Genomic DNA, 141699 nt, shown 5'->3' with positions numbered 1-141699 from the left:
ATAACGATGTTAGGAAAATAAACAAAAGTGTAAAATACTATTGTCAAGAATCAAGATTAATGTTGTCAGATGTCACGTAACAAGTGATCTTAAGAGTATCAATCTCTTCCAGAGACGGTTATATAGAAATTATAAAAACATGCTGATTTATGATTATATTATTATTATTTAGAATAGTACTACGCAGGGTGTTTTGTTATCAGAAAGGAAAGGTTTAGGAAATTGTAGATGGGCGTTCGACTCGCGGCTAAGCTTAAAACTAATTAATTTTACTTATTACGTAGACACATTTATTGTGAAGACATCACAGTGATTCATATTTTAGACCTAAATTCGACGGTGAACATGGAAGGCCGATGAATTATTGTCAGGAAACTTTGTCTCTTTATATTTAAAGAGACATAAGTAGCTGCATTATCACTGCCTCACACGCGATTATTGATAAGAACATGTCTATATTTACCGAGTGTTAGAAGCAAAACCACCGGTATGCACATAACTACGGTATACTAGAGTGTTTTAACTTTCCAGTATTGCTATTGGAAGTTACTTATGTTAACTAATAGCGAAGTGCACCTTTAACCTAGACGTCTTTAGTCTAGACTCTAGACGGTTATTCTGGATGGGATTTTAACGGTTTAACTTACGCTTATATTTATGGCACTTATTTTTACTCTGGTATATTGCGGAATTAGTCACAGGTAAAGTTGTATTTTTTATCTCTTTTACCTCGGTTTGCGGTGCCACGCACTTTGAGGCATTTTTATTTATGCTGATATTCCTATTATGGATTTTCAAATCTTTATAAGTGAGGTTCCAAGTTTTATTTGATTCAGTAGTAGCTAGCGGCACAGCCACCTATTACATACTACATAATTTTTCCGATCGCGAAAACACATTCTTCGGAAAGTTAGGAATTTTCATTTAATTACAGATTTTAACATATTCACAGGGATATTGTCATAATTTTGACATGTCTGAGTGTGAAGTTGCAGCGCTGGCACCTATTACCTCGTTTAATGGATTTTGTTGATGGAATCTTTCAATCGGTATTTTGGAACAAATGCAAATATTTTGCCACCACAGAGACTCCCCCTTTAGGATAATATGCGGACGAGGTTTGCTTGGCAGGCCTTCCTACAGTCAGTAGTGTCACTGGATTATCATTAATATGAAGTATAGTTCGATGATATATTTATAATATTTCAATGAGAGTATAAGATACGCACTCTAAGGAAAAAAACAGAATCGTTTATACTGTTAATGTTTCGCAAAACAACAACTCTACTTCGACACTAAACTACCCTTGACCAAATCAAACTAAGTATGACTCTCGTATTATGAGTTACTCACAGCTAATCAATCTAGTTTTTGAATATTAAAAATCCGTTCGTTTTGTTAAAATTCCCCGGTAGTACGGGAGAGCACCAAAACAAATCAGTGCAACAACAGCTTTATCCTATTGTGGATGTCTTTTGTGATAACAAATAGGGGTAGTGCGGGGAACATTTATCTTTTCGCAAGTAAGAAAAATACGTGGCACCCAACAACACTACTTTCACAGACGTATTAACAAGTTACGTGAATACATCCTTAAGACGGTATTACGAAAGATTAAATTTATTACTCCAGATCTATGTCTAATGCTACTGTCCTACAATTTCCTATTCCGTATAGCAAAAATAAGTATAACACGCCATTACAATATTTAAACAAGCAAAATTTATTTGTGATTCTTTAATATTTATCAGTTGAAGAATGTTTGTTATTATTTATTTATACATAATTTATGCTAATTAAAAAGCCATATGTATTAAAACAGTTTATTAAACAAAAATGGCGTAACTTAAATGTAACAGCTAAATCTTAAATGCTTTCAAATGTCAAAATTAACTAAACTGTACGGCTAAAATTTACAGACAATTTAATTGACAATCCTCATATCTGTCAAAATGTATCAAACTTAAATATTATTTAAACAGATAGAAGAATTTTTCGTACTTAAACTTATGCATGAATCTTAATTTATGGTTATGAAGAGACTAGAGACAAGTTTATTTCAGATGTACCTCAAGTGAAGTTGAGTCTATAGAAATCCAATGAATTAAAAATGGTGTTCATATTTAAATAATATGTCTATGTCTACATTCACAAATGAGACTCGACTCTTGTATGTCCAAATTTAGTACATTTCAGACGTGTGGGAGTAATACTTAGCGGTAAGTCTCGCTTCTCAATCTCTTTGATGTTATCGGTCCTTGGATATTAATTCCGATTACATAAACTGATTCTCTAAATGAAGTTGGCAAAAACTTAGCTTATTTACATACTAATTTGGCTTAAAATCTTTGCAAACTAAAAGGAGTAAAAAAATATATTAAGAATTAAGTACTCTAAAGTAATAAAATAATAAATCCCAACAAAAAATTGTAATTGCCATTCTACATTAACATTTTGGCGCGAATACCGAATGTAGCGACAAACTTTTGACAGATGTTACAAACATCAAACAAAGTGACACTCCCTCATGCTACAATATTTGAATTTTGTTATAGAACACAAACTGTAGCCATAACATAGAATATAACAGTAGTGCCATTATTATTTCTCAATTATATATATTATAATATATTTCTTATATGTACAGTTTACATCATATAACCATATATTTTATATTAAAGCGATTACGGTACAAATCCAATACAAATGACTATTTTAAGGTCCATAATATCTTGGACATAATAAATCAACTTTTTTGTACATAATTTTAAATTATGTACAAAAAAGTAAAAAACTAGTTCTAAGCAACACAAATAATAGACAATAAAAAATAATAAAATATAGAATAAGTCAACCATCATCCTAATCATAAATAGCCAGTCTTCCAATTGATACGCCACCCTCGACCAATCCAACTTCAATGAGGTTTAGCGGCCTCCATAAAGGATTAAACAATATATTCAGTATCATTTTTATTACACTTGTAAATGGTTAACATGAGATTACATAAAATTACTTTTTGACCAAAATTTGTCTGTCACTATGCCCATGGGCTTAGGGCAGTGAACTGTCATTTAAATTTATAGAATAAAGAATATTAAATCAATCCGTGCTATGCAGTGTATATGAGTAAAACTTTCAACAATTTTAATCCTTATGTCTTTTGTCTACTGTATTATAAATATTTAGTTAAAAAAAATCATTACAGAATTTGTACTTGGAATTAACCGTAAATACATGATCATTTGTTTCGTAAACTGCTGAACCATAATAGTTAATAACAAAATAAAATGAACTACATACATCATTGTTATATAATTGAACAGATTATTATTCTGTGATTGAGATTTAGGACTGAGACTCATAAGAATCATACATAATGATGATTCTCCTGGTATTCCCTTCTGAAACAGATTAAGAAGTTTTGGCATTTTCAGTATAACCTTATCGCGAATATGACAACACGTATTTGACGTTTTTTTATTTTGTCAGTTTTTGACAGTTTAATGTCACGTGCAATCGCATGTAGCAAAAGCTTCTTAAAGACAATTATATTGTAATGGAAACTATACAGTTACTATATTATTGTTTAATTAAACTATTTATTTAACACAAGAGGAGAGTAATTTAATTAACAAACATCAGAGAGTCAAATTAAAATCAATATGATTATAGCACTTACCACTCTTTAGAGATTCCCGATCTCCGTCTCAAACAGGCGTTTACCACCCTTCAGTTGCTTTTCAGATTCATCATTAAACTTCTTCATATATTCTTCTAATCTTATCAACCATTGTGCCCAGTGCTCTCTTAATTTATCTGTGTGTAAATGGTAAAAATCTGCTTTAGAACCATCAGTGTAGGCTATGACCAACAAAGCATCTCGTACATTCAAATGTTTGTAGTTAAGGTCATTACACACAGCTCCAAAGTAAGCCGCTAGTTGGACAGGATTGTCATATGTTAGGGCTATGGATTTTCGAGGTTTGTCTGATTTCTTCCATTCAATAAGTGTTGGTTTATCTCTGGAAAAAAATTAAAAGAAAAATGCTATGTATAATATAATTTTAGTAGTCTGCATATGCCCAATCATGTATGAAATATAAATTTCATTTCCCATATTGAGAACGACCGATGTGATCCATATGGGGGTATACACTGATATTTAAAAATATACCTAAAAAAGATACACAAAAGAAATTACTGGTAAAATTTGTGTTTCTTTTTTCAACAATGCAATTTTTTATTGGACAATAACCAATGACTTCTTATTAAATTGTCTTTTCAGTTTATACATCTTAAATACAAGTTACATATTGAATTTAATATAAATATTTCTGGTTTTAAGTTGTGGCTGCAAGTTAAAACCAGAATACAGAACCAGATTACAAAACTTTCAGCAATTCAGTCTAAATCAAAAGGGTTAAATTATTTTTTTTAAATATGATATATTTACTCACTCATAATCAGCAATGGCATCAAACACCCCTCTATATTTCAGTACGGGATGTACAACATTTGACTCAATTGCCTTAGGTGAAGATATATGTTTCAATACCTCTGCTACAGACACCCAAACCCCTTCTACATCTTTTTCAATTCGTAATTGTGTTTGCGGCTGAGTAAAATAGTTCTTTAGTGTACTGTGGAACTTTGTACCAACTGCCATTTGTGCTGGAACATAGAAATCATAATTATAGACATGCACCTATTTTGATATTTTATAGTATAATATACATATTTCTGTATTTGCTTTTGTTAACAGGTTTTATGTACAGATATTTTTTTATATAATTCTATTTAGTATAATATTCTAATATGTTATATAGGATTCGGCGTGAAGAAACTAATTTTAGCTGTAATACAACAATTCCATCCTGTTTTTAGGTCTGATACTGAGACTAATTATTGATATAATAACCTTTTCCAAAGAAAGTCAAGGTTCCCACTTCGAATACAATAAATTCCATATATACAATAACCACTACAGAATTCTGTGTGTATTTTGTGTTCACACAACAATGTTTTAGTAAACAACATAAAATTGGAATTTAAATTGGCATCAGTCTGAAACTTGAATACATAATACTATATTGTGCTTGTTTACCAGGTCACCTTGCAATAAGCCACTTATATTTATGAGTTCAATGTACATTCACTATTCAAAGTTCACTTACTTCATTTAAAAAAACATATAATACTTTGAAATGTAACATTTTAAGACACAACCCTGGCAATGGTTATGGCAATAACCACACATATAGTCATATTCTCTAGGGCTAAGACTGACATCTTTATGTGAAATCTAATGTTTTTGACATACATTCCCACCACACTAAACAACAAGCAGGAAGAACAGTTACTAGATGGATAGTATAAACTGACATGTTAGCTGTACAAAAATCAATAAAATAGAAGCATTCTAAAACAAAACTTCCTATGTCATGAAAATGATGTGATATAATTGACTGTAAAACTTAATTTACTTTTTTAAAGGTGTAAAAACAGTAAAATTAATGTCATTATGGCAGGATAATGGCTGATTATTCAATCTGGATCACAATCACAATGAGTCATAGAGATTGACTAAGAAAGCAATGACAGTACTATAACATTATTAATATTAACCTAGGTGTTAATATTATACCAATATAATATGTTTATTAAACAACAGACAAAGTCCATGAACTTTGTGAATCTTATACAAATAAAATGTATGTGGATTATCTTTTTCTTCATGTAGCAATGACCTTGCCTTTTATTGCTTCTAAACAATTATAGAATATTATCACATACAATAATTTATTTCATTTGATGATTTATATGAAGTTCCAACATTTTTATTTTTTCTTTAGATTGTATTTAAATGTTTGACTTATACAAATATATAATAAAGTAGTAAGTCTTGCTTCAGGTTCCTTAAGATTTGACTTTGAAACAATAAGGATTGATCATATTAAACTCACCTTCATGATACCTATTAAACTCTTCAAGACCCATTTCTTCAATCCTTTCCTTCTTCCATTTTTCTAAGGCTTTTCTTGACTCCTCTGTCATTGTTTTGTTAAGAATTAAAGTAACAGATGGGAATTGTTTAGTATAATCATTTTGATGTTGCCTAATTTGAATAATTTTATCCTCACTGGCAAATCCTGGTTCAGCAGGAAAACTTTTAGTTGCATTTGCAACACATGAAGTTTTAATGTTTCTCACAGCAATGTTGTACACCACACCAGTAGCATTCAATAAATTTCTTGTATTCTGGTACATCTTGTTTTTATTTATAATTGGAAACACAGATGAATTGTAGACTGGTGCAATGAATGAACTCACACTGCTAAAAAGACTTCTTGCTGCTGAATGGCAAAACTTTTGCATACTATCACTCTGAACTTTTGTTCTGTTTTGATGTGCGCTATTTTTAGCTGCAAGAGATAATTTTAAATAGTAGATGCGTATATCGCACGGCGCTAATGTCATATGATTATTTATATTGGCAAAAACACCAGGCACGAGTATGTACGCAATAATGCGTAGTTACGAGATAAAAGCGAGTGTCTTTATTAATTGTGAGAATTATCAATTACATACATCAACAAATATGTTAAGACATTAAATAAATTGTATAATTCAGAATGTCACGCGTAAATGGAAGTCTCAACGTCGTATTAAAAATTTACATTAAATATTTTAAATGTTTCTTGTACGATTGAATTTGACTTGAGATTTTGTACTTAACGAAAACCAATAGAACTTTTTAGCCTTGAAATTTGTTGAAAGTGAAAGCTACTAACCTTCTTTTTTCAATCTACTTTTTTTCTGCTTATTCGTTTCCAACAAGGGACCAAATAGTTCTTTATTTTCCTTGTTATATAGTTTTAATTTATCAGCAGGATTTAAAAGGGAAGCAGGGCTAACAATTTTTTGTCTTATAAATTCCTTTTGAATAGAAGTATTGTAGCCAATTCTAGAAATTCGCCTTAGCATGATGTTATCCAACAAAGATAGTGGATCATTAATCAAAATACTAAATTTTGTGTAAAATAGTACACATTACACAAATCTGATTATTTTTTTTATGTACGGAATGGAAATTGGAATACTAATTTTAAAATTGTTTAATTTTTTTTTCAATTTATCCCTAATGGGAAAGGCAAAGGTAAAATTGCTTAAATTTTTGCAAGCAAAATACAGATAGCTATCATAAGAAGTCATACATTTTACAGATACAATATAGATGCGGTTCCCAGACCTAAGAGCAGGAACTAGAATAGATACGGATTAAAAATATGTACAGCAAACGAAGCAATATGTTGATCCGATGAACATGGTGGTATGTGGTAGCCACTAGTATAATTTAAAATATCTAGTCGCTAAAGGACAGTGATGAAAACTACCGCCTATTAGGAACAACAAAATTTTACAAATAGATATAGAATATAAATCTGAGGCCTTGTCCAAAAAGGTTATAGTGCCATTAGTTGTTTGTTTTGTCATTTTTAAATTGGAGTAATATGGATTAGCAGAAAAAACCCAATTTATTAAGAAGTTCTTTTATCTTATACTTTCTTTAGTACTAAATTTATTTTCTTCGTTAAGACTTTAAAAGAACTATTTCTTATATCTTTTCTTATTGTTTCCAATATCTGATCTATATAATTTAATAACTCTTTGTATTTGTGTGAGAAGTACGTATTAATTTTTAAGACGTAACGGAACGCTGGCTCTTAGACTAAATTTTGTTAGTCAGAGAGAAGATAGTTAGAGTTACATGTCCACTTCTATTTTTGGCTCAATTAGTTGAATAATTGTACTAAAATACAATTATAAATAGTTTAATATTTTTTTTAAAGGTTTTGTTAACGCTGTGATGAAAAGTGACTAAATGAGTAATTAAATGTTTACAGTGAAACACATAACGGAATGAGTTTTATTTATATTAACAGATGGTGATTACAGCGCCGGCTAACGCAATTCCACAAAATTAATACTTGGTGCTAAAATATAATGCTTTTTTCCCCCCTTACCTCTGGAGTGGAGTGTATACAACCACTCAAATTTGACAATTAATAATAATAAAAAAAACTTTGGATTGACACTTGACATATGAATTGTGCAATTTGACTGTTGTCATTTAGTATTTTCTTGTTCTATGTGAAATATTTGTAAAAAGTGTTATTAAACACACTTGCAATTAATAATTTTCTGATTCTGAGAAGTTTTTGTTAATAATCTTAAATCCTGGACTTATAAGAACTCTTCGTTACATAAATTTGTCTTTTAAAACAATGGATTCATGCTTGGGCGTAGAACAGGATTTAGACAAAGCAACAACAAAATTTACAGGGATTCATGATCATACGAACAAAATCCTGCAGGATTTGATAACTCAAGTCGAAAATATAAAGCAGGAAATAGCTAAACGTAAGTATTGTCCTTTACTTCCATATGATGAGCTTTAGGTAATTGTATCGTCATGAAAATGAACTAGCAGTTTCGATTACTTTACGATCTGACTAGGTATATCTTTGACAAATCATGATGAGCCTCATTTTAGTATTAGTTTTAGATCTTTTTTTGATTATATCTACTTCTGTTTGTTTTCAGAGCCTGATAATGAACAATTATCTGAAGATCAGGCATTATTGGTTAGTGAGTTAGCAGCTACTTTGAAGCAAACAGTATTCCAGATGTCTACAGGTACTTAAATCTAGATCTATTATGAAAAGCATACTTCTGCTATGCAAGACACATTCATAAATTCTGGGTCAAGTAAACAATATAAAAAAAAATGAATGATAGTTTAATATTTATTTGGTATTATTCAAGAAACAGTAAGCCTTCAGGGTTTTTAGGGTACTCTTTATTTCTTTATTAAACCTTTTATTTAAACACAAGATAGGTAAAAAAAATATTTCTGTTTAAGAGCATCGTGAACTTCATGCAACAGTATCCAGAGTTGGAAAGTCTATTGACAGGCACTTTATTGCGGATTATGCAGCTGTTGCACCAAAAGCTGAATCATTTTGTAGTGAAATTAATAGACCTATTATGGAACAGGCTATTGCACAACATTTGTATAGACAGGTAAGTTTGTTACACAATTTATACCAAAATAATTATCATTAACTGCCGGCATGGAGCATGTCTATAATAAGACTAAATATATAATATTATAGATACTAGACATACTAGATAGACATTTAAATGTAGGACACAAATGAAACCACAAAGAGATATAGTGTTTCATTTTATTAACAATCTATAATACAAGACTATAAGGATGCCCTGTGCAATTTGTCAGAATTTTTTTTCTAGATAGATGTTTTTTTTATATAAAAAAATAGGATACTTCAGTAGCTGTCATTAAAGAGCTTTTAAAAATACATAAAGAGTTCAGCAGCCCATGGACTCATATTGCAATACCAATAAAATAAGTATTTCAGTCATTTAATAATAAAGTTCAAACCATGTTGCTTAACAGTGCGCCACTCAAAAACATGACAGAATATATTTTAGTATTTAGGTCATTGAGATGTAGATTTTTTCTGCTGCGGCTGATCTAATCTGAAGAAAGCGTCAGCTTTAATGAGTAATATGCTGCCCTGGAGGTTTAAACTTAGAAGAAACCGAAGTTATTCTTTTCTAGGCATATTGTCAGTCATTTAACTCTGACAGCATATGGGCCTTTTGGTTTGCTTGGTTCAGCAGGCTTAAACTGATTGAATGCCATCAATCGGTAAAGCGCGGCATCCTTGATGCATTGCAGTAGGCATAGCACCAGTGTGTATCTTGAATGTGTCGATTACAAATAACACAGTTATACATTATTAACATAGTCAATATTTTTTTTAAATTTTTTTTTTGTACTCCAATTTTTACTTACAAATCTGCCCAGTATATTTAAATTATGTAAATAAAGTTGTGTTAAAGTTTTGTTGCAAATAATAAATACAATCTAAAATAAAAATATCAAATTCATATTCATATCTGTTCATGAAGTTTCATTGAAATGTGTAATACGAGTATGTATTTATTAAGGGTCTTGAAGACGTGGGCGACGTGTTCGTTGGCGAAGCGCACATACCGCCCGTAGAGCGTACATGTACGTTCGCGCAACTACAGCGCTGTGCGGCTGCCCTTTCGGACGGAGACCCGGCGCCTGCATTGCAGTGGGCAGAGAAAAGGGCGCAGGAACTGGCACATTCACCGCTGCCCTTTACCCTGCACAGGATGAAGGCCCTTAAGGTGATTACGGTACCTGAGTCGACTGGCTTAGTGGTAGCTTACTGGATCTTAAAACACAAAATTCAAATTCAAAAAAAATTCAAAGTTTATTATTTATTTATCTTTATATAAAATAGAATTCAGATTGAGGCCTCCCTAATAAGTCAGACACCAGACAGATAAGATTTGGGTTATGCTGTATTGATATAAAGTAGGTAGAATTGTCTTTTATTAACATAAAAAATATATAAAGTATAGTGTATTCTTGCCGACAGTGTTTTTCACTTTGAAATGATTTTCAGCTTGCCCGCGAGCAGGGCGTAGTATCGGCGATAGAGTACGTACGCAAAGAGTTCCCGGCGTACGCGTCCCGCCACGAACGCCAATTGCAGGCCGCGGTCTGTGCGCTCGCTTGGTGCACGCCCGGTGCGCCAACTCCGCCCGCTAACTACGCGCACCTGTTGGATCCTAAGGCGCTTGGTAAGTTTAAATTTATGCACGTTTTAGTTGTGTGGGAAGGAACGAAACTGCCTTAGAAAAGAAAATATACTTAATAATTTAAAACAAATATTCTGTGAGTGAAACTATTTAGCATTTTTTCTTTTGACGTTCATAAGTGATATATATGAATAAAAATAATTTGGTCAGTTATATGTTATCATTTAAATTGGAGCCCATCTTCAAAACAAATTCAAAATATGTATAATGTATTATTTAGGTTTTAAGAAATATTGACGTACAATTAATTCCAGTTCTCAAATGAAAATATAACGAACTTACTAACAAACTTTTAGTATTTTTAACCTATGTTTTAATTTAAAATGTTTAAAAGGAGCTGTATCCATTATCCATGGGATACGCTCTTCATTACATCTTAAAGCACCTGTAGCATTTACATTATTTATTAATTCCACAAAATAATATTAATTATATTATGTAATAGGAGGCCAACGGCCTCACCTTATACTGAGTGATACCGCCGCCCATGGACACTCACATTTCCAGAAGACTGTTACATCCCTAGATTGTTTGCCTTGGTAACTCAACTGCATCATCAATGCAGACTTAAAGAAGATTACGTTCTAGTGATTTCAGTCAGTCTGCTCACATCATTCGTAGAGAGCGGTTGTATAAATTTTTGTATTGTAACTGCTATTCTTATTAAATCCTTTTTTTTAATGCGTTTAAATTTCACGGCCTAACAGCTTGCAAGTGCGTTGCCGGCCTTTTAAGCATTGGTATGCTCACTAATGGTGGTTCTTTGACCTACTCCATACAACTATTTATTATTTATTATTAGACAATTGTCTAACGATGATCATAATTAAACAAAATCGATATAGGTTCAGAGGCAGCCGAGTTGTTCATTCGCGAATCGTGCGCAGTGTTGCGATTGGCCGCGTTGTCTCCTTTGGCGGGGGCTGTAGTTGCCGGCGCAAGAGTTCTACCGGCCTTACATGATATTCGAGCTAAGATGAGCCACCCCAATGTCATCGCAGCCTGGGCTGACGATGAACTGCCTCTGGAGGTGAGTGAAGTACTCATCTCTGAGTTCACAAGAGTTGCTAGCTATATTGTTAGTTATGGATAGATAGATTTAGGAATATAAGTTTAATTTTTTAATGTTTTTTATCTAGAATAGTTGGTGTGGGATTTTGGAATTCTATCGTATTAGTAATTACTGTTAATATAGAAAAATGTAGTGATAAATAAATAAATAAATAATCATTTTATGGAGAATTCGTGAAACCAGCTTGTCAGACTTACGTCATCAATACTAAATGTTATTATTTGGTAAGACAATAATAATAATCCAATTGCGCTACAAACCTAAATGGATTTTGGCGTGAGATTTCATGTGTTTTATTTGTATGAACGAAGCCTGACAAGTGCGCATGTGCAATAGTTGGCTCATTCGGTTGTTTACGAATTGACTCGAACAACTGCCCAAAGTGGGATGGTCGGGTTGGATTAGGGAATAGATTATAAAAGAAATATATTATATATATATTAAAAGGCTGGCAACGCACTCGCGAGCCCTCTGTCATTGAGTGTCCATGGGCGGCGGTATCACTTAACATCAGGTGAGCCTCCTGCCCGTTTGCCTCCTGTTCTATAAAAGAGGTTGTAACACATGCGCACGGGCAATTACTTTATTCTAGTTTGAAGTTAGTTTACATAAAATTAGCGAAGTGAATCAAGTCATTATTGGAGCGTTTAATTTCCTCCTCTAAGAACTAGATCAACTAGCCTTTACGATATATATGTACCTGTACCTGTACCTGGATGGCCGGTATTTTTATTTTTTTATAAATTGTGTTTTTTGGAAATTATATTTAAGTACGAATTACATACTAATAAAATGATGAAATATGAACAGTATAAAATATATATGCTGAATTGCTTTAGTGTTGTTGTGTCGTTAAAGCAATTTAAACAAAAAATAGTATTATTATTCGCCGATAGATGTCAGGAAGATACATTTTTCAGTTTAAATTGGGACTACTCAAACACCACCTTTTTGTTATTTTCTATCATTTATTCCTAGCTAGATCGATTTATCGCCCCCGAAACCCCCCGTATACTAAATTTTGATGAAAATCGTTGGAGCCGATCCCGAGATTCCAATTATATATATATATATATATATATATATATATATACAAGAATTGCTCGTTTAAAGATAGTGGAATTACAGGTGGAGTTGGGTGAAGATGGCGGTGGCTATCATTCAGTGTTCGCGTGTCCGATCTTACGACAGCAGGCTTCTGAGCTGAACCCGCCCATGAGACTCCTCTGCGGTCACGTCATATCACGAGATGCTTTGAATAAACTCGCTATGGGCGTCAAGTAAGTATAAACAAACACACATACAAAAATATATTTTAAAGAAAATGTAGGTATATGTATAATTTGGTTTTATAAAAAAACATTACTAAGGTTTTTTCAAGAATTTCAAAAGGCCGATAACGCACGAGTTCTAATAGATTGACTCAATAAGGCAATTTCGCTAACATTTTGATTTTAATTAATTAAAGTGTAATATTGTAACCATATAAAATTATAGAGCACGCTAATATTACGGCATCATTTTCATAAACTTTATTTAACCTTTAACAACTTAAAGCTTAAATGTTTGAGTAAATTTATAAATGAGACAGGTACATAATCTCTCATCATCTCATAAGTCTCCGCCCCAAAACCCCAAAGCATTTATTTTTGTTTCAGATTGAAATGCCCATATTGTCCCATGGAACAGTCGCCAGCAGAAGCCAGACAAATTTATTTCTCTTGAATTGTTTCATGATTATTGTAATATTAAGTCTGTAAATAAAATTTTCTTAAAACTAAATCAGTTTATCTGTTTTGAATAAACCACTGATGTGTGTCAAAAATTAAATATATAAACACTACAGTTATTGTTATTTTGAATGCTTGTCATTTGGATCGTCAACTTGACAGATAACTATATTTTAATCTGTCATGACAACAGTCTATGACGTCTATTAAAATGTTGCCATGTAATGCCGCAGGGTAAAGGAATATAGCAACATTTATTCCTACATTTTATTGAGACAACACGTTCGTATTTGTTAAGTAGTGTTTTCCTTAAAAAAACAGATTAAGACTGATTTAGTTTTTTAGTATTAGATTAATATTGATGAAAAATTAATTGTCAGTGAGCAAATATACGATTATTAAAAGACTTCAACTTTATATTACGTTTTTAGCCTCAGCGTGATCCTCTGTTTTAGAGGAAATAATGAAACTAATGATTACATTAAATATATTTTTAAAAATTTGTTTGTATTTCCCTCAGATGGAAATTGATGTTTTTAATTCTTAATAAAAAATATGCAACATAATCACTTAGGATTACGTCGCCCGAAGGTTAGTATATTAATGTTTTTTTTAATAACTGTTTCCTGCGCGTGAAAGTGCTTTGTTATTAATTATTATTCTAAAACATAAAAATTTCAAAAATATGAAATAATCGACAAATATAAAAAAATCGATTGTTTTATTTATCGATTTTCATCCTAAAAAAACAATCGATTTTCTATGCAGAATGTCACACTAATAATCAATAGAAAAGTAGAAAATGTTCGGATTGTTTACGAATTTCAATACATTACACAGAATTTAAAAAAAATCAAGGCTGCAAAAATCACTTAGAGGTGTTCCAATCAAGGTCCCCGAACGAATTTAACACTCGCTGGAACGGTGAAGGAAAACATTGCGACGACACCGACTAGCCACAGACCCAAATTCGAGTGTCAGGCACAGAAGGCTTCACTTCTTGCCTATTAGATTGACAAACGATCATGAAACATTTACAGAAATCTGAGACCTAAAAAGGTTTCAGCACAACTAATTATGTATATTTATTTTAAATTATATAAACAGAGTTTTGATATTAACAACAAAAAAAGAAAATTCGGCATTAATATTTAATAAAATTCTAGGAGACAAAAAATATTAATAACATAAATACCCTTTTAATCTAAATCACTTATTAGGAAATATAAGCAGAAATATTTAAAGTTATAGATTTGGTCTATTAGCTTTATATTCCTCTTTAAATGTAGTTATGTAAATGTTTACTAATGTGTAACGAGATGATTTAAAATATTTTAAGTGATTTAAAGAATCTAATAAATTCGTTAACACTTACTTTTTAATACTATTTTGTATTGTACTAATTTGGCGGGTTTCATAAATTAAAATCAAAGACAAAATGGCGTCGTTCGATTGTCAAACGACATGTCTCGTATCTGTGATGAATTTTATTATACGCCATTTACATTCATTCTCATTAAAATCTTACACGAATTTATTTGTGAAACAAATTTGATTAATAAGTATGAAAAATTTCGTTGCTTTGTTTTTGCACAATTTCTGTGTTTGTTCCTATAATTGGTTTTGTATAATTTATATTTAGGTATAGTTATAGTTTAGACAAGTATGAATACTTATAAACGTATCGTTTTTAAATCTAAGCAAGCATTCGGAACTTAACTGCGTTTACTGAAAAATTATGTTCAAACGGGCAAATATAATATTTATTAAAAATGTAGTTGACTAGAATAAATTACAATTTATATATTAAATGACTTCATGAAAACTTGGTCACCAGTTATACCACTACATATGTCGCAGAGAACTAGTTTGATTAGCTGTTCAATTTACAGCCTAGCCTTTTAATTAAACGGCGCCGTTTAACTATCGGCCTGAAAGATATTCAGTCAGTTGATTAAACAGCTAGGTAAATGACAGCTAATCAAGCTAGTTATCTGGCGCCGTTTAGTTAGCCGGCTCTTTAAGGCTAGTATAGTACGTTTAAGAAGGACTATCTCAAGAGAAACAGGTGTTTCAATTCATAGAGTCATAGACCGAATTGTTAGAGCTAAAAAGGAGATTTTATGCATTGAGCAATTATAAATTAACATAGAACTATTGCATTATAGACTGGTTATAGAATATTGTTCTTTTGTAATAAAGCATATTTAGAACTATGTATTGGACTTTTAATTATTACCTTGTGTCGCGTAGGCATCAGTTCACATGGCACTTCGCTTGCTCTAGGCAGCGTATCTAGCCAAGTTCAACAGGAAAGTTAAATTAGTACCCTATTTGTACCACGAATCATTTATATTTTATGGCAATAGTAATAACTTTATGCCCGTTTTAAGTAAAAACCCCGAATCATTTGAAAACGTTTTTGATTAATTGGAATAAAACTTCCTTATCAGATACAGACGCTAATTTTTTTGAGAGACTCACCTGATATTGACCATTCCACAACAGCGAGATCGCTGCATTTTATTCGGACTTGACACAAAAATGTATTGTTCCTCTAACGTCTAAACCCAATAACGTATCTTAATCCATTTTTGACTATCTGAGATATACATCTTAATCCAAATATTTATTTCCAGTAAATTTTCCTATCTTAACAGTTACAACTAATGCGATAGAATTCCATTATATTACCCACACCAACTAACCTACATACAAACATTAAAAAATTAAACTTAAATTCCTAAATCTAATAACTAACAATATAGCAAGCAACTCTTGTGAACTCAGCCAGCGTACAAACAAATAGGTCCACCTCAATGGAAATTTTGTTAATGATCTGTATTGCTCGCGTGAGTGGCGCTTTGCTAACCAAGTTGGAATGTGCGCGCGATACATCCAAAAGTTTAGACGTAAGCCTCAGGTTTCTACTTGGTACCCGTAGACCCAGTCTCTCCATTATATCCGGATTATGCACCCGACCCGTAAGTATTTTAAATATATAAACTGTCACAGCTAACTCTCTTCTGAGGCGTAGCTGGTCTATTTATTGGTTATATATTGATAATAGTGTGCCAATAACCAATCGTCGGATTGTAATAGCCATCTGTCGATACAAGCTAACGATGGTAGGTCGGATCGGTGTATGATAGACCTTTGTATGAAAATGACAGTTCAACTGTGCCAATATCCTATCTTAAGATTTTAACTAATATTATTTTTTAAAATAATTAAAAAGCTATTTGATATGATTTAAACATAGATTTGTATATTTTAATAATATTTGTACGGTATTACTTACTTATTCGGTTGTAAAGAGCGAAGAGATTGCATTCTATCCGTCGCCAAAAACGGATTGTCTTTGTAATTAGTACATTATTAATAAGCTTAATTAAACCAGACATAGTTTAAGTAAATTCCTTTTATAGAAGGGGAGATCAGACACTCACTTGCTGTTTAACTTGGTTAAAGATTTACCCAAACAAATACTTCATTCTTGCACAACCAGGGATCGCTAAATACTTAATTTCTTTAGTTTTGGTGGTTAATAAATAAAACATAAAGTCATCGGTACATAATTTATTTAAATGGATATGTACAGAGAAAGATTTTTGACAAATAAAAATTTTGGCATAAATTTTCAACAATAGCAATAAATATAATTGGTGTCATTTGCAAGCTGGCGAAAATATTAACAACATTATACTTAAATATAGTTCGGACATACCAACTTAACCTATGTGACGTCACTATCGCTATATTATACGTAGTATAAGGAATCGTTTCACAATTTGTACGAACTAACGTCATATAAATTTTGTATGAAAATTATGAGTGGAACCACCAATCTGTATCAATCATGGTTTCCCCCAAAGATTGGAGCGTTGTAATTGGTATAGTCAACGCATTAATTGAGGCTTCAGGTCATAAATGATATTTATCTATCTGTCTCGCTCGCACTTACGCTTATTGCTTCTAGATGTGCATATCGATACGGGACAGGTATGATCGATATACTAAACTATGTCAATAAGGAATAAATTTTCGCTTTCGGAAAATACAAGTCTTTGAATTTGTAAGTCACATTACAAAAAAAAAAAACAAAATGTATGTATTTTTTTCTTATCTGCTAATGTGTTGAATGCATCATATTTCTTGTAAAAATTGTCATAAACAATATTGAATAAATGTTTGCAAAGCGTTCATACTTCGTATACGAGACAAAATATCAGAGATCGTGCTAAAGATGAGATAAGTGGTTTTCTTTGTAAAGCTGTAAATCAAAGGCGACGCAATTTGCCTCAATTATCTCGAGAAAATAAACCATATGTTGAAAATATTGAAACAGGTATTCGTGTCAAATTATTTGTCAGGTAAATGCGATAGCGACGTCAACAAATTCATAAAACCATAACACCAATCAAAATCAACATTCGTGTTTTCGTTTTACGAACCGATCACTAGGAAATAATAACAATTTTACTAACCTAAAATAAAATAAATAAATTAAATTATGATTTCGATAAATGAGCCGTAACAATTTTAATATCATATCGATATAACTTCAGTTTGGAAGCATAAACAATTTACAGCAGTCCGTTTAAAACGAAGACGATTGTTTATGGTTACACAAATTGTAGAATAGTTTGATATTCTGTGCCTTTACTTTTGACAGTTCCTTTTATTTAAATGCGATGCTCATTCCTCTCATCACATTTATTTTACTCCAAAATACATCACAGAAATACATTCCTTTATTGACATACATTTATTATGCATTCTTGTCTACGGTTGACAGCTGCTGACAGGTGCCAAAGTCACTGTCAAAAGTAAAAACACAAGCCGAATAACTTCAAAACCTCAAGTGTATCACACTTAACATTAGCCTACGAGCGAAAAATCTACATTATAATTAATTATTGCTGTAAGTTCTACATGTTTATAACACCAAAAAGGCTAATAGGCGAGGCAGTAAAAAGTCCGCGATTAAAACCCGTAACAGACTATAACTATCCACGCGGGCTCTTTACCATATTTATAAGAGAAATTATGAGTTAGATGGAAGACGCTTCTAAATACAGCATTCACTTTAGCATACTTAGCCTAATATATCATTCTGGTATTTGGATTCGCTTGCATAGGACTCTCATTTGGCACAAGTGATATGAAATATAGCGAGGAGCGAAACGTAACTTCGGATTATTTCCTAATAAAATATTGCTTTACGAATCAGTCGTCCATCAGTCTACGTTAATCTAATGTATATATAGATCTGACGATTACGTCTACGAAGTTCTACACACGCTACGACGGTTATTGAAAAGATTAAAAAATTTTTCATACTTATTTAATTTTGATAATTTCGAAACGCGAAAAGAGCAGGCACTTGACACAAATTGCGTAAATAGCCATTTTAATTTTATAGAAAAAATAAATCGACATTTTTTTAAGCTACAACTCTATTTCGCCTCATTTAAAAAAACTTATTTTTTATGTTTTATGATACCACCGCACCCTTAACGCCAGAGCTCGCGAATGCGGTGCCGGCCTTTTAAGAATTGGAATGGTCATGAAAGACTAAGTCGAATTGGTTTAGAAATACTTCAGTGGGCAGTTAGCCATATAGTGGTGTAATAGTATATACTCGACAGTGAGAGTTTACTATTATACCTTTCGAGTTTACTACTCAAAATCGTTCGTACTTTCGTTTAGTTCTACATATGTTATTGTTACTATTAGAAACTTTTTAAACGAGGCTAGATAACTCGTATCCAACAAGGTTATTAAAAAAAATGAAATTTAATAATATATTTTCATAAAAAGGCCTGTACATAATGCAATCGAAAATAGAGTTGTAAGCTTTGTCGACGTATGTTATGAAATAACACGAAGATACCAATAGACAGACTCGAAGAACACAGCGTTGAACACAAAACTTTGCTTACAGCTAATTATATACAAGTTCTATATTAAAATAAAGTTGATCTTTCGTTGGTTATGTTACGAACGTGGTATTAACGCTCGCAACAGACCCAATTTAGAATATAGTTAATTTTAAACTTTCGGTCGTAAAAGTTAAGCCGTCGAAAAGTTTGACGTAAATATCTTTGATGCCAGACGTTAAACACGTCATTAAATTTCTATGGCACTCAGTTGTGATGATTGATGAAGATATTAAGAAAATAAATGTATTGTAAATAATAATTTATTGAAATTGCGCCAGAATATAATTTCTAGTTTTTTGACGAACACGCTCGCGTACGTGACGTCACACGTCGCGGTCGCTTCGAATTTATCGGCCATAGGTTAAATACCTTGACCATTTTTTTTTAAAAATCGACGGAAAAACTAATACTTTTTCGTTTTAGAGACGCATAGCAAAAAGCCGTTCAGTATAAAGATGGCTCTCATATGTGACAGATCACTATAAGCTATTTTGTGTCTTACGCGTAGTTGTTCTTAGAACTAATATGTAATAATCACTTTGTGGGCTTGGCCCAGGTTAAATATGAACCAGTTAACGCAAATCATGAAGGAACTCCGAAACATATATCCAATACTCTGTTCCGAACATCTGCCTCAAACCAAACAACTGTAGTTTGGATATACGAACCGGACAACAAAACCTACTTATTGAGCAGAGAAACGATTCAATGTATTACTTAAAACTAAATGCTTTTCAGCGTGTTTCTCAAATAGATTACAGAACATAGACGACAAAATAAATTTGTTTTCGTGTAAATAATATTAAAAACATTGGCTTGCCAAAACTAATCTATAAAATTCCGGTAACTGTAAATTAATCTACTTTCCAAAAAAATAACAACAACACAATCCAAATATGAACTAATCACGATTCAACTAAATTTAAATTAATCTTCGGGGTGGCCAACGCTTTGATTTAAAAAAAATCTAGTCTATACATTGCCTAAGTTATACATAACAAATGAAATAAAAAATTCTAACTGGAAGTGGGATTTTATATGTTAATACAAAACTAAAAATGAAAAACCCCGGTACACATTTTTGACACGTTTACACAGATATTAGATACATGTTTTGAACAAGTGACACCTGTCAAATTGACAGCTCTCGAACCTCAATCAGGAATTCAATCAATTTCAACTCAAGTAAATCTTCTCTAACGGAATGTATCACATGGTCAAATTTGTTTAAATAAAAAAAAATTTACTCGCATTCGCGTAAAGAAGAAAACAATATGTAGTAGTTTTCCGTTAAAGAAGGCGCAAACACAATATAAAATTCCAAACGATGGCCACCCCAAACGATATAAACTAAACGCCTCACCCTAAGTCCCGCTAGCTAAGTGCGGCGTGCGTGTGGCTGGTCACACCGGCTAAGTTGAGTAGGGCCTCCGCCGTGCGCCTCTCCTCGCCGCTGCCACTGTAAGAGTGCTCGTCTCTTGCACAACGCGATATAACTAAGTGCGCTTCGGGTGGCAGCTGAAATTGTATTATAAATTATTAAGGGGTTATTTTTTGTAGCACAAGAAAATAGTGAAATTAATTAATTAATGCACTAACCGTTAGATATTAAATGTATTTAAACAATTAATCTTATTAGAAATTTTTTCATAAGTTATTTTTTGTTGCACAAGAAAATAACGAAATTAATTAATTAATGCACTAACCGATAGATATTAAATGTATTTAAACGACTAATCTTATTAGAATTTTTTTCTTAAGTTATATTTTGTTGCACAAGAAAATAACGAAATTAATTAATTAATGCACTAACCGTTAGATATTAAATGTATTTAAACAATTAATCTTATTAGAAATTTTTTCATAAGTTATTTTTTGTTGCACAAGAAAATAACGAAATTAATTAATTAATGCACTAACCGATAGATATTAAATGTATTTAAACGACTAATCTTATTAGAAATTTTTTCTTAAGTTATATTTTGTTGCACAAGAAAATAACGAAATTAATTAATTAATGCACTAACCGTTAGATATTAAATGTATTTAAACAATTAATCTTATTAGAAATTTTTTCATAAGTTATTTTTTGTTGCACAAGAAAATATCGAAATTAATTAGTTAATGCACTAACCGTAAGATATTAAATGTATTTAAACAATTAATCTTATTAATATAAAAAAAAAATGTATTTATGATAAATAAAATTGATACAAAAACTTGGCGATTGAAAAGAGTGGCGGAAAGTTTCTTGACAGTTCTTCTTGTGCGCTCTACGCCCTTGACTTGCGAACTGGTAGTAAATGTAAATTTACAAATAATTTAATTTTTTTGACGTTCATAAGTGTGTTTAACTATATTATGAATTTAAAAAAAAATACATTTATTTTGGAACATAGGATCATAATGGTATCACTTATTCCACGTCATAAAAATAGTTTGAGTTTGAATATGAAAATACATTTCGAAATACAAGGATTTAAAAAATCTTATCTAAATAACAAATGTGTTAACGTCATTCTACTTGTAAATATTAAAAAAAGTTTTATTAAGTTTGTTATGGAAGAGCTGAGAAACCCGATACAGGTATTTCTTAAAGGGAGTTTTAAATCCCCCAATTGTAATATTTTTTTTTTACTTCGAATCCACTAATTAGCAGTGATTATGACAAGTTTCGAGAATAATCTGTATTATAAAAAGCGTTATAGAGTTAAAAATCCAGCAAATAATAACAAACCAAATTGTTCAACAAAAAACCAAATTGTGAAGCAAAAAAAAAAACTCGAAACGATGACGTAACATGCTTGTAAATGTCTTCACCTGTCAAATTCTAATTGAAGCCTGTTTAGATCAAAATGTCATTTGTGTGTTTAAAATTTAAGAATTATCAATAACACGCAAGAACTTGACGATTGGTTACATGTTTACAAGCATAATACGTCACAGGTTTTAAAGACCCTGAGAAAAAAAAAATTAACATGATATTTAAAAAAAAAAATTAACCTGGTCTAAAACAGCCGGACCATACTTCATGGCAAGTACCGTTGCAGCCGCCAGATATTCATCAGCGCCAGGCTCACTGGTGTCGGCCAGACGACGCGCCAGGTATGGGAACAGTTGTGGGTCTGGGGCGTTTTTGCCTGGCTCCGGGGTTTCCACCTCAGGCGGTGGGATTGGTTGACGACCGAACGCCTGGAAATTATTATGTTTAGTTATTATTTGAACAAAGTACACATGTCAGAAGTAAAACTTCTTTGTAAAATAACTTCACTCTGACGCAACAACTTCATAAAAGCATATGGACAACGGAGACCGGAGGCTTTTGATCGGACACCAAGCATCGGGCCCGTCAAACTTCAAATATAGTCATAAGTGTAATATAGATAATTGTCGCGCATCTTATATCGGGCCGATTTAATTATCATATTTAGTTAAGTAACCATTAATTGTAGAATTTAATTAAATAATTTCAATATATTTTGTTTTTTTTTGGGATTCGCCGCTGGCCCTTACTTAATTTGCTAATGATAATATAAGTAAAAAAAAGAAAATCTACGTTATGCGACATAATTTACACGAATAATTTATTACAAATAGCGTGTATTTTTTCTCGATTTCGCTTTCTCACTCTTCTTCAACAAAAACGCTGCACATCTTCGTGACGTTTCGTAAAAACTTCACCCTCATGCGTCTAAAGAATTTTCATTTAAAAAATAACGTACAAATCTTAATAGTTCAATGAAATAATTATTAATTTGTGACTAATTTTATTGCCTAAAACTACCATAACTAAAAAAACTACTAAGCCGAAGTTATACCAATCCCTAATTTGCAATATATGTATAAGATTAAAAAATTAAAAAAGATTTGATACATATTTTTTTAGTTATACTATCTATTCTTAGCAGCGTATAGGCACAGAAGTCCTACCATGACCTCTTATAAATCTCAGACAACTGACCAACTTTGAGTGCAATAGATTTTCTCAAACAATAACAAAAACAGCAATAAATGCCATCTGGCTTTAGCTATGGTGAGAACTGACCTGCAGCAAGGTGGAGCGATGTTGAGGGTCTACTGTCCATAGGGAACCTTTGCCCACTCCGGGAGCTGCTGCCACCTGAGGTTATTGAATTTACATTTTTAAATAGCTTATATACAAGTAATCATGACAATAATAAACCAGTGGGCCTACAACATTTTTAGTTCTAGGCCTCAGATATTCAGCTTTCTGTGCCTGACATATGCAGTCGACTTTTCAAGTGTAAGGCAAGTCGGTTTCCACACTTATCCTAGCTTCACTATGTTTCAATTCCCAAGCAAAACTAAACATATAGAACACAATATCTATAATAACATTGTAATCTAATAATAATATCTTGTATATACATTGTTAAATGTTTCCTCTTTATAATATTAGTGCATTTTTTGAGCCAATATGATATGTACAAACATATGTATGTAACATATAGGCACAAAAAATACTGGACTGATTTATAAAACTCTTTCAACATTTGAATGTTACATTAATACTGATTAATTAGGCTATATTTATTTCAAGAGGATATATATTCTACACCTCAGTGAAAGTTTTTGAAAAATACCCGTTCCTCTATTATCAATTTGTTTTCATCAACACAACACAGATTTGTGTAACTTGCTGACTGTTTGTTTATGCCAAAATATTTAAGAAATCGCTAGTATATTACAATTTCTTATTTCTAATCAACTTCAGATAAGCTAAGGAGGTTATCAATTAGATTTTTAGATTAATAAAATAATCTTGATAATATAAGTAGTTAATAAATACTTTGAGCAGTGTTGGCCTAGTGGCTTCAGCGTGCGACTATCATATCTGTGGTCGTAGGTTCGATCCCCGGCATTTAACATTTGCTCGAACGGTGAAGGAAAACATCTTAAGGAAACCGACATGTCTCAGACCCAAAAAGTCGACGACGTGTGTCACTGGAGGCTGATCACCTACTTGCCTATTATATTTGTTTTTTTTAAGTATTATTTTTTTTTTAAATGATCATGAAACAAATTCAGAAATCTGAGGCCAAGACCTAAAGAGGTTGTAGCGTCACTGATTTTTTTTAAAAATAAATACTTTAAACATGTGTGAACTCACCTTATGAAAACACTTATTCAAGGACAAATTGTGCCGCACACTGTTCTTCCAGCCTTGGGGCGCATGTTTGAAGTATGGAAAGTGGCGAATTATCCACGCGTAGATCTCCTTCACGGGCAATGCTCGGGCTGGTGCGGCTTCGATGGCCATGAAGATGAGGCACGAGAAGGAGTAGGGGGGCTTCGTGTGAGTGGGGGAGGGGGGAGACTTGCAGGGCGTGCGGGGTGGGGAGGCCACGCGGACTGAGGGGGGAGGAGTTTTCGATTCTGTCTGTGAGACACATAATATAATGATTGCAGCTGTATGGTTGTATTGACTCTAGACTTCTACTGCATTTAAGAATATGTTGAAACTATTCATGTCCTAAGTCTTGTATATGTCTTCTAGCTACTAGTATGTTTGTCGTTACCCTGATTTAATTATCTTATATATAAAATTCTTGTGTCACGGGGTTAGTAACCGAACTCCTCCGAAACGGCTCGACCGATTCTCATGAAATTTTGTGTGCGTATTGAGTAGGTCTGAGAATCGAACAACATCTTTTTTTCATCCCCCTAAATGTCAAGGGTGGTCCACCCCAAAAATTTTTTATTTATCTTTTAGACAAAATTTTTCGTTTTTTTTACGATACACCACACAAAAATACATGCAACTCTAAATTTTCACCCCTCTACAATCATCCCTTATGTTTTTTTTTTGTTAATTATAAACTTTAATTTTTTGGCACAAAAACATGGCAAAACAACGTTTGTCGGGTCAGCTAGTAGTTTATTATAAATTTTGTGCTGTCATGTTTTGTTTTGTATCTTATATTTATTCGTGTTTTTTATTGTATAGAGATGTAGATGTTTTGTTTCCTAAATAAATATATAGTTACAATTACCTATAAAAAATTCAATAGTCTCAAAAGTATTACGTCTTAGAGCCTGTTTTATAATTTTATATATACAAAAAATGGGTTAAGGCCCTATCCCAGCACGAATAACAATTAGTTATGTAAAACATTAAATTATTGTAATTTTGTCATTTTTTTCTGCAATGGATTACTTGGCTTGCGATAAAATATATCGTGTAATCAAAATCATGTTAACTATAAATTTTTATCATAAAATGAATTCAAAGTGTCAAAAATTGGCTGTTTGTTTTTTTTCTTCTATCGAGCGAATGGTTGTCCATTGCTATAAAAATCCGAGTTAGTTGTGCTTGAAGTCTCTATAGTGATATAGAGACTTAACATACCTTGATAATAACTTCGTTCCTTAGAATTTTTGAGTCCTCCATATCGCTCTTCGTAGTAAGATTGATGCCTGAAAGATACGAATTATCTTGTTAGATAAATAATATTACAAGGTCCTTTTATATAGAACGTCGATATGTGAACATTATTTACACGAGTATAGCGAAGGAAGCCATTTTTAAATACATATGCATATACAAAATATATAACAAACGTTTTTATAATTATTCATAGAAGATTAGAAAACTGAAGTATTCCTTTTTTATATTCGAAGCAATGAATCCTACGGGACGCCCAAAAAGGACAGTCATCGCAGCCCATGTGCATCCATTTTACTGGGTGCAATACCGGCATTTTACTTTAATTTTAAACAGTTGGAGGTTTATTCGCCCAGGGCAGAACCGACATCGGGAGACGATTCCACGGTTCGCTAGTTCGCAAAACAAAATGTCTTGTGTGTTGTGTTGATGAACTAATTTAATACGGCTTCTATAATGATGAAAAAACTGGAGGGATCAACCGAAAAAACTCATCAGAACACTCCCATTGTATACGCATAGAGACGTCTCTGAATAGAGAAAGAGAATAAATTCGTAAGTTATTCATTGGAGATTGACAATTCGCCAAGCCCTACTCTGGATTTGGTCAAAGTAAACTTTTTTCATTTCTAGGGCTTCAATCTATGTCATAATGAGCAAGCCTCGTCTCTGAACTGAGATTTACAAGTCCTTGTCGAAATATTCAAATAATTTAAATTCAATTCAAGTATATTACAGTCTGTCGAAACCAAAGTAATTATAAACGAGAGAAAAAGAGTTTAACAAAGTTTGTTGGGCTTCTGTTTTTACGGAAACATTTCTCCGAAATAACGTGCCGATATTATAACTTAATTTACACAAACAAAAACACAGTCTTATCGCACGTGATGATTGAGACACTGTTGCCGAGGAAAAAAATATCAGAATTGAATCGATACAAGTAATTCTTTCACATTTCATACCGATAAGGTATTTTGCAAAGCCTATTAGGCGACCTTGGCAGGCTGATTTATAAATATCGATTAGTCTGGCTTAAAAAAAAACTTAATTTTAAATGAGTTAATGAGAGACATATTTTTTTAGATGGTAAATTGATTTCCTTCGTACGCCAGAGTCTTGTTTCCAAAACGGCGTAAGTGATATAATAGTTCATCACATCGCTACCATAAACTTACATAATTATATCAAACGTAGGTTACGTTAGTTATTTGGCTACGGGTGGCCTAACAAGCGATTTCATCCAGTCAACCCCAGTATGAGAAAAAAGAGAAAAACCTACTACTACTACGTTCAGATCACGATGATATTGGATAATTTTAAAGCAGTTGATTTAGCAAACAATCCCGTTTACTATGATTTAGAAATAACTAAAACAAGTTAAAAGCCAGAGATAATCCAATTACCTCTGAGTAAATTCCTGTCCTGCAACCAGCTCAGACTCGTCAGATCGTCATCATTGTCTGCAGGTGGGAGGGTCCCGGCGTTACCACCGCACGCAAGTCTGTAATTTTATTTGTTAAACTTAAATTTTACATTAATTTTAATTTATAATCTTACCATATATGCAAAAATAATAAATAAAATAAAATATGATTATTACGGAACATAAGATACAGGTATCATTTTTATTTTTCCATGTAATTAAATTTGAATCTGCGGAATCCCTACTCATCGGCAAAGAAGACAGAGATTGTAGACCGAGAGAAAAAGCCGGCGTAAAAAACTCTCGGTACTCTTTTAAAACAGCAAATCATTAATTAACACTTATTTTAAAACAAACATTTATCAACTAGATAATCGTTTTGCCCCACCTTAGCCCACCTAAAACTGTTATATTACATACACAATTTTTAATTCACTTAAGTAACTTATATAGGTTTGAAGTTACTAGGATTTTTTTAACGAAACGCAAAAAGTAAATTTTCAAAAAAATTCAAATTTTAATAAATTTTCTAATAGCCTTAACAATCAAAAAGGCCACCTGAGGGGCATCAGCCCCGCGATGGAAAACCCTGGTCTACATCACCTTCCATTTGAAAGCAATACACTACAGTGATCTATAACTTCTAGGAAGGTTATTAAATAGTAGCATATGGTTAAAACGAAATACAATTTGAAGCAACCCATTACATATTGTTACAGTGTAATACTTGTGTAAGCCAAGGACAATTTTATAATATTTGTAAATTAATTATTCCATATAATTAAACCGAGTTACCGGGTCACCTAAAAATCAAGATATCAAACAGTTGGCAATGATTGATCGAAATGATAATGATATAGGCGACCTAATATTATCAATTCTAGTTCGAATCTAAAACAATTTTTTAACAAACATTAAGTATCTCAGGGCTAAGAGACTGAAACTATGATGTCGTCTTCATCATGTCAGGAAACTGTCACAACATATCATTGAATCGTCAACACTTAATGACATTCAATGAATGTATGGTCACGTCATAAATTGCTCCTCTCAGACACAAGGAGGAGAATCAGATACTTATGAAAATATGTTTTATAATATACAGTATACACGTGCAAAAATTACATGAGAACTCAAATATCGCACACAACATAAGAAATAAAGAAAATAATTAATATCAGCAAATAAAACAGCAAGGTTTTTAAAAAGACCATAGCGATTACACCACCGAGTATTTTTTTTCACTGTATTGTAGGATAGGATAGTTTGATGTAAAGGGATTTTCTTACTACCTCCCCTATATAAAGGTTCGTAGTAGTTCGTACTTTGGGATTGCCGATATATCGGCATCGGCAATATTTTAATTACGATACAAACGAGTCACGGATATAAAATATTATCTTAAGCTGTGGATTGTCAATAAACTGTTTAATAATAGCTAAGTTGCAACAATATAAATAAATATTTGCGAAACAACATGACCTCTTCAGATCTTCCTGTCCCAAGTAGGATTTTAGAACCTAGTGATAGAAGGTCCTAGAAATGCAAATGTATGTTTTAAACCAGTGTGACTACTATATTAAGGACGCTGACATTTTCATTAAGACAGAAAACCTCCAAAAACACGATTTAGAGATTGGCGTCTAGTTGCAACATATGAATTGCATAATGAATCAACTTTCATTTACCTTTCACAATTTAAACATACATGAATTTATTACAATTATTTGTAAATATAGCTCGGGTTTAATACGACACAAGCAGTGTTATGCAGCATGCGACAGAAGCCTGAGGTCGAAGGTTCAATCCCTCGCACCAATGGGCTTAGTCCTTCTCTACTGTAGGAGTTTTAAATGTGTTATCTGTGCAAAAGAAACCACCATGAGAGAACAAACCATAGACCTAAAAATAGACGGCCTCAGGAACAGAAGGCTGAGCACAGAATGAAAAATGACCAAACAGATACACAAATATGTGGCCCGGCCCAAAAATCGTGACAATTGTTTTCTCACACTCTTTCTTGTTTAATTTAAATAACTATTTATAGTTATTATCGTTCACATAAAAACTAACCTCCTTTCACAGTTGTACAACCTCAATTAGCTATTGAATGTTTTGGTTATCATATAGCAGTGCATATTTGTCTATGGTACATAACACTCAGATCTGTTTTAGTGATTAGTTTTGTTTATGAAATCAATCAACCTATGCTTTACCACCAGCTCTATCTGTCGTAATTAAACATTAATTTTCTCTATACCCTGTATCGAGAAATAAGAATATTATACCCAGAACATCGAATCGACGTATATCATACATGTATAGCGTATAGTATATCTTTAGAAATTGCTAAGGCTACGTCTATATAAATAAATATATATATAGATACAGTTGTCTCTTGAGAGGATTATAAGTAGCTCAAAGCTATTTCAACCATTTGGACTAAATTTATTTTTGAATTGTTCGTGTTCCTTTAATTAAACAAAACAACCTTTTAATCCATCATAATTAGTTTTTTTTTAATATTAAATAGTATGTATTATATGTAAATAGCTGATATGTTGTTTGGACTTTAAAGACAAAATATGGAAGGGACCAAATGAATATTCTTTTTTTGATTTGAAATTAATTAATTTTATCATTATACCAAATTGCTATTAGCGCCACCTAGTTCTTTGGTTACATTATATGCCGATAGATTTTGGCAACCGTCTTTGTCACATATTCCCTGAAAGGTCATCGCCCTTTAGTCTGGTTTATAGCTATTATGTAGACCATTTCTTATGTTTATACCTTTTTTTTATAGAACAGGGGGCAAACGGGCAGGAGGCTCACCTGATGTTAAGTGATACCGCCGCCCATGGACACTCTCAATGCCAGAGGGCTCGCGAGTGCGTTGCCAGCCTTTTAAGAGTTGGTACGCTCTTTTCTTGAAGGACCCTAAGTCAAATTGGTTCGGAAATACTTCAGTCGGCACCTGGTTCCATAAAGTGGTGGTGCGTGGCAAAAATTGCCTAGAAAAACCTCATTACCAAGATATAGAGATATGTTCTTGGATATTAAATACGAGCGAAAGTGGCATCAATATATCGTTTACGCAATGGTTCATTAGCACAAGTCTGCGGTTGATATGTCGCGATGTGTATCCGTTCATAGCTAACGTTGTAATCAACACGTTTAAATGAATCTAGTGTCACAAGCCTGGCAGGCTTCTTGCATTGCCAAAAATTAAGTCTCATCCAACTGCTGCAAATGCTATCTATGGCAAATGTACATATGTATCTCATTTCAGTTAATTTTACTATTTCTAATTTATAATATGATATATATTAATTATTATTATAAGGTATAATCATTTATATTGTATATGTTGTGTAAGATAAAATGAATCGCTACAATCTTTTTAGGTCTGGGACTCAGACTATGTCTATGATCTATCGTCTGTGACGCAGACACCGTCGACTTTTTGTAGTGAAAGAGAGTTTCTTCACGATGTTTTCCTTAACCGTTCGAGCGATATTTAAATGTCCATAGAAAAAACTTCATTGGTGCACCGGCGAGAATCGAAGCTACCAGACCAAGAATTCTCTTTTAAGTTCTGTACGTTGGATACATATTACAGAAATCGAATAGAAATTATTTGTTTATAGCGTGACCAATCATCATCTCTAAAGAATATAGGAAAAATACTTACGCAGGCTGCGGAGTTTCCATATCCGACTCGTCAGATGCGCCATCCAGGTCATCGAAATTGTCAATCACGCGACCGGATACTTCAAGCCTACGAAGGGACCGGCCGCTGGAGGCCACGTGCCTAGCGATTTGCCGGATGAGGCGACGCGGAAGTGGAAGTGACGCGCGCGCACCTCGCGCTGGGGACCCGCCACGCTCACCACGCATCGGCGCCATCTTTGGACAAAAAATATAAATACGTAAGACGCATACTATGACGATAACCTCTACTCGTTATATCAATCAGACAACAATATTTTTGCGTATATTTCACGGAATATAAATAAACAGTTCATCGTGTTGAATTAAAAAAAAAGTTAATAGTACTTACAATCAATCTAGAAAAAATCTACAATAACAGTTCAAAAACATATATTGTCTTTATGTGGAATAATATTTAGTAATTGCGTTTGAAATCAATTTATTAATTGATGAGGTAAATGCGCATTTTCCCATAATTATTTAGTCTCCGAGTTGGGTATAATACTGCGTACCAGCCACGACTTATTTACAACCACAAATATGCAAAGTTCATAGTGATTTTATCAGAATAAGAATCTTAATTGTTCTAGCAATACAAATACAGTACAATAAAACACAATTTAACAATTCCTTTCGTACGAAAAAAATCTGTTACGTAGATGGCCGAAAAAGTGTACCCTTTGAAACACCGAAAATATATTTTCAAAACAAAGCAACATTAGTAAGAATATACAAAGGAAACTAAGACGTCTCACTGCCACTGGAAAATTTAGGAGTTACTCAAGCACTCGCACTCCTCAATCAGACATTTGAATATTGTTTTCTTAAGCGATTTCATAATAATACCGAATAAACGTAATCCTAGGAATGTGGGCACTAATATATTATTAATCTTGTCATACCTTGTAAACAAATGGAGACATAATATGACACAAGATGAAGCCTTAACGAATAATAGAAATCCGTGGAGGGAATTCGCCTCCAAATGCAATTCTGCTGTGACAATGACATTCAAGACATGAGTGACCAGAGAGAAACTAATAATCTTCGAACTGACACTGAATAAATCACGAGGAAGAATTTTTTAAGTTTTACGAGCCACGGGTTAGCCAAAGCGCGGGTCGCTAGTAATATAATTTTCAAATGTCAAATTAACATATTAAAACAAATGCATAATGAAACATTTAATTTCTAGGTTATATCAATAATTTACTACAGAGATTGCATAACATTTCGATACTCGAGAACAAAGGCCGTCAAACAATAAGCGAATCTTCCATTTAATAGCAAACATTGTTGATTGTATTCATAAACAGTCTTTTAAAATATCCTACAACCTCTAGGTCTTGGAAAATTATCTAGGTGATCTAAGCCATGTCCGCCCTGAAATTACGAGCAAGTATTAGGACTCGTTAACAATAAAACTGCGATTAGAATCTGAGGATTCAGACGCCACCGCCCAGATACCGCCAAATCTGTTCTTAACAGTCGTAAAAACTATTAAAGTATTTTTGATCACCCAAATAAATCACAATTCTGAGAAAGAAATCACATTTAATTTATCATAATTTTTAAGACATTATCGTATTCGCTTAACAGTGAGGATATACTTTTGACTTTATACTTTCTATTTTAGTTTTACTCATTTTTGCGTACTAGTATAAATAATTACAGAAATAAAGACTTTTATTATAACTATTATTATGTTACGTGCTATGTATTCTTGCACATCTTAGATTTAGGGGAAAAACCTGTGGTGCAGATTCTAAGTCTTAGGGCTAATTGCAAATACGCGCAGAAGAAAAATAAGAAATTTGATTTTGACATAAACACCCAAAAAAAAATTAGGATTTCAGACACTTGTCACAATATTCGATGAATGAAGTTTCTGGCCAAGCTTAGGTGTGAACGGCCTTAATTTATTTTTATAGAAAACAAAAGACGTTGACCTAACCACTAACCGCGTGTATTTTTTTCGTGTAGCTAAAATTACATTAGCCATATTCAGGTCAACTTTTAATCGAATTTAAAACGGTTAAACCCTGAAGAATTTCAAATGCTTCGAAAAACGGGTTTTATTTTTGGATTTATCCATAAATTATTTTTCCTTTTTTTGTCTTAAAAAAGAAGGTTATCTGTTTGACACTTAGAGATATTGGTGGAAATTGGAATGGATCCTACTAGAGTTGGTTCATTCAGCCAAACACATGGACGAGATTCCCTAAGTGTATGTCTTGTCTTTAAAGTGTTACTAAAGTCTGAGTTCTTGACACGACAGGAGAACTTGGACAAGCTTGTGATGACAGACAGAGTGGAAGGCATGAAACCTAGAGGCCGATCCCCTACTTCCTGGACCGACAAAGGTATGGCTTCACATACTCTTATGTTCGGGAGATGACATGTTTTTTTTTAAATAACAAGTTATGTTTTAAGTATGCAATGCGTGTGTGCTGTGGTTAACTTTAACATACTCCTCCGAAACGGTTCGACCGATTCTTATTTATTATGTATATTCAGTAGGTCTAAGAATCGGCTACTATCTATCTTTCGAATCCCTAAGCGATAAGGACCAGCCTAATAATTCAGATTTTTTTTGTTGTTATTTTTTTTTGTATAATACGGCATATAAAAATACATATAACCCTTAATTTTCACCCCTCTACAATTAACTCCAATTTTTTATTTGTTAATTAAAAGCTAATGACATGAACTCTGAGGTTTATATAGATAAACATTCGCGAAACAACCTAAAAAGTTTTCATTCCGAAAAACCGAACAGTCTCTGGGGTAGCATAGCAAAAAGGTCCACGTTGGTATGTACTAAAAAGGCAGACTAGGCATTAGCGAGAAATTAAGTTCGCGGGGACAGCTAGCAATATACAGATTTTAACAATAGAATCTACGGTAATTTTAAACTCGCGATCTGGAAACACTGATTACGACACACTGACCCACTGATTGACATAGTCGAGTTGGCACTTGGCACCGGGTGATAAGAATTTCTAAGATATAAAAAGATACCATTCATTATGCAATGATAACAATTTAGTTTTAAGTTTCAAGTTTAACATTCTAGGATAACGTTTAATTATAAATCTTTTTACGTGTTTTTTTTTTTAATAATGCCGTTATTGATGATTTTTTTAAAAACGCTGGCCACACTGAACGTTCCTGTATAAGTACCCACTCCTTCAGGGTAAAATAAAAACTGATTAAAATTAATACCAAAGCAACATATTTTTGTAGTGTTATTATTTAATGTGGTTCGTTAGGTACCCTCCTACAGTAACGCGGGTCAGTTGTCGCGGTCAGTATTTGTAATATCCAAAAAAAATATTATGAATTAAATTAATTTACTTATTTGAATCAACTGAATATTCGTTTATATTTAACATTGCAATTGTGCACATTTTCTATAGTTGATTTCCATAAAACTTTACGTGCATTGTATTATCCGAACATATTACATAATGTGTGTATGTTTGAAACAAACAAATAATTATTTTTGCTTTATCTATGTTAAAAAACATAAATAAAAGTCTATGTATAAATGAATAAGTACAAATCTTGCTATTTCTGTTGCTAGGTCTTCATTGATACATCGATTCGTGGTTCACGTTTAAAGGTCATCCAGTGACGTCATTACTCATTCCTACAAAGCTCTACATGGACGAGATATTTTAGGTTTCTATTCGTATATGACGTTATAACCAGGTAGGAGAGTCTGGAATTCAATTTTAGTATACACATTCTTCTCTTTATAAATTAGCAGCAGCCAAGTCTTCTATACATTTCAAACACCAAGGAATTGAACCCTGAATCCCGGTTAAATAACCTGTGCGTTCTTCTCTACTGCTTTTCTTCATTTCTAAAGGTCAGTTAGTTGTCTGGTGTCACTGTAAGTGGTATCTTTTCATATTTTTCGGTTTGTAGCTTCCGTTAACGCAGCTGTTATAGGGAGACTCGTGATAATCGTCACACCAGCGGGTTGCCGACGACAACCTGCTTGTCCAGGTTATTAGGTTTTGTACGGGCTATATTACCAAAAAAAACTATGTTATTGAGAGAACAAAGAAAGTTCGTTGATCCAAGATTGATTGGACCGCATCTTCAGTAAATCAATTGTACGTTACAAGGTGTTAAATACCGATTAGTTTTTCAGTAGAAACTTTATAAAAAGTCGTGATCACTTAAAAATTGTATGATTATTAAATACGCATATATTTAAATAACGCTACAATTTTTTCGAGACTTTATCGGGTTTTCGTTATGTTTACACATGAATTTGTTATAAATAAAATTGAGAGAGGTTAGTAACAGCCATAATCATCGCATTTCTTGTATAACCACTATCTATCGACGTAAGTTTATAGTCTACAGACTCAAATACATAATTTGAAGTTTCATTTGTGTTTTTACAAACACATCGTTTAGTACGAAATCTTGATTGTGTTTATAGCTTTAATTTCGAATTATTTGTATTAAATAGTCTAACAATTTAATATCGGGTATGTTATCAGCTATTAACATCTATATTTATTTACACGTGTCCCTACAGTATTGCTATGCATATAACCTTGACACTGACAAAATCCGCGACAGGTACCGAATCACCCTAAAACGCCACAAATAAAGTGCTTCTTTGGAACATTATATAACAGGACTAAACGGTAAACGGATGTCCGAACAATGAATTTACATACGGATATCCGGCCTGGATAATTTGTCTAATAATGCATCTAGTTTTATAGAATAGGGGACCAACGGGCAGAAGGTTCAACTGATATTCACTGATACCATCGCTCATTGACACATACTGCCAAAAAGAAGAGAAGACTGCGTTACCGCCATCTATATCCATCGAAGTCAGTAAGGCGGCGACATTACTCAACAAGTGAGGTTTCAGCCCCCTTATTCTATAAAAAAGATATATTTGAACACAATGAGAGAAACAATCAAAACTCCTAAATTAGTTTTTTGTTAATTTGGAGAAGTAATTGAAACTCGCAAACAGGAAAAGGCAACCGCACATTTGTGGCATCGTCAAACATTCCAAAAACCGTGATAAACGAAATGATTCGATAAACATTTGTATACTGTAAAAGACGCGTGACGTGGTGACGTCAACACTTACGCTAAAGTACTTTAGAACATATAAAAATGAGAAAAATACTCTCGTAGAAAAATACGAGAACGTCTCTGACAATATCAAATTAGATGTCTTTACAATTAAATCACTACGAAAAATACGATTTTCATGTCCTACCAACGCCTCAAACAACACCCAAAAATTTGAGTTATTTCTTAGTAATCTAACTAATACAGATAATTGTACTCAAGGGCCTAGGAAATTTATTCAGTAGCCTCTCTCTAGCATCGGCCTTACTAAATTGTACTTTGTTTATGCGTAGATACGCTTCTGTTGCGTCATCATAGCCTTCATTATATGTACAATAATTATAGTTTTCTATAATTCTAAACAAACAAAAATGTCTGTTATTTGTATGGCATCCTAGTTTTATCAGATATGGTCAAAAGCATTGATGAATATTACAGTATATACTTATAAAAAGATGTGTGGTGAAAACTAAATATTGATATTGCAATAGTATGCTGAAAATAGTTTAGTTAGTTAAAAGTATCCAATAGTACATGATGGCAATAATTTAGATATTTATTTTCCAATTAGACAAATATAACCATATAACTACATATGTATATAAATTCACAAACAGTTTAAGGTGCTTTCTAATGCATGTACAACATATTCTAGGTTTTTTAGGAAATATATAATTTTTCACTACACTTAGCAAATGAGTGGATAGTAAGAATAAACACTGAATAAAATGCTACTTGGTGCTAAATATTAATCATATATGATACAACTCTAATCAATAACAATAATAGTGATGATGATGTAATAGGTTAGTTGTCAACAAGGTGATTTCCCTTGCAATTTTGCCTTAATGGAAACTAAGCAATACCCAAATAAAAACTATAATTGATAACATTACATTATTACACAAAATATAAAGTATACATTATTACACAAAATGTAAAGCATAAAATACAGGAAAGTTCTTAGTAATTGTAAGATTTATATTGTATATCGATTGAAGATGAAATATTTAAATAGTTTATAATTGATTTTTCAAGAAAAAATGTAGGTCAACTGCGGTGTAAGATAACAAGCAGAAAATTTACAAAATCTCTTGATTTCGCAGCTAGTTTTATCAAATACTATGATCAAGGTTGCATGCAAGAAAAGCTTTACTTACAATAAATATGTCCACTTGCTATGTAAATTACAGTTGAATGTTATGGCTAATCAAAATACCTAGCAACGTGTAACGCGAATAGCGACGCGTGGACGTGATGTAACGATTACCATGTGTTTTTGCGTTCATTGGGTCAGTGCAGGCGCCAGGGCGATGGCGTCAACGATAGGTTGCTAGGAAACTTAGGGTTTTGCGACCGCGTGCCTCGTCTCTACTTGTCGCGTGGTGCATATGGTATGTGCACGTGCCAAGCAACGTTAAGGGTAATTACATAACTGCAGGGACTAAAATTTATTAACATCAACAAATCGCAAATCTCAGTTAAACGATTTACGAATGCTTCGTTCCATTTTTAGCAAGAGCGAAGCCGACATCGCTGCGTTACTCGTGTCTTGTCACATTTTTAGAACCGCATGTAAACGATACTGCACCCCACGCTGACACAAGCAACGTGATCCTATATTACTGTACTTTACGAAAAATACAAATGTCTACATTTTTAAGCTTAATGCGTCTTATCTATTGCATGTATTGACAAATTGCACAACTTCAAATACCACTTTTATACAAAACAAACTATGTAATAGGATTTTTTACTTCGTAGCTACTTAACGTTGACTTACCTTTGTATATGTTGTTTGTTTATCGCACTAATTAAAATTGTATAACAATAAACAGCATTACGCTGCCTTCGCTGTTAAAAATCAACACTCAATAAAAGACAAACACTTTGAACAAATCAACACCCAATCATTGATCCATAGGCTATAGAGTAACCTACATAAATAAACATATGATTTTTTTGGCAATATTGTTTATGTTTCGTTGAAATGTCAACTTGACATATTTGTTTTTTTTCTATAACAAAATATATTTGTGTAGAACGTAGATCGTAGATTCTATAGATCTTTTATTAAATGAAAATTAAAAAATTTATTAATTCTGTATGAAAATGTTAACTTGTTTAAGTTGCCATAATCTGTCAAAGAAATATGACAGATTTCATGTATATTTTCCACTGGCAATCATTTACAATAGCCAAAAAGAAGAAAACACGTTAAAATTGACGTGGACTAAAGTATCTGGCTCGCATAGAAATAATAATGTACTACATTTTCTTTTAAGAAGCTTATTGATCAAGAAAAATAAAGTTAAATTAAGTTAACTAATGGTATTTACTGAATGAAGATGGCCATAACTTTCGTAAGTTAATAGAAACTTATTAAACATGAGCGCTCATTGACAGCTTTTAAGAAAATTCGCAGATTTGTTTCCAGTAAATTTACATTCTTTATCGTTTTTTTACAGAAAATGTATGGTGTGGTGTTTCCGATACTGTTATCTTTATTATTAAGTCAACAAACCGATGCTGCTGCAGTGATATCCATTGATTATGGTTCAGAATGGATAAAAACTGGAATCGTTTCGCCGGGAGTTCCTATGGAAATAGTGCTAAATAAAGAATCCAAACGAAAAACACCAGCTGTAGTTGCATTTAGGGATTCCGTTAGGACATTCGGCGAAGATGCTGTGACAGTTGGCGTTAAATTTCCTAAAAATTCGTATAAATATCTTCTAGATCTTTTGGGCAAGCCATATGATCACCCATTGGTACAAGCTTACAGGTAAGAAAGTGCCGTTACTTTGACGTATTCAAAACTATTCGAAATTTACAATCTGAATTTAGGTTAATTGTTTATGATTTTTCTAATTGTTACATTCTATCTTTCTCATTTTTAGAGAAAGATTCCCATATTACGAGATTGTAAAATCAGAAAGAGGAACACCAGAATTTATTCATGATGAAAATACAAGGTTTACTCCTGAAGAGTTGGTAGCTCAACTACTTGCTAACTCCAAAGAATTTGCTGAAATAAGCCATGGTGAGTAGTCAAAAATATCATTTTGTATCCATAACTTTTTAAAATTTTTAGTTGTATGGTGCAATATGTTATTTAAAATGCTTACTAAAACTGTATTACTATAGGTCAACCAATCAGTGAGTGTGTCCTTACCATACCTGGCTATTTTAACCAAGCTGAGCGTAGGGCTATGAAGGAAGCTGCTTCTTTGGCAGGCTTGAATGTACTTCAACTAATCAATGATTACACAGCAATTGCTATTAATTATGGTATTTTCCGGAGGAAGGTATGAATTACTTTAGATTCTTGAAGTCAAATTGTTACTACCTTTTTAGTTTAAGATAAATTTTCATTTTCTTGAAAAAATTTACTCCTTCAAATATTTGTTTGTTACTAGAAAATCAATAAAATGAAACTATTTTACTGTACAAACTGAATTCTATGTAGGACATTACTAAAGGAGTTTATGACCATAGTGCAACTTATTGTGCCATGTGTTACTATGATTAGAAATTATCTAAACTTATGAAATGAAAATAGGTTGTATCATATAATCATGTATATACCAAATGAGAAATTATTTTTTACATTAAGAAATTTTTTTATAGGAAATTAATGAAACGGCATGGCACACACTTTTCTTTGACATGGGAGCAGCATCTACAAAGGCGGCACTAGTTGAATACAAAACAGTGAAGACAAAAGAAAAGGGATATGTTGAGACAGTACCACAACTGCAAGTGATTGGTGTTGGATTTGATAGGTATGTAATTAATACAAATCCTCAAACCCAATCTTTAACTCAAAAATCTATTGGTAATTAATGTGATCTATGACATTTAAATCAGAACATTTTTTTAAATATTTAGTAGGTTTCAGATGTTATGGCCTGTCTTGAAAGAACTTACTGGCATTCTATTAAGGTTTCAATAAGTTGCGTTATTTTTCAGGACCTTGGGTGGCTTAGAAATGACTTTACGCTTAAGAGAGCATTTGATCAAGGCATGGGAAGCAAACGGAGGCGGTGATGTAAGGGCTTCACCCCGGGCTATGGAGAAATTGTTCAGAGAGGCAGAAAGAGTCAAGATCGTATTATCAGCCAATACTGAACATTATGCTCAGATTGAAAGCTTACTTGATGATAAGGACTTCAAGTTACAAGTAAGTTTGCCTATTTTAACTCAACCTATAAAAACCGAGGTGTGATAAAGTTCACATAAAAAATTTTTACATGTGTATTTTTTTGTGATTGTAATTGTCTTAAAGTTTGATTTTTGGTACTATAGGATCTTCACACATTTATGTAATTTATAAATAAGTTAACACCTCATACATTTAGTTATGTTACAAGGCCAATCGGAAACATATAAATATTTTTTTTTATATTCTATTGATATTATTATATACATCCTAATTTTTGAGTTATATTTAAGAAATATAGGAATTTTTAACAATATTTATTGCTTTTCAAAATTTTAAAATTGGTTAAATTAAGTTATTTGATATTACAGATTTTTTACTTATTGTTAAATTTTAAAGAAAAATTAATATTCTATATTAATGTTATAAATATATATATATATGTATAATGTGATAAATGTATTCATTCCCATTTCACATTATAAAGGTGACCCGTGCTGATCTAGAAGGCTTATGCTCTGATCTTTGGGCACGAGTGTCGAATGTGATCCACCGTGCTATTTCATCAGCCGGTGGAGCAGGGGCTGGAGCCAAAGTAATAGTGGCCGGTGGTGGTTCAAGAGTACCCGCAGTACTTGAGGCTTTGAAAACCGCAGCCGGTGTTGACCCCCATAAATCCATCAATGCTGATGAAGCAGCCACCCTTGGGGCTGTCTATAGGTGAGAATAATTTAATAGAAAGTATTAAATTCCCAGTATTTTATACAAAATCACTATATATATTAAATTCTCGTGTCACGATGTTAGTTGCCGTACTCTTCCGAAACGGCTCGGCGATTCTTATAAAATTTATTATAAATATTCAGTAGGTCTGAGAATCGATTACTATCTATCTTTCAAAACCCTAAGTGATAAGGAGTTTACGAAAACCCAATTTTTTTTTTCTAGACAAAAAGATTTGTTTTTATTTTTTTATGATCTGTGTTCCACTCATACAATTCAAATTCAAAAATCATTTAATCATGTACGTAACATAATGTACATTGACATTTACTGCCAGCTCTCACATCAAGGGCGTAGAACGGAAGAGAAGAACTGGCAATAAACTCTCCGCCACTCTTTTTAATCGCCAAGTTTTTTCTTTTACACAATGTTTGTAAGGAGCTGCAACCATTTCACCATTTTCCATATTACATTTTGAGTAATAAAGAATATCGTTTATAAAAGAGTGAACCTCATCATTAAGTTTATCACAACATTTATCATACATTTTTTAAAATTATAATCAATAAATCTTTGGAAGTTCTTTCTGTATAAAACCTAAATTATTTCTGCAAGGGCTGCTTCTCTCGCGACGGGATACAAAGTGGCAGCCCTCAACGTGAGAGACGCGGTTCTATTGCCCATACAAGTCGTATTCAGCAGACAGGTCGATGGAAATGAGAAGTTGGTGAGTTATTGCTCTATTGGTTATATAGTACGGACGCGGAGCACGAAGAATTTCGTACAATGACCTTTGGGCCTACTGCCAGTGGTTAAAAACATTTTTTTTATAAGTACGAATATTAAAAACGGTAGCTTTGATTTTTATTTAGACTAAACGGCTTGATGGATTTATAAAAAGGAAAAGTTATGATTGCGACTAAGATTTGGTAAAAAAAACAGAAATACTCTTAAAAAAAAACATTTAATTTTAGTCAGAGGCATCTAATTCTGATGAGCTATCAGATGTTTCGCCAGATACGTTACTACTTATATACTATACTATAACATATATACTACTTATAACAAAACAAACCAAAGTACATGTGCACCACCACATGTCTTTATGGTTATGACTAAAAGGTTTACAATCTCTGAATACGGCGGTCACTGCATCTGTGTAAGCGCAACGGCAATATGTTTATGCGCGAGCGACAAAGACATAAGATGAGGGGTCATTCTACGAAATTCTTCGTGCTCCGCGTCCGTACTATAGTCATTTTAATTAGTAACAGTCTTTAAATTCAAATAAAGTTACTCAAAATTTGTGTTTCTAATTTTACTTTTCACCATTTGATAAAATACTCACAAGTTATTTATTTATTTCAGGAAGTGGTAAGATTTTTATACTTGGTGCTATTTTTTTGTTGTTGTGTTTGTAGAACTATGTGTTTTGTAATAATACTTTCTTACAAAGTGGGTGATTGATTGTAAGGTACATTCTTTCACACAACTAATTGATTGTTTTTTTTTAAACTTCAATAATTTTTCTGGGCTTTTCTTTTTATATTATTTCTGGTTTTATTCAATGCATTTACTTATAATTTTTTGCTTATAATAATTGTTACTGGGAGTTTATTATTACATAGAACTTTGTATCTGAAATATTTGTATAACTGTTACAGATAAGAAGAACTCTCTTCGGCCCGATGAATCCTTACCCCCAAAAGAAAGTAATTACTTTCAACAAACACACAGACGATTTTAGTTTTAACGTCAACTATGCTGAATTAGATCACATCCCGTCCAATGAATTGGAAAATATTGGTACATTAAACCTAACACAAGTTGTTCTCACTGGGGTCAATGAAGCCCTTAACAAAAATGCGGGAGACAACGTTGAAAACAAAGGCATCAAAGCACATTTCAATATGGATGATTCTGGAATTCTTAACCTAGTTAACGTAGAATTCGTCGCAGAAAAAACTGTCACTGACGACGATGATACCGATAGTACGTTATCTAAAATCGGAAGTACTATTAGCAAACTATTCGGCTCGGACTCAGAATTGCCAGAAAAAGCTGAAGAAAAATCTGAAGAACAACCCCAAGAAGCCGAGAAGAATGAAACAGCGAAATCTAATGAGACCACAACTGAAAAACAAAACGCAACGGAACCTGAAAGCAAACCGAAACCCAAAATTGTTATTCTTAAAGAACCCGTCAATGCTAACGAGCAGATACTAAACTTACAACCATTATCTCCAGAACAATTCAAAACCTCAAAAACCAAGATAAACAAACTCAACGAAATCGACAGAAAGCGAATCGAAAGAGAAACGGCACTTAACAACTTGGAGGCCTTCGTTGTTGATGTACAAATGAAAGTAGACATGGAGGAGTACGCAGAATGTGTGACTGCAGAAGAGATTGAGGTAATCAAGAAACTCTGTAGTGAAGTCTCTGATTGGCTGTATGATGATGGGTATGAGGCGGAGACTGCTATGTTCGAAGAGAAATTAAACGCAGTCAAAGAAAAGACAAACCAGATGTTCTATAAACATTGGGAACATAGAGAAAGGCCCGATGCAATTGCCGCAATCAAAAGTGTTCTAAACAATTCTCGGGAATTCCTTAAATCAGCAAAGAATTACACTAAAGAAGCTAGCCCTGAAAGAGATGTGTTTACTGATGTAGAAATATCTCTTTTGGAAAAGAAAATTGATGAAACTAAAAGTTGGCTGGACAAATCCGTTGCAGAACAGAATGCACTCAAAAAGAACGAAGATGTGAAACTGACAGTTGAAAGTATAAGGGAAAAAATAACAAATTTGGACCGTGAAGTCAAGTATCTGCTCAACAAATTGAAGATTTGGCGCCCCAAGAAACCGAAGAAGGTGGAGAATAAAACGGAAACCGCAACTGAATCGGAAAAAACGGAAGACCAAGAAGAGAAACCGGTGGAGGAACCTGAAAAGCCGGAAGAGCCGGAAAAAGAAGAAGTGGAAGAAGCTACGGAAATACCGCAGTTAGATAAGGAACATTCCGAGTTATAATGAAGCTAACTTAATTTATTTAGTTAATTTAATTTTTTAATTTATTAGGGCGTTCGTTTTTATACCGCGTAAAGCACAATTATGTTTTAGATTTGTTGGTGTTGATTGTTGAATATGTTTTGGTTCATCTAATGTTCCTTAATTTGATTCTGAAAAACGAATGCGCCATATTATCTCAATGCCGCATTTTTCAAATTAATTTTTATAAAAATTTCATTAAAACAATTTCCTTTGTTGAATTTATTTACGTCAATTTTTTTACAGCGACGTCGTAAGCTAAGGAAAAATGGCCCCAATGATTTCGCTATGTAATTGTAATTTATGTGAAAATGTGATATGTACTGTCTATTTATGAGTGTGGACCCTTAATGTTCTCCCAATACGTGCTTACAATAGCGATTTTGTTTGGTGTTTTTGGTTAGACAGGTCGCTATAAGTCTATGGAGTTGAGTACCATTTTGAATCGATGTCGTTATCCATGAAACTGTCAGTATAATGTAAGTGAGATTTATTCTGTACCCAGTCGCAAATGATAATAAATTATTGGAAATTTATTATAGTTTTATTTTTCTTTATAATATATTAGGCATGTGATTATTTTATTTATTTATCAATCAAAAAATGAAATTAAAGATAAAAATAGCTAGTAGATACATCTATATGTATAATTCTACTGTACGTGTATGCCACTGAACTATTCGTGTGTATGTATATTATGTATGCGTTTGAGTCGCGCCCTAGGTGGTTTAGATTCACAAAGCAGCCCGACAGATGGCGCTGCAGTCAGTAACTAGGTTATATATCTTTACTGCAATTAAAAAGCTGTATATACTATATAAGTAAATCTTCTGTGCATGTGTTCGTAATTAAACTAAATGGCCGGACAGATTTTGATGATTTTTTTGTGTGTTGTTGTGGAGCCGAGAATGCTTAACATTACTAGATGTTTTGTGGTACGTAAGCCGTGTGTACAGGACAACGTCTGTCGGATCCGTCAGTACATTATAAAAAAATGAATGAACAATAGTCGCATAGTATTTACAATTTTAATGTCTTATGATTAGATCGGTCAAACATTTCCATTATAATATATATCATATTATTATTTAGGTATTCAAAAGCATTGTCCATTATATGTAATATTGTTCCAATATTTTATTATGTACCTACGTAAAATACTAAGAGCTTAATATGCTCATGCATATGTGTCTCAGGAGATTAAGAAATTTAATAGAATAAAAATAAAAAGCTTTCCGTTTACGTAATTGAAACTAAAAAAACGGAAGCACTCTGTATAAAATATACCTACCTACTATCTATGGATTTTCTATGGACAATATTTGTTTTTGGAAAATCAACTCAATATGAAACATAGAGAAGAATAAAACCTTATTTCTATATTTTTTTTATATCAGCTAACCAATTAGTACACAAACTCAAAGTAGCTACCTTTATATAAAGATAGCTCCCGAAGCCGAAATAATTAAACAATATGAGATGATTAAACACTGCGCTTCTGATTACATTTTAAAGTAAAATGTTTCGTTTATTTAAAGATAACGTCACTCGCAGCAGACAGGTTCGTCTAAGGGTGCGTCCATAAAATTAAAGACACGCTCATAAAGAAACAACAAAAATATCGCGCGACACCTACAATCTTTAGCTAAAGGGCATTACGATTGTTAGCTAATAATCATTGCCATTATGCCATACAATACAACGCGCTAAAAAATATTTTATCATAAATACTTCTTCATGCATAGCCACTGAGGCCTTCTGTGTCTTCTAGGGTCCTTTTAGGTCGAAAGCCGAGTTCACCTACATCCACAAATACTATCTACGCTTAATCTGACCGCGATTTAGTTTGTGATACCTGTGGACCTGGGAGTTCAGCCAGATGACTTATCAGTAGTGTTTATAAATAGTCGAAAACTAAAATTGTATGAAAATAACAGTTCGTGTTGACAACTTTATCGGTACGACTAAGTCCCCGGGGGGCTTATTCGACATGTACATGGCGGCATTAACTGTCATTTTCATACAAATTTTTGACTTTCTAGGTACTGTTAAAGCATCTTGACTGAGACCCCTGAACAACCTTTTAATTACGGCTGTTTTTGGCTTCTAGGTTTTATTTTCGGCAAAAACCAACTCGTTCAAAAACTCACATCGGCAGACACTATCTGCTAAAAATTAAACTGAAGCTAACTTTACTACTGAAGTAGGAAGTTTATTAACCGTGTAGTATATAATAATTTTATACCAAAAAAGTTGTATGGCAGATTAATGTCAAGTTAGAACCCTGACAGTCAACTTAATACGCCTCTATAAACAAGACCTAATATTTATTCACATTTTGTAGACGACCTTTATAAAATAATGTAAACACACTTAAAATATTTGTTGACTAACTCATCTTTCTCCTAAGTTTACCTAAGAATAGGTTTATCATTTCACAACAAACATTTAAAATAAGCTTAAATATTTTGATAGTTAAATTTGGGCTTGTTGCCATCGGGCTCTGTACATTTAAAACATTTAATAGGTGTACGTCCTTAAATATTTGAACTAAGTCTGGCTTAAACATTTTCGTTGTATTTTGTTTCATTAATAATTTTCTACTCCCAACAAATATTGTGCCAAATAGATCGCCAGGATTGGTCAGACAACAATTTTTACTCGTTTATTCTAGAATATACATCATCATATACCAACGTGTCTGGATCATTTGGTCTATTGTTCATTTACTAACTAATTAACGATTAGGAATGTTTTTCTTAATTTTTATAACTTTTTAATCTTTGAGGTAAACGAGGAGGCTCTCATGTTAAGTGATACCCGCCACCAATGCACACTCGCACTGCCTGAAGGCTCGAAAGCGCGTTGCCGGCCTTTTAAGAATTCGTACGCTTTCTTCTAAAGTGAATTTGTTCGGAAATACTTCAGAGGGCAGCTGATTCCACATAATGTTGGTGCGCGGTAGAAATTGCCTTAACAAACGCTCGGTTATGTAACGAAGGACGTCAAGGTGAAACGTATGGTATTTTGTATTCTGTATTGGGGACCGATGATGAAACTCAGCTGCAGATATTAGTCCAAATAACTCCTCTGAACAGTTTTCATGGTAAATGGGGTAGAAGATGCAGAGACATCTCTACACTGTAATTTTACCCGTCTAATAAGTATGTACTACAATTAACAAACATCTTGTTTTATTTAGACATGCGCAAAAGTCACGAGTTGTCATGCGTGTAATTAAAAATTACGATAATGTCTATGATGATTATTATTGTTTATGATTAAAAAATATTGCCATAATTAATAGTAATAAAATATGTCAATGAATTTCATGAATTTAGTACGAAGTTTAGTGGGAAATGAAATAGTTTATTTCATAGAGGATTTGTCTGCCAGAGATCCTAGAGATAGTCTTTAAATAATTAATTAATGGTAATTGATTGAGCCAATGTCTGGAATCGCAGTATGTCCTTCCGTTCCGAACGTTCCCATGATTGTACAGTTGCCTACAAAAGTGATTTATTAAAATAAATCATATTTATATTACGGAAACTACTTTTTGCGCAAATAACTGGTAGCCCGAAAAGATGTGCTTCGGGGACTAGGTTAATTACCGGCTTACTATGTATGTGGTATCGCTTTTCGTATATGTATGTGTTTATGTAAGTAATATTTCGGTCATCACATATAAATTTGTTTTATATAAATGAATACTGAATTACAAAATTGAATTGTAAGCGATACCAAATCGTCATATTAGGATATAATTAGGTACCTATGTCTGGTGAGGTACACACTCCACACTTATTGCTAAAGTGACAATATAGTGTGAGCTGCCGTCACTAGCCTTGGCGAGATAAAAAAAGACGGGGTAATTTTTTTTTTATTACTTAAAAGAGTATTACTGTTTTTATTGATATTTAATATAAAATAATGATCTTCTTTTTGATAAATGTGTCAGTATTAATTTGCTTGACTGTCAATTGTTTTGTATCAATGTTTTTTCAATATTTATGGTCAATATTTTAGGTGACTTTGTTATACATATAGCGTACACAACACATATCTTATCATTGCTAAATAAGCTGTAAATTTATGCGATATTCTGATGGATAGAAAACCTATGTAAGGTTGTGTTTTTAATTCCTTTTTTTTATATAATACAGCAGTGAAAATAAACTAATGACATGGACAACAATCTCATGTCCTACGTTTGCAAATAGTTTAAAAATATCCAGTATTAATATATACATATGTACATATTAATAAAAGCATAATTTATTACCTTAATTTTCAACTTGACTGTACTTGTCAATCGTCGATCACAGTTGTAAAAACGCATGGAGGAAACGTATCAATAAATAATAGCCTAGATTAATGGACACTATGAATTTATTAAAGGAGATAAGTCGTTTAATGAATGGTTTTTTATGCTTTTCCACGTGATTCGCTATAAGACTTATGATATTGTTTCTTATGAGGCATGGGAATAACTTTTTTATCCACATTTCACATCATTTTGAATCAATTATAAAAGAGTGATACAATAAGTACATTTATTGGTGTAGAGTACAAAATTTCAGTTTAAATACGAGAATAAAATCACTACAATATAATAAAATAAATAGAAAATAAAAAAGCCTTTTTATTTCATACAAAAGAAGTAAACATAATCCTATTAAATATAATTTACAATTAATTATTTTGCAAAAAGCCCCTTCAGGTGAAGCCTCCTTCATGTATCTCCAGGTATCTCGGTCTTGAGTGAGTAGTTCGTACTTAGTAACGTATTCCGCCCATGTTCTTAGCTGTCTTTCTCTGTTTCGTTTCCCTATAGTCCCTATTAATAATCCGTGGAAAAAGTGCGTGGAATAAAAGCGAGTAGTGTATAATACCTTTCTATTTCTCCCTCTTTCTTTTCGTTCTCTCATCCCTTCTCATTCTAATACCACTCCACCCCGCCAATGCGTAGTACTCATGAGTAGCCACGTTTATTTTGCAATTTGTGTAGATTCTACATTAGGAAACTTCGTTCCTACCTGGTGTACCACGAAACCACATCATTTTTCTTAAGGTTTTACTATCACATTTTTTTCAGTTCGGTCGCGCAGCAAAATCCCTATCCCCTCCAAGCCTGACGTAAGGAACTTCGTTCCAAAAATTTTTTTGCTACTAAGTATTACATAATGCTGAGCCAGGGCCAATAACAGCCACAGCACACACGCATTACCCACTTAAAACGTTTTATTCTTTAAAAGAAAAAATCTCTCATTCTATGTTTTTCTTTATTATTGTTATTTTTTTGTGTCTCTGTGTATGTTTGATAAGTAATAAATGTTATGTCTAAGTCTAATAAATCGCTGCAATATTTCAATTAAATCAATTAATTTCACGTAGATAAACAAATTCGCCGATAATATTATTTAGTTTTTTAACTGTACATGCAACAAAGAAATGCATTTACTAGCGCACAAGGTTTGCGAGGTCTTCTGCGAAAGCGCTGAACTAATAATTCTTAAGAATTTTAAATCAGTCGTCGACTTTTTGGGTCTAAGACATGTCGGTTTCCTCACGATGTTTTTCTTCACCGTACGAGCAAATGCTAAATGAGCACATAGAAAAAAAAGCCTATTGGTGCACAGCTGGGGATCGAACCTACGACCTCAGGTATGAGATTCGCACGCTGTAGCGAATAGGCCATCACTGCTCAATGACAATCTGCATCGCGCTTTACTATAGGTCTAATAATGCTAATATACAAGTAACTAATATGCTCAAATTATAAGATAATACCGTAATTAGTATAATATTAATCTTAATTTACTTTTTGCCGTTCAATTCGAAAGGTATTCGCTGATTTGTTTGATATTAAAAATCTCTTTTCACAGCGTTCTGCATCATTGTTCGAATTTTAAAAAATGTTTCTGCTAAAGGCTTTTCGTTTTTCCCCGAACGCGCAAAGAATTTGTTCAGCTCAACATTGCATAATTACACCGAGTATTTTAAAGGATGCAGCAAGATATTTTCTTGTTATTTCGCCGTTGGTTCGCGACAATGAAGAAATTTTTCGTTCGCTTTGTTTAAGTAGAGCTCATTTCCCGGCACTCTGCTTATAATTTAATATCGTTTGTTCTTTGTGATTGCATTATGAAAGTAGAGGGTAATTAATGCCAATTTACAAGTGCAGGGTAACAATATTAATTAACAGGGTAATTCTTAGACTATCTCAGGTGGGTTTTATAAAATCCGAATGCAGGCGATAAACCAGTCTCTCTTTTGTGCCATGCTCCGCGGTAGCCATTCTAAATGCCCACTTTTAATATAAATAAATGAAATTGTTCATTGAAGAAGCTAACAACTAGTAAAAGTACTAGTTGTTAAGAAAACACAGTATTTTTTTTAAACATTTAATGGCAAACCAAAAATCAAATTTCAAATAATTCAAACCTTTTTGAATAGCCCCCTATAAGGGGATAAATCATTCGAAATCCTATAAAAAACAATAAGATGATAAACTTGAGTTGTTAAAGTATAGAACTTATTTTTACGCGTCCGACATTATACTACTAAGTACTCCCTAGTTTTTACTTCTGTATTGCGTGACATTTATAGTAATGAAAAAATATTCGAGTCCTAGAAGTTCATTACTCTACACCTGAGGCTACGAAGACCCTTTACCGACAACTTGTTCAAAAGAGCTTTTGTTTTGTTCAAGAATCCCGTAGGAAGAACTCGGCGCCCGCGCCTGCATTGGCGCCTTCCTTTCCTAAATTGAGATAGCAATACGGCTGCTCTGAGTGCAAGGGAGACAAATTACATTCGGTCGAGCCGGACGGTCGGACCGACCGAATCCAGTTTGCTTGTTATACGCTAGTTATTCGGGTGTGTTATTTGGTGTCCGTGTGACTGTGAACTAATGTTAAACAAAAGATTAATTAACGTGTGTCTTTAAAAACAGTTTGACGAGGTGACAAATGGATATGTGCTAGTTGGCTTCCGTGTACGTCCCGAAACGGTAAGTAAGAATGCAGTTTATTCCCTCTCCCGGCCCTCTTGGAAGAATGCAACGACTCAAGCGCACCTTGTTTAAAAACTTGAATCAATACAATTACAGGCGTAATCGATTGTTGGGGAACAAGTTACTTATTGGGCCAGATACCTCAACTTCCTTGAATTCCAAACAAAAAGCTATCACGTTTCTGTGTGAATTTGATAACCATTCATTCATAAGCTTTTATTAATGAATTTCACGTTATATATTATTTATTATTATATATTTGGATAAAGTCAGCTAAATAACAATTTTGACGCCTACATGAACCCGAATATAATAGTGTAAACCAATTCTAAATCGTACTTGCTTAAGTCTGTTCACATCGATTATTTTTGAATGAAATTAATGAGTTCAGTAGTTTTTAAGGAAAGTTTGAGCCAATATATTACGAATTTAGCTCATTATTTTTATCGGGTGACCTTAATACAACAAAATTAAGATAATTGAAGATGTTTTTATTATACACATTGTTGTAGGTGTGCCTGTCACCTATAATTGTAATTCTTTAAATATTTTTTCTTGATTTTTCCATCCTGTTATCTTACGTCATATTAAGACTCCCTTGGAATAATAAAATAACCCATAAGCCAATCAATTATTAACAGCTTATATATTAATAATTTTGTATTTACCATGTTTTTTAAAGAAGCGATTGGTACTTTATACGCATTTGGCAGGAATGGTACGTTTATATAACACGACACGGTCTTCCTATTTACGGTAAAAACTTTATGGTCAACTGATCAAATTTCTGTTATTAAAATAATGTCTCTTTCGTTGTTTCTAGGCTGTGATAATAATAAACAAATTAAATTTAGTTAAAATGGTTTCACAAGAAATATTATTCGAAGAATGTTTTTTTTATACATTTTAAGATTTGGATTTTAATTCGGCCGTCGCGACTTTTAATCCCCAAACCATTTAAGGAATGACTTAAACAATACACCTTTTTTTATTTTCAAGTATTATTTAGATGAGACATACTCACACACACATAGTAAACAAAAATAATGGCACTTGAAAATCGTTGGACATGTTTATGATTCATTCGCAGAATAATGAACCGGACATTCTTGCGAACCATTTTTGGAACGTCTCCATACGATAAACCACGTGTGATAGTTGTGAATCTGTGGTATTTGTTTACTGTGAAAAAGTTTTACGCTAGACACGATAATATTCTGTAATAGTAATCTGTGTTTACATTTTCATATATTGTCTGTCTGTCTTGTATGTATTTCATATATTTATTTATAAAAAAATCCAATTTTTATTTTTAGAGAACTTGTATTTCTTTTCATATATTTTCGTGCGATGTGTCTTTTCCTTAGTAGTTTTGTTTCCTTATTAAATAAATAAATATGAGCGACGAATACTACAGGTACATACAATGTACTCGTGCGGCAATGCGGCAATAGTATCGGCCTTAAATTGAATAGGATTAATATGTTTATTAAATTACGTTACTTAAATATAACCCAGCTGCAAGATCTGAGAGTTGAAGCGATACTGGATACTGGATACAAACAACGAACAATTCACAATCCTTTTCAGTATTGTGGCCAACCGTTTTTATTTTTTATTGTCCTCACGAGACGCTGAATGAAATTTCCAAGTCTTATGTATTCTAGATGGGCATAGAAAGCTTGATAGAAAGGAACCGTCTGGCAATATAAAAGCTAAAATGAACTAAACTTTTGTAAAAAACGCGACACTACGCTGTTGAATGAGAATTTTCTTTTGAGACGCGAAGTAATCTTTCAAAAATATATTTAGGCCGGTAAACAATATAATATTCTAGGGTTTTTTATTTAATATTTGAGCTATGTTGGCCTTAAGCATGCTCATTCTTGAGGCCGTAGGTTCGATCTCCAAATCGATGCACCAATGGACTGCGCGCAATTAACGTTCGCAGAACGATAATGAAAAAAATCCTGAGGAAACCGGCATACCTTAGAACCAAAAAGTTAACAGTGTGTGTCAGGCACAGGCTTATCACCTACTTGCCTATTAGATTAACAAATTACATATATAAATCTGAGGCCCCAGCAATTAGACAAAAAATAGGATATGTATTTAAACCTACATATATGCGTGTCCGTCACTCACTCGATAAATAAACAGTGAGGCAAGGCAATCAATATAATTATTATTTATATATATTCATTTGTTTTCTCTATGTTTTACACAAAACAATGAGTAAAACGGGAATCAAAGAAAACATTTCTTTAATTCTACGGATGTTCTCTGCTATGAAAGACGAGTTAAAGGAATAATATAAATTGGCTTGTTAGTGCAGCACGAGCTAATAAATAATTTTATCTTGTTATCCAATAGTGTTTTTATAAATGAATACGAATTATTAGTCAATATTTTATAACTAGCATATTCAATAAGATTTTATAATAAGAACAAGGAGGTTGTAAATAATATATCTATTTGAAGGTTTTTTCAACAGTTTAATGCCAGTTCTTCTCTTCCGTTCTACGCCCTTGATTTGAGAACTGGCAGTAAATGTAAAATTAGAAGCATTTAATGTCATATTTCTTTTTTTGACATTTATAAGTGTACGTATATGAATAAATGATTTTTGACTTGGACTTTTTTTACAGTAACTAAAAAATTGCGGTATTTTTCTGCCCATATTGGGCAATTAAAATGTCATTGAAAATGCGAATTATAAAGCTTCGATCAAAAATTCATTGTTAATGTGTCCCGAATAACACACAGAGGCAAGTCAGTATAACACAATACATAAATATTTTTTTACTTATTATCCAATTGTGTTTTTATTGATAGAAGAATAGGTACGAATTTTTAATCGATGCTATATAATAAAAATATTCAATGAGATTTTGATGAGAAAATCACGCAATTTTTAAGTTACAAAAGTTAAAAGTTAGTTTAATATAAAGATAACTCGTTAAATCAAAAGTCAAACTCATTTAATTATATCAGTAACACTTACGATAAAATTGTAATTATAAAATTGGACAGCAAATGATATATGTATGTATATTAAATATATCTAAAATATATATATAAACTCGTAAATTAAGTTAAAAAAACCTTTTAATGAATATTACTTACCTTGTTCTACAATATGTATCCCGAATATACAAATATATAAATGTCAGTATAGCACAGTACATCGAATCGCCCGCTAATAGATTAGATAATGTCTGAAGGGTCAATTTCTTTAATCAAAGACGTCATCGTAAAATGTGATGATGATGAATGTTGAAATTAATGGAGAAACTTTACGACGGACACCCGTCAATAATAAAATACTGTTCAAAATTACGACTGCTAAGACCTTGTAACGACGAAATTTTTAAAGCTTTGGGCATTTGGATCATTGTACCAACTTGTCAAATTTGCAGACCACGATCGCTAAAGAACAAGAATTATTTAAACAATGTAATTAACTGATTAATTAATTATTCGTTAAAGGCGATTTTTAGTTCCCTCATTACGATGTCGGTAATACCATGCTTTGTCATAAATCTATTTTAACGGAATTTAAAATTTAAAATACGCGTACTTAACCACTTCAAAAACAGAGGTTAACTGACCTGTTTGTGATACAAAAGGATTGAATTTTTATTTGATTTTTCTTAATTTCGAAGTATAACAAATTTCACAGAAACTAAAATTCCAGTCCAGTCAAGAAAAGAGCGTACCATTTCTTAAAAGGCCGGCAACACACATGCGAGACTTCTGGCAAGGCCTCCTGACCGATTGCCTCATATAACAAAAAAAGTTATATCCTAGTCCAACAGTTCACTATCCTAGATTCATCTTCGCGCGCTCTTCATTTCAAGGTCCAGTTAGAGACGCCGCACAACTTCAATTTACCTTGTCTTTGGCAAGCCTCGTAGTGACTCAACCTGTAAGTTTAGTAGGGTTCAGCGTCGAGGCTATAGTGTCCACTCTGTCAATCGCAATACGTTTTACTAATTTCTAGACAATTGTTTTTAAACATTACATGTCCAAACTCACCGTTGATAAATGATAAAATAAATAGATAATAAATAGTTATAACATCCCTTATAATCGTACTGAGTCGTACCTCAAATAACGATGTTTTGTCTTTACCACTCTTTACACGTTTATGAATAAGATCTGTGTTCGTATTTGCACTAAAGTGGTGTATGTCAGAAATCACGTAGGCAACGCTTTATCATTACTAAACATTGTTTATGATATAATCTTAAAATAATTATGATTATATCAACTAGTTTGCGTATTGTTTACGTTTGATTAGTGATTCGTGACGGTGTCACTGTTACATAGCTATTTATAGGGTTTAAAGTATTATCTGTAAGAAACCTTGGATCATTCTATACTAACGATAATATTTCAGGCAAATTGTAAAAAAAACAACCTCAAACGGTTATTTAATGCAATGTCTGCTGCGCACCACCACATTGTGGGACAAGTTTCTCACTGAACTGTTGTCGTATTTGTTTGACTTAGGGTCGTTCAAGAAAAGGACGCACCAATTATTTTTTGGCTGGCAACGCACTCAATGACAATACATCTGTTATAAAAAGGTTCGTGCGTACAAAGGTCACATGTCAGAAGTGAAATTTCTTTGTAAATTAATTATTACTAAGGTAAAAGACCCAATAGATGTACCAGTAGGTATATGATCCCTCCATCTACTTGTATATCTATATTAACACTATTTACACGCTGTATACGAGCTAATGGTAATATAAATAAATAAAAAATCGGCACTCACTGAACAAGACGTTATGCGACAGAATTGCCATCTAAAGTTCTAATATGTAAATACCAAATAAATACTCAATGTGTATTTTTCCTCCATCTCCCTTTCTCTCTCTCTCCATTTTCTTAGATAAAAATGCTGCACATCTTCGTGACGATCTGTAAATTTTTTATCATCATACTCTCAGGAAGTTTCAATTCAAAAAGGTTCTATAGATCAAAAAAGAACATTTAAATATTACAAAAAGTATATTTAAAAGAAATGAAATATCAATCTCAAACTGCCAATATCAGAATAGATCAATAATAAAAATGTTCAATTTAGCGGCAGAGATACTACAACGAAATTAAAAACTTTCTACAGAGTACCAGTACTACCTGCAATAGATCTGATCCCTCTGCATTTTTGAGGTCTCTCAAGCTCCGTTGTGCTGATTACAAAAAATGTAGTCGTGGGGTACAAAGACGCAATGATCTCTATTGAGGATAACCGGCGTAGATCGACTGTTGGCATACGTTGGAAGGCTTTCTTTACTACAAAACTACGACAAATAAACACACCTTACTTAATACAAATAGCAAAAAATGTACTATAAAATACACCAAAAAAGAAACTATTTAAATGAAAAATTGTTTAATCGGTACTGTATCCAAATTTATGAAACACTTCAAAACTGCAATGACATTGTAGCGACAATCTATTAATTTACTTTCCTATTATTATTAATTACCATAACTTGGCGACTAAAAAGAGTGGCGGATAGTTTATTGCCAGTTCTTCTCTTCCGTTCTACGCCCTTGATATGGCAACTAGCAGTAAATGTAATATTAGAAGCATTTCATATATATATATATATATATACACAATGTATACAATCAATAAATGATTGTAAATTTGTTATTTGGAAAAGCGGAAACAAAGAGAAACGAACTATGACCGAACAATAAATAAAAACACTCCCAATACCATCTGTATTGTCCCACTCTTGTAGTCATTTTATTATCCCATGATATTCCAGAAACTTATGAGAGTTCTTAAACTGAAAACGCACTCAATGTAAAATTTTAAAAGCCCACATTAAACTTTTTAAAGCATATGACATTATTCGTGGATAAAAGTTGTAAAAACGCATTGAATCCGAGTTCTCCAAGTCATTAAGGAGGCCTTTGTCCAAGGGTCGTAATGGACTGTTACTTTACGTTTGCCTTTTGAAGCATTGTAATGGATAACTCAAACAAGTTCAGGGCACTCATTTCGAGCATTGTTTAAGCTGAATATAGCTATATATATGGCTAGCTTTTTTTGTTCATGTGCTGCGAAATTGTTGTAAATGATTTCTTGACATCGTTTAGAAAGCTATTAGTTATATATATATGTCGCAGTAAAGTAGTTAAATAAGAGAGTTCATTGAATCTCTAGACAGTTAATTAGAAATCGATATTAAATCAAGTCTTAAGCAGATTTACTGCAGTTTATCCCCCCCTCTTTCTTCTTGTATCACGTTAATTGGCATACAAAAGCGTTTTTATCAAAACATACATTTTAATTTTCGCTTATTTTTACAAAATACCTTTTTTTTGTGGAGACCTTCCACGCCGTGGCTGGTGGAGGGGTTATCTGTACAAAGACTAAAAGCCCACGAAGGCATCATCAATCGCCCCAGACAGGGCACAGCAACAGCGTAGCCTTGTCCGCATCCCAATACCACAATATGTTAGCTAATTACTAATTATCATAAACACGCTTCATTTGCACACATTCGCAACAAGTTAACTCTACAATACCTCACACAGGCAATGTTCTGGAATTCCATCAAGATAACCTAACACTACAATCTTCATAGCCATAATTAATCTGACACGGCAGACGGATCTCGGAGATTATCAAATGAGCCGTTTGTCTATGAGAAAGATTAATTAATGTAATTACCGACTGTGAGACGTTTTAAGGTCTTGCGGGAACATGAGACAGGTATTTAAGGCTTATTGGGGCAATGTACATGGTGTAAATAAACTGTGAGTTAGTTTGGCTGGAATGTTGATAGTTTCTTATTGCACTGTTGTGTGTGTGAATGATTTTATTTTTATTTATTCGTAATATTTCACCCCCCTTTATATTAATTTTCATATATCGCGATTTCAGTCCCCCATATAAGGCAACGTTCAAATATAGTACTTATTGGCTCTCCTAATTTGGTATTACACATATTAATTATTTTCGTTTTTATATTGTCTATGCTTGAAAACGAAATGAATTTTAGAGGATTTCTACAAAAAAAATACGTTTATGTACTATTATTTTTGAGAGCTTTGCATACATTTGTAATTTGTACGCATTTATTTCGTTCATAACGTCTTAATATTCGATTTCTTTAACGAGAAATGTAAACGTGAATCATTTGTACATAACGCGTTAATTACGATATCGACAGCCCGGACTCTCAAAAAAAACCAATAATTATGTAACTATTTATTAATTAAACTTATAATTAAATTACATAGAATAGATCCGTAGTCGATGCAAGACACGAATATAATGCAAATATATTTTATTAAATTTAAAATGGAAAAATGCGGTAAATGATGAGGCAGCAAAACGATTCCCTGAAGCCCGCACGTTAACCATACACGTGCTGCAACGTTAGCGATCTTCTTTAGGGTACCGTATGTAATTCCTCCATCCCCAGAACAGCAACTATTTGAGCACTTTGAGGGAAAATGTTGCTGGTACTTCATGATTTTCAGAATCAGGAACAGAATGTTTAGGGTTGCTTCTTGGTTCTCCCCCTGGTGTAGTAGAGTTCTTTCGCAGGTATCGTCGAAGAGTATAAGCAAGGAAAATTATAACTATACCTGTGCATAGAGGGGCAACATTGTAAGGTATAGTGAAGAATGAAAGTGGGCGAGTCGTATGGGGTTCTGTAGCATAATTCTACTTTCCAGGTGATCTTCAGCGGCTGTCCCTTGATTTCATTTCATCTTGGTTATCTTAAATATATCTGTTCGTAGTGAATATTCATGAGGAATGGTTGCTAAGTAACTGCCTGATAAGGATAAATATTCCTGCCGTTCACATCAAAGTTCGACTTTTGTGGGATTCGGGAAGACAATAGTATAGTGTCTATCATCCAGTTGTTCCATAGCTTGCCTTGTAATAGAGACTTCAGTGGGGCTGCATGATTTATCTAAAGATTGATTAATGATAATACTCCGGATACAATCTGCGTGTTCTCGTAGCAGATACTGATTTGTGCTTTCCTCACAGAGAAGGTATTCGCCAATCTTCGGCATTCGGTTTGCAAGTACATGAAAAATCTCCCATCGGTTGCTATGAAAGGATATAGGTATAAAGGTCTAGTGGAATATATTAGGAACAATGGATAGCTAAAATAAGTCGTAACTATCTTTAGAATATATACCTATAATATAACTACCTGGTTTTATAAGATAATAATATTCTCTAAAATCAATATCTAAAATTTCATTATTTCTAGATTATAAATTTCTCTTAATTAACTAATGATGTATCCTAAGTTAACTATGCCTATCATACTATAATGCGTGCTCGCTGCACGTATAAATCCTATAAAATATTCTCTTTTATAAATCCTATCTAGTTGAATTTCTTAAAATAATCCAACTGTTCATTTATTCATCCTAAATATTATATAATAAAGGAATGACCAATTTAAAGGGTAAAAGTTCATTGTCAAGAGTCTCAAGTTTTATCTCTACTGTCTTCGTCATTGTCATTATCAGTATTAGTCGGTACCTGTAACAATTTGGATGACTTTGGTACTCGTTTCAAGCGAGATTTAGCGACAGGTCCTTTTTTCTTTGAAGTGTAAATGTGTATGGGAAGGTCTGCAAGAACTGTGTCGTGAGTGTATCGTGGTGCTAACTTCTGTCTACTAGCTAAGGGGTTCTTAATAAAAACTTGCTGGTCGGGTACATATTCAGTTTCTGGCTCACGATTTTTATTTCTATTAGTCATTAAATTCGTACGATCAATAGTTGTAGCTTCATTAATCATTTCATATACCGTTTTCATTTGGTCTCTATGATTTATAATATACTGTTGCAAAAGGTGTTCGGCTAAATTAAAATCTAAAGGGTCTCTAGGATCAAAATGACCTCTAATAATATCGTGTGGTCTACATTTGGTGAAACTATGTACTGAACTGTTATAAGCTAAGATTGCATAAGGAATTTGATTTATTGTAGGTTCATCCTTATTTTTCAGATGAAGAATACGAAGGTGTTCTAGTAAAGAAGAATGGAACCTTTCAATAATTCCGTTATCGTTAGGTGAATGAGCTAGTATTCTATGATGATTAATTTTATGTAGTCTAACAAATTCTGCGAAAAGTTGATTAGTGAACTCAGTCCCGTTATCTGTCACAATAGTCAAAGGTAGTCCATGATGAGTGCTGAAATTTAATAGACCTTGGATAATACTAATAGCTGTACCATCTCGTAAATGATATGCTTGGCCGTATTTTGAGAACGAATCTACAAAGGTAAGGTATTTTTCAGCTTGCACTGTGAATAAATCCATATGAACTATCTCATACGGTTTTGTTGCAGGTGGTACTATATTAAACTGTGGTCTAATTGGGTTTCTGTCATATTTAGTCTGTCCACAAATTGTACATTCATTTATGTATTTAGTAATTTCTTCCCTCATTTTAGGCCAATAATAACGACGTGACAAGGCTAAATAACATTCATTAATACCTCTATGGTTAGTTTTACCTTCATGATAGTGTTTAATTATTTCTTGCTGTCGTAAGTACTCCTTAACATCTTCTAGCTCGGTTTTTACTAAAACTAGATGCATAGAATTACATTTAAAGTTATTTTGTAAAATCGGAATTATCGAATACATACCTAATGGTGGAGTTATTTTAATAGCAGTTTTTATCTTAGGATTGACGTATTCTTTTACAGCATTAATGACGTCTTGTTCTAATGAAGATTCTGAAACTTGTATATGTGTACGTGTGTGGGTATCAAAAGGCTTAGTTACATGAGGTCTTCTTTTAATATCACCTACTATAGTTAAGCAAACCTGTTTATGGAATTTATTCAGAGGTTCGTCTGTAATGGGTATTTCAAGAATAGGATTTTCAGCGGATGTATGTGCTGTTGCAGTAGTTGAACCTGGTGGTTCAGGTCTTATTGACACATCTATACCACATTCTTTAAGAAGTGATTCTATTTCCTCGTTATTAATTTGTACACGGGATAAAGCGTCTGCGTTAGTATTAAACTTTCCTTTTTTATAAATCACTGTATAGTCATATTCACTCAGTTTCAGTCGCCATCGTGTCAGTCTCGAGTTCGGTTCCTTTAAATTCATAATCCACTGAAGTGGTTTATGGTCTGTTATAATTTTGAACTTCCTACCAAACAAATAAGGTCTAAAATACTTAGTTGCCCATACAATTGCCAAAAGTTCTTTCTCGATCGTACTGTAATTTGATTCACTGTCGCTTAATGTTCTAGAAGCATAGCAGATCGGTTTATCAGAGCCTATTGTGCCTTGTGAAAGTACTGCTCCTAAAGCTACATTAGAGGCGTCTGTTGTCAGAATGAATTCTTTATTGAAATCGGGATATTGTAAAATAGGATCGTTAGTTAATAAAGTTTTGCATTTCTCAAAACATTTTATATATTCGGAATCTAAAGTTATTTTCTTAGTCTTTTTAAGACATTTAGTCATCGGTTTCGTCAAACGTGCAAAATCTGGTATGAACTTTCTATAATAACCTAATAATCCTAAAAATTGTTTAATTTCTTTTGTTGTTTTAGGTAAAGGATAATTTTCTATGGCTTTAACTTTATCAGGATTCGGTTTAATACCTTCATTACTGATTATATGACCAAGGTAAGCTGTTTCAAGTTTCAAGAATTCAGATTTGTCCATCTGGATTTTGAAATTGGACTCTCTCAATCTACTAAATACTTTTTCTAAATTAATTATGTGCTCTTGCAAAGATGTACTGAATACTATAATGTCATCGAGGTATACTAGACATATCTCATTTTGTAAACCTTTAAGGATATTATCCATTACACGCTGAAATGTGGAAGGGGAATTCTTAAGTCCCATCGGCATACGTAGAAATTCAAAATGACCGTGTTCTACGTTAAATGCGGTTTTCGGTATATCTTCAGAATTCATCTCGACTTGATAAAAACCAGATGCAAGGTCAAGGGTGGTGAAATACTGACATCTACCTAATTTGTCTAAAACGTCGGTGATGTTCGGAATTGGGTATTTATCGTCAATAGTCTTTTCGTTTAACTTTCTAAAGTCCACTACAAGTCTCCATTTTTGTCTACCAGAAGCGTCAGCTTTCTTTGGTACTACCCAAATGGGTGAGCTCCAAGCAGAGTCAGAGGGTCGTATTATACCTTGTTCGAGCATTTTACTAATTTGTTCTCTAACTTCCTGACGGTGTACAAAAGGATATCGGTAACTTTTGGTATAAATTGGGTTTTCATCATGAGTTCTAATGCTATGTTTGATTCTATTAGTGAAAGTTAGTGGCTCGCCTTCAATGTAAAATATGTCAGCGTAGCGCTTACAAAGAGTAACTAAATTAACCCGTTCTTCACTATTCAAATGGTCAGTTCTAAGTCTGTCTAAAACCTGTTTTACTCTATCCGAGTCCGGTTCAGTATAGGAACTTTCAAAGTTAAATAAGTCAAGTCGTAAAGGTCTGTCAATTGGAATTACAATGTCTTCGTCTGTCATATTCTTAACCTCTACTGTACCAATCTGATCAGTCACATTAGTAATACATTCGTGTACAATGCAATTACCTAATAATTGTTCTGGTATGAATACGTCACCATCGCTATGATGTATCGGTATACTAATTAAACGAGATGTTTTGGCCGGTATTATTTGATCTGTATATCTTTTACATTGATAACGCAATAAAGGAATTTTCGCATTTTCTGTTATTAATATATCATCTCTAAAATCAATTCTACAGTTTTCTAACAAATCCAATCCAATTAAACCATCGAAATAATTATGAAATTTATATATAAATAATTTTATATTCTTAACATCATTAAATTCAGGAAAACTAGGTACTGATATCGAATGTTCATGAATGCTTGTTACTCTAGAGTTGGTTACTTCAAAAGGATCATACATTTTCGGAATATTACTGAAATATTTATCCACTGCTTCAGGGCTTACAAATGATTGGTTTGCGCCTGTATCTATGAGAAGTTTTAAAGGTGGATTATTAATTTTAATATAAGGCAATTCTTTCTTTGATTGTAAATTTAATTCTATTCTGGTGCGGATTTCTGATTGCTCTTGTGAAAATCCTGACTTTTCCTACCATTTGGATATTTCGATTGAATATCTTTACTAGCTTTACTGGTACTAGGCCTATTACTTTCATAGCGAATATCCTCTATTGGTGGTAATTCTTGTTGTTCATAGTATTGATTGTCATCATAGTCATAATTACCATATTGTCCGTAATAATCACTTAAGTCATAGTCGGTGTTATAATAATTGTAGTCAACATAGTCATTGCCATACTCATAATCATCATAATCATAAAATTCATTAAAATTAAGTTCTTTAGATTTAAAGTAATTTGATGGAGGCGGATTACCAAATTTCTGCCAATCATGTCCAGGAATTTTCGGTGGCAAGGGTTTCGTCACGAAATGACTTACCCCACTCATAGGTTTAGGACCAGAATTATTATGTACAGGATTCCTATTAGGTATTCTGAAACCACTATTATAGTTAGGCAACGGTGCTCGGAAAATTTGCTGAGTACGCGTTGGATACATAGGCATGTGCTGACGACTATTAAAATTAGGATTAAAATTAGGTTTTTGCCAGCTAGGCCCAGGTAAAAATTTAGAAGGATTAAAGTTGTTAATAATCGGAGGAAATTTAGGCTGTGTGTGTGTGAGTTGCTGGTGTGTGTTCTGTGGTGATGATGATGACAATGGTTTTTTAGGATCTGTTGCTAAATTATTACGCTGTTGTAAATACATAACGTTAAGCTCATCTTGGACAAATTCCAACGCCTTTTCAATCGTTTCAGGTCTCAACAGGATCTTTTAAGCCTCTTACAAACGCTTGTAATGTTAATTTGCGATATAGAACTCTTTTAGCTTCTACAGTTGTGTCTAATGTCTCGTGCAACGATACATAAGACATTATAGTACTGAAAAGATTTTGGCATTTGTCATAGAATTCCTGTGGAGTCTCATTACATTGTGTCGCTAATGCTAAGTCATTATAAAGAGCGGTCTCGTCCCTTTGGTCAGAAAAATTATTAATTAATGTATTCCTAATTCCTAACCAATTTTCAGGTATGCCATTGGAATTAATAGTACGAGCAGCTGAACCTGTAATCTTATTTAGTATGCCATTGATCACACATAAATTAGATAATTCATATCCTATCTCGTCCTTTACACATTGAATAACAATTTGATCGCATATTCTTATAAACCTAGGAAGTATATGTGGGTTCCCATCGAATTCAGGAACTGGGCGGAGAGCCTTATAAACTGTATCAGGATCCATTTTATACTTTAAACTACTAAAATTTAAATTCAAATTACTGCTTAAACTATGAGGGCAATGCGAGCTCTCAGAAAAAAAAATTAAACCTACTGAAGGGCAATTCGAGCCTTCGCTTAATTGACAATTCGAGTCTTCACTTAATTGACGATTCAAGTCTTCACTTAATTGACGATTCAAGTCTACTAAACTAACCCTACGAGTTTTATACCTGGAGGAAACAGGACTATTTTTCATAGGGCGGAAAATCGTAACGAGGAGAGAGCAACACGAATGGAAAAATAATTCAATGTACTCACATAACTCGTCGACTTCCCTGGTTTCTTTTGAGTTGCACTGAAGTTTGAGTACGCCCCGGCTGCTTCCTTATGATTTTTGATGCTTCGGTGAACGCTTGATAGCGATAGCTAGAACGACCGCGCGCGGTGTCGAAACTAGACCCGGAAATCTTCTTTATAGCGATCGTCGTAACCCCGAAAGTATCCTACCGACTGCGCCAATTACGATATCGACAGCCCGGACTCTCAAAAAAAACCAATAATTATGTAACTATTTATTAATTAAACTTATAATTAAATTACATAGAATAGATCCGTAGTCGATGCAAGACACGAATATAATGCAAATATATTTTATTAAATTTAAAATGGAAAAATGCGGTAAATGATGAGGCAGCAAAACGATTCCCTGAAGCCCGCACGTTAACCATACACGTGCTGCAACGTTAGCGATCTTCTTTAGGGTACCGTATGTAATTCGTTATATAAATCTGTTGCACTTTTCTAAATGTAAATATATTTCCTTGTGACTTTGTATGTGTTATAAAAAACCACACACAAATATACATTCATTACGATATTTTTAACATAATAATAATTATAAAAAAAAATATTAATAGAAACGTAAAACAAATTCAAAAAGTTTGGTCCCTGTACTCTGTAGCAGTGTACTTTTAATGTAATTTCTTCGCTGTATTACGATACTCATTCTTTGAGCCAGGGTATCACCAGAGCACCAGCAATGAAATGGGTCATTTTCATTCAGTTTGTTTTCTTAAATAATCGTCTGAAAAGTAGTGTCCTCTCTTCTGTGCCTCTGGGAACGCACATGGAAACTTTCTGGCAAGCAGGGTCCACCAAGAGCTTGCAAAAAAACCTTAGCAGTTCAAACGTCTACGGTTATTTGCAAAAGTAAGATTTAATTTAGCGTTTAACATTTTGTCTAGCACAAGCCTTCTTCTGCCCGTTTGCCTCAAATTAGTCACGAAGAAATTAAAAAAGAAAACTAATAAACTTTATACAATTTGCTACAATTTTATGTACATCTATTTTTGGCTTCAAGTTCCCAAGCGCTAATTAAATATTTAAGTTGGGGTCTGGTAGATATTACCGGTGACCCCAGGCTGGTCCTTTCCTCGCTCGACGAATAATTATCGCAATACAGCAAGGTAATGCTGCCAGCGTTTAACACTGCCACATCGACCAAACTTTACATTGTGTAAAATATTGTTTCTGTTATAGAAAAAGAAGTATTATAAATGTGTGACTAACAATATTCACATAAGAATTTAATTAAAACCATTAGTTTTTATTAGACAACGCATAAGTATTGGCTACGCCGTTTAAACTTAATCGAAGGTTGTAAAACTATTTCAAGATAGTTATTTTAATTTCCCACAAAGGTTCTGAGATGTTTAAAATAATGTTAAACAATTATTTTTAAATGTATTTCTGTGGTATATGTGTATGTGAGCAGTGTTAGTCTAGTGACTTCATCGTGCATCCCTGAGGAGGAGATTTCTGTCTATGGGCGCGTTAAAAAAGTAAAGGACGGTAAAGGAAAACATCGTGTGGCAACCTAGAAAGTCGGCGTGTTAGACAAGAACCTACTTGACTAGTAGAAAAACAAATAAGCACCGAATAGATAGCCAAATTTGTGACCCATACTTGAAAGGTTGCGGCGACACAGAAACATTGATCATCTATGTGGTCTGTGGTATTTTTTAACCATATTTAATGTGCTAGGTTTAAACGAGGAATTTCCTACATCATGTGAGTCAACCACTAAGAAAATGGTTACATATTAAAAGTTACGTATTTAACCTCAACAAAATAACTTGGAAACATCTTTGATCTTCTCGGCCTTTCATAATTTGCTTCGTTTAGTATTTGCTCCATTAGGCGAGAAACTAATCACAATGTACCCGCAAAAACCACTAATAAAGTTTAATAAAAACTTTGCCAGTAACCTATTATGTATGTCAATCAATAACATTTTTTTTGCTTTTCCGAATAAATGACATAATAAAGACTACGAGAAACCATAAAGTTACAGTAATGAATGATAAATCGCGCGATAAAATTTTACTGCTGACTACTACAGAAATTGCGCGGCTTGCGTGTCAAAGTCAAAACTGACAATTGACATTCCTATTTGACTTGTAAATTGGAAAGAAAAATCTTAGTCATATGTTTATTTGTTCTCGTTTTAGTTGAACCTAGCATAGTGTTATAGCTATTGCCTTAAAAAAAAAACAATCTTAGTCTGATGTACAAAATATTTGTGATGTATCACACACAATGGATAAGGCTGACGTTACACTGCCTCACGTCGCCTTATAACACAATACAGGGTGGGGCCCGCTCAAAAAGCTTGCACGTGTGAATAGTACTTACGCCACGAGCTGCTCTTCAGCGAATTTTCAACTCTACGGCTTGAAAAATCTAGGTGGTCTTCTAAAGGCCTGGGGTTTATAAATGTCATATGCAAGCAAGTGCTTTCAAATGAAGTGCTGTATCTCGGAGTAATGAAGTATGCTTAATTATATGGTTTAACGGTAAAATGAGATAGCTCGATAAAACATTAGTGGACTTAGTGAATAGCGAAGGAAGATATTTTGCGCAGTTGATGTTCTAGAATATTTATACAGGGCATTTTGTGCCTAATTTAGCGTGCCAGCTGAGAGGGATTACTAAAGGGTCTTTGAGGAAATATTGAGAAAGTTTGTGAGGGTAAATGTCTCGGGAAAATCTTTGGATTTTTACACTAAATAACAATGGGTTGGCTTATTACTTAGCTTCCTTGTAAAATAGGAATTTATGTGATGAGTTTTATATAGAGGATCTGTGGAACACATTTTAATTTTAGGATAATATTATATTCTTGCTAAAAATCTCTTCGGCGTAACGCTTTTGAAATGACCAATTAAAATACAATCTAAACCAAATAAAACATATATGTAGAGTCGTGGAGAGTATTGTACGGAAATAAATGTTACAATGTAATGACATCAAGTAAACCGAACTGCAGTAATTTCAACGTTCTAGTTTGTCTACGAATCTTGAGTTTGTGTATGATACGATTGTCACAGCGCTAATACATGTACACAGGATTTGTGTACATAATCTGTATCACTATCACTTTTGTGGAATATAGCGCAGGACAGATTTACATTGGAAGTTTAATTAATGTTCTTAATATGTATTTTTATTTTATAAATTCTGATGAAGATTATACAAATTTGAACTCGTCGGATCATCGCACTTCAATATAATTACACTTTATCCATTTATAGAAGAAAAAATAGCATCGTACATGAAACATTGTCTATATTTATTATTATATTATTAAGTGATCTTAGGTAATGATGTTGGGTAATGAGCAAAAACTGTATAATCAAATTGTATTAAAAAATATAGAATCACCAACCTTAATATTACCGCCGCCATGGACACTGACATAACCAGGTTCACAAATGCGTTGCCGGCTTTTTAAGAATTGGTACCCTCTTTTGAACAACCCTAATTCGAATTAGTTCGGGAATACTTTATAGGTTGAAAAATAGCTGAGTTGTGGAAAAACATAAGCAATGAATAATATTAAATTTCAAATATTGTTTGAACCCGACCGCCATTATTTTATCCTTTAACAAAAGACGCGAGCATGCGCTCAAAACTGCATTAAGGTCTTCGTAGAATCAGATTAGCGATTGTTTGTAGGAAAGTGCTCAAGGCGTTGTTGAAAGCTTTTACATATGCGAATTACTAAAGAAAATAGTGTTAAATTTTCGCTACGCTATATGTACTCCATATAGAAAAGTTGTTTGACACAAAAGTCGCTTTTTTATTGTAGTAAGCGCTGTTTAAGAGCGGGAACTAACCAAAATCACTTAGTTCTTCTCACTACTCACTCACTCCTTACTTACTCACTCACTCACTCACTAACTCAATCTCTAACTCATTCACCCACTCACTCATTAGGATAAAAAATCCTCTGTATTTAAGTTTATGTAAAGGTTTAGTTCAAATATATTTCAGACATTGGTTCTTTATGTAAATGTGTTAGGCCGAAAGTCGTTATATATTGTATATTTTACGAGTTATTTAAATAGAACGCATTTGGCGATTCATTTGTGTTACGCGAAACACAGTATCGTGCGTCTCATCTCACACGAACTTCATACGATTGTTTCACAAGTCACTAGAGAAATGATCTTATTAAAAATAAAAAGTAAATCATCTTATGCTTGACGATTAGAACGTATTTAGATCAATTAGTTTTTTAATTTTCCCCCAGCTATATAGTAATTATTTTTGTTTTTTCTTTGCAAAGAAAACTTAATGTATCCGAGAAAATGCTAAGTAATTAAAAAATATTACACAGTTGCAACATGAGAAAATATTTTTCTTATTTGTACGAGCAAACATTACTTAAATGGGTGTAATTATTACAGTTATTATATGTTTCACTTATGCCTGGGTTTGTATTACATACAACGTTCTACTTAAGCTTAATTAAACGCAGAAATTAAAATAATTATGCATTTATTTGCATTGTCTGACCTCCTTTATATGTATTATCTATTGTCAACACTGCTGTCATGTTTCTATATATGCGCCAATCCATTACCTCGGTTATAAAATAAGAAGTCAACCTTCTGTTCCTGACATACACCATCGACTTTAGAGCCCGGCTTCCTCACAATATTTTTTTTCACCGTAGCGAGTGTTAATTGCGCATATACTTCATTATCTTTTAAAAGAGTACCAAGAGTTTTTTACGCCGGCTTTTCTCTATGTCTTCTTTGCCGATGAGAAAGGATGCTTACTGGTTCAAATTTAATGATGTGGATTAAGTGATACCTGTCTATCTTATATTCCATAATAAACGTATTTTTTTATCATACCTATGATTCGAACACACGACCTCATGGTTAAGATCTTAGGCTCGAGCCACTGCTCATATACATATATAACAACAATACAAACATACAACAACAACTCACATTTTCTGTTATAAAAAAAAGTCGCCATTGTTAGGGGCGCGATCAAAAATTACTCTTATTCGAATTCATTCCCTTATTAGGGACTTAACGACAGTTAAAACTTTTTCGTGAAAAGCTGGGATTAAATCGACTCGCGCGACCATATTTACCCAAAAGTTTGGGTTTATTACAGTGAAAAGATTAAATTAAATTGCAAAGAGGGTATAAAGACGCGACTGATAACTTTATTTACATTTTCGTGTTATTCACATACTGTTTTGATTACTAACAATGCGAAATTAAGTTTTTCGAAATTTTATTTCAATAACGGTTTTGTTAATAAATGTTCTACAAAATGTACAAAAAATACTCGTATATGGACAAATTTAGAAGATTCTGGTGATCTAGCTAGTATCTTTTTGATCTAAATTGGACCATGAATGACAATCTATCTTTTTTTTATAATGGATGGTTATAGTCATAGCCCATAAGATAGTTAATGTACTATAGAATGATCAGCCACACAGTATAGGATGGTTGCACACTTAATAAATATTGAAAATAATGTTAATAATGTGACGTGAAACAATAAAGTAAAGTTAATGTTTGCAACACAATTAACACTAACGTTTGGCTTTGGCATGCAGTTATTACAAATCTTTTTCATCGCAGACCTGTTTACTAAATATTTTAACAAAAAAAACCGAGAATAGGAACCAGAGGTGGTCGCGAATATCCAGTTTGTTGTATCATGCCGAGCGTTGAATACGAATTATTCAAAATCTAGTATGAATCTAATCTAAGATACAATTTCTTCCGATTTCGATTTGCACTAATTATTTATTTATTTATTTTGATTTCTTTACACTTCGTTACGTTATAATTATAAATATAAAAAACAAAAAATAAGCAGGTTACATAAGTTATTAGGCAACGGGCTGCCCTATCGCCAACAAGCGATTTCTTTCAGTCAACCCTAATATGGAACAATAAAATTAATTAAATTTAGAAAAAAATGATCGAATTCTTGTTAAGATTTCCAGTTTACCTATACATAGACATCTACATAGACCCTGAATTGGCCATATGTAACGGTTTCAGGTAAAACCAGCTACATATTCTCACATAGGAAATATCCTATACAAGCCCGCGAATCAATAAAATCGATTACCGAGTGGTTATTTTGAAATTCTATAGTGTCGATGAGGCCACACACGGCGTTTCCGGTTTAACTCGAGTTTCATTGATGCTACACTGACATCACTACACGAATCAATCAGTTTTTTTTTGCCTCTAAAGAGTTCATTAATTAATTGAAAAATCGAATATAAATTGAATAAATCCAACACACAGACAGTAATTACAATATACTTAACTTACATAGTAATACTAAAAGAAATCAATAAAAATAGCCCGTTCTTTTTTCAAATAAAATTTATCTTATACGGTGTTCTGACGTGATGTAGATTATCATTTTACATCAGATAAATTCAGTTCAGTGTTCCTTTTTTAAATAAATGAAAAATATTTTTGTTATTGATAACATTCACTTTACTCAAAACATAGACAACGTTTACGTCATTCTCACTCCCTTTAAGTAGTTTTTTACACGACTCAATAGCTTTTTAACTATAAACTTAGAAAGCTTAGCACTTAATAACATCGGTAATATGATTCCTTTCAAAACAGAGTGTGTACTCATAAAGCAGGTGAATAAATGTAATATTAAAAAAAATAATTTTGAGAGATATTTAATTCTTAATAAAATAGCATTTCGTTTAGTATTACGTAACACATATTTAGTATAACGATTCGTAGCAATTAGGACTGGAAGTTAGGTTATGCCAACCCTGCAAAAGGAGCTATATTGGCCAGTATAATATTAACCTTATATGTAAGTAAATTATTATGATAAACAGAATATAGGTTTACATTATCAAACGGAAGTTGATTAAAAATCAGCTCAAATTATAATTCATAATAAAACCTGATTTAATGTTAATCTGGCAAAATCACGTATTTACGAATATTCGTAAAACAAATTCGCGTATTAATACCATTACTTAAATATTCATAGCAATATATAAAAATATTTACACGCTGAACTAACTAGTAAGGATTTCCAAAATCGCTTCAGTACATCTAAAAATGTAAACAATCTTCATTTGAGCAATAAATATTATTATAAAAATATATTTTTTGTAGTTACTTACACAAACCAGTCATTCACACTATCACTCATTCACCAGCCAAACGAAAATAGCTAAAGGTCAAGCTCACGTGAAAATAATTTTCTTTCTTTTACTACTAAATTGTTATTTGATATACCGCTACTCAGAATAGTTTCTTTAGCCAATGTATTGTTTTCTTGGGCTAATTAAAGACCGGGTTACAACGGGAAACACAAGCACGTTTCTAAGTATAATTATATTCAAGTAAGCAGAACTTTTAGAATAATCCCGCGTTTATACGCCAATACGTATTCACAGAGTTCTTATGGTACATAGTAATAATAATTAAAAAATAATAAATAGAAGATGGCGCTTTCCACGTTCAACAAATAAGTATCGTAATACAGCGAGGAAATGAAGCCAGCATAAAGTTACACTGCCACAGGGAATTTTTTTAAAAATTGTTTTAATTTTCTTTTTATTATTGCTATGTAGGTTATGAAAGTCGTAAATATTGTATATTTGATTGTTGTATGATATAGAAATTTAAATAAAAAAAGAAAATTAAATCTAATTTAAAAAGCCCGAAACGAAACCGAGCAAATTGTCAAATGATCAAAAAATAATTCGAAGGCAATTACAATTATTGCAAAAAACACCCAAAAATACAATTGCGCCTTAGACTAATTAATGTATTAATTTATGAGGGCCGTTTAGTAAAACTGCGTTATAACTAAGATCACTACATTATACCTTAAGTAGAATGCCTGGCGAAGCATGAGGGCCCAACTTAAGGGCGTGTGAAGGGCTGATGTGTTTTTGTGGGTGTGGTCTTCAAATTCAAAATATTTTATACATATTCGTAACATAATGTACATTTATGAACGTCAAAAAATAAGAAATTTAATGTATTTAAATGCTTCTAATTTTACATTTACTGCCAGTTCTCAAATCAAGGGCATAGAACAGAAGAGAAGAACTGGCAATAAACTCTCCGCCACTCTTTTTAAACTCCAAGTTTTTTCTTTTACACAATGTTGTAAGGAGCTGCAACCATTACACCACGTTCCATATGACATCCTGAGTAATAAAGAATTATAAAATAAATTAAAAACACACATTTGTCCTCTATCAGCAGGAGGCATGATGAAATAAGAGCACGCACTTACATACTCGTGGGAACAACACGCAAATACGTCGTAGAAACAACTAATATCACCGCATACACGAATTCAATTACGACCAGTCACCACAAGTAGCACCCGTTCACGAGTATGACGCATGGCCAGCCATCGCCCCCCTCGCCATATTTTAGCGAGAAAGACAACCCGACCCTATGGTATATGTACATACAGTTTGCTTAGCTAATTGAAGAACGAGTTACTGAAAACCCGGTCATGTATAAGCTTTTCGTTCTTCGTTCAACAAAACCTAGGCTAAAGGTATTTAGGTTGGGGATTGTGCGACTTTGCTATATTTATTGAATTTGCGGAAAGCCGGCTTCCTATGGGTAATGAGAATACTCTTATTGACAGCAATATTAAAGTGAATATTTTCATACAGTTTTGCGGCATTTCTTGGCAATATTTTGGCAGTAGTTTTCGCTGACTTAGAACTTATTGTCTGAGGTAAATTTTAAGAGATATTTTAGTATGAAATTTTTATTAAATTATTATTTTAAAGGTCAAACTGTACAAATTATGAACTTGCTATAATGCTATCATGGCTTCATGGCTTCCCATATTTTTTTTAATACTCTGCAAATAAATAAAGCCATATCGATATCGTATGGATGTAATTGTAAACAATTTTTGAAATAAATAGTTTCAAATTTATTCGTTACAGATGTAAAAAGTCCCATCTTTGTATAAATATAAATAAAAACTGCTTATTAATAATAACAATGTTATGTAAGATTTGGGTTTAAGAATTTAAATAAATTTAAATTTAAAGTTTTTAAAATTTCTGCGATCGGGTCCTGGGTTCCCAGATCTGGTATAACAAACTTTATAGCTAACTCCATAACAGATTTAATGTGTCTTCAAAGCCTTACGCGTTATATGGGTGAGTACACACGAGTCTGTGAGTGCAATTGATAGATAGAAGTACAGAAAGTTATTTTATTTGTATTATATTGATACAAATTAAATAACTTTCTATACTTCTATATTCTTGTAAACTGTATCATATTATGTTTATACAAATATAATATATATCCGGCTTTTGAGATGAATTAGCTATGTATTATTGGGTCAGCTAGTCTCTTCCATTTTACATGTAAACGGTATATAATAATATCTACATAACTCTTGTATTTTATAAGTAAATTATTGATGCACAGTAAAAATATTTTTTGTTTTAGCATAGGAAAGGTTGAGATGTTATGTTTTGTTAGGGAATATCTAAACTTTGAATCGTTAAGAAAAACAAAGTTTTAAGAATGTGGTTAAATAAGGGCCTCTAAAGGAGAAAAAGACGTTAGACGAAAAGAGTTTTTTGGGTAGCTTGTATGAAGGTTGGCGTTGTGTATGATTTGGTGTAGTCGGTGTTTGCTCCCAAAAAAGTCTGCATATTGTCCAATGCACTACTACCCGTAGAAATATTTGTTTCATTGTACAATTTTAATTAGAATGAAATTAATCAATTATCAAAATAATTTATTCATTTAGAGAACACAATGTACACTAATTAACATCAAAAAGAAATACATATTAAATGCTTCTAATTTTACATTGACTGCCAGTCCAAATAAACGGTGTAGAACGAAAGAGAACTCCGCCACTCTTTTTAATCGCCGAGTTTTTTGTTTTACACAATGTTGAGCTGCAAGCTTTGCACCATTTCCATGGAATCTTTAGTAATTAATAGTTGTTATAATTGATAGTCTACGATAAATAAGCGTAAATGAGTCTTCCCAACGCCTCTTTGAAGGGTTTTACATAGATATGTCATCTATATTGCAATCTATAACAAGATTCCCACCATTCAATTGAAGCAATTGATTTGATTGAGTCTGCATTGGGACTTGTAAACAGTTGGTATAAATGAACTCAGCGAATATTAACTACCGGTAAACTATGGTTAGCAGAAATATTTAGCAAATATTCAAAGCTCGGCAGCCTTATTAAATTCCTTAATAAACAATTTGTGTTAGTTCTATAGCTTGGGGATTTGTTATACTAGCTCGATCTTTGTGTTTTTACACAAGTAACGGCAACAGCTGATGTTTGTTAGAAAAAAGGAAACGACAAGAAACCAGAAAATTTATTATATAAACAGACCGCTTTATGCCACACCCAATCAAAGGCTTTTGCTATATCTAAACCACGCTAGCACCTCCACTTTGGAGTCAATTGCCTCTGCCCATATTATGTGTAAAGAAGCGAGAGACCGCGGCGAAAGACGTACTGAAAGTCGCTGATAAGCTGGAGCAGTCCTTCGTTCTTTCAAGAAAAGACCATACCAATTCATAAAAAACCGGCAACGTACTCACGAGCCCTCTGACATTGGGAGTAACCATGGGCGACGGTAACGCTTAATATTAGGTCTCTTGCCTTCAGATCTATAAAATGTAGTACTTTGTTGACACCTCGAGGGCCTCTTTGATCCGGTCGTGATGGTACTACCCAAGGTGGTTTTAGTGGGTATGTCTTACCCGGTTCTCTGAGTAGCACAGGTGGGTTGTGGTTGTGAAAATCCCACATACCTCTTTCGCTAGTAGTAAACGCATTTCCTTGCATCCGAAAGAGTGGCGAAGTCCCTTGCCAGTTCTTCTTGCCCGCTCTACGCCCTTCACTTGCGAACTGGTAGTAAATGTATACGTAAATTTAGAATTGATTAAACATCTTTTAATTCTGTTCTGTTGATGTTTGTAAGTGTACTTGGTTACATATATGAAGAAAGTTATTTTGAGTTTGTGTTAAAGAAATAATTGAAGTCCTTAATTTTTGGATTACCCTCATTAAAAATGCATTTGTATTCATAACCGGACCTCCGCGAATATGTAATAAAATATATGAACCGCGGCAGTATTGTATGCGCCCGCATATATTAATATGCAGTCTTCGATCGTAAAATGTTTACGGGACGGTTAAAACAGACTGCTTTAAGTGCAAGAACACAATGCGGTCGTAATTAAGGAAAAAAGCGCATTCCCGCACACTAAACAAAGGTATTTACGAATGATAATTACTATATTTTTTATAGATAACATTACTATTGGAATTTAAATAACTTCATATAGTGCAAGTCCATCTGTACTATGTGCACTGCAAATAGATATATTTCAGGCATCTTAATGAGTAAAAAACTATTCATCTTGGCATCCTATATTCTTTATTTTTTAGGGTCCCTTTTTTAAAGAACAGGAAGCAAACGGGTGTGAGACACCTGATATTAAGTCCGCCGCCCATGTCAGAGGATTTCTGAGTGCGTTTCCAGAATTGGAACCCTCAGTCGAATTGGTTCGAAATTAGTTCAATGTTCATTCATGAGTTAGCTGGTTCCATATACAGGTGGTGCACGGCATAACTGTTCTATAGAACTGGAGTTAAACGGGCAGGAGATACTCACATTCCTAGAAGATCCGGGATTAGAAAAATATACCCTCATCTGTTATTTAGATAAAACAATTTTTTATAAGCTGATTTCAATATTATGAACTTATAAAAACAACCTCTGCCATCATAAGCCTGCTGCAATTAATAGTAATTAAAAGTTAGTTACATGTAGTTAAAACCGTCAATATTGAATTGAAGGGGGGGGGGGGGGGGAAGTCGAATATAGGTAATAATAAATGATGTTGACAGGTATTTCAAGTTGGTTAAATTGTTGAATTTCATTTCCGGTTTCGGTCGGAAATAATCCAAATAATATTTTTTTAAAATTGAAATAGTGACGATTCCGATCGTCTTTGATATAACATTTGAACCGTATATGACGTAGTGATAACGACTGTTTCGCTAATTAATCACGTCTGTGTCCCAATTCTCGACCAATTAGGTGAATATCGGCCCATTGTCCAATAACGGGACGTACGTGCATGTAACTATTAACCATAGTAACTATGTTTGGAATAAATAGGACTAATCTTGGTTAACACGTTCTTCCGTTAATAACAATAACTTTAACAGTGCTGCGGAATTTAAGTGTTTAATTAATACAAAGTATTTTTGAAGATGAAGCGTCACGAAGATGTGCAGCGTTTTTGTCGAAGGAAAGGGAGATAGCCATTGAGCCCGATTGAGTGAGAGTGAGAAAGGGAGATCGAGAAAAAATACACGTTATTGGTGGATATATTCGTTTGGTGGTTACATATTAGAACTTTGATGGCAATTCTGTCGCATAACGTCTTGTGCAGTAAACGCAGATTTTTTATTTATTTATATTATCTATATAGTATTATATATATAGTAAACAGTATGAATATAGATATACATGGGGCTTTTACGTTAGTAGATTATAATTATTTACAAAGATGTATCACTTCTGAAATGTGTACTATGTACGCACGCACTTTTTTTTAAATTAATTTCTTAAGAAAAATACGTTTCCCTATGTATTGGCTTGTCCAATTTTTTTTTGAATTTAGAATATTTAGAATAATGTAATTTAACAAATTACGCATTACCTAATTTTGTAGTTGTATAGTAATGTAAGCATGCGTTAAATTTTTAAACTTGTACCTTATCGATCTAATGGGGGGTGAATTTCAGTGTTTTTATAGAGTAACCTATCTATTTCTGTTGTATATATACCTGGACCTGCTAACACGCCTTTTGAGTTTACCAAGTGAAACGGACGTTATGTGACATCTCAACCGTCAAAGCCTACGGAAGCCCATGCTTGTAAAAAGCAGGAAATGATGAACCTGTCATCCAATTAACGGTCGTATTAATAATATTCAAACACTAGTCATTTGCGCTACAGGACGCTACAAAAGGATGTAACATGGTGTCAATCAAATGTTAGGTTAGATTTAAACCTACCTATCATTTGATTTATGAAGCAGATCACCTAAAGATTTGAAAAATAATATTAATTTCTAATTTTCCAGCTTGAGGTGAGCCGTAAGTCGAAAAATTAAATCAGCTCTCGATTTTGTTTTTTGTTGTAGTCAAATACATCTTCATCGTATTTAATATATTTATTTATCCAAACTAATAGGGCAAGTTACGTATTTCTATTGACTTTATGTAGAGGTCTTTTTTACAGCGTTTGTTAGACATGGAGGCTGATAACCTAGCCTTTTACGAAATAAATGTGTTTCAAAAAAAAATTTCTGATTTTCTGATGAACTTTTGAATTTATATTGGTACTTTTAGAAAAATCTTAATAGCTATTTCATTTTCAAAAAAACAGTTGCGGAGATTTTATTCCTAGTCCTTCTCTTCCGTTCTACACCTTGATTTGAGAACTGGCAGTAAATGTAAAATGAGAAGCATTCAATGTATATTTCTTTTTTGACGTTCATAAGTGTACATTGTGTTACCTATATGAATAAATGATTCAAATTCCAACAATTATTTTTTAGGTTCATAATTATTTTTACCGATCAATCTCCTTCGTGCCTTCTCCATCTACACGACACTGGCGAAGTACCTTGTGCCCAGTTGGCACAAATTAAAGCCATTAAAAAATAAAATAAAAAAAATCAAATAAATGATTTTTGACTTTGACTTCTATGAGGGGTCTGAAATGGGGATGCCATTTCAGACCCCTCATAGAAGGCGAAAACCTAAACTTGGTATCAAATAACGCTAACATCCTGTATAGTAAATTCAAGGATACATTAATAAGTTCGAGGATTAGCGAGAATACGTCAATATACACGGTGTGAATAATAATGAAATTAAATTGTGAATGACGTGTTCCGATTACAGTTCTGAATGAACGAGTGGTTTTGCGTTTGGTTGTGTATTAATTTATGCATCTACGTATGATATTTGATTATAGTCACTCTTAGATTCATGAGAAGGCTAAATGTAAATATACTGAAAATAAAACCTTATATACATTTGACAGACGGAACGGTTGTGACTTGTGTCCCCTTTCAGGTCTAGGCACAAACAACAGACATCTTTTAACGTAATGGGGCACCCGCGAAGTAGACTCATCTGATGTTAAGCAATACCGCCATTGACATTGCCAGTAGGTGTGCGTTGCCAGCCTTTGGAAACTGGTGCGCTCCTTTCTTAAAAGATACTGAGTGGAACTAGTTCAGAAATACTTTAGTGGGCACCTGGTTCCACATAGTGCTGGTGCGCGCCAAATACTGCCTTGAAAAACGCTCATTTGTGGAACGGCGGACGTTGAGGTGATACGGGTGAAATTTCGTATTCTGCCTCGACGTCAGATGATGAAACTCAGCTGCAGTTATTAATCCGAACAACTCCTCTGAACACTCTCCATGGTAAATGCGGTTGAAGATGCAGTGTGACCCAAGAAATACTAATTCTTAAAAGGCCCGCAACGCACTCGTGAGCCCTCTGGCATTAAGAGTATCCATGGGCGGCGGTATCACTTAACATCAGGTGATTTGCGGTGATGGGCGTTTGCCCCCTGTTCTACAAAAAAAAATTTAACGATAACAAAAATAAAGGAAAATATATCTTCTAAGCAACTTAGCAATTACATATAGCTAAATAATTAAATACATTTACGCCTTTATCTTGAAGGTGTAGCTAGAGGGGTCATGCATGCATGCATGAAATTCCGCTCTCGCTCAGTTTTCATGAGATTCTCTATGAAAGCGCCTGGGTTATAGGTATTTTGACCAGTTCCTTATCTGGTAGGTACCAACTAAAAAAAATAAACAGAACAGACACTCGTAAATAAAAAAAAATTAAAAAATTTGTTCGAGTCCGTTTTTCTAATTGTTTTGTTAAAAGCTCAAATCCCAAGAATTCTGTGTCAGAAAAATATTTTACACCTATTTTCCGGTGAAATAAGAAATAAAATTAAATTCGCGTGGATACTCGTTTCGCAGCATTCAGTCTGCAAGTTGATTTTCTTTTTGTCACAATCTGCTACAATTTTATTCCAAAATTATGAATTTTCTCTTAAGTTTTTCTAGGAAATAATTAATTTAAATAAACTTTAACACTCCTAATTACTCAAGAATACAGATAAAGCAAAAGTGTTTGCATTTAGTATTTATAAACTTGTAATGAAATCTCTTTGGCTCTACTATTTGAATCTGGCTGGTTGCAGATTGAAAAAGTTGATTTGAAAAAAAAAGAAAATATTTTAAAATGTTGCTTCCATATTACTATCATTTGTTTTTCTTTCTTCTAATATGTCTAAAGAAGATATTCTATTTCATTTTAAAAACTTCATTACAAAAAACTAATAATGCAACACAGATAACAGATATATTTAGTACAAAGTTATTAAAATCAGTTTGCAGCATTAGTGTATATACGCAGACTTAACCACATTTCCACGTTTTTTATTTTATTTGATTTTACTACGTTTCATGTCGTTTCACAAATTAAAAGAGCAAAATGGCTTTACAGGAAATAGGACACAACTTCCCACAACACTCCATTTGAGATAAACCATTTAAAGAAATTAAAATTCAGCTGCCTGCCTGTACTACCTTTTAAATCCCGAAATGATTTACCAAATTACCGAAGGAGAGGCGCGCTAGTTTTATATAAAATAACTCTGTAAACGCAGACTTACTATAGTGATGAAAGAAAAAAATGCTTATACTGAACCTTTAACCCATACAAGCTAACTTCGTATACATTAATATAGTCCGTGCAAATAATGTGTGCGGAGAAGGACAACTTAATTTTCCGCGCCTTGTTAATGGTTCACCCTCATAAATTAAAAAAAAAACATCCTTTTACGGTCTAGGCGTTAAATGTCTGTATCTGTTTCATGATCAATCTAATAGACATGTAGGTGATCAGCCTCCTGTGTGACACACGCCATCGACTTTTTGGATCTAAGGCGAGCCGGTTAATCAATTCTCACGATGTTTTTATTCACCGTACGAAGGAATGTTTAATGCGGAATAGAAAGAAGGTCCAGTGGTGCACAGTCGGAGATCGAACCTACTAATTCAGGGATAAGAGTCGTACGCTGATGTCACTAGGCCAACACTGCTTTACAAATCTTAATAACATACATATTATACAACAAAACACTTGGACAATACACAAAGCGAAAACAGATTACATAGATAAATAATATATGTATATGAAACAGATAAAAAGAAAAGATATTTCACATTAGAAAAAGAACAATTAATACTTTAAATTTCGAATAAAAACTAAATCGTTACTGCTAAACTAATTCAGTCTTCCCGCGTCTTCAAATATTTCCTCACATCCTCTTTGGTGGGGTGGAAAATATCCTCATAGTGTCATAGATAAAATTCGAGACGCAAATTATGCAGGTACATAATTCATGTTCATGTTATGCTCAATTGTGAGTATCTTGCCAATACGGTGGAGGGGTTCTTAGAGAAATAAACGACTGCAAATAGGGGCTATATATCTGACCATTATCGTGCAAAATAAAAAGTCTTGTTGACTCCGCCGACATTCTAATGAGTATAATTTAAAATAATCTGCATAACTATCGAAACATTGATACTTTAAAACTAAACTCTAAACTTTTAGGAATATTTATAAAAATGGTCTTTTTCTCTCACTTGGTTTTTATTGTTATTAATTTTATTTCTATTTAACTGTTAAATAAGCAATTTAAATATGTTCTGTGGTGGGTACAGGCACCAAGGGTCAGCCCTTAGTGTGTTTTTGGTATTTAAAAAAAATGATGAAATAGTTAAAAAAAAATATCTGAAACAACTAAATATTCATAGACACTTTAAGTAGAACATTTAGTTTTATTCGAGTAAACAAGGAAACTATTCTTAGTAATTAAACTCTAGTGTCGCTACTAACGCTCCAGTAAACGAACGCAAACAGTCGAAACGACTGTTTTTCCTCTGCCATTTCTTTAGCCGTTCTAAAATACAATTTGTATTTGAATTTTAAATTTGCCCATACTGATTACTTTCTTTGTTTAAATATTGAATTAATCCGTTAAAAACATTCTACGCTATTTATAAAAACAAAATCAGTCGAAAAGGCTGACACTATGTACTGCACAGTGAAGTTTATCCAAACCAAGGGAATTACGGTCCTTCTAGAAAAGAGCGTACCAATTTTTAAAAAGCTGGCAACACAGTTGCAAACCCTCTGGCATTGAGAGTGTCCATGGGTGTCACTTAGCATTAGATGAGCTCTTGCCCGTTTGCCTATAAAAAAATTGTTGTTCCTTGTTCTACTTATAAAAAAAACAAAGTGTTATTGATCTTTTTTAATAGAACAGGCAGAATGCTTATCTAATGTATCATGCATCTACTATGTCACACTTTTGGTAATTACGGGACTCCAGATTTCACCATCTCATATTTGATATCGAATACTATTTGAGAATATCGAAGGCTGGGAACTAATTTAAATACTAATGGACGTATCGACCATAAACAAACCACTTTAGTGTTGCCACTTGTAGATAACGATATTACTTGTCAATTAGCTGAAATCGGATCTGGATTCTGTGTAGACCCTTATGCAATATTGTCCTTTAGACGATGTACTAGAACCAGTGTTCTTCGATACTTATTCAATTATATAAATGATTAAATTCAGAATTATACATTGTAGTACTTTCTAATGGGGTTGTAATCGATACGCAGCTTTAGTTCTTAAAATACTTCCCTCTAGCCAAAAACAGTTTCGGGTAGTAATGACTCCTTGAAGTATTTATTGACTAAATAGGTGCCCATGACTTAACATGATTGCCTTAAGTTATAAAAAAAATATGGGGTATAGCTTTCTGTTGTTTGTTGCTAAAAAAACAACTAGAAAAATTCTGTCGTGCCAGCATGCAATGGAAAGAAGCATCTTAAAGTTGAGGAGAATAAACAAAACAAGAAATGTTGATATTCGTAAAAAACAAAACTTACAGATGCACTTGAACACTCTCTAATGCTTACATGGTAATGGAAAAACAAAATGGACTGGACCTACTGGATAGAGATGTATAGGACGACAAAAGAAAAGATAGACAGATGACATTATAGAACTGAACTTATACTGGATAAATGTTACTCAAAAGAGAAATGGAAAAATATGGAACAGGCTCTTACCCTAAAAGGGCCATACAAAAACAAGACCACAAAAATATATCTAACTTAAATTTTGTTTAAAGCCTATATTATATTAAGCTTCATAATAATAATAAGAATCGCTTTCTGTAGCTAATACGTTTACACTATGCTTGTAAAAATATGTCTTTGGTGCTGTCTTGTAGTTTAATTTCGTCAGAGACTCATTTTTTTATTGAAATGTCCATTTGTGTAGTTTAAGAATGATACATAGAAGTATTTTTTTTTACACCTTGGGTTATTGTAATTTTAATAGGGATCCTTATTTTTTCTTGCAATTGAAATAGCCCATATTAATCAGTGATAATGTAGCATTCCAATGGTGAAAGAGTTTTTGAGCCAATTCGTATAACAATATATATTTATACAAATCTTTCCTATTTATAATATGTATTAGTATAGAAAAAGCGTGTTTATGTGTGAAAGTTTATCAAGTGCACTTGTATTCTTTTTACATGTTTTTCATCAATTAAATTACATCTAACATGCAAAATCAATTACCTGCGTACGTTCTATTAAAATGTTGAACGAAAGCGAGACATTAATTGCTACTTCAGTTCTTGTTTCGTAAAAGGTTCTACATTTATCGAGACCCTTACCCGGCCTGAAAATAACTTCGTGATTTGTTTTAAATGAAAAAGAGCTTTGGATTTAATTGGCTATCATTACAATTCTATTCAGATTCAGTTATTGAAAGAGAAACTTAAATACAGATAACATAACATACTTCTATAAAAATACTAGCCGACATAAATACTTAACGTTTCGCCATTTAGATTATTAGGGGTTGGTGTTAAAACGGTAAAAATTATGGGTTATATGTATTTTTAATCGTACCTTGGTGGTTGGAGTTGTCAAGGACTCGAAGGGGTTCGTTGGCAAGAAGCACGAAATGGATGGCGATGGCGAAATATACTTGAGGCGGTTAAAGCCAAAGCTGTATAGCCTTTGATGATGATGCTAAAATCTTCTTCCCAACAATATTGGGGTGGGCCACTCTTAACGTGTATAATATCAAAATAACGGTTTATTAACAGAATTAATACTATAAATCGGTCAAGCACTGTCTTACACTGTGAGACTTAGGAACTTGAAAATGTTAAATTGGTTACCTTAATTAAATTAAAATGTGTAAGTTCTGGGCACTCTTTTTAGTAAAGAAATATCTGTATCAGAGTTCCCAGCTCTTCCATAACAAACTTATTAGTAAATTCAATAAAAATATAAAATTTAATTATATCTTTTTTTATTTATATTGGTTCTATAAACATTGTATGCTTTTTGATAAGTGTTTGTTAATTACTATTATAAAGTTTAATTAAATGTATTTCTTGGTAACAATTTTAGAGATATTTTAAAACTAAAACTATTTTTCGTATGCAATGTTTTTTTTTAATGTGCTATTTTATTTCTTCCAGGAGTTACGATGGCTGTTCACCTTCACTTGCTGCTGGTAGCCATCGTGCCCGTACTGGCAGGTTAGTTTTGACATATCAATGTATGCACTAGTCGTCAATGAAAGCCAGTAAATGCCAGATGCCAATGTCATAGACAAATTATAGATGTCTTATATCTATGATTTAAAATGTGACAGCGTGCGATATCATCCCTGAGGTTTTAGGTTCGGTCCCCGGCTGAGCACCAACTTTTCAAAACTTTCTTTCTATGTACGCGTTTGACATTTGCTCGAACGCTGAAGGAACGCTTAATATAATTTTTTTCAAATTATATTAAGTTATTTAAAATTAAAATTAATTAATATAACGCGTATTAAAACCTTAAACCCAAGTTAGTTAAGTCACAGGAGGCTAATCACCTACTTGGCTATTAGATTAATAAATGAGCATGAAACAGATACAGAAATCTGAGGTGTAGATTAAAAAGGTTGCCACTGATTTATTTATTTATAGAAGAATGACTGGAGCACGACGTACAGACTTCACGCAAGTTCGGCTGTGTATATCGAGAGTAAAAACGTAGAGAACGTTGCGGTATTTGCTACCACGGCTAATAAATAGCCTACCCAAAAAAGGTATATCTGATACATTAACGATTACCAAAGTAAATTCTAAATCAAAAAACTACTTTTATATGCATTTGTCGCGCTCCTAGACAAGATGGTTACATGAATAAAAAAAAAACACAGCGGTTTTCTAATGTAACACACTGTGATATTATATTATTTTGTAAAATAAAGAAAAAAAAAAATAATCGTAGATGGTACAATTATTTTGTATGGCCTTATTTTTCTGTAATGTTCAAAAGCGCGTTAATTTTGAAACTAAAACTGGGTTGCTTTGTTCTAAGTGCATTCGTCGCATATAGGGCACTGCAGTAACAAGCACTTAACTTACATGAAGTTTTAATCTCTCTGACAAAAACTAGTTTCTAACACGATATTTAGAGCATTTATCTGTTTGGATGATATAACATTGTTCATAGTTTATCACCTAAAAACAAGAGATATCTTAATGAATGGTTATGATTAAAGTTAGTTCTAAAAAGGCCGGAAACGCACTTGTGAGCCCTCTGGAATTCAGAGTGGTCATGGGCGGCAGGATCATAATCTTTATCTATAAAAATCTTTATCAGTTCTCATATTTCTGTTTCATCATTTGTCAATCTAATAGGCAATTGGGTGAGTCTCGTCTGCCTGAAACGCGAGACGACGTTTTGATTTCTCACTATGTTTTCCTTCACCATGTGAGAGAATGTTTAATGCGCACGTAGAAAGTCCATTGAGGAACAGCCGGGAATCGAACCTAGGACCTAGGGATGAGAGTCGCACGCTGAAGCTGCTAGGGCAATACATACATAATAAAATTCACTTTTAATTCTATACTATTTACATTTTGTTTCTCTTAATTACATATGAATATGTTTTCTACTTCCTCCATCCACCTCTCCCCAAAAATTTTAATGTCTCTATTGCTTTTGTGGCCAAAGGCTAAATTTTTACATTAAATACATATATAGAAATACGACGAGACTTGCCTTAAGGTATATATAAATTCTTTTGTAAATGATGAACACAAAAATGTATTTAGAAATATACTTCAGACCATATCTCAGGTAATCTCTATTGAGACTGGCTATTAAAACGTTTTTTCTCTATTTGGAATACAATATTAAAAGATTAATAGAAACGTTCTGCTGGTTTTAGACGAATCCACTTCTTCGAATCGACAGACTTAAAAATATTACAGAAATATTAAATTGTGCTTAAAAGCTGTGAGACTGGATTGAGGACTGTGAGAAGTGTATTTAAATGTATATGTAATAAATTTCATTTTTCATCAATTTATACATTATATGTAGTGTATGCATTAACAAACTGCACCAGATAATAAAATGTATTAGTGAGACTTAAGAAACTAACAACCGTATGTGGACTCCGAAGCCCTAAATCTGTACCCAAATACTAATGTAATGCATATGTTAAATTATTTTTTATTACCTAAGATGTCATTTGGAACAGGGGTGTGCAATTATTTAATCAATTACGATTTCAAATTCGTAATTTTGGAGTGTTTGACAAATTCAAAAAGGCAGTACAGATGCATGTTAGAATGAACATAGTTGAATAAAATTAAGACGGCTTATGGCGAAATAAAGTTCTTTAAACATTAACATGATGTAATGGCAGTTCCTTACAAACATTCTGTAAAACTAAAAACTTGTCGATAAAAATAGTGGCGGAGAATTAATTGCCAGTTCTTCTTTCGGTCTACGCCGTTGATTTGAGAACTGGCAGTAAATGTAAAATTAGAGGTATTACATGTTTATTTATTTTTTGACGTGCATAAGTGTTTGGTTCAAATTCATATTGGTAACTTAATTTATTATTAAATTATTGCTTAATAAAGCAATAAATATCTACAGCATTTCCATCTTGTGTATAAACGATAGCTTTCGGCTTACGCTATCTTTGTATCACAATTGATGAGTTCAACAAAAGATATCGTTTAAAATTCCATGTTCATTATCCATCGCTGCTTCAAGACAGATGACGTATAATTTGTCATTCAGTAAAGTAGCGTTGTAATCGTTACGGTTTTTTATGTTAAGCGGATACAGCAGGTAGTCACACACACTTCGACAGTTGTAAATAAATAATCCGGTAGCACCAAAATGGGTTATTGTAGACTTAAATGCGCCCTCAAATAAAGCAAAGACGGCTTAATATTTGTACTTATATTTACTGCATTAAAATTCTAGTACCATTTAGCAGTATTTGACTGTATATTCGTGTTAATTAATGTAGGAAAATGTAGGAATGGAATCTTCGATTTATATACTGTAAAAGCTAGTTCTTAGGGTAGGAAATTAAACTCTTTAATAATGACTTGATCACTATAATTCACATCGCAGATTTTAAGTAAATTCCATAACTTTAATCTTGAACAAAGGATTTGCCCGTGCGCATGTGTACGCACCTCTTTTATAATCTATTCCCTAATTCGACCCGACGATCCCACTTCGGGCAGTGAATGAGTAACTATTGCACATGCGCAAGTAGCAAGATTTTTAAGATTATGTTTCATAAAAAATCATAAGAGTTTAATTAAGTAAATATTAAAAGCTAACAAAACTGTATGAATTTAAGCCAATATAGTAAACACAATTTAATACCTATTTATACGTTCAATTAACGAGAATGTATTTATACATATACACTAGCGGATCCGACAGACGTTGTCCTGTCTACACGTCTTTAATTTCAAAATTTCAATTTTTAATAAGCCATTTTGATGAAAATTATTATTCAAATGTTATGACAATATCTAATGATCCAGCACATGGTCACACACGATATAACACAATGATAACAAAACTTTTTTGAAATTTCGGGACAGACTAAAATTAAAATTCGAATATTATGTAAAATTTGACACTGCGATGTTAGCGCCGTCTGTCGGATCCAATGTAAAACATTCCAAAATCAACAACAACTAATAAATTGAAAATTAATTAAAAAAACATTGTCCAGCGGACAAAATTGTGAATCTAAACCATTCCCAGATCCCCTTGAACACACACAAAAAAATTCGTCTAAATCGGTCCAGTCGTTTAGGAGGAGTTCAGTCACATACACACGCACACAAGAAATATATATATTAAGATATATTTATAAGAATATCTTTGACAGATAACACTGACAGTCAACTCAAGTGTCTAGAGTCTAGTTTTTAAAAACTGTACATTAAATTGTCAAAGCACAGAAAGATCCAATATCGCGGTAATGAAACTTTTTTAAAGAATAATTTCTATTACTCTTTAAAAAAGTTTAACCCAATTCTTGGCCTAAAATAATTTTTACTTTTAGATAATGGCAGCAATAGCTGCTAATCTCTTAATTAATTCAATTAGTTGAGAATAGAATGATGGTTCAAGTTACAGAACTTGAACAGCAAGTTCAACCACCATCCTGAATCACGATGACTTTACTAGTTTAATTAATTAAGAAATCTAAGGCCCGGATACAGATCTGGGCTAGATTTCTGTATCTGTTCATTTGTCAATCTAATAGGCAGGTAGGTATCAGCCTTCTGTGCCTGACACTCGCCGTTGGGTTGGGTCTTAAGCAAGCCGGTTTCCTCACGATGTTTCCCTTCCCCGTTTGATCGGATATTAAATGCACACATAGAAAATCCATTGGTGCACAGCTGGATTGAACCTTCAAGCTTAGAGATGAGAGTGCCACGCTGAAGCTAACACTATTTTGCTTTATCAATCAATTAAAATTCGTTCATTCAGTTTAGATGCGTCTTAGGGCATGCTTATGAATGTTAAAAACGTTTACGAAATTTCGCGAAAGAGTAAAAATACGCAATCCCTTTGCAAACTACCAGGAGGCGTTGTTCTGAGAAGAACGGGCAAGAAACTCAGCAAGTTTTACCCTCCCTCTACATAACAATAATTCAAAGGAAAATGTCATAAACCACAACGTCATTAAAGTTACCTAAGTAAAAAATGTGATTACTACATTCATTTACCTTTAAGTTAGTGTTTATACAATATACCACCCCTTTAGCTTTTTCCAAGATTGCGAAGAAAAATTAATTATCCACGCTGTGTAACAAAATACATAAAGAAATAATAAGTTGTTTTAAAGAACATATATAAATTCTTCAGACACAGAAATGTGTCTGCTTCATACCATATTTAAACAGTGCATAATAATTGTCTCATAAAATAGCCGGACACAAAAAAAGGTACTTTTAAAAATGTGTAAAGTATCAGATGCAGAAATGTGTCCGCTTTATCGCTTATTTAGACAGTAAGATAACTCTCTCGCAAAAGCTCTTCAAAATAAACCAGAATATGAATATAAACAGGAGTTGCAGCGAGTGTGTAACTTTTTAATCAAAACTTTAGTTAACTCCGCATCTACTTTCTTGTTCAGACTTAATTTATTCTAAATAACACCTTGTAAAATGTCTTTATAAGCACGAAGCTTTTCTTTGCGCGAAACTTTCGCAGAAACAAATATAATCCGTTTTATTGACTTGTTAGAAACAAATTTACAATGCTACAGTTACTGAAAACTCCTATGTGGTCTCTATTTACACATACAAAACAACACAAACACATACACAACATAATACAGTGATACATTAAAATCAAATATATAAAACAAAGTAGTGTTAGTTCACTTACCTATAACATTACTTATAACTTTTTTGGTGGATTCATGTCCGCTCCGAATAGCGGAATAAGTAATAAAATATGGGATATGTTATCGAATAACAATAAATTGATTTTACGAATTCCAACACCACGTGGTTGACAAAACTACGCAATACGCATCATTTTACATTGATTACGTGTCAGCTTAAGAAATTCCGATCTTCAGCTTTATGAGAAGATGCATAACCAGGCTTTGATATTAATCGAAGACATGTGTTACCTCATCAAAAAATGCAGTATCGCAATATTGGCGGTAGAGAGAAGAAGCCTAATGTGTAAAACCGCCATTCTTCTTTTCCAATGTCACGCAATAAAACATTTCTGTATGTGCAAGAAATGTATTAATGTTATTGTCTTAATGAAATCCTAAATTAATGTTATTTATAATTAACATGACTAGACTGTTAGACGGAACGAAGTTAGCCGGGTCAGCTAGTATTTACTAAAAGACTAACCATAATCATTATATGAACTGGCATGAAGGAGATATTTTGTCAATTCACTCAACGGGCGATTAAAAACATCTGATAATCGTAGTTAATGTTCATATATTATGTCATGTGCGCCCTTTAGTATTTTTTATAGAACATGGGGCAAACGGGCAGGCGCACCTGATTTTAAGTGATAATACATGGACACTCGATACCAGAGGGCTGGCAAGCGCCTTGCCGGCCTTTTAAGAATTAGTACGGCCTTTTTTTGAAGGACCCTAAGTAGAAACTACTTTAGTGGGCAGCTGGTTCCACATAGTGCGCGGCAAAAATTGCCTTAAACGCTCAGTTCTGGTTCTAGTACGTCCAGGTTATACGGGTGTAATTTCGTATTCTGCCTCGATGTCCGATGATGATGGTAACGGTATAGTTTAGGTATGAATGAATATAATATGGATGAATTAAATCATTTTTGATACATCTTGGAATCGAATTCTCCTTAAGAACCGCATCTAGGCTTACACTGTTCAAACTCTGCTCGTTTAGCTGTAACATGTGTAAAAAAACTGGTAATTTTGTTTTTCCTGTTAGAGTCACATTATTAAAACATACAGAAACTACAGTGATAGTATTATTTACATGCTATTTAACAACTCACTATGTTGTCCCTCCTAATAGAGTGTGATATGCACCCGAATTACTTAGATGGTCGAGTTTTAAATGTATAATACGAGATTTATTCAAAGCAGGTTTAATTTTATTTGACGTCAAAAAATATCAAAGGAAGCTGTAATTGTAAAATTAATGTATTTTTTGTCTTTTACGGATATACATATAAACAAATGTATAGTTTTATTATAAATATACAGGGCTATAAGACAAAATTTGCAGTATTTTGTTTCTTATTAATTATTTACTACCTAATTCCCCGTTTATGTTGTCATCGGAGGTATCTAGTAACTTAAGTAAATTGTATTGGTAATCCGGATGATTAAGCACAAATACCGAATTCATTTAAGAACTTTTGTTCAATATTTACAGCAAATTCCAGAAATATGCCTCTTAACCTATTGTTAAACATTATTTGTTTTAAGTTCATTTCTGTTATTTTTATTCCCATAGCTTGTTCAGTGTTATACTTGTATCCATACATTGGACAATCGGTCAGGACATGTAGCAGCATCTCTTTAGCTGTATTGCTACAACGACAGTACTTTGTCTAATTCAGTTTTAGACAAAGTGTGTAAAGAAGAATCCACTGTGACCTGTCAACATCTGGGTTTATTATCCGTTGGTTTTTTTGGTTTAATTATTGAAAAGGCTGGAACAACAGTTGGAAGAAATAACTAAGTTATTAGGTAGGATAATTTAATAGAAAATTTTAGTATTTATTGAAAAAAAAATACGGCCAGCTCGTACGCAATTAATTATAAAAATAATTACAGTCAAAATCTGTTATAACGATATTGAAGGGACTACTCATATTTGGTCGTAAAAACCGATAGTCGTAATAGCCGATGACATCATTCAGAACCTGATACAATAGAATTCAGCCGGGACAATTGGATTTGGTCAATATAACCGGTATGTTGTTCTAAACGATGTCGTCGTAAACTGTTTTGACTGTATTTATATATTTACAATTCGTTATCATAACATACAAAATCAAATATCAAAAAATAATAATATGCACAAAAATCTTATCGTGGTTTAAATTAATTTTTATTTAGTTACACTGGTTACAAATTTAATCAAACATTAATGTTAATTTGGTTGAGGAAGTTATACTATATAAAAAATACCATTTAATATGGTATAACTTCCTCAAACGTACATACAAATATTTAATGTTTTGTATTTGTTCACTTGTGTGCGTGATAAAAATTTAAACCAAATCATTTAGATTAAAATTCGGAAACACGACTTAGCGTTGAATCTCGTTTCCGATTCATATAGAAGAAATAACAGTTAACAAATCTTGCGCCGTATAAATACGCACACAACGGTAAAATCTTCATTTTATCTCCAATTTTCACATAATTTACACCGGTCGTTAAATATAAGGTTATGTTAGCTCTGAATATTAAATTATATGGTATCTTAATTGTCTCCGGGTCCCGAATAACATACAAAATTAAAGATAACATATATATGTAGTGATTTTTTGATGCACATAATGAAATAAAAATAAAAATCATTTATTGCTGTTTAACCACCCCTAACTAACTTTAAATTACCCCAGTTTTTAAAATAATTAAAAGGCTATTTGCTATGTTTTAAACATAGACATGTATATTTTAATATTATTTGTACGGTTTTATGTACATTATTTGGTTTATATTAATTATCAAATATGAGTGTAAACAGCGAAGAGATTGCATTTTATATGGAGTTTCTAAAAATGTCAAAATTTTATTTGACGTTTACAACTACGTATAACCTTTTTAAGTGTACGACACATTTTTATTACCACTACTTCATTAGAACTTTTGACCTTTACCCGTGTATTGGTGGTCTATGTAAATAATTGATAAATCATTTTAATTTTCAAAACATTCCGTCTCCATGCGTGGGAGTGGCTCCGAAATTCCGAACAGGTCACCGTCGTTCATACTAAGTGTACGTTAATTTAGAAAAATCTTTATTTTAGTAATATATTTGATTACATTTGCCTGCTACTATTGATTATTTAAAGTAAAGAAAGGATTTGACATAACACGCGTTGTTTATTTTATTTATTTATTAAGAAAACAAAATAGATATTTGGTATTGAACATAGATTGTAATTACACACGCAAACTTATAAATATAAGTACAGATTATATTTATTTATTTACTCAGCGCGCCTTTTTTACTTGAATTCTCTTGGACAAATGCATTTCCGGTTATAAAAGTGTCCACTGTCCGTACGCAAGTTACAATCTATTGTTCTGAAGGGACAATTATTATGATGAACGTAAAATATTAACACTTATAAAAACGCTTACAGTTGCGTTAAACTCAATTTTTTAATACAGAAACTATTGTGTTAAGGTTTTAAGTAAACCCCTTGTACCTTTGAGATTGAAACACTAATATAAATATTATAAAAAGGCATTATGTTGTGAGTCAGCAACAAATAAATTCTTTATTTAAAATGCTTGAAACGGTCATTGGCACATGAGAACAATCTGATACACCTCTATCACTTGAAACATGATATAATATTGTTATGGTATGTTTATTATGTTGCGTTGAGTGTTCTTTGTTGTATAATATAATATGTTAATGTGAGGCTAATAATTGTTGAAGTGAAACTTCTTTAGCCGCATGTAGGTAAAAAAACTCTGCATGAAACGTAATAAATAATAATATAAACGTCACGAAGATGTGTAGTGTTTTTGCCGAAGAAAAGGGAAAGAGCGAATGAGACCGATAGAGAGAGACAGAGAGAGAGAGAGAGAGCGAGAGAGAGCGAGAGAGAGAGAGTATGGAAGATCGATATAAAAATACACGATATTGGTTGATGTATACGTTTAGTAGTTTTCGAGCTTTAGATGGCAATTCGCACTTGTGCTAAGGCATCTTTTTTATCTTTTAATATTATAATTAGCATGTATACAGTGTGTAAAGAGTGTGAATATAGATATACAAATACACAGAGTGATCATATACTGGAATATGATCATCTATTGGGGCTTTTACCTAAGTAATAATTTACAAAGTTTCACTTCTGACATGTTTACTTTGTACGCACGCATTTTTTAATAAGAATCATAAGCATTATTCTGTTTTAGAGTTGTGAATGTTTTAAAAAAAATGGAAATGCGAATAGCATGTCATGTTTGTCAGGCATGCTAAAATTATTTTTTTACGTTATATGAAATAAAACCCCAACACGCCTTCAAAATTCAAATCTATATTCTATATATGTATTTTCTCAGGACCACGACTTGGCTTAAATATTATAATGATAAAGAAGAAAATGTTATACTTCTCAACATAACACTTTATAAAACATACCATATTTTAATACATTATATTTGTATTTAGTAAAAAGGATGCGTCATTTGATAATAATCGTTCGAAACATAATCGCGTTTCAAGGCCAAGTTGATCGTTATTTATTCCAAGTTTTGTTCATAAGAATGCAAATAAAAAGCGTCCGAAGTCTCGCCACTCGCGCACCTTCGCTCTTAAAATATAATAATACATATATCCACTATTATAACGTGGAATTTGAATAACGTCTATAGCCTGTTTGAACAGCGTCAAAGACAATATATTGTCTATGATCTTTAAATTTCTGACAATTGACCTTTGTTTTTAGATTGATGCCAATCTAATTAATATTTAATTAGATTTGAGAATTCAATTCACTTCACTTGCCTAAACAGTAATTGAATCCTAAATTTCAAGATCTATGCTAGACTTTCCTTTAAGTTTGATGACCGCCAGTCAGTTTTATGTCAGTGAGAAGTCACAAAGTCAGCCTTTGACTAGTTATAATTCTTTAACAACTGATTTAAACTATTTTATTTTTCAATTTATCCCTAGTGGGAAAGGCTTTAAAGGACTTTAGTCCTTACAGCCAAGTCTTATTTTTTGATTTAAACTAAATTATATTTAAAGTATCTGTTAGGTTACTGAAACGCTCATAGTTTTATCCTCAACGAAGTTAAGGAGGTCGAGAATGGCTTTAAATGATTCAAGAAAAGATACTACGGTCGTGCAGCCTTTTTTGATTGACTTGGCTGATTGCCAATAATATATGCCATATATATCATCTATCGCTATTCACGTGCATAATTAATATCGTAACAATGCTTTTAAACAAAACATTGCTATATTATATTCTTTGACTCGAATTAGCCATAACAATTAATCCCATAATATTCAAGCGCCATTTATGTGTTATGCCATGTTCCAATTTAACTTATCTGTGGCAGCGCCCAAATGCGCGGCAATATGCTTAGGCGCCATTTCGTATTGTATAAGAGTTTCCGTGATTTTTCTTATTCAATTAATTATTTTCAAATATGTTTTAATGTCACGTTTTAACTAAACGTGTAAACAAAACAATAACAATTATTTTATTAGGACTTGTCGGTCATGTTTCGTCATGAGATTGGATAAAATAGCGTATGAAACTGTTTTAATCTGAACAAAAATAAACTATTTAAAACCACAACACTGTTTTAAAGAAAAAAAAAAATTAAACCTACCTATAAAATTTATACATTCCAGAAATTGAAATGGAGTTCACAAAGTATCCTGAATCGGTAGCAGCTCCGGTTGGCGATGAAGTGACCTTCGAGTGCGCCGTCAGAGTTCCAGGAGAACGTCTACAATGGAGGTGGAAAGCTGCTGATGGGGACTGGAGACAATGGAAGGAGGTACCAGCACGGGAAAATGACGGAGTGTCCACCAAGCTGGTTGTAGATGTCAATGAGAATATGGTTGATGGCTTATATCAGGTTCGTTCCACAGAAAATATTACATAAAAGAAATGGCTAACACATAATTAAGTTCTATTTATCAACACAGTACACATAATATAAAGCCGAAAGGATTCTTGAACGCCTTTATCTCTGAAACCACGGTGTTAAATTAAAATTATTTTTAAGTTAGAATATAGGGGATAAAACCCCCGCAGCACTAGCACGTGCAGCGAATAAATGTGATCCTTTCACGCGAGGTAAGTGTAACCATTAAAAGGCGACAAATCCTGAGTATTCATAGACACGGTTGACAGAGAGAAGCAGTCTCGATGGAGATTTTTCTCTGAACGCCTAACACTTCAACACATCTGCTCATAGTCTAGCTGACTGATTGCAAGATAAAGACTTAAAAAGAATAACAATAAAAGTAATCCACATTAGTTCTGAATCATCGTTAAAATGTACAATACATTAGTGGACGATGTAAAACATCAAAAAGAATCCTACTTTTATGTCCCCAGATTCCCCAGAACTACATCATATTAAGTTGTTTGTCAAGACGGAGCACCATTCTTTTGTTTAACCACAGAAAGGTTTTCCTCGAAATATTCCGAAAATAAATTTGCCCCAAATACGACTTATTTAAAAAATAGAATCGACTCCTAATGCGATTGCTTTAAAAAATAAATCAATAATATGATTTATTAGTCTCCAACTTCGTTTTTTGTATAGGTTTAAATGCATCGTAAATTGTAAATTCTATGTTCCGCGAACAGACAAACAAATAAAACTTGTCAACGTTTAATTTAATTTGTAGATATCAATAATTATTAATGGTTGTAAATCAATTACAAGTTTAAAGTAATAACAACATGAGTTATTTGCAAAACAATACGCGCAATCAATGTTTCATTGCTAAATCAATTACATATTATATTTAAAGACATTTGTCAATTTTAACAACATTATTATTAACCGTACCTGTTGTACCGTAAAATTGAGTTCTGGGCCTCAGAGTTAAGCATCTGTTTCGAGATCATTTTTTTCTCCAATAGGCAAACAATTATTTTAACCTATATGTATAATGATGATTACGCTTTTAGGAATGTGTAACGTGAATATGAGAAGTGAGCCTAGTAGGTTCGGGAGAATCTTATTCCTGAGGTCGTAGGTTTGAATCCTGATGCACCCATGGTCCTTCCGTGTATATATATTGTCAGTTGCTCTTACGGTGAAGGAAATCATCGTGAGGATTCTCTTAAATACGTACTAATAAAGTTACTGTGGCACTGGGATGAAATTTAAATTACATTGGTTTGCGTTAAATATTGCATCGATTTTGCGAATTAAAGATCTGACGTTTCACACAAAACCTCCATCCCTCCTCCATCATTATTTGTTTATTTCATCACGCATTTTTTTCGAAGTCAGAGATCACAGATCTCCTGCTACAGTCCTGACATACCTTACTCGCTTCATCCACTTTCATGACATTCACCATGCATGCTTTGGGAAAATTACAAAGAAGTTCACGTCGCTAAACAGCGAAATTCTTTAAAAGCAATATTTTAGGGGTTTAAAATTATTAGATAAAATAGACCTTGCCCACAAATGATGCAGATCTAAACGGGACATCGGGCGATCTCTGAATACATAATTTAGTTTGAATCCGTCATGTATGAGCGACCTACAAACAACTCAGACAGCGATGCATCTCATTATAAAAGGTCTTATATTTGGATCCAGTTGCCAACTGGAGCAACTAATCGATATGGAGGTAACATTTACCCGAAATATTATAAGCTTCTGATTGCAACTAGAAGGTAATCTAGTGAAATGCATCACTCACTTCAACAAGACTCCCCACCCGCCTATGTATATATAGTGATTTATATATTTATAAAAAATTTATATAAATAAAAATTATACGCTCCCCTCCAGGATTTGATCCAGATATGTCCAGGTATGCCCGGACCTCACCATCCACGGTTCCTTGTATACCCTTCTCGTTAACCGCTTCTTATTTATCCTTTCTACAAACCGCCTAAACATTACCTTTCGTATCCTTGTCATGACATCCTCTTTTAAGCCAAACTACTGCATTGATTAATATGTGGAAAGAAAAGAATAATGCTTCGAAGTATAGTGCGAATATTGTTAGACGATATAGTATCGGGATAATATTGCGGAACTTCTAACAACAATGACAGATGTTACATAACGCAATATTGATAAAGCGCCGATTGCCAATTCGTTTTAGGAATGATGACAGGAATGTCTAAATTGAAACAGGAAAACCTATTCGCACAATAAATTGAACCATCGTTGAACGTGAGGCGATTCAATTGTTACATATAGTTTTACTATTGCTTGTACAGCTAACAATTAGGATCTCTTTAGTTTTGGGTTGCGGGCCCTTATACAATTTTTCTTCACATTATGATAAAATATTCAGAATTTTGTAACATTTTGTTCACCTCTATTTAAAAATAATCTTATATTAACAAAAAATACTGGACCGTTACCGCTGATTTGAGTTTATAAGTGAATTATTTAACTTAAATGGAAAAATATGGAAGAGGCTTTTTCCTAAAATACTATGCAATTCTAGACGACAAAAAAAACTAACAGATTTTTTTGTTTGGTTATTACGTCAACAGTAATGATTTACTTTCTTATACATCTATTCCTACAAAAAATGTATACCTTATCTATAATATACTATATTTTTTTAGAGCTTTTCTTTCTTTTGCGGACAAGAGGAAGGGAAGAGGTGATAAATTGTGTAGTAAATTTATTTACGTAATAGGGAACATATACTAACTAGGTACTACTCATATTAAGAAATGTTAAACTGATAAATAAATAGGTAATTGTGATACTTTACTAATAAACAATTGAAAGTATATTTTATCACGCGAATAAGGTATTTTCTATTTCCTTTACCAATATAAAGAATTTCTTTTAAGTTTGGGTGGTCGAATTGTCAGCTTTTTTTTGCCTATAAAAGATATAGAGAATAAAAGAGAATTTTATTAGGCGGCTTTTACATGGTTATAAAACAAAAGCATATTTCGAGGTGAAATACAATATTTTTCGTTTACAATTGACATATAGGACTTTATTAAGTTAACTTTTTTCCAATGCTTTCTGCTTCCAAAGAAGCAAAGAAGCTTATTAAAAAAATAAAAATTATAGATAAAGTAATATACGACAAAAATAAAAGTTATTCATGTTTAAGATTTGCCCTAAAACAGAAGTGGCAATGGGCGAGGCATATAACAAGATACACATCAAAGGTGGACTTTAAAGACAACTATATGGTAAGGGACAAGAAGAAGGAAAAGAGGGCGTGCTATAAATAGGTGGAATCGAATGGAGAAAGAAAGCCAAGCCCATGAAGGTGTTTCGATCAATTGTAAGGAAGTTAGGATAGTGAGTTACAAGAGAAACAACATATTGATATTTAATTAACTCTCTAGAGATTCCATTAACTCTCTGATTTAACTTTACTGCGGCTTAACAAATCTAAACTGTATATTCAAAATTTTAAAAAGATCAAAATAATGAAATCAACGGGATTTTATTATTATTAATTATTAATTACTTAATCCCGTTGCTGACTATTAACGGCTCGCAATCGCATTGCGTATTTAAATTTCCTTAAAAATATTATTCAACAAAATATTCTTACTGATAAAGCTTAATAAAAGCAAATTAATGAATGAATTTATAATTATTTCGGTGTTTTAACATAAGCTTTCAATAGCCTGAAAACTTGGCTAAGATTAATTATTCTCGGAAACCAGAATTTGGTCCCGTTAGGAATATCCAAGGCGAATATTTATCTCAACGTTAGATTTCGCATTTCATTACGTACAATTTAAATATTCGTCCTTCACAGTTTACCAAATGTATTGAAATTTCGCTTTGCCCCAGATTCTTGACTAATTACCGAATGTTTAAGTTTAATACTCTGAAAGAGAAGTTCCTCCTGGCACCAGTGAAAGCTGAACGAAGAAAAATCTAGTGGCACTACCGCCGTTGGTTTGGGCCTCAGATTTCGACACAGGGCCCCCTAGTGTAGAGAGTAGGGAGCCCTGTGTTGAAAACGTTAGATCTATTTGGCAACACACATCTATCGTAAATAAAGTTTTATCATTATATTCCATTTGGTTCAATAAGCAATAAACATCTAATGACAAGCAACTTAACCAATTTCTTAATGACACTGGACGTAATTGGCTTAGTTATTAGGTCTAGTATAAACGCTAATGTTAATAGAAGTATATTATGTTTAAGGTTAAGGCCCAATCTCAGCATGAATTGCTGTGTCAGTGTCTCGGGGTGGAATGCGGTGCGCAGTAGAGACTGCTCAACTCCACCATATATTTCCTTTCGCCTTCTTCCTTACTTTAAAAAACAATGACATAAATGAAAAGAAATGGGTGTGAATATTGCATTTAGAATGTTGTAAATTTGTGTTTTGAGTATAATTTTTTTTTATTATAATTATTTATTATTAAAAATGTGAGTATCTACTCATAGGTAAATGTTAGTCGTCTGTCATTTCCACACGTGTATATTTTTAAAACATATTTTCATGAGTATTTGATCCGATTAAATATGTGATGTTTAGGAGCAAAAATAAAATAAAAATGCAACCCTGATGTTTTTCAGTGTGTAATATGGTACGGCGCAATTAGCCTGGTATCAATACCGGCAAAGCTGTCCATTGCCAGACTGGATTTAACCCAGAACACGCCCGAGAAACGGGTGATCACTGCACCACTGTTTAACACCGTGGTACTTCATTGTAAGGAGCCGAAGTCTGAACCGCCGGCAGTGTTGAGCTGGTGGAAGGAGAATGGCAAGGTAAGCTGTTGAAATGTTAAGTTCTGTATTTTAATTACCTAGAATCTATATTGCATTTAAATTAAACAAGACAAAAGATTTAAAAAATACAATACAACTAAGCTTTTTTTTTTTTTTTTTTTTTTTATAGAACAGGGGGCAAACGGGCAGGAGGCTCACCTGATGTTAAGTGATACCGCCGCCCATGGACACCCTCAATGCCAGAGGGCTCGCGAGTGCGTTGCCAGCCTTTTAGCTATATAAATACATTTGGCAGAGTTTATTATTAAAAATATATATATATATATATATTTAAAATTTGGTAAAGTTTTTAATTAATAAGGCTGCTAGTGACTTCTGACTAGCGAATAAAACGTGTATAAATAATAATAATAGTAACCTTTATTTCCAAAAAACTTTAAAATATAGGAATGTTTTATCATTTAGTTAGGTTTTCGATCCATGGCTGTGAACTAATGGACTTTCTTTCTTTTTTAAAATTCGCTCGAACTGTGAAAACATCGTGAGGAAACCTGCTTGCCATAGACCTGATATATCAAATTAATGTCTAATTAGGGCTCTCGCAAACAACTGGAGACACCGCACGGAGTGCTGGTCATCCACAACGCTACAGCTGCTGATGATGGAACCTACGGATGTGCCGCTACCAACGAGATAAGTGGGCAAAGCATCGATCTTCCTGAGAGAACGTACTTGAGAGTGCAGCACGAGGGAAATGGCGGTGTCAGGTAAGTTTTTTTCCAGTTCAGTGTAACATTTTCATTTAATCGTATGCCACATGATATAAGTATATCACTAACCTTTAACAGGCATCAGTCTCACATAAACAATAACAATTACTCCAAAGAAGAATGACAATTATTCTATATGTTTTTGTGAGAAATAAAATAAATATATTATAAATTATAAATCACTTCGTTACGATTCTTAGTCAAATGGTTTATGATATAGTTAAGCCCGGGTCCCTTGGGTAGAATGCCTAGCGAACCCCGAGGGCCCATCTTAAGGGCGTGTGATGGGCTGGTTTTAGTGGGTAGGGTCTCGCTACCCCTCTGAATAGCAGAGGGTTTTGAGTGTAGATCCAGCCCCACAGTCCCCGCGTCAAGTTCGATTCTTGATGCGGGCCTGCATAAGTGCATTTCCACCTCATAAAAAAAAAAAAAAAATGGGTTTATGATATTTCGTGTTTTTTCTCCCACCCTATTTTGTAACATACATTAAAGACTTTCAATACTACGTCTATGAAATTGTTAACGAAACAGTAAGTTAAATTTCAAATCATAATGAAAAAATGAAATTCAAATTCCAAGCAATTTCAATAAATTTTCGATTTACCTCCTTTATTAATAAAATTTCTCAAGTTGGGACACGTTATAGCCAAAGATGAAATACATCATATATAAAAAAGGGTTCAAATATTATCCTAAGATTTTTTATGTTACTTAACGTTACGTTACGTTGTGTAAAAAAAAAATCTTGGCGATAACAAAAGAAGAGCGGAGAGTTTATTGCCAGTTCTTCTCTTCCGTTCTACGCCTTAAAATTAGAAGCGTTTAATGTATATTTCTTTTTTTAACGTTTATAAGAGTACATTGTGTTACCTATATGTATAAATGATTTTTACTTTGACATTGAAACAACCTTTGATTTACAGATTTCTAGAAACAGAAGAATACGTTGGTAAATATGAGAAAGAAGTTCTTCTAGCGCCAGTGGGTCCTGATGCTGCACTGCGGCTTTGGTGTGGGGCAGTGGGTACTCCTCCTCCGAAGATCACTTGGAGTAAGGAGGGATCGCCCAGTCTCCCTCGGAGACACGACCACACTCTCATAGTGTCACCTTTTACTACAGAAAATGAGGTACGTACGTACGTAACCTTTAAAAGTTTTCCGGCATTGGTGCAAAGTTCATTTGTTAAGGCCGATAATATGGTAAAAATGAGTATTAAGACATAGAGCAAAATCCTTCTTCTTATTCTCTCCTTTTCTTCTACCTTCACGCAACACACACAAATAGGTATTACTTCGTTTAATATATTGAATAATATTTGAAACTATTTGATTTTGTAAACGAGTTTCCTATTACGCGGAAGCATCTACCGTGTTGTAGGAGGAATTACTGTATACCAAAACAACGATACTTATTTAATAAAACCTTAATTTCAATTGCACCTTTGAAATAGAGCTTTTGTAGAATAAGAAATATGAAACATAACTTAAGATCCAGATGTGCGTTGAACATAAGCCGATTTGAGGCGTATTTATTTGCCCGAGTTGCGAGCACTTGACATTTGCTAAGCGGATTGAAGGAAAGCAACATTTGACGATACTATTTCAAGCATTTGTGGCTGTGTGTAGTTAATGCAAGAGATACATTTTTAAGAAACTAGCGGAACCGACAGACGTTCTCGTTGTCCTGTTTGATATTTCAAGCGATTAGTATAGTAAATAAAGTATGAGAGTACCGACTGCAGCGCCATCTTCCGGCCTGATTTGTGAATTTTAACCGAAACTGTTCAAGTGGTTGGAATGGCAAAACGTGATCATCATCCTGCGTCAGTGACGGTTTGTCATGGGGCGTGTAAAATAATTTCCAAATTTTTAAGGTTAGGTTAAGAGATAAAGAAGGTATATAATATCAGGCGATTAAATTAAAGTATTGATTTTTAAGCTATTGCATTTTATCGCGGGCTTTGAGCGCGGCGACCGAATCAAGAAATTCTGTAACGAGAATAAACCTAACACACGATGACGTAGTATAGGTGCGGCCAATACGCCTTAGAATGGGACAGAACGCATACTGCGGCTCACGTCGGTCTGGAGTGATCGATGACGTAGCGCATATGCGTTGGAGTGGGAATGAACGCATATTGCGTATTCACATCCCTCTGATGAGATCGGTGACGTAGTAAGCGCGGCAGGTGCAGCCGATATGCGTTAGAGTGAGACAGACTATATAGGAGTGTTAGTCTGAGTCTGGTAGAGTGGTAGATTGGTAGATTGAATTAATATCAAAGAAAAAACTTGAATATTAATTTAATAAAGAAAAAAATACTCTATAAATAAACAATTATAATTGAGTAAGTTTATAAAAATGCTATATATATGCAATATATAGCTTTTAACCTCGGCAGTCCCCCCCCTGCCACCCTTTTTTTGGCAATTTGCACAAAAAAATGTGGGCAACTTTTTGACACACAATTTATCACATCATTTTTCCTATAAGTAATTTATACGAACCGCTTTAGAAATATAGAAAGCAGACTTCCAAGAACACTGTTGGTACCAATGGCATCGATTTCAATCGTCTGCCTTTGATGCCTGCATATTTTGATTTACAGGGATAATTCTTGGAAATATATTAATCAAAGGCTTCATATATGTATGATTATATTGGAGGCAAATCGATAGCTATATATTCAGTGGCTTTACAACCTTCTAGGTGTAATTCTAAGGTTTCTCTATCAGTTTTGTGATAACTGATTTAGTACTTTACTTAATAGAGGAGTAGGTAATTAGCCAGAAAGCACAGAAGTGCACACTACTTAATCATGCCGGTTTTCTTACAATGTTTTCCGTCACCTTGCGGGCATATGTTAAATCCGCACATAGACATACCTACTGTATTTGTACATCCGGGATCGAACCTACGACCTCAAAGTATGAGAGCCGAACGCTGAAACCACTTGATTTTTAAATACATTTTATTTTTATTAATTGTAATATTTGTGATCATGTTTAATTTGTACTTATGAAATTGGCGTTTTGTATAAGAGAAACAATTTTTTTTTAAATTGAATATTTTCATATAATCAAAGTATTTAATACATATGCAAGTTGGTCAAATAAATTTGATGTCAAATTCATAAAAGGTGTAAACTTTATTTACACCTTAAAAGTTACATTTACCGCCAGCTCCCAAATCAAGTCATAGAGCGGGCGATCACTGGGATGAATCTATCGCCACTCTCTGGAAGGAACTGCAATCCGCAATACTTCAGTTGGTACATTGAAACAAAAAGTCAAACAGACGCTGAGAATTAGCAGTCTTAAGTGTCGTCAATAATGTTATTTTATCGACGCCACTTGTACTTTGCTAGGTATTATACGTATAAATGATACTACTAAATGTAGAATTTTGGATATATAATTATTTCGTAATTCTACAACTAACATATACCTTAAAACCTATTGTGTGTTTATGTGTGAGTGTTTTTGTTTGTAATAAATGATATGGCTTTTTCCTCAGGGAATATACTCGTGTTCAGCAAATGGGATTCGTCGATCTTGGAAGGCGATCGCCCTCCAACCTCCGCATTGGGAAGGCTCAGCTGGAAGTGTGAACGCCAGCGAAGGTGGAAGTGCACATGTTGCCTGTGGGAGGCTTTATGGCCAGCCACCTCCTGCAGTCCATTGGATTCTGAATGCTGAACTCATTGAAAGTGGGAAGGGCATTAGGGCTACTGGTAAGTTAAACCGAATCTGATAATTCATATTCAGTAACATATCTACAATTAGAGACTAAAATTATTAAACAATTATGGACTGAATTCTTCTATAAACAAACATTAACTAGCAAATGACATTCTTCTTATTATCCGTTACGACAGAGCAGTCGTAATCGTAGAAATAATATTAGAAAGGGCATTTTTTAAACCTATATAGTAATAATTAAATTAATTAAAAATTAATAGATGAAAAATGAACCAAATATTAACAATTTGATCCTTTTGGCTTTGTATCTATAAAATCGTAAATGATTTTATCGCATATTACTTAATTGAAATTCGTTCAGAAATGTATTAATTATTATAAATTACGACTGGGCAATGGACTTTTCATTCTACGGGTCCAATACTTGCTCGTACGGTGAACTAGAACCCTAGACTTAAAAAGTCGACGAAATCTGTCTGTGTGTGTGCGCATTTACAATTCTCGAATGTTGAAGGAAAACATCGTTAAAAAATCGTCTTGTCTCAGCCTTAGACCCAAAACGGCGTGTGTCAGGCACAAACGATGAACCTACTTGCATATTAGATTGACAATCATGAAACAGATACATAAATCTAAGACCTACGTAAAAATGGTTGTAGATGATTAATTTATTAGTTTTAACTTAATTTGCTACATTTTTACAGTTTGGGTTGAATCCCAACTAATTTTACCTTTAATAATTTATTTAAATATTAAGGGCATGTTTCACAATGTCCGGATAAGTTCCAAATAAGCTTTTTGTTACTTATTTGTAGGATAAACAGTATTTTTGCGTTTCACGACTGTCAGATAGCGCTATTTGTCATGAAATGCCAAGTGTCTTATTCGGAACTTTTATCTTTCAAATAATTTATGTGTTGCATAGCTATTTGGCACTTTATCCATACATTGTGAAACAGGCCCTAAATGTAATTAATTTTTCTTTCAGACTCGGATCTCTACATAGACCACGTTGAAAAGCGTCATGCGGGAATCGTTCAATGCTTTGCGTGCAACGAGTTAGGATGCGCATACGACGCTGCTATGCTCACTGTTGTCCCTGTGCAGATATCAGAACAGGTATTTTGAATGCCCCCAAATGGGACTAATTAATTTCCATGTGTTACAAGTAATCGGTCATCTATGCTTTGCAAATCTAAGAACCGACAACCATGAATATTTCTGTATAATTTTTGCTTATACAAGTCAATTCCAACACGATACTTTACCAGGAATCGAACTCCTTTTGGGTTATGGGTCGGTAAAGAGGAGGTCGCCTTTCTTGTTTTCGAGAACACAAGATGAACGGGCAGGAGGCACATCTGACGTATAGTGATATCGCCGCCCATGGACACTCAATGTCAGAGCGCTCGAAAGTGCGTTGCAGGCGTTTTGTTTGGAGCATATAGCATACTTCAGTGGGCAGCTGGTTCCACATAGTGGTGTTGCGCAACAAAAACTACCTTAAATAACACTCACTGATCGATTGACGTCGAAACCTTCCACGTTCCACTTCACAAGACACTTTGTTTTGCGAACTAGAGAACCGTGGAATAAACTTCTCTTACTCCTCCTTCAAAGGCTGCACCCACTGGGTGTCCATGGGCTGCGATTGTTGCGTTTTTTGGGGTTCAATAGCCTCACTCAATGACCCCCTTCCGTCATATTAAAAATAGTTCTTATAACGAAACTAGTCCTTTCTCACTTTGAAATTGTATTTAATATTTATGCCATAAAAAGACTAGGGTAGGGTGTACTCATTTCAATTAGCTAATGCAGACTTTCACAAAGTTTATATAATGAACATATTTGAAGTATTCAATTAGCATTAATAATAGAGCAAAAATCCCCAAACAGCTTCAATCTTTCATTTGTAAGCGGGCGATGATCGTTTGACCTTCATATTCGACCGTCTACGCGAAAATACAAAGATTTATATATCACTTAATAAATAATAATGGTTATATCTTGGATGGTTATATCACTTTATACAATAATGCAATTATATATAGACTATATTAGTCAAGTCAACAAGTTCAAAAACGTGAAACATAGTTTTTAGGCACTAAAAATATGTATGTATAACTATTGAAAAATTATTTATTCAGTTTCAAATTAAGTGCAAAATATAACGAATAACAAATGTTTCCAGGATTACACAGCGGACATACCGAAATCTATGCACATACCATCCCAACCACCGAAGAAACACAACAGAAAAAACTCAAGAAAAAATAAAGGTGAGATAAACATGAATTACTTTTTGTAATATAGTGAAGGGCCACAAATTTCTCGGAAACAAAACGTGATCTAAATCAGGTATTTTTGTATGGAACTGAAAAATGTTGTTTTTTTAAGAGTTTCCTCAAAATAGTGCTGAGCTAATTTTGATTAATTAAAGATAGATCTATAAGAAATTAAACACTATTAATTACTTGATTCACTATATTCACTTACTTCACTTCACTGATTTTACATACTGTATTGCTGCAAAGTTAATCGAAGAATGCTCATGTGTAGGTTTCACATACACATGTGTATTTTACATTACTACTACTGCGACTCGACCATCCCACTCGATGTCAATTCCTAAATACCGGATCGAGTCAAGTAGGGGTCGCAGACTGTTGAAAAATAATAAATACAAACTACATATAGTTACAAAAGATTCGTTAAATTTAGCGCGCCTTGTACGTTGTTATTAACTCAATTGTATTTTATTTTTTGATGTTTTATATATATATAGTTAGAAATTAACAAATAAAATTACTAAAAATAACCAAATTAAATTACACGAAATTAACCACAAATTTAACAACAATAGTAACGTCCTATATCTAGTGCGAGCGTCGAAGAAGTGCGCCCGACCATACAGCGCGCCGTGCTTATATAGCCTGAAAACCAGTTTAGTCCAGTATACCCCACTGCTACACGTCACTTGACTTTTTACAGCTTATTCGGCCTCTCCTGACGACGGTGCGTCCTCGCCCGTGTGATGATAGGCAGGTTGGCATGTTGAAACTTGACCTGCTGATGACTCTTGTATCACGTGCGGTGGTTGTGGTGAAGGACTATCGTCATCATCAGCGCCACCTAAAAATTACATCATTTTTGTTATTATAACGTTAAATTAACATAACTTCATCGAAAGTAAGAGCGCATCCATTACTTTCGACACAACATTAGTTCATTTTTTTTTTTACATAGCAAGAGCGACTCCATTACTGTACATCACACTAAGCAAGAGCGACTCCATTGCTTTAACAGTAAGAGCGACTCCATTACTGTACATCACACTAAGCAAGAGCGACTACATTGCTTTAACAGTAAGAGCGACTCCATTACTGTACATCACACTAAGCAAGAGCGACTACATTGCTTTAACAGTAAGAGCGACTCCATTACTGTACATCACACTAAGCAAGAGCGACTACATTGCTTTAACAGTAAGAGCGACTCCATTACTGTACATCACACTAAGCAAGAGCGACTCCATTGCTTTTGATAGTAAGAGCGACTCCATTACTATCACACAAGACTCCCGCAGGTCTTTACCAAAATAGTTACTACCTATATGATAAGCAGTTCTAATAAAATGACAGTTTTCACAAACATTTATCAACATACATAAGTTTTGAAAAGGCAAGTAAAAATTACTTACTCTCAAAGAATGCGGCACACACATCAGGGGTCCATTCCCCGCGCCAGGGCAACATGTATTCCGCGGCAGCTTTACCATAAGAACCAGCGACTAATTTTAGTTCATATCTGTCCTGCGACAACGTCGCTAAAACCACATATGGTCCGCGCATACAGGAGTCTAGCTTACCAACAGCTTGGCACAAATGCAAAATCGCCGCCATTGAAATGCACACCCTTGCGAGTCAACCTCGCAATGCACGATGTCTTCATATCTTGACCATTGCTAATGACTCGGCATAGATACTCGATCTCTGTAGTCTGAAAGTTACATTTTTTTTTTTAAATTAATGGAAAAGCCTGCCTGGGTCCCTTACCCTTACCCCCATCTCTGACACATCATGTAATGTACCTAAACCCTCTTCTATTGTTTTACTAGGTAATAATACGTCATATACACAATTACAACACACAAGGGCTCTGCCTAATCTATGTAAAATCGTAACGTATTTGATATAATTCGTTGATATACAACCTGTGCATTACCTAATTCTTATGGCATCTTTATGTACTCATAATGACCCTCAGGTGTTACGAATCTCGGGAGTGGTGTCGATTTTTTTATTTAATTTTATCTGGTGAAAGCCAGTAGCCATATCAAGGCAAATATAATAGGTAGCTTTATCTAGCCAATCAATATGGTCCTCAATTAACGGAAGCGGGTATTCCAACTGCCTTTGAGTTTTAAGTTTAAAGTCGACACAAAGCCTATCTGAATCGCTTTTTTTCTTTACAAATCTCTATCTCTAATTATTTATTGATTTAACACATCTTTTATGATATCTCTAACGCGTAATTTTTCATCATACGACATTTTATAAGGGCGGTAAACTATAACTAATTTAGCCTACCGCTCGACTCGGAACGCTGTCGAACAAAACAGTCCTCCGTTTTATGTCCTACCTTCTTACAAAATGTGCAAATAATTTTGATATTAGAAAACTACCTTTTTTCTAAACTTGAATTGTTTGTAGATTGAGTCTCTGGTGCGGATTCATACTTAGTTTTTTTTTTTAGGACACAAAATTTGTATATGACCAATTTCCCTACATGAAACATGAACAGTTAATATTAGACTGAAAATTATCTCGTTTTCAGAAATTATCTCGCAAATTTGGCCTTTTAACGTGATTTTGTATTATAGAGCGCGGTTCTAGGGGCTTGGTATATAATGAGAGGAATTTAACTAAGCCTTCCGATGATAAATTAGCACAAGTCGCGGCGGCGCGAACTTGTGGGTCCTTAATACCCCGAATAACTACTGCGACAATTAACTTTTCACTCATTCCTCGTACAACACGCAATACATGAGATAACTATCAGAGTCTGTTGTCTCTCAACTATGATCATTACTAAGCCACTCATTTAGCCACACTTTAGCATCCCCTTTCAAACAATATCCAATCAGAGATAAGCACTCACGGTCATCCCAATAATTAGACAACCGCGCAGAGTCTTCCTCCTCACACCATATATCAAAATATTTGAAAGACGGATCAAAATTAGAAATATAAATAGAGTTAGATCTTACCAGAATTGTGCTCAACGCACTTACTAGTTTGTCGGTCACCTGATTAAGTATGAAGTGGTAACGAGTGTCGCTTAAGGAAGAAAGCAGCAAATCCGATGGTGTTGCGCATGTCGGTGCAAAGGGCCGACCCCCTCGCGGTGGTGTTGCTGAGCACAGTTGTGGTGACACCACTGGTGGACATAGCTCAGTCGCTTGCGTCGGTTGACGGTTTAATATCGACTGTAACGTTTCTTCAAGCCCGACGGGCACACCGTCTTTTTGTTACGTGTTCACCGCCTACCCTCCATTATTTTTATTAAACGTATATCACTCGCGTTTCAAACTGACTAAAATAAAACCACGTGGGCGTTAATTTAAACTAATCAGAAATGAGAACGAATCCCACTACTGAAGTTAGAAATTAACAAATAAAATTACTAAAAATAACCAAATTAAATTACACGAAATTAACCACAAATTTAACAACAATAGTAACGTCCTATATCTAGTGCGAGCGTCGAAGAAGTGCGCCCGACCATACAGCGCGCCGTGCTTATATAGCCTGAAAACCAGTTTAGTCCAGTATACCCCACTGCTACACGTCACTTGACTTTTTACAGCTTATTATATATATATAATTAATAAAATATCAAATAATATACTATATATTAATATATATAGTACGTTTTATGTATGTATGTTAGTGTTTTTAGCCTAAGTTTGGCCATGCATGGGCTGTAAGTAGATAAATAAATACAATAACTTTACAATGATGAGGGCAGCAAGACTGTTTTACTTAATCATTGGCTTTTCGAAAAATACATAATGGTTGTTCAGAAATGCATTTTCAGAGGATGACGTAAAATTTTCTTCAAAACGAATGAAATATCCGTGCAGAGACAAGTTCCTTATAATGCTTTCTATGTTCCAGCCAGTAAATTTTTAGTACAATTTAATAGATATATACCATTTTTATAAGTTTTTAGTTCGCTTATAAAATGGCGCTAAAGCGGCATGAATATTTATTGATACAGGCCTGTGATTTTGTTTATGGAACATATGCTAGGCGATACGACCAAAATTGCACAGGCTTACAGTAGCTTACTAGATTATGCAGAACATGTTTCCATGATTTAAAACACTCCAAACATAGCTTTGTTTTTGGTAACTAAACCGACCAGAAATGTTTAAATAAGAAACAGTTAGTTAAAAGTATTTTTGAAACGAAAACCTTTTTGAAAAAATTCACTTTCACTTGAATAATTTTCCACATCCATCCAATTAATATTTCGAGTTTTAAATTGTATACTATTTTATTTATCATCATTACATTTATCATTATTACATTAATCATCATTACATGTATCATTATTACATTGATCATCATCATTACATTTATCATTAATACATTGTATTTCATTGAAATTTCTTTACAGCGGTTCTTATAGCTCCAACGCGACCGAATGTCACAAGACTGTCTGATGAAAGCGTTATGGTTTCTTGGACACATTCAAAACACGGCCTGCCGATACAGTTTTTCAAGGTAAATATCTTTTACATTTAAATACATTTGCCATCATTCATAAAAATGTTTTATTTTTCATGTATACGAATGTACTTTATACATTGTTTGCCGTTAATTAGAAATATATTTACAAACTTGAATTATTATAATTACAAACTTGTATACCTTAACATAAGATATGCTCGTCTATTAATATAAATTGAATGTATCCGAAAATATCTCAATAATTTTGATGCTTTACGCACGAATAAACACTAATTGAATTCGTTTAATCAATGTAATATGGTTCAATCCCTAAAGGATCATCAGACCAGTATTTATCTTAGCAATAACCGGTTTACATATAACTGATTCGATAATTCAACACAACAATTATATTTGCAATGGACGGTAGAACAAAAGTACCCTCACAGCCGTAATTAGAATCGATAATAAAAATAAAGGAATACTTATTGTGAAGGTTCATAACTGAAAAGGTCTGTATTCAATTTTGTGTGTTTTAACGTTCCTTAGACATACATGTAGTTTATTATTAGTGTCAGGCACAGGCTGATCACCTAATTGATTTAAAAAAATGATCGTGAAACATATATAGAAATCTGAGGGCCACACCTAAAGAGGTTTTAGCGCCATTTATTTTGATATATCAATTCAGGTTCAATACCGGGAGGTGACAAATTCGTCGAATGTGAATTGGAAAACTGCCACCGACGACATCAAGTCGTCTACCAACTCGTATGATATCGGCGGACTAGTGCCTGATAAGTACTACAAGTAAGTATTAACAACAACAACAACAAAATTATTCATCATCATCATCAAATTAATATCACTGTACACTTAAATCTAATTAATCATTCAGGTATATTTAATTGTTTATTAATTTTATACGGCTTTAAGGAAAATAAAATATCCAGGTTTGAACTAATATATTTTATTTCTCTTTGTATGGTATATAATACATTCCTTTTTTGACCATAATTGTTTTTCGTTAAATATATCAGCTGTAAAATGTTAAACGAATATCAGTAAAAGTCAAAATTTGGCCAGAGATGAAGCACTGTTCTTACCTCTCGGCGGAGGCACTCCTCTCCCACATCCGCAGCAGTACCTTCATTTGTTCGCATCCTTTCTATGGGAGACCTTTTTATGACTTTTCTATGGGGCACCTTTTTATGGGAAACCAGCTGACAAGAGGTATTTTCAAGCTGATATGAGTCTTCAAGTGTGTCCTGTGCAATATACACGCAAGACTATTTGCCTTCAGTCCCCTGAAAAAATTAAGTATCCAATGTTCATACCAAGGCTAAGATTCTGTTAATCAGGTGAAAATGCGTTTACGCACATGTGCACGTCTGTAGAGCTAGATATACTCAAAACCCTCTCCTATTCAGAGGTGTAGAGAGACCCCCAACTGAAAGCACCTCACCCCTTCACAGCCCTTAAGAAAGGGTCTCGGAATTCGCCAAGCATTCTACCCAAGGAAACCAGGCTTATATTGCATATAGAGAGATCAATTACGATCAAGATCAAAGATCAAGACCCCAGATCAAGGCAAAGCTAACCTAACCACTAGGCATATAAACCTTTTAGGCATTGCAAATTGAAATATTACCACAACTATATCATGTGATACAAACAAGCATAATTGAATCAAACAGATACACTGAAATACGAATTAAATTCTATTCAATAGGTAATTACTAATTAGTTTTGCGGTAACGCGTCGTTTTAAGCATTTCACAAAACATTATGGATTTTAAAACACTGCCTGTCACTGTCTGTATTAAAAACAAAACGAAGTAAAGAACAAAAAGATTGTTACATTTATTGTGAAAATATCGTGTTTTGCTGATGTGATTAGCTCATACTTTGTATAGGTGGCGTGTTTTTAATAATATGCCTTTGTTAAAAATAAAAATTATTAATTACAAAGTGGACATGTTCTAACACGGTATTTTAATTTATGTTTCAAATTATAATTGTTCAAAGCATATGTTAATTAATGAATTAATTCCTAGTATTCAATTGTAAAACAATTGTAGTTAATAAACATTAATTACAAATATATCTTTATACTCGTATTATACTTCAGTGAATTAATACTAATACAATAGAAAACTTACAGTGAAACTTGTGTAGAGATCTCAAAGGACCAAGGATTTTGTACCATTTAAAGGTTTCATTTATCCAGTTTCCAATTTGATTTAATTTTACAGTTGTCTTTTAAAAAGACTTATATAAATCAAAATATAGAGTTTACACAATCATGTTATAGCTTTTATTAAATGTCGGATTAACTGATGTAAAGGCCTGCAACACACTTGCGAACCCTCCTTATTATTTGCTATATCATTTTGTACTCTATTATTATTATTACCTTTGTGAATGAAATTAAATTCTTTGTATATCGTGTCAAAACCGTTCCAAATCTGATAAATTGTAACTTATACACAATTATAAAGGTAACCTTGAATTAAATCTTATTTAACCAGATTCGAAAAGTTCCATTAACAAAGGTAATTTGATGAAACAGCCGGGACTCCACAGAAAATCTTCAGAATAGAGTATTCTTATTTATCCAGGTCCCTCATCCAGTACACTGTAGAAATTACACTAAAAACAACAAAAAAACAATATCATATATTCAAACAAATCTACATCTATATTCAAGAAAACATAAATATTAATTAGAATACATTTTTATAAAATATAGAAATGTTTTATAACATGTCACATAATGCGTTGTAAATGAACATATTTAATGGATATAATTGCGAATATTATTAAGCTAACTTGACATTTTACTTAAGTGCTTTTAAACAATCGGGGTCAGTGAAAACTCTGTCCCCTTCATTAAATAAACCTATTGCACCGTATTTACTAAAGCACTTATCTCTTTTCATCTATCTAAGTACAAATACAATTTGATAGACAGAGACGATCAATTACAACCATAGGAAAATACGAAACTTTGTTCACACTTATATTTCTATATATTTTAGTAATACTAAGATGGGAGTACTGTGGGTTAACACTGGAGAAACGGATACGCACTCTGCCTACCTCTTTAAGTTATGATATAAATGTATATTTTGTCTATGGCTTTATATAGGTAAAATTAGTTTTGTGAATATCTTGTAACGTGTAACATTTTATCCACAGATTCCGCATAGCAGCCGTTTATTCGAACCAGGACAACAAGTTAGGACGAAGCAGCCCCAAGTTCTACTTGCGGCGTGGTGGCTCTGGGAACCGTCCACGAACACCGAACATCGCTATGGCGGTCGCGTTGTCGCCTCATAGCTTACACTTGAATTGGACCGTGAGTTGTTTAAATATTGGCTAATAAAGTTGTAAAAGCCTAGTGCGTGTCAGTTATTTCTAAAATATTAGATTTTAAATTTAGGTAAGGTTTTAAAGTTAGGTAACTTGATATTAAATTTAGGTATCGCTGGTATAGAGTGACGTATCGATCGCATGATTGGTTGACGGTTGCAAACTTACCCCCACTTTTAATGTTCAAGAAGTTTGTCGGTATCTGTACCTATTATAATTTTTCATATTTAAACGTATAACAAATGATGTATGTACAGTGGTCAAGCGAGGGTGGCGTGGAGGCGGAAGGTTTCTACGTGTACTTCCGAGCGGTATCCTCGGCCGGGGCTTATGAAAAGGTAAAATTTCTTGTACTGCTTGAATTATGGCTCATTGTGTTGAAGAATTTGTTAGGTTATTTTCAGAAATCTAAAACAAAGAAATTAAACATCTTATACAGTTGAAGTTACGTGTTTATTAAAACTCAGAGATAAATACAGAAATGGCATTAAAATACTTTTTTTTCTATATTACACCCTGTATATTAATGTTATTCTTAAGCCCTACAGATGTACCATGACCTATAAATATTGAATACATAAATTAGTACAGGATGTCTATATCAAAAGAAATAAGGTAATAGACGGAGTCCTTTGGGTAGGATCATAGGTTCAAGGTGGTGGGATATTCTAAAAGCACCACCACGAAAATTTCCGGGGCTATTTTGGGATATAGAACGTTTTCTTAACTTTTAATTGGCTACTACCTTTATCGGTCTGGGCCTCAGATTTATGTTTCTGTTTCATGGTCATTTATTGATCTGATTGGCAAGTAGGTGATCACTGATCAGCCATCTGTGCCTGACACACGCCGTCGGCTTTTCGGGCGTAAGGCAAGATTTCTCAGGATTTACTTTCGCTGTTCGAGCGAATGTTAAATGCGCACATAGACAGATATTCCAGTAGTGGTTAGCCGGGGATCGAACCCTGTGATATGCTGAAGCCTCTTGGCCAATACTGCTCTGGTTCGAATATTAATAACTTTTAGTTACTTTTCTTGATATACCAAGATATCTAGTCATAAAATTAAAAAAAAAACTTTGTGTTACAAAAAAATTCAATTTTTGTTGTATTTTATTAAGTTTCAAAGTTCGGAAATAATAAATATTATAATAAATAAATAATTATTCTTAACATATTATGTTAAGAATAATTATCCGCTCTTTATAGTATCACTTTATAATTAAATTACACATTTGATTAAATTTTGTATAAACTTATAAGTTTTGACATATTTTGATATAAATTATACAGGTAAACGTCGAAGGTACTGCTCGTAGCGTGTCTATTACACATCTTGCGCCAGACACGGCCTACGAGCTCAAACTACAAGCTTATACTACGCAGGCGCCATCGGGATTTAGCTCTAGATTGGTAATTATTTAAATAATCTTATTTATATTATGATAGTAGCGAACAGAAATTGTCTTAAAAAAATCATCTGATTCACAATCTGGTATAAAATAAAGAGTTCACTATAATGATATGACTCAAATTGTATTCTAAAATTCTACATTTTAAGACAAATATGCAACCATTAAGTATGAAATTAGAAATTATTAAACCTAAAACCTAACAGGTTGCGAAAACTCTAAGAGCTGCAGCAACCGAACCAATCACTACCGTATCCCCAACTGAGGATGTCAAAGAGGAGGGTCCCACCACACTGGTGACAGCTGGTGGGATAGTTGGGGCGACAGCTTTGTTGCTCATACTTGCTGTTACATTGCTGCTGTGTAAGCGGAGCCGGCGGCCAGCGTCAAGTAATTATTTTTTCTAAGGTCTTATTTAAGACCCATTTTTTGAAGTACTCCTTTTGCGCGGAGAAATTATCAATTCAATTATGATTTATTTATTTTTATTTATTTTTTTATTTATCACTACATTTTTCTATCTTAACATTAATTACTAATACGATAGAATTCCAAAATCCCACACCAACTATTCTAGATAAAAACATTAAAAAATTAAACTTATATTCCTAAATCTATCTATCCATAACAAACAATATAGCTAGAAACTCTTGATGATGAAATTTAATTGAAGAGTTAAATTAATTAAACTTAATAAAAAAATATATTTGAGTTTATATTGAGGGCGTGATAAGAAAGAAGTTGTTACGTACACTTATGAAGTAAAGAAATAAGTGCTTCTATTTTTTTTATATTGATATAAGCTTTTTAATACTCGGCACACTGATACATTGGTAAAAGAACCACATAATACTATTAAACAAGTATTAAACATAACAATGAAAGATGTCACTCTTTTACCGGATTGAAGCTATGTATTATTGTAAAGTTATAATTATTTTATATAATTTTAAATTTATCCGACGTTTCGCGTTAAACAAAACAAACACGAAGCAAAACAATTACTAATTAAACAAAAACAAATAACAAAAATACTAAAAATTTACAAACACTGTCCTTTATTAAGTAAAGGGCGCAGAAGGGATAATAAACTCTGCGTCTGTCTTTTAAATCGCCATGTTTTTATTTGTATTTTAATCTCTATAAGAACTTGCAACCATTAATTACCTCTTGCTCTAATATTAAAATATATAACTAATATTTAAATACTAAGAAAATAAGATAAAAAAAAAAATAAACGTGTGGCACTGGGGGACTGCCGCGGTAAAGCTATTGCATAGCATTTTTCATCAACTTATGCATTTATAATTATTAATTATTATATATATATATATATAATAATTAATAATTATTATATATATATATAATATATATAATAATTATTAATTATTATATATAATATATAAATTATTATATATATATATATATAATAATTAATAATAATAATATATATATATATATATGTATGTACTTTTTTATTGATATTAATTCAATCTACCACTCTACCAGACCAACACGTCACTGATCTCGTCATTTTTTTCACTCTAACGCACCTGCGCTACGACACCGATCACGCCAGACCGATGTGAGACGCAGTATCCGTTCTGTCCCGCTCTAACGCATATTAGCCATACCTATTACACATAGACATATTATGCCATCGTGTGTTAGGTTATTTTCGTTACGGAATTTCTTGATTCGGTCGCCACGCTCAGAGCCCGCGATATAATCTATGCAATAAAAAAAAACAATAAAACCTGTTACATTAACTATATATAATACGAAAACGAATCAAAGGGAATCGAGGCAGAAAATTATTAATACCACTCTTTAACAATATGAAAATCAAATTTCAAGTGTCCGACCAAGGTAAAACGTGACGACAATTATCGATATGTCAAAATTGACAAATTTAGTTCCGATTTTTTGCTTTTTATTCGTGAAAAGGACTTTATAATATAAAAAAATAAATTATCATTTATTTTGTTTAGTGTGAACAAAATATTCGGCTATTTAATAAGTAAACATTCTTTATGTGTTCGAGGTTTATAAAAAGTTTTATAAATAAGGCGATATAGGTCTATAGAGAACCCTTTCTAAAATTCATATGTAACGTACATAAATTTTATATTAAAAGTTGTATTATTCACTGAGGGACTAAAATGATAGGTTTAAATGACTAGGCAATTGTTCACGAAACACAGTAAGTTAATTATCTTACATATAAAAATCTGATATTTTTATTAAAAATCAAATTTGCCCCCTGTGGGAAATCGGCCCCACGTTGGCAACACTGTTAAAGAGTATTAAAATGTTTTGTTACGCTGCATTAAACGCAAAAACATTAAAACCACAACTTATAAGAGCCTTGTTAGTAATGCATTCATTCATTGCAGTTCCTTGTAAACACAAAAAAATCTCCATTCAAATAAACTCGACTAAGTGTCCTCCTAGAAAAGAGCGTACCAGTTCTTCATGCTGGGCGGCAGTATGATTTAACATCAGATAAGCCTCCTGCAATGGTGGTGTAAACACTAAAGTATTCATAGAATAAAAACAGTCTATTAAGACTGTAGTACAAATTTGCATTCGAGAACAACCTTAAGATTGCCACGAAGATTAAATTAAAACTACTTTGTGACTGCACAAGTAGCAATGTTTGAACTGAAATTCAAGACTTTATGTACCATTTCGTATTTGAGTACCAAAATTCTGTATTCATAAAACTATGTGTTTAAGTTGTATCACGATATACGAGGAATTACTAGTGCTGGAGTCACCGATACTGTCTACTCTACCTTCAATTCACAAGAAATTAATTCTATCTTTTTTTAAATATAGAATATATTAAAAAGACTTTAGTGACGTGTCGATCGCGTTATTGGTAATCAGTTGACGTTTACCTCCTGCGCTACTATACGATGCGACAACTTTGCCCCACTCCCTTGTTTAGTGCTCTAGTTTGCCGGTATCTGTACCGTCTTCCGTGGTTCATATATGTGGAACAATACAATCACTACTGTATATAACAATTAATATTCTTTATATAAACAAAATGTTAAATTAATTCGACTGATATAACTAACACGGTTTGAACATTAAAATTATAAGGGCCTGTTTCACAATGTATGGATAAAGTACCAAATAGCTATGCAACACATAAATTATTCGAAAGATAAAAGTTCCGAATGAGATACTTCGCGTTTCATGACGAATAGCGCTATCTGACAGTCGTGAAACGCAAAAATACTGTTAATCCTACCAATAAGTAATAAATTGCTTATTGGGAACTAATCCGGCCATTGTGAAACAGGCCCTAAGAAAAATAACTTTTATAGGTCCTAATTGGCATTTTTAATTTGATCGTTTAAGCGTCATACAGTGTTCGGAGAATCTGGTTTGAATAAGTAATTCGGTCAAGAAGGCACACAATATACTTGCTATCCGTAATAACTGAAAGTTATTATTTATTTAATAATTAAGTAAGACATCCCTTTAAAACTATCCACTGAACTACAAAACATTTTTATAAGATCAACGGCTTATTACAGTCATTTAGGCAACCGTGGATGGTGCAAGGTTTGATAGTCGTTTATACCTGGACCAAATTCAGGAGGTGCTGAATAAAAGTATATCCGAATGTCATGCAAGTGAATGAAGCGAGAGAGGTTTGTCAGGACGTAGCTAATGGAGATTCGTCTCTGCATACCCCTTTTTGAAAAAGGGATTATGATAAAAACAAATAAATAAAGACCAATGAACGAACGAAGTTGAACGAAATGAGTTGTTATAGAAGAGAGGGCTAACGGCTCATCTGATGTTAAGCCTATAATCCCCTACTAATAAAAACCTTGTGTTTTCGTAGGTAATATCAATGTAAATGTGTCTAGCGTCTTCCATTTGCCAGTTTTCCGGTTTGCCAATTCGATAAAACTGTATTACAATATTCCGTGAACGTAGAAATGGTTCGACCCAAAAACCGCATTCTAATTAAGACAAAACATCTATTCTGCATCTCGAAACGATCCCAACTCGGTAACCATCTAATTGTACACGTACAAAGTGTCGTTATACAAACCACTACATTTGATAACTGTTTCAACTATTCGCGTTTCCTTTGACGTAAAAATTTGAGTAATTCCGAAATTAACTCAGGTATTTTAGCAGCCTTGTTTCACGTGCGTATAGACGCGTACTACATTATCATTTAACGCAACTCTTTTGCGCGTTAAAAGTTTCTTACGTAATAATATATGCCATCCTATTTTTAAATATCTTTAAAAAAATTGAACTTTATTCCTTATTGTACAAAAAACATCGGTCATTGATATATATGTGAAACATGTTATGTTTTTGTATAACAAAATGTTATTTAATAATTTTGAATGAGTAAATTTATTGATCTATTTGATAAAATTTGTATATAATTAAATTTAAATAAATATTTAAACAACCCATAACCGACGTGCATGCATAACCGATTTGCAGCTGATGACTCTATCTAACCCCTAGTTGCGTTTGATCCACAGCTTTTGGTCTGTATAAATAAATATTTAATGAAGCTACAAGTAAAACCTACAAGTTATATAAAATCAAGTAAGTAAACCAAAAGCACTATTTATAAGTAAGTAAGCTTCTAAAAATTTAAACAGCGATACGTCCGCGTATTTTTCGAAATAACTTGTTGAGTACATATCTAATGCTGGCTAAGCAAACCCCATCTGCGCGAGTAAATCACCTGAACAGGGCTATTTGTTTATGTAAAATATTAACTCGCTTAGCAAATGAATGGATAAGGGAACAGTATAAAGCGTAATAAATGCCAACTGTAAAAAATGCGAGCCGATAACTGAACGATTGAACGAATAAACGAATGAGTATTCGAGAACGAATGTTATGACCGACGATACAGATTCTCATTTCCCTTTGCGTTTTTGGATTCGGATTCAATGGGCTATAAAGTAAACAAGCACTCGTATTGAGTATGCTTATCGCTCGTAAAGCTTACAAAAATAGGTGCCATAAAGTGTCAAGTTGCCAGTAATAAGGTTAAGTTTTATTCGAGGTTGCCACTATCTGTCTTCTTTCCCTTTTATTCCAACTGAGATTGTGTTTAACGACCACCGAGCTTTTTCATTATACTAGTGCATTAGCTTCATGCTTAAAATAACCAAAAAGTTACAATGTTTTAAGCTTGTGGTTAAAATTACAGAATAAAATAATGCCAGCTACAGATTTTTCTATACCTACCATGCGTATTTCGACGGTAGTGTGAAATATGTAGTATTCCTTCTTTACTATGAGATATGCTATTGTTTAATTCTAAGTAGTTACTGATATTAGCGCATAACATACAAACATTATACTATACATTTTATTGTAATTAATGTCATAAATCTAATTAAATCTATGCTTATGTTCACATAGTATTTCATTTCTCAATGATAAGTATTGCAATACATTGAGGAAATAAAATATATATAATAAATCTATTTACTGTACTCAATTGCAACATTTAATACATATTATCAGCTAAAATTATTGCCAGAAATATCACACACAATAAATATTTTATTATCTACATGCCACTACAAGCGATACTAATAATACTAATATATATTAAATATATATTGTAATATGTAATGGCTTTGCAATGTAATATAATATAAAGGCCGACCTACAAAATTATGATGTCTCTCTTTTTATATGTAACATATATTTAAGGTAATGAAGTGTAAATAAATATATACCTGTTAATTAAATATATTTGGTTGATAAGCGTATAGCCGTCCAAATGTTACGATGAAACTTTCTGCGAATTTCAGTGCTTTAAGTGAAACCTTCAGCTTTATTTCAATGAGACTAAATCCTACGTTCAAAGAGCGGCATCCAGTCGCCTAATTGACATCGTCTACTGTCAGAGTTAAAGCCTGCTCTGGACAATAGCAGTCCTAAGCTTTTGGAGTTACTATATTTTATTTAGCAGTGTTGGCCTAGTGGCTTCAGCGTGCGACTCTCGTACCTGAGGTCGTAGGTTCGATCCCGGACTATGCACCAATGGACTTTCTTTCTATGAGCGCATTTAACATTTGCTCGAACGGTGAAGGAAAACATCGTGAGGAAACCGACATGTTTTAAACCCAAAAAGTAGACGACGTGTGTCAGGCACTGGAGGATCACCTACTTGCCTATTAGATTTGAAATGATCATGAAACAGATTCAGAAATCTGAGGCCAGGACCTAAAGAGGTTGTAGCGCCACTGATTTATTTATTTATATTTTATTTAAGTAGTAGATATCGCGATATATAAACCTAACTTAAAGACTTGCAGTTTTATCGTATTAGACATGTAGTACATAATTAAATATATTAAATGAAAGGGAAAAATGATATTATTTTTTAACCACAAAATTTTGTAAATACAAATATGTTCTTAAGATTTGACTCATTGGTTGTTTACGAATTTTACAAATACAAATAATATTATACAAATAATAGTAAATATTATTCCGGCCTACTTGAATATTATGAAATATAGCGAATCAAGTTGTTAAATGAGTGTTTAATTTCGTGTCCGAGATATAAACTATTCCTTATATTTTTATTGAGAATTGAATCAATTAAACATTTATAATAATAATAACTGTGTGTGATTTACCTCTTCACAATTTTGTATTTTACAAGTTTATATAACACGTATTGATGTCCAGAGGTGCCTGTGATATGACTATGGTCTTGTGGTAACATACCACCACTCGGCGTTATAGAAAAAATATGTATATAAATTATACATAAAGTTATAAATAAATAAACGTATGCATAAATATATACAAGAAAATATGACATCACAAATTTTACACAAATACATAGTACAGTACAGTTTTAAGCATGTATGTGTAAAAATAACGCCTATTAACTAAATTATTAAATAACATCTATTAAAAAAATGAAAAGAAACAGCAATTTTATACGATTTTTATTTTGTCTAAGTATATACTTAAGAAAATCAGGATCTCTCACGCGCGCGTTGCTCGATTACTATTAATAACCCATACAAAGCCTATGCAAGTAGAATAAATATACCAAGCTAGGCTAATAATTTCAGAGTCTACAACGTCGACTAGTTTAAAGTGGCATCGTAACAAGATCTAATAAAATATTTTATTTATAGAAGAGAAAGGTTCGGCTGAGGGCGGTGGCAATGGATACATGCCGGCCAAAGTGCCCATCACCATTACAGCTAACCCGATGCACACTGAGGTAAGCTATTATAAACTCTAACTTTCATATTAATGCGACCCAAATTGAACATTGATTTAGACTAAACGTAGCCTTGTGGATCCACTATATACTAGACTATTAGAAGGGTATTTAATTTTGATAGCAAATCAATTTATATTATATAGAAAAAATCTATCAAACGTTAAAGAAAATGTGAGGTAGTCACAATTCAGCAACGAGTGATGCCAACTCCTTTAGAATGTTCTAGGACCAACTTTAAATACTCCTAAATGTCAATTAAAAATCCACTTTGACACTTCAATCAATCAAAATATCTTTATTAATATAGGTAAACAAGTACACTTATGAACGTTATAAAATTAAATTAATTGTAAATTTACATTTACTACCAGTTCGCAAGTCAAGGGCGTAGAGCGAAAAAGAGGCTTAAAGCACCCTAAGTTGGAGTTTAGGCTGTTAAGTTCAAGGCTTAATATAAATTGTATTGATTATCGCATTAAAAAGAACTAATTAAATTTCTAGAATAAAATTCCCTCTAAATAAACGATCCAGAAAACCCCCGGGACAACTCGATTCCTAAAATTCCCTAAATTTGGTCTTGACATTATGCGATGTATTCCGCACCCATCAAAATCATCAAAATCAGATGACGTAATCGTAAGTTCTAAGAATTTATTGACACTACATATTATATTATAGTATTTATGTTAGATTCATCAAAACTTTATAAATAGCAAAGCGAAAGTCTTCATGCCTCAAATTGTTGCCTTTGTATTGTATTTTACAAACACGAATATTTCAAGTAGGTAATATTGTAAGGGGAAATTATTACCTTAAAGCACAATTTTCCCCTGAGTGTATTTGAGAAGTTAGTACAAATATTTGTTTATTTTTTGTTTGAATAATTGACGCTCGGATTACAAATTATATTTGATACCATTTGTATCAAATTAATATAAAAATTATATAAAACAAAGTAGGGTTTATTCGAACGACAACGGGGGAATGATTTTCATATTGATTTTTAAATGTCTACGAACATTTTAATTAAACATTAAAATTTTGCAAGATTGTCTAAAACATACAAAATGTTTATGGATTTTGTAACTGTCAAACATTAAATGTTCCCGTCAAACTCTCCCCACAAACTAAATAATGTATTTAAATAAAGATTTTAAATCGACAATTTATCCACAATGTTCGTGTTAGAAGAATGTCAGCAATGAAAAAGGATTGATATATTGGTTGTCAAATATTTATGCGTGCGTTCAAATATTTATTGTATATACCAAATATATCCACTTTTTACAACAAATTAATGCAATTCGCAGATAGTTTGGAATTTATTTATTTTAAATGCCTCCATAAAATCATATTCTAGTAGCTAATCTGTTGCTAACACGCCAATAGGCTGACACTGCTCTACTGATCTCATTTCTAAGGTCTAAGGGTCAATCCTCCGCTGTGCACCGATGGACTTTATTTCTATGTAGGCATTTAAAATTCGCTCGGAATACATCGTGATGAAACACGCATGCCTTAGACCCAAAAATTCGACAGCGTGTGTCAGGCACATGAACCTGTTAGATGAACAAATGATTATGAAACAGATGAATGGTTGAATCTGAATTGTATTGTACATATAAAATAATTTTGATTTATTGTTGTTGAGCTACTGATTTATTCATTTATAATCTGTTAATTGACTGTTAGTACGAATATTTTGTATATAACTTGCCCTTAGTATATTTTATTATGTAGGACATTTTTCATTTAGCATTTATACAATTTCCTCAAATCGAATCTTTTCAGGGCGAAGCTGGCGTGGAAATGTCGTTCCTTCACAATAACAATTGCGGGAATAACGGCAACGATGACACCCTCCCACATTCAAGGAAAAATGGACCTTCGAGACAATACGTATAAGGTTCAAATAAGACTGTATATGTTACCGACAGTGTATCAGACATTTTATGAAATGCCCAGGCGAACTTGGTAATGCAAAATTCCAATTACAGTAATACATTTTTGTATCAAATGTAAAACGAACAAATGTTGTTAGTAATAGAAAATTAATTGATTTCAATATAATTTCAATGTAAGACATTGGGACCAATGACAGATTGACACACACACACACAAAAATATTAGATGAGTAATTTCATATTTTACTCTTACGTCTAAATTAGAGAATTATGCTGGCGAGTTTATTTGTAATAAACGGAAAAGAGGCACACCTGATGTTAAGTGATACCGCCCATGGACCGCACTTGCTAGCCTCCTGTTAATGTTAGTATCCATTGGTGGTATTATTTAACAGGTTAGCCTCCTGCCCGTTTGCCCACATTGAAATATGACTATGTCTAGGTATTGCATAGAATACCAGATTATACACATTGACGGTAACTACTTAAGACTATTATGATAGAATTTCGAAATTAGGTGTTTAAAATGTGATAGCGATGTGCACGGTCTTTGACAGTACAAAAATATATTTATTATAGTTAAGGAGTGAATGTTTAGCGTAAATATCTATGGAGCGTACTTGGACTTGGCAGGCTCATTACGACTAACGCCCGAATCCAATAATTAATCCACAATCTCATAAAAAAATCTGAGTTCAGACGGTGACAGTCGATCGATCTCCTATATGCATCCCATTAACCAAACCCTGATATGATATGATTGAGATATGTTGTTGGATTTGGGCGTAAGTATAGTCTTAAGTGACTGTTAAATCTAATTGCACGATTCTGAGTACTGTTTATTATTAAATAGATTAGATACTAAGTTCAAATAAGTTTTATAGAGTCGTAATTTATGGTTAGTTAAGAATAGTAATATTTTATATAATTCATAAAACTATTTGTCTTTGTGTTTTGTCTATGAAATATATTATTTTTAAAATCGCAGATTAGAGTTACCATGGCAACAGATACGATGTTAACTTTAATCCTCGATATATTGTACGATGCGTTTAATGATAACAATTGTATGTGAAATTATACGAAATTTAAGACTCGTGCCTGAAAGCTTACGGATTGATTTACCAGGAGCACTTTTGGCAGAATTAAACACATTTAAATCCTGTGATTCTGTATATAAATTTATTTTCTAACGTAATGTCATTGTTGTGCAATGGTTTAAAATACAGATTAAAACATGAAAATATAGACATTTCACTATACTTGACTGTGATTATTGTAGTTCGATTTTCAAAATTAAAATTGTGAGACGAAACGATGACGTTTTGCTTGATTGAACACGACTTGGCGTTCGATTTTCAAAATTCTAATTATAAGACGGAGCAATGTCACTGCTTGAATGTAATTGGTCAAGCAACACGACCCACTGTTCGATTTTTAAAATTCAAAATTTAAGAAGAAACACTGACGCTTTACTTGATTGTGATTGGTCAAGTAAATTGACCTGAAATTCGTAATTCAAAATTAACGAACTCACTTAAATGTGATCTCTTATCCAACTACATATAGGTGACACGTCGTTCCGTTTCACCAATCGTTTAATCTCTTTATATATATTTAGTTTTATATAGCCATTCTAGATCTGACATTAGTCATAAGCGACATTCCTGGTAAATGCATAGTAAATGGTGGAATGTGATTTATTGACGCTCATTTCAATAAGCGATTTCTCGACAGCTGCGGTCGGGTGAAATTTTTATTTGAAAACTTAACGTTTAAAATATTTTTACAAAATAACTTTTCAGATTATATTATGTTGTTATAGTTATCACATTTTCTACGATTTAGGGATAATTTATTTGGTGGATAGATAGGGCAGTGCAGCGTACTGGGGGAAAATAGAGGAAGCCTATGTCCAGTAATGGATCAAATAAAGATGATCCTTTAGCTTGAAAAAAAAATATTGGACTGTAAAGTTGTATTTTGTAAAAATTCTAATTGTTAGTTATCTAACAATATATCCGTTAGACTATAAACTATAGTTTATATTTTACAATACAAATATATTTATTTTTGTGTGGTTTAGTAATCTATAACAATGGGTTCATAATATTAAAAAAAAAAAAGCAATATGTGCAATTCACACATTGTAGAAGTGAAACCTTCAAAAACAAAGTTTTTATAATTAATCAAATATAAATTAATCATTTTCCACTATCTAAATGTGTGTGTTCTTTAAAAACAGTATATTTTAATGATACATTTTAATTTATAAGTTTAATATAAATCTTTAATTTGGCAAAAACTAAAACAGCGAAAGTTTGAAATTCGATCAAATGAAAAAGCGGCAGTAAAGAGAGGTTGTATAATGCCTCCTATCTCATTTTCTCCCACGTTAAATCATATGAATTAATGTTTCTGTCTCTTTTTACTGTCGCTTTTCCGTTGCACCCGGTTTGAAATCACAACGATTCTAAAGAAGTTTCAAATGTTGGTTACATTATACCACGTAACCTTCACGGTACGACGAAAATAAACTTGTAATAGAGATAGACAAAACATAACAAAGTCATTGTTACACGGGATTCAAACCCCATAAGCTTCCGCTTAGTTTACACTAGTTTCACTACATTACCTACGGGAGTTCAGAGTCGAGACTTAGTTAAATGTCTACGCTGTATCTATGCTTAAATCCTAGATTATGTGATAACTTTCTCAACGAACGATAAGTTGTTGAAATGAAATATAGCTATAATCGGCTACGTACTTAATTAGCATAAATGCATTTATTGTGTGGACAAATGGGTTGTGAATGAAACATTGCATTGAATCAATTGCTATTTTGAACATATATATATATGTTGTATTACAAATACTAACGTGCAAAAATATTGTATGAATCTCAAACAATATAAATACACTGTTAACGTCATATTCCATAAGTTGATTTAACGTCGTAACTTTCTAAAACGCTTAATAACTCCCTTTAGCGTCGCTATTGTGTTTAATAAATATTCTTCACTCAAATTCCGGCAACGCATCCACTAAAATGAGTACCCATGAACTGCGGTAACTGCCTTTTGATGCCTTTAATGTACAACAAAATAAATTTTCAAGGTAATAAGCATTTTCATTAAATTTCTATTTATTTACACAATTTGTCCAAAGCTCAAACCACGTAACTCATTGTAAAACTAGGACGACCCTGTAATAAGATTATTAGCTCGTACGGACGACATTCGAATATATTTAAAGTCGGGAAATAAATTACAATGGCCTTTTACATTTTCTCCTACAAACTGTGATAACTTCGAAACTCACTTATTCTTTACAATTGAAATATAAATTCTACATAATCAATTCTATATTAATATTACATAAGTCATAGAGTTTTTTTTTAATTTTATGGCAATCTAACTTTATGCCAGTTTCGAGAAAGAACATGAGAAAAGCAAAGAAATATATCAAAAGAAACAAAGGGATAAGCTAGGCAAAACATAATTATTAATTGATTATGAAAGAATCATTATCATACAATAAAGGACAATGCAAAAGGCAGGAGATTTTAGTAGAGAGTCGTAGAGAGTTTCTTTTGTTTCTAGATGTACTAAGTGTTTCAATCATGTGATTTTAAATGTATCAAAACTTTAGAAGAATTCAAAAGCAGACGTGTGTTAACAACTGGCATAGAGGTGACCTTGGACTTCTGTGAAGCCCTTTAGGGATTTGTTTTTACCTTGACCTTTGCCTACTTTTTACATTGAACAGCGGTCAAGAGATATGATTGTGTAATATGGCAAGTGTATACAAGTACTGACTGATATATATTATCTTATTATGTCCACAATTTGTACATGGAAAATAAACAATTACGATAATAGATGTGTTTTAATTAAACCGGAAGCAATTTATTGGGTAATTAGGTACAAGGTATTATAGCATTCGTAGCCAATTAATAGCGAGGCTGTCGAACAAATTCTTCTTTAGGGGATTGTTGGATTTAAGTGCGAGCGTGGCGTTGCGCCAAATCGGCTTTTGTGCAGGTGTCCAGCCACTCGACAAAGATTGAGGGTCGATTTGATCTAAATTAATTTTGGGCGAGCTGTTCTACAAATTAACGAGCTTTGTAAGGAAAGAGGTATTGTATTATAACATTTGCTCAGACTTTAGAAACGGAAGTTTTGAAAATTCATCATTAACTAAGAACATAATTCTTTGCACTAGTCTGACCCACGACTACTTTAAAATCGTAAAACTATTTACAAATATTAGTGATATATACACTTTTTTGATAGAACTGGTTTCAAACGGGCAGAAGGATCATTTGATGTTATATGATGCCGTTGCCCATGGACTCAATGCCGGAGGGCTCGCGAGTGTGTTGCCGGCCTCATAAGGAACTGGAACGATCTTTTCTTAAAGAACTCATAGTCGAATTGGTTCATAAATACCTCAGTGGGCAGCTGGTTCCAAACGTGTTGCCACATATCTACGCAACGCTAAAGGATCAAGCCACACGGCATATTGGTCGTCGACAGTATTCAGCGTATTTAAGAAAAGAAAGCAGCAGAAGACAGCTTATGATTAATAATTTTTTTTTATTTGTTTATTTATCAAGTCCTTAATGTTGAATTAGCTTCCAACTATTAGTGTAGTATAAAGTGTACTTCAACGCTAACATAGGCTTTGTTATGAGTCTGAAGTGTGTCAATTTTTAATTAGCAACAATTCTTCATAGATGACTCGAACTATTTCCTAGATATTAAAATTGATAACTATTAGGGCTCCACAAGTCTATCTGGTTATTTGTATTATTTTCTTTGAATTTTTTTATTTGAGTCTGTATCAAATACAGAAAAGGTAAGCAGAGGCAGACATATTTTTATACCAGCTGTCTGGTTTATCAGGCATCATTTGTATGCTTATTATGAAGGACTGGGGGCCTTATCGTTTCCAGGCAACCACTATTTAAATGTAGTCTTCAATTGAGTATCGTATTTAATTAATAATAAACTGTTAAACTATAACTTAAGATGTTAATACATACATAATATGAATTGATATTTTTTCATTACTATTAAATGCGGGGTTTTATGTATGCGCCTATATTGGCTGTATTTAATGTTTGTAAAACAGATACAACATAAAAAGCAAAACAATTGCTGATTGTCATAAAAAACAGAACAAGCCTTGTGATATTTTTGTAAATACACAAAGGGAAATTATTCCGCAGCATATCATTTGCATAGAAATGTGGGACAGAGCTCGCAAGTAGAAGACAAGTGCCTATCGATGCAATCAAATACCAAATCGGAGGATTACTGTAGCCTTTGTGTTACGTTGTTTATACTCAGCGAAGCAAATTGTTAAATCAGAACCGATATCAAAGGATTAACGTACCCGTTACGCTACGAACGTTACGTTCAGCTACGAATGCTACGAGATTTGCTACGTTATCGAAAACATACGTTCTTTAGTAGTTTGAGTGTATTTTAATTACAGATATTGACTGTTCATATATATACCTGTTTCGACGAGACAGTCTTTACTCAGGGATAGTAGTATAATACTATTATAAAAAATTGTGAAAGAATTAAAAAAAATATTAATATTAATAGTAAAGTTAGAAACTATGTTGAATTATTTATCGATTGCTGTTTCAGTCACAATTTGTTACGTGATAATAACTTAATACAGGGCGAAAAAGCCTAAAAAATAATATGTTTTAGAAATTGTAATTGTGAGTTAGGAAATCTAAAGAAAAACTACAACTGCCTATATAGTTTGGTAATCGAAAGTATTTTTTAGTGGCTTTTCCATATAATATAATCGATTGAGTTTTTTTCAGTATAAATAATTTTGTATACAAATATTGCTCTAACTGGTTTGATCGTTAAGTAATTTATATGCAAATTATACATTGCTAATACAACGTGCAGTATATGACATATTGTAGTAATTCAATTATTTTGTAGTATATAACATAATATGTATTGTAGTTATTCAATTTATATTCATGAGTTTGTGTAAAACACTGTATTTATACTGTATACGTTCCCAACTTTAAATTATTGCCAACCACCAAAATTATTAGTTTTATTTAATTTAAAGGTACAATTTTATGAAAGAACACACAGCTCCTGAAATTAATTTTCGTTTTGAAATGGAGTACACATTCCATGGACGATAAATTAAAAGACAATACTGGACTGTGCGTCACCTACAAAACTAGAGCTACAACGCTGCTACGAACTTTAAGATATATCAAGCAGTCTAGAGCTCAACTTATAATAGCCGAGAATTTATACTCATAAATTATAAGCGTAGTCAGTTCATAAATCTTGTGCAATAGTCGACAGCCCCCTCGATGCAAGTGTGACTAATAGTTTTGAGCTTTTTTCAATTATTTAATAATTTAATTTGACTTTTAACTGTTTACCTTAATAAATATATAAAAATTTAAAATTATTACATTTCTTTGTCATGTAACTTAGCAAAAACGTTATCGCCTCGTGCAAAATCATAATTCATAATGGATGCTTTTTATGCCACGTTTCTGTATGATTCTATGAAAGTATAGTATATAAGTAAATAATAAATACGACAACTGCTCCGTCCAATGAAAACATTCTACGGGAAAAATTGGATGTCTTTTGTTTTTAGAAATAAATCACATATACAAATCCTTCAGAAATTTGTTTTTATCTAGTATGAGGTCCGATCTCTTCGAACTGTTTTGTATTAAGTTTATTTTAGTATATTAATGTACTTGCTTGTATACCGTCTTAGTTGTTTGCTTAATAATATGTATATTAGATTACTAATAAATAAATAATTATAACAATTAAAACTGTGTTTAACTTTTTATAACTTATACTCTGTATTTAATTACGAACAGTTCCAAGTTTCAACATATGCACATATTGAGAAATGGCTAACTACGTTTTTCTAGGGGGACAAATATATACGAATATAATATGCACAAGTATTTGAAGTGGGTATATCTTTTATCAAACAATATTGTAAAATATACTTCATAAAACGTGGATTGAAGATACTTCCGGGCTCTGTGTATAAAAAGCATATATTATGTCGACGCATTTTTACGTGAAAATAACACATGGCACACATGGCTATAACAATATATTACAAATGATTAACAGATGCACGGAAGCCATATATAATCTTAATCAGATTTCTAAGCTAAGCTAAGCCACGAAATCAAGGTACATATAAAGACGTCTAGTTAATTATTGGCAATGATTGCGGTTGTCAAATCTATTAATTAGAACCAGTTAAGCTAATTGTCAGCTGTCAGCAAATATTAGTTATACGGCCACAGATACCGTGCAAGTCCTATTGGAATAAATTAATTGCATGATTCCTGAAATATGCAGATGTTTCAAATAAAATAGTATGTCCCCATGTAGTGTAAGAGCCCACGATGGTAAATGGAGATTATATATATACTATAACTAGCTGCCCCCGCGAACTTCGGTTCCCCTTTGTATAGTTTTGCACTTAGTAACATATTTTGCGATTCTTTAATAATTCAAAAAAATAGGGGTTCGTAGAACATAACGAGTTGTTTTTTTTGTATACTGTATCAAAAAAATATATTAATAATATAAATTAAGGGGTATCCTATATTTAACATTTAATGATAAAAATGAATGAAAATAAATGTTGTAAGATTCGCAGACCTAACCGATATGTACACAAAATTTCACGAAAATCGATAGAGCCAGTTCGGAGGAGTTTAATTACAAAAAACTTATGCCCTCCTTATTTGTAATAATGTACGTACGTACCTGATTGTTTACAAGATTGGGATGATTCCACGGTTGGGTTGAAAATGGGAAAAAATAATGAATCAACCGCGTCAGATTTTCTAAGTGAACGTTAATATTTCTTCATGTCGATTCACACAAGAACACTCTAATGTAATTAATAACTTTAAATCATTTTCGATGTCCATTCTAAATAATAAATAGGACGGGACAGGTGAACCTATTAAATCTACTTGAGACAAGAGGCTCCCGGGGTCTCCACATTCTGGCCACGTCATAGGCGACCTGAATATCTAAAAATAGAACTTTAATAGTGAACTTCGAATATTCAAGTGACAATTTGGCATCGTTTGTCGCGACGCTCATTTGTTGCAAATCATGTACAAAGGTCGTGATTCTGTTCATGTAAACAATGCGACAGCTGTAGCTTGATTAAGCTATAAATATGCAGCGTGGGTATGAAACACGCGGGTAGCCTCTAAATTTTATGAAAACTATGTAAATTGTAGTTTTTGAATATATATTTTACGTTTTAGTGATAGTTTAAAGAAATCTTTGACGTGATTCAACCCTGGGTTTGATATATTCAGAGACAGAAGAATTTATTTGTGCGTTAAATTTGAATTTATTGATTCATCTGCATACCGTATTATTAATAAATTACACTCGTATGATGAAGTCCGTAGTTCTACAACTGAGCGCTTTTAAACCAGCTGCCACTAAAGTATTTCCGAATAAATTCACTATAGTGTCCTTCGAAAAATGGGCGTACCAATTCTTAAAAGGCCGGCAACGCACTCGCTAGCACTTTGGTATTAGAGAATGAGAATGGAATGAGAATCCATGGGCATATTTGGAATGAATCAATATACTTTTTTTAAGGTATGGCGGCCACCCCTTTGTCCCCTGTCCTGTGTGTGTAAGTATTTGACTTGCATTACAGCTTTATAAGGATTGTTATTCAATAAAAAAATAAATGATATTTGCGACGCACGACAGAATTCCTATTGCAATTTAGTTTGTTGCTTTATTATAATATATTATATCTTAAAGCATGATCGTAGAATTGTAATCGATATATTTTCTTAGTAGGTATGTGATGTTAATAATAACGGTATTCCAAATATAATAGAGCAGTGTTGGCCTAGTGGTTTTAGCGTGCAACTCCTCCATACCTGAGGTCGTAGGTTCGATCCCCGACTGTGCACCAATGGACTTTCTTTCTATGTGCGCATTTAACATTTGCTCGAACGGTGAAGGAAAAGATCGTGAGGAAACCAACATGTCTTAGACCCAAAAAGTCAACGACGTGTGTCAGACACTGCAGGCTGATCACCTACTTGCTTCTTAGATTAAAAAATGATCATGAAACAGCTTCATAAATCTGAGGCCAAGACCTAAAGAGGTTGTAGTGCCACTGATTTATTTTATTGTTCCAAATAATAATAATAAAAATAAATATATATTATTATTTAGGATATATTATTAGTGAGTGCTTTCCGCGCTCCACGAATAAGTATCGCAATGCAGCGAGGAAATGCTACCAGCGTTAAAGGTACACTGCCAAACTTTTTAAATTTATTTTATTTTATTTTTATTATTTTTATCATTACTATGTAGGTTAAGAAAATTGTAAATACTGTATATTTGGTTGTTATGTTTAGGTTTTAATACACGATAATTAAAATATATTTTGTACAACTCTATTTTAACTACCCTAAGTAAAACGCAGTTGCAACAATATTTTGTATAAAACTTGGAGTAATCTATCTATCGCTGTATATAGAAAAGTCAAACATATATAACAATCACAGCATGAAATTAAAGTTCATCGCTTGACAGGCTGTTAAATCAAAGTAATCTACTGATTCAAAAAACAACATTTCACAAAATCCAGAGCGATTTAGTACATTACATGGAATCCCAATTATCTTGTAATCCAATGGAAATACATTATTCATGACTTAACAATAGATTAAAAGATAAATGGTACAGATTGAATAAAAATAAGGAAGACAAATTTTGTTTCAATTTCGACATGTGCGGCCATTTTGATGGGTTCAGTTATTCATCCTTTGTTATTTTTAATTTATCGCAGGCCTCGACAGGTTAATTAAATTACTGTGATATGGGTTTTTGGGATTGTTTTAACTTTCGATATAGAGATTAATTTAAGCTGGAATGGTTTAGTGTTAGTCAGCATAGTATGTTTTTTTGTATGTTGTTGTTAATAAAATTTATAATTAAAATGTTATTTATTAATTTAACTTACTTATATTAAAATCAATGGTTTTAGCGTGCAACTCTTACCCCTGTGGTCTTAGGTTCGACCCCGGCTGTACACTAATGGACTAATGGACAGATATAAATCCTTTCATTACGATAAGTATTCTTTAAATGACAGGTCAATTTTGATTAAAATTTCACAAGCTACGAAGAGAGGACAAATCGATGCGATATGTAGCCAACGAAACCCTTACAAATTTATAAAAAACGCTCTGATTCTAACCCAATAGGGTTAAATCCCTATTGGGTTAGAATCATTACATGGAAAACATTTAACGATTAAACCTTCAACCAAGTATGGAATAATATATATTATTGATCTGGCTTTATTACTTTATTACTGGCTTTTATTGTTTAAAACATGAGCCTATTACTAACATAAAATGAGGGGTAGTGGGGGGCGAACTAACAAAATACTAACATAGCTTATTTAAGTGTGCATAATCTAACTGACACATTAATATAAGTATACTAGCGGATCCGACAGACGTTGTCCTGTCTATACGTCTTTAATTTGAAAATTTCAAACTTTTTTTAATAAGCTAAAACATTCTGGACCATTTTGATGAAAATTATTATTCAAATGTTATGACAATATCTAACGATCCACTACAATAACACAATGATAACAAAACTTTTTTTTAATTTGATCGCAGCGCTAACTGTCGGGACAGACTAAAATTAAAATTCGAATATTATTTAAAATTTGACAGTGCGATGGTAGCGCCGTCTGTCGGATCCAATGTAAAACATTCCAAAATCAACAACTACTAATTAATAAAAAAAAACATTGTCCAGCGGACAAAATTGTGAATCTAAACCATTCTCAATTCTCCACGAACACACACAAAAAATTTCATCAAAATTGGTCCAGTCGTTTAGGAGGAGTTCAGTCACATACACACGCACACAAGAAATATATATATATTAAGATTACAATTTATGAGTGTGGAAAAAACTAAAGGGCTCATTTTAGCTTTATGTGTGCGATTTAAAACATTTGGTTTGTAATTATTAACTAAAATATATAACAATTGCTCCATGACATTCACAATTCGTGTGCAAACACGAAGTATCTTAACATAAGTCGCCAATGTGTCGGATTATGACACTAATTACGAGGAAATTGATATCACCTCAACAAAGTGGATGTAAGGAAATATTTGAAGAGATAGGAAGACTTTGGCTTTTGTTTAGCAGTCACAATCTAGCTTTTTCTTTGAAAGATTAAATATTTGTTGTCGTTTGTTAAATGTTAAATTTCAGATTTCCTTAATTTGTTTTATGTTTTGTGTATTAATGTCCTTACTTATGTTTTTTAACATATAGTATTTATCTATATAATCTGTTTTCGCGCTGTATATGCATGTAGATAAATAAATAAATTTTAAAAACTTAACTAATGTTGGGTTACAGAATTCGCATAACTTATTTTTTTTTATTTCTCTTTGGTAAGTCGTAGTTTATAATCTGTGGCTAGGCTTCGTTGTCTTAATTCTTGTTACAGAGCTTGTTACATGTTCCCGGCTTAGCGCAGGAATTCAGAACAATGCTTGCGGTTACTATTAGTTCTCTTTAAACTGAAGCCACGAAAAGGGCGTATTTTAATTAAAATGGCGGGACCATCATTGAATTAAAGCTTTGTTAGACTAAAATGGTCGTAATAATACAAAAATTATAAGTTTTTTTAAAATATAATGCGCTTAGCAAGCCAACGGGACGTCCAGTTGTTAAGTATAAAATCCAGAGTGAAACTAGCAACTGCATCAGGGAAGCAAAATCCAATCATAATTTTTTTATGAACAAGGCGAATATATTTCTTTTCTATATGAAATTTCTTCTTAGTTCATGATTGTTTATTTATTTATTCCACTACATTTTCATGGATATGTTTCGCATTTTTGATATAGAATCTGTAAATACTCACATGTAGACAAGAAAAACACATATTGAAATACTATAAGAGCTCTTTGTAGCACTTGCGTTACTGTATATTTTTTAAAGGCTTTTCGTATGTTCTAATGAAGATATCAAGTTTAGTGGCCGAACTCATAAGCACACGGCAGCAGATTCTTAGCGCGGCACGAAATAAGTTCCTCCGTCGCACTTACGCGGAATCTCTTTAATTAAATGAGAAAATGTTTATGGCGACGTGGATTTGTGCTGTGTTTGGATTAAAACATGTTATTGCGGTTTTGTGACATTTAAGCTATGTCTTATATAACTTCCTTAACGTTTTTTATTGATAGATAAATAAAAAATATTGTTTATAAATGTTACACTATTTATATAAACGTATATAAAGAAGAAAATCTCTCAAAGGCGTAGACTGGACAATAACTTTTTTCGTTCGATCCGTTCGAGTCAGTCACACATTCCGTCCATTGGTGCACAGCCGGGAATCGAACCTACGACATCAGGAGTGAGAGCCGCGGGCAGGCTAACACTTCTTGTATATTATATATTAATACAATTAAATAAATACTTTTAGAGTGGATCTTAAAATATAAAAGCACATTAAATTATGAAATCGAACACTACTATAAAAATACTATTGTGTGCATTCCACACGGTTATCGCATTCCTTTTTTAAATTTGAATTTGTGATAACAATTCAAATTTAAAAAAGGAATGCAACATTTCACAAGAACTATATTATATGAATTTTACATAGGCTGTTAATGTCTTAACGATATATCTGACTTCTATGTCTCTTTTATATGTAAAGGTCTATTAAGATCCATTGAATAGTAACTAATACAGTAAATAAGGAGTGGGAACATCATAATGGGATCCATGTCATTTGGCCGGCGTCCCTCGTTATGGCTTAGTTCGATGCGGTGACTATAATAGGCATATGTCTACGAATATATAGCATATGGCTATACATTGAACATGCGGTTTGCTTCAGAACAGTAAATTGGTTCATTATTGACTCGAGCTTAGGCAAAATTATTTACGATAAATTTAATTAGATTTCTATTTATTATGTTGGGCGAGCCGATTTAAAATTTAACAATTATATTAACAATAAACTCTCTGCGTGATTCTTATCCTTGGGGTGATAGGTTCGATCCCCGGCTGTGCACCAATGGACTTTCTATGTGTGCCGTTTACATTCGTTCGTACGATAATGGAAAACAAGTGCTGATCACCTAATTGCCTATTAAATTGACAAATGATTATTTTTTAACTATAATAGATACACCTAATGTAAAGTGATATTGCCAGAAGGCTCGCAAAATATTGATGTTAGTGAAAATAAGAAAAACAATATTGTGAACAAATAGAAGATTTATTTGAAGAAACTTGACATATTGTTAGACTTAATAAGTATTTAATATAAATTTTTGTTCATTTAGTGAATTTCTTTGTTGCCTCTCCACTACTCCGGACGGCACTCTAGTGAAGCGTGTCTTGTTCTAAGCCAAATAATGAATTGGCTGGTGTCAAACGGACCAGAGGCGTCACGTGATACCGCCGACCATAGACACTCACATCCCCATATTAGGCTTGCAATAGAATTTGTACGATCTTTTCTTGAAGGAACTTAAGTTGAATTGGTTTGGAAATACATCGGTGGACAGCTGGTTCAACATAGTGATTGTACGTGGTAACAACGAATTAAAAAACATTCAGTTCTGGAACGAAATACATCGCTGTGGTACATGTGGAATTTCGTATTTTGCCTTGTCTTTCGATAATGAAACTCAGTTGCAGATATTTATCCAAACAACATCTCTGACCACTCTTATTGCTTCCAACACTCTCTTTACCCATCATAACTTATAGAAGATCGTAGCTGTTACGGCGCAACACGAGGTCGCAACAAATCAATGTTCTGCATAAGTTTTGGCGATATCAACTCGATCAAGAACTTTCTCCTTAGAGACCTTGTGGATCCAACTAATATGAAGCATACGTTTAAATGCCGGCAGGAGTTTTCTTTTATTTATTACTTGTAATGTAATTTGGTTGTAACATGTTATATGTTAGCCCATAGCAGCATTAATGAAAAGTTTCCGCATAAATTAACTGGTTGATGAGTACCTAAAGTCCCCAGATTAAACTAAATGACGGGAATGCGAAATATATTATCATTTGCATTGAGATCACTCATAATTACACTCCGCTAGCAAATTTAATTAAAACTTATACTACTATTCACTTGTGTATTTAGTTGAATAGTGTTATAATAGTTTCATGTTTACGTCAAATTATTTAAATGTTGTGAAATTAATGAATTTCGGAGGTTTAAAAACCGAAGTTATGATGATAAACTATTTCAATTGAAATAAAACTTAAACGATCAAAAAGCGTGGGAGCACAATTCTACGCACGTCTTTAAGTAACTGTAGATTTAAATTCTAGGTAATATATACTAAAATGCCCCGCGGTCTTTATTATACCGAGCACAACTGCCAACGGTCTAGACGAAAATATACACATCGATCAGGCCGGCAACGTACTCGCGAACTCCCTGGCATTTAGAGAAAGGCAGTCCATGATAATTTATAAGCCTCTGTTCTAAAAAAAATTGTAAAAAAGTGCATAAGAAAATAGGTATATCCGAAATAAGACATATTTATTTATACTATTTTTAGTATACCTTCTTTACGAAACAGCTGAACGGGTTGATATATAGTATGTTAACTAAAAATGCTGATTTGTAGGGTTGGCTTAGCTTTAAATCAATTTGATAAAGCTTCCCTTTGATCCGTAATATAAGTGTTCCAGACTTATCATTTCTTTCAGAAGTAATCGTTTAAGCCTCTTCAACATCAGGTTTAGTGACAGTGAAATTTCACGTTTCCATTTTGGAAATCTTTCCTAGAAATTCACGTAGGTTTTATAAATATGTTTTATTCGTCCTTAACTGTATGGAGACTAGTATACGAATATACAGAGAAATGTTAGTCTAGCGGCATGCGACTCTAATTCCTAAGATCGTGGGTTCGATCCCCGGCTGTACACCAATGGACTTTCTTTCTATGCGCCCATTTAACATTCGCTCGAACGCTGAAGGGAAACGTCGTGACTGGCCTTATTATGTCAGGCACAGGAGGCTCATGAATTTTCCTATATTATGAAACAGAATCTGATGCCCAGACCTAAAAAGGTTGTAGCGCCACTGGTTTATCAAACAATCAACAAAAAATATTGTTTATAATGTATAAACACACTGATTACTATAAAATAACACTGTTAAAAATTGTATTATTACCGCTCTGGAGAGAACTAAGTATCTGAAATCTTTATATAATATTTTTTTACATTTTCAGTGGTTCAATTTAACTAGATTTTTTTATTATTATTTATTTATTCACACTTCGTTGCATTAAAGAAAAACACATAGGTACTATATGTGTAAATATAATACACACTATATTTATGTTCAGATCCCTCGCTTAAGTCTGGGATGTTTTGAAGTCTACAATATTTTATGGACGCTGCACAATACGAGGGAAGCCGGCACCTACAAAACAATTTATTATATACGACATCACCTAAATATCAATATAAATTTAAATAGTTAATTACTTAGTAAGAACATTTTTTCTTTCTAGAAATTTTATGTTTAATTGTCTGTATTTTATATGATGTAACGCATACTGCATAAAATATATAATAACGGAAAATATCTAGACGATTACTAAAATATAATTTTCATAATCATAATACACATCAATAAGGGTCTGTTTCACAATGTCCGGATCAGTTCCAAATAAGCTATTTATTACTTATTGGTAAGATAAACAGTATTGTTGCGTTTCACGAGTGTCAGATAGCGCTATTCGTCATGAAACGCGAAGTATCTTATTCGGAACTTTTATCTTTCGAATAACTTATGTGTTGCTATAGCTATTTGGTACTTTATCCATACATTGTGAAATAGGCCCTAAGAGTGATAGGATAGACATGATATAAATATTATGCGACCGGTATAATGGTAACATATCGGTACAAATGTTACCATCCATCGTGTGATACAAAAACATTATTAATTCGGAACGATATAGAAAA

The 141699-nt window shown here is 33.0% G+C and overlaps 5 protein-coding genes across 8 annotated transcripts; 3 read left to right on the top strand and 2 right to left on the bottom strand.

The window, feature by feature from the left end:
• Positions 1–1809: 1809 nt before the first annotated feature.
• LOC110995087 (mitochondrial genome maintenance exonuclease 1) lies at positions 1810–7115 on the bottom strand. Of its 2 annotated transcripts, none has more exons than XM_022262196.2 (5): positions 6795–7115; positions 5967–6425; positions 4461–4674; positions 3683–4025; positions 1810–3401 (listed from the first exon to the last, which is right to left on the bottom strand). In XM_022262196.2, exons 1-4 carry the CDS (start codon positions 6985–6987, stop codon positions 3689–3691), a joined length of 1203 nt encoding a protein of 400 aa, XP_022117888.2. In that variant the 5' UTR covers positions 6988–7115; the 3' UTR covers positions 1810–3401; positions 3683–3688. The 2 variants fall into 2 exon arrangements, with proteins under 2 accessions (XP_022117888.2, XP_022117807.2); XM_022262115.2 differs by having other exon boundaries at positions 1810–3404; positions 6795–7114.
• Positions 7116–8121: 1006 nt separating this feature from the next.
• LOC110997625 (E3 ubiquitin-protein transferase RMND5B) lies at positions 8122–15745 on the top strand. Its single transcript, XM_022265904.2, has 8 exons — positions 8122–8424; positions 8608–8700; positions 8927–9087; positions 10042–10248; positions 10530–10707; positions 11571–11755; positions 12926–13077; positions 13456–15745. The coding sequence occupies exons 1-8, from the start codon at positions 8289–8291 to the stop codon at positions 13520–13522; spliced, it is 1179 nt and encodes a 392-aa protein (XP_022121596.2). The 5' UTR covers positions 8122–8288; the 3' UTR covers positions 13523–15745.
• Positions 15746–20612: 4867 nt separating this feature from the next.
• LOC110995355 (forkhead box protein N3) lies at positions 20613–38058 on the bottom strand. 2 transcript variants are annotated; one of them, XM_022262522.2, is made up of 8 exons: positions 37917–38058; positions 30996–31210; positions 27282–27379; positions 25843–25910; positions 24604–24873; positions 23518–23592; positions 22476–22664; positions 20613–20990 (listed from the first exon to the last, which is right to left on the bottom strand). In XM_022262522.2, exons 2-8 carry the CDS (start codon positions 31208–31210, stop codon positions 20847–20849), a joined length of 1059 nt encoding a protein of 352 aa, XP_022118214.2. In that variant the 5' UTR covers positions 37917–38058; the 3' UTR covers positions 20613–20846. The 2 variants fall into 2 exon arrangements, with proteins under 2 accessions (XP_022118214.2, XP_022118295.2); XM_022262603.2 differs by lacking the exon at positions 37917–38058 and adding an exon at positions 37294–37436.
• Positions 38059–38322: 264 nt separating this feature from the next.
• LOC110995220 (hypoxia up-regulated protein 1) lies at positions 38323–44607 on the top strand. 2 transcript variants are annotated; one of them, XM_022262319.2, is made up of 10 exons: positions 38323–38496; positions 38602–38918; positions 39034–39176; positions 39281–39441; positions 39764–39918; positions 40106–40316; positions 40783–41015; positions 41634–41745; positions 42387–42392; positions 42683–44607. In XM_022262319.2, exons 1-10 carry the CDS (start codon positions 38476–38478, stop codon positions 44051–44053), a joined length of 2730 nt encoding a protein of 909 aa, XP_022118011.2. In that variant the 5' UTR covers positions 38323–38475; the 3' UTR covers positions 44054–44607. The 2 variants fall into 2 exon arrangements, with proteins under 2 accessions (XP_022118011.2, XP_022118089.2); XM_022262397.2 differs by lacking the exon at positions 42387–42392 and having other exon boundaries at positions 38324–38496.
• Positions 44608–50921: 6314 nt separating this feature from the next.
• On the top strand, positions 50922–127728 carry LOC110998252 (interference hedgehog). Its single transcript, XM_022266839.2, has 17 exons — positions 50922–51086; positions 84478–84537; positions 95407–95636; positions 100281–100475; positions 101031–101203; positions 102130–102334; positions 104724–104940; positions 105897–106027; positions 107100–107187; positions 111593–111699; positions 112337–112455; positions 114847–115006; positions 115278–115358; positions 116313–116432; positions 116638–116821; positions 123604–123692; positions 125487–127728. Exons 2-17 carry the CDS (start codon positions 84486–84488, stop codon positions 125598–125600), a joined length of 2265 nt encoding a protein of 754 aa, XP_022122531.2. The 5' UTR covers positions 50922–51086; positions 84478–84485; the 3' UTR covers positions 125601–127728.
• Positions 127729–141699: the final 13971 nt, after the last annotated feature.

The sequence above is a fragment of the Pieris rapae genome, chromosome 19, assembly GCF_905147795.1.
Source record: "Pieris rapae chromosome 19, ilPieRapa1.1, whole genome shotgun sequence".
Taxonomy (NCBI): domain Eukaryota; kingdom Metazoa; phylum Arthropoda; class Insecta; order Lepidoptera; family Pieridae; genus Pieris; species Pieris rapae.
This window is presented reverse-complemented; position numbering and strand designations above follow the sequence as displayed.

What these genes read in the sequence shown, in the direction of transcription:
- LOC110995087 (XM_022262196.2), bottom strand. Translation starts at nt 6,987, where the DNA reads ATGCTAAGGCGAATTTCTAGAATTGGCTACAATACTTCTATTCAAAAG. An exon ending in AAGTAGATTGAAAAAAGAAG is followed by an intron (nt 6,426 to 6,794) that starts GTTAGTAGCTTT and finishes TATCTCTTGCAG; the next exon opens with CTAAAAATAGCGCACATCAA. An exon ending in GATGCCATTGCTGATTATGA is followed by an intron (nt 4,026 to 4,460) that starts GTGAGTAAATAT and finishes ATTTTTTTCCAG; the next exon opens with AGATAAACCAACACTTATTG.
- LOC110997625 (XM_022265904.2), top strand. Translation starts at nt 8,289, where the DNA reads ATGGATTCATGCTTGGGCGTAGAACAGGATTTAGACAAAGCAACAACA. An exon ending in GTTGGATCCTAAGGCGCTTG is followed by an intron (nt 10,708 to 11,570) that starts GTAAGTTTAAAT and finishes AAATCGATATAG; the next exon opens with GTTCAGAGGCAGCCGAGTTG. An exon ending in ACGATGAACTGCCTCTGGAG is followed by an intron (nt 11,756 to 12,925) that starts GTGAGTGAAGTA and finishes GTGGAATTACAG; the next exon opens with GTGGAGTTGGGTGAAGATGG.
- LOC110995355 (XM_022262522.2), bottom strand. Translation starts at nt 31,210, where the DNA reads ATGGCGCCGATGCGTGGTGAGCGTGGCGGGTCCCCAGCGCGAGGTGCG. An exon ending in GGAACGAAGTTATTATCAAG is followed by an intron (nt 24,874 to 25,842) that starts GTATGTTAAGTC and finishes TGTGTCTCACAG; the next exon opens with ACAGAATCGAAAACTCCTCC. An exon ending in GTCCGGCTGTTTTAGACCAG is followed by an intron (nt 20,991 to 22,475) that starts GTTAATTTTTTT and finishes ATACAATTTCAG; the next exon opens with CTGCCACCCGAAGCGCACTT.
- LOC110995220 (XM_022262319.2), top strand. Translation starts at nt 38,476, where the DNA reads ATGAAGATGGCCATAACTTTC. An exon ending in TGAAGATGGCCATAACTTTC is followed by an intron (nt 38,497 to 38,601) that starts GTAAGTTAATAG and finishes GTTTTTTTACAG; the next exon opens with AAAATGTATGGTGTGGTGTT. An exon ending in CCATTGGTACAAGCTTACAG is followed by an intron (nt 38,919 to 39,033) that starts GTAAGAAAGTGC and finishes TCTCATTTTTAG; the next exon opens with AGAAAGATTCCCATATTACG.
- LOC110998252 (XM_022266839.2), top strand. Translation starts at nt 84,486, where the DNA reads ATGGCTGTTCACCTTCACTTGCTGCTGGTAGCCATCGTGCCCGTACTG. An exon ending in AAACTCAAGAAAAAATAAAG is followed by an intron (nt 107,188 to 111,592) that starts GTGAGATAAACA and finishes ATTTCTTTACAG; the next exon opens with CGGTTCTTATAGCTCCAACG. An exon ending in GTGCCTGATAAGTACTACAA is followed by an intron (nt 112,456 to 114,846) that starts GTAAGTATTAAC and finishes TTTTATCCACAG; the next exon opens with ATTCCGCATAGCAGCCGTTT.